Source organism: Ictidomys tridecemlineatus, chromosome 3 (assembly GCF_052094955.1).
Source record: "Ictidomys tridecemlineatus isolate mIctTri1 chromosome 3, mIctTri1.hap1, whole genome shotgun sequence".
NCBI classification, from domain to species: domain Eukaryota; kingdom Metazoa; phylum Chordata; class Mammalia; order Rodentia; family Sciuridae; genus Ictidomys; species Ictidomys tridecemlineatus.
In genome coordinates this window covers 110,069,083-110,213,261 of record NC_135479.1, presented here as the reverse complement: position 1 = coordinate 110,213,261, position 144,179 = coordinate 110,069,083, and the positions used below count along the sequence as shown (strand labels likewise).

Genomic DNA, 144,179 nt, shown 5'->3' with positions numbered 1-144,179 from the left:
GAAATTCATGCATAATTCAATGTTTAAACAGCAGTAACTTCTGACATGGCTATGTTGATAATTCATTTGATAAAATTCAACATCTATTAATGATTTAAACTCCCCAAACACTTGGAATTAAATGAATCTTCTTCAGTTTAATTAGGTACAAGGTACATAATATAAACCTCAAATGCATGCTACCAGTGATATACTTCCTCCAGTTATGCCTCACATGTTTAAAGTTACCACCCAGTCCTGTTAAAATATCAATTTATTAAAGGTACTAATCCACCAATTAGTTTATAGGTCTCATAATCTAATCATTTCACGTACTACAGTAACACAGGGAATTTTGGATATAGGAATTTACCTTATATTCAAACCATAAATTCCACTCAACCCCCTAAAGTTCATGTCCATTTTCCTAATGCAAACTCTATTCACAATGCATGCACAATGCATTAGTCTATCTCCAAGAGTTCCAATGGTCTTAACATTTCCAGCATTGCACAAAAGTTCAAATCAAAAAATATCCTCTGAAACTTGAGGCAAACTCTTGGCTATGAGCACTTATAAAAATTGAAAGTAAATTACCTACATTTAACGAATAATGGCATAGAGTTAGTATGACTATTACAGAAGGGAGAAATAGTGGCCTAGAACGAAAGGATGGAACAGAAAACAAGATATAAACCCAGCCAGTCAGACATTTCCTGTAATTCTATTTCTGGAATCTGGGAATGTCATGGTTATGTGTTCTCTCTAGAGGGCTGCAAAAGCTCCAATAGCAAGCTTCTTTATTTAACATTAAACTTTAAGTCATCATTTTGCAGATCAAACTCTGGTCTACCAAGTATTTTAATTACTCAGCAATAATTTATTCTTTCCAAATTTCCAGAGGTGTTTGCTAATATTATTTTAAATATTTTTTAGTTATACATGGGCACAATATCTTTATTTTGTTTATTTATTTTTATGTGATGCTGAGGATCGAACCCAGGATCTCTCACGTGTGAGGCGAGTGCTCTACCACTGAGCCAGCCCCTGCTAATATTTTTAAAAAGAGTTAGTTCTCGTTTAATCTCTGATACCTACCATAGAGCTTAGTATATAGCAAGTCTTGCCAGATGAAAGAAGCTATGTAATATATACATTCATAATTCTCTTCTTTTTTTTTTTCTAAACATGTTCTGTAAGCACAGTAGGTTACAGTTTAACTATACTATACTAATACTACTATTAATGAAGTGTAATGAAAATAATTAATACTTCTAGTAAATGATTGCATTTGTCATGAATTATTAATGTTTTGCATAATTATTTTTTAAGATTATGTTTATAAATTTTAAGATATTTTTTAGTATTTCTTCATAACCCTGAACTGAGTTAAAAAATTACCTGTGAAAGCTAGATATATGTAAAGGTATCCTAGGTATTTCTGCTGTTCTAGCATAATGATTTTGCAATCTTGGTCTGGGGATAACTGAGACCCCAAAAAACTGTCATGGACCCCACAAATTCAAAACTGCTTTCACGATAATACAAAGATATTACATGTCTTTTTCATCTAATTTTCTCAAGTATACTAAAAGATACATGTCACAATAGATTGATAGCTGGAACATATATGAAATCCTAGGTAGAGCCTGTTAGACTAAACGTTAAAGAAATTTGAAGAAGTGTGGAACAATGCCATTTTTTCATTGTTTTAGAAAATATATTTTTCCAGGAAATAATTGTTTTAACAGATGATCTGTTACTATCAATATTTTTAAATGATAATATTTTAAAATGCTCAAATGTAATATGAAATATGATAAATACTGATAGATAGAATTCAATAAAAAGTGTTTGGGGAATTTCTGCACCTTTTTAGAAGGAAAGTCATCTAGAAAGTAACATTAGAGAACCACCTATCCCACTAACACAGGAAGAGAGCATAGGGGATTATAGGAGTACACACCTAATAAATTATAAATTTAAATTAGGGTGAAGGTGTTCCTGCACCCGCTGTCTGACAGGATCACAGCGTAAGGGATGCTACAGCAGGGCCACACCATCTGGAAACCGGAACCATGGTCAATGTTAGTGTTTTGTTTATGGTACTCGTGATATGGATAACAGGGCATACGTCAATCAATAATAAAAGTACGTATTGCCTGAGATTGCAGGAAAATTCCCAGAATAAGATTAAGGATGCAATTAAGACATTCCCCAAGATGTGTTTCAGTATCTCTCAGGATACAAACCATAGTGTTATTCCTAAAGCCTAAGCAACAAGAAATGTTTATCCCATGGTTAACAATTTACACTAAGTCCCCCTCCTCATCCTAAAGTCACAACCTGTACAACAGCCTAGCTACAGAAAAACAATTGCTGTGCCAACAGTACAAAGACCACTATGTGCAGCTTACTTAATTAAAGGAAGATTATGGTATCTCCCTTGAGGACAAGAGGCTAATAAAAGTACATTCACACACCACCCCCTCCAACAGACCATCCTTTGTCTTACACAGAAATTTATGATGAAAATGGGAAACACATAGTTAATATTAATGGCAAATGGGTTGAGGTGCAGAGCCTGCCCTTTAGTTAAAGATTACAAAGACGTAAGACTTGGTGTACTTTGACCAAGGATAAAAGAAACTCTGTAAGAAAGCAGTTAAATAAGTCCTATGAAAAAAAGAAAATTACCTTGGAAATTAAAAATAAAATAATGTAAAATTAACATAGATATGTTTTAGAGGCACTTCAGAGTAGTAAGCTTTTTAAGTAGTAGACTTTCACTATTTTAAGTGTTTTACTGAGATTTTAGTTTAGAAGTAAGAAAGCTTACCAATAATCATAAGTATGCTTTAAAGTTAAGGATAATAAAATAATTATAGGTATGCTTTAAAATTAAAAGTGAATAATAGGCCAGGAGACATGTAGTCTAGTTGCGCAGACTAGCACCTAGTGATTGAGGTAAAAACGGAAAAGCTTAATCATGATTGGCAAAGGTTATAGTAAAATATTTTAAACAATGTACTCAATATCTTAGGTAATCAGTATAAGTCAGAAAAGGCTGTGACTCTTGATAATCTTGTAAATTAAAGAATTTTCTGGCTTTGAGGCTATCCATTAACTACCTGAAAAAACACCTGTAAAAAAGATATAAAAATAAAGGCCCTTCTAGGGGCAGCAGATTTTTTCTGGAGGCTACTTGCAACCTGTCCTCCAGTCTCTTCTTCTTTCGCCAACAACACTCCTCCTTTAGAACCCCTGGATCCCTACCAGGGCTGGACCCCTGCGCCATTGCTTAACATTTTTACATAAATTGTAGTTTCTATTATCTGGGGACAATAACTTGGCCTAAGAGAACATGACATTTGCATTAAATGATTTGTATAAGTCTTCAGTAGTATCTGATAACAAAATAGAAACTTAGTTAAGTATTTTCAAGGAAATCTCCCCAAAGTTTGGATTTATTCATTCACATTTTATATCTCAAGTATTTGTGGGAAAATATGATAGCTATCTTGTTGTAAAAACAATGCATATATTAAGGTAGTAGAAGAACACATCTAAAAAATCAAGCTTGATATACTTCTACATGAAGGAGAAGGACCCTCTCTCTTTCCTGAGAAGAACTTCACTGAGCTACTGTCCATTGAGTTGCATTATTATTCTCATAGAACTTCAGGAAATTAGACACATCTTGGGTGAAGATATGAGTATTCTGCAATTTAAAGTGGTAGATAATTGATTTTGATTTGAACATTTATATGCTTTTTATTTAGTTATTTTATTTCACACATAATCGCTTGAAGATCTCTGATTGGTATTGGAGGTTAATTGTACTAAATTGTCAAAGAGATGGTAGCTAAATACTTCCTTAAGTATTTGAATTCATTGACATTGGAAGATATCTATCAAATACACTTGTTTTCATTGCAGTATAATGGTAAGTCAAACTTTCTGACATAATTTTCCTTGAGAATTGATTTTAAATGAAATTATGCTATCAGTCAAAAGGAATACTATAACACATGAGTATGTATCTGGTTTATATTATGTCTGTATTATGTCATTTTTGCCATGGTGAACACATATGGGAACTTAAACGCAGTGTAGAACACATATCTGATATTTTCTATTCGGAATTACAATGTTTCTGTATTAATGTGATCTATGAAACTAAGTTCTTCTTTACTCTGATTTTACAACTATCAGATGCCTTGAAGAAACATCAATAGTTCAAGATTTGTACCTACATAATAAGGCTTGGCTTATGGAAGAACCAGAAAATCTCAGTGCTGAGTCTTTAAATTTCACGTTCCATTATAAATCACCTAACTTATGATAAGTTTTCTTTTATAATAATTTTGAGAACACATTTAAAAATTCATATACTATTTTTCAAGGCAGCCTATGGAACAATTTGTCTGTATATTAAACCAAAAGTTGCTTTACTATATCTTATACCAACTAATTATATTTTATAACTTGGGGACAAAAATGACATCTAAATATTTTTGTATGATGACATAAAACATTTAACTTTCTCTTCTAAAATCATCTCCTCCTCCAGCTCGGTGTCACCTGTTCTTCTAAATGCTTCTCGGTCTATTCCCTAAAGACCTAAAAAGAGCATGCTACAGGGACACTGCTACATCGATGTTCATAGCAGCACAATTCACAATAGCAAGACTGTGGAACCAACCTAGATGCCCTTCAATAGACGAATGGATAAAAAAAATGTGGCATTTATACACAATGGAGTATTACTCTGCATTAAAAAATGACAAAATCATAGAATTTGGAGGGAAATGGATGGCATTAGAGCATATTATGCTAAGCAAAGCTAGCCAAGTCCTAAAAAACAAATGCCAAATGTCTTCTTTGATATAAGGAGAGTAACTAAGAACAGACTAGGGAAGAAGAGCATGAGAAGAAGACCATCATTAAACAAGGAGGAGAGGTGGGAGGGAAAGGGAGAGAGAAGGGAAATTGCATGAAAATGGAAGGAGACCCTCAGGGTTATACAAAATTACATACAAGAGGAAGTGAGGGGAAAGGGAAAAATAATACAAGGGGGAGGAATGAATTACAGTAGTGGGGGTAGACAGAGAAGAGGGGAGGGAAGGGGAGGGGAGGGGGGATAGTAGAGGATAGGAAAGGCAGCAGAATACAACAGACATGAGTATATCAATATGTAAATCAATGGAAGTGTAACTGATGTGATTCTGCAAGCTGTATACGGGGTAAAATGGGAGTTCATAACCCACTTGAATCAAAATATAATATATATCAAGAACTATGTAATGTTTTGAACAACCAAAATAAAAAGAAATAATAATAACAAAAATATATAATTAAGCCAAAAGTATAAATTTAGGTTTATCTGTATGATTCAGAGACTCATATACAATAGTTACGAGAATTAGATTTTAAAACTACATACAACGCCTGGCAAATAGAATTTGCACAAAAAATACTAGTTGTCAAAACTGCTAAAGAGTTTTGAATCTATTTGATCTATTTTTCATCCAAATTAGTCCTGTTTGAATATGTTCCAATGATCTTTATGTAGTGAATTGTACAAAATAAGGCAAAAGAATATAATAAGCCACGTGGGAAAAGGACCTTTTGTACATACACGTAAAGTAAAAATAAAATTATATTTTCAAATTCTTAATCCTTGGTCCCACTCTCTAGAGGCAATATTTTACCTATGTTCTCCTGCTATACTCTCAATTTTATGTGATGTGTCCAGTGAACTTTTTGGTAGGTACCTATAAACTTGTAAAATATGGTTATTACAATTGCCCTATTATTACTTTTGTATGATGTAGATTTTTTCATCTTTTAGAACTTTTTGCATTGAATGCCAAATTTTAAAGTGTTAACATTATGACCACAACTTCTCTTATGTAATAATTTGTCAAATATATATTATTTTATTTTTTTGTTGTCAAACTATCATTTTAAGAGTATGTTTTAAATGCAATATGTTATTGATTTTATTTTTAGTCGATCAGTCTGCTTTTAACTGATGTTTATATGTTGTAATTTCTATTATGTTATATTTATTTCTGATATATTTATTTCAGACTTTCATTTTATGTATTGTTTCTTTTTTCTCCTTTCTCAACTACCATTCTATTGAAATGTTATCTTTTTTTATTGGTTTAAATTTAATTCATTTTATTTTAGTGGTAACTTTGATAAAAAATCCATATTCTTGTATATTTATCCTTATTTTTATTCTTTTTTAAAATAAATATAACACTTGCATTTATTTTTTAAATTTATTATTATTATTTTATTTATATATGACAGTAGAATGCATTACAATTCTTATTACACACATAGAGCACAATTTTTTTATATCTCTGGTTGTATACAAAGTATATTCACACCAACTTGTGTCTTCATACATGTACTTTGAAATAATAATGATCATCACATTCCACCATCATTATAACCTCTTGCTCCTTCCTTTCCCCCCCAACCCCTTTGCACTTGTCTATTCCTCTCATGCTCCCTCTCTCTACCCCATTATGAATCAGCCTCCTTATATCAAAGAAAACATTTGGCATTTGGTTATTTGGGATTGGATAAATTCACTTAGCATTATCTTCTCTAACTCCACCCATTTGCCTGCAAATGCCATGATTTTATTCTCTTTTATTGCTGAGAATACTCCTGTGTGTATATTTGCCACATTTTTTTTTGCATCCATTCATCTATTGAAGGGCATGGATTGGTTCCATATTTTAGCTATTGTGAATTGTGCTGCTATAAACATTGATGTGGCTGTGTCCCTGTAGTATGCTGTTTTAAGTCCTTTGGATATAGACTGAGGACAGGGATAGCTGGGTAAAATGATGATTCCATTCCCAATTTTCCAAGAAATCTTTATACTGCTTTGCATATTGGCTGCACCAATTTGCAGTCCCACAAGAAATGTATGAGTGTACCTTTTTCCCCACATCCTCACCAACACTTATTCTTGTTTGTCTTCAATAAGAGCTGCCATTCTGACTGGAGTGAGACGAAATCTTAGAGTGGTTTTGATTTACATTACTCTAATTGCTAGAGATGATGAACATTTTTTCATATATGTGTTGATTGACTGTATATCATCTTCTGAGAAGTGACTTTTCAGGTCCTTGGAACGTCTATTGGTTGAGTTATTTGATTTTTTGGTGCTTAGCTTTTTGAGTTCTTTATATACCCTAGAGATTATTGCTCTATCTGATGTGTGAGGAGTAAAGATTTGCTCCCAAGATGTAGGCTTTCTTTTCACCTCACACATTGTTTCTGTTGCTGAGAAGAAAATTTTTAGTTTAAGTTCATCTCATTTATTGATTATTGATTTTAATTCTTGTGCCATAGGAGTCTTATTAAAGAAGTTGGGGTCTAATCCTACATTATGGAGATTAGGGCTTACTTTTTCTTCTATTAGATGCAGGGTCTTTGGTTGTATTCCTAAGTCCTTGATCCATTTTGAGTTAAGTTTTGTGCATAGTGAGAGGGGTTTAATTTTATTTTGTTGCATTTGAATTTCTAGTTTTCGTAGCACCATTTGTTGAAGAGATTATCTTTTCTCCAATGCATATTTTTGGCACCTCTGTCTGATATAAGATAATCGTAACTTTGTAGATTAGTCTGTGTCCTCTATTTTGTACCATTGGTCTACAAGTCTGTTTTGGTGCCAATGCCATGTTGTTTTTTGTTACTATTGCTCTGTAGTATAGTTTAAGGTCTGGCATAGTGATGTCACCTGCTTCACTCTTCCTGCTCAGGATTGCTTTAGCTATTCTGGGTCTCTTATTTTTCCAGACGAATTTTATGATTGATTTTTCAATTTCTATAAGGAATTTAATTGGGATATTAATCAGAATTGCATCAAATCTGTATATTGATTTTGGATAATATTAATTTTGCTTATCCAAGAGCAAGGTAGATCTTTCCATCTTCTAAGGACTTCTTTGATTCCTTTCTTTGGGGTTCTGTAATTTTCATTATATAGATCTCTCACCTCTTTTGTTGATTCTCAAGTTTGGTTTTTTTTTTTTTTTTGATGCTATTGAAAATGGGGTAGTTTTCCTTTCTGAGGATTTGTCACTGATATACAGAAATGCCTTTGATTTATGGGTGTTGATCTTATATCCTGCTACTTTGCTGAATTCATTTGCTAGTTCTAGAAGTTTTCTGGTGGAGCTTTTTGGGTCTTTTAGGTATAGAATCATATCATCAGTAAATAGTGCTAATTTAAGTTTTTCTTTTCCTATCCGTATCCCTTTAATTTCTTTTTTCTGTCTAATTGCTCTGGCCAGTGTTTCAATAACTATGTTAAATAGAAGTGGTGAAAGAGTACATCCCTGTATTCTTCCAGTTTTTAGAGGGAATGCCTTAAATTTTTCTCCATTTAGAATGATGTTGGCCTGGTGTTTAGCATAGATAGCCTTTATGATGTTGAGGTATGTTCCTGTTATCCTAGTTTTTCTAGTTATTCCTTTTTTGAATATAAAGGGGTGCTGTATTTTGTCAAATGCTTTTTCTGCATCTATTGAGATGACAATATGATTCTTAAAATCTTTAATTCTATTGATGTGATGAATTGCATTTATTAATTTTCATATGTTGAGCCAAACTTGTATCTCTGGGATGAATCCTACTTGATTGTGGTGCATGATCTTTTTGATATGATTTTGTATTTGACTTGCCAGAATTTTATTGAGAATTTTTTGCATCTATGTTCATTAGAAATATTGGTCTGCAGAGTTTTCATTTTTTTGATGTGTCTTTTTCTGGTTTTGGAATCAGGGTGATAATGGCCTTATTGAATAATTTTGGAAGTGCTGCCACTTTTTTTATTTCCTGAAATAAATTGAAGAGCATTGGTATTAGTTCCTCTTTAAGGGACTTGTAGAACTTGGCTGCATATCCATCTGGACCCAGCTTTTCTTGGTTGGTAGACTTTTGATGGCATCTGCTATTTCGTCACTTGAAATTGGTCTGTTTAAATTGTGTATATCATCCTGATTCAATTTGGGCAAATTATATGACACTAGAAATCTGTCAATGCCTTCAATATTTTCTATTTTGTTGGAGTATAAGTATTCAAAATAATTTCTAATTATCTTCTGTATTTCTGTAGTGTCTGTTGTGATATTTTCTTTATCATCATGTATGTTAGTGATTTTTCTTTCTCCTTCTCTTTGTTAGCATGGATAAGGGTCTGTCAATTTTATTTATTTTTTCAAAGAACCAATTTCTTGTTCTGTCAATTTTTTCAATTGTTTCTTTTGTTTCAATTTCATTGATTTCAGCTCTAATTTTAATTATTTACTGTCTTCCGCTTCTTTTGGTGTTGATTTGTTCTTCTTTTTCTAGGGTTTTGAGATGTAATGTTAAATCATTTATTTGTTGACCTTGTCTTCTTTTAAGGAATGAACTCCATGCAATGAACTTTCTTCTTACAGCTGCTTTCATAGTGTCCCAGAGATTTTGATATGTTGTATCTGTGTTCTCATTCAACTTTATTCTTTTAAATCTCTTCCTTGTTATCTTCTGCAACCCATTGTTCATTCAGTAGCATATTATTTAGTCTCCAGGTGTTGGAGTGGATTTTATTTCTTAGTTTATCATTGATTTCTAATTTCATTCCATTATGATCTGATAGAATGCTGGGTAGTATCTTTACCTTTTTACATTTCCTAAGAGTTGTTTTGTGGCATAGTATATGATCTATTTTAGAGAAGGATCCATGTGCTGCTGAGAAGAAAGTGTATTGAAGGATGAAATATTCTATATATGTCAGTTAAGTCTAAGTTATTGGTTGTATTATTGAGTTGTATAGTTTCTTTGTTCACCTTTTGTGTGGAATATCTATCGAGTGATGAAAGAGTTCACCCCAAATTATTGTGTTGTGGTTTATTGGACTCTTTAGCTTGAGAAGAGTTTGAAGAACGAGATGCTCCATTGTTTGGGGCATATTTATAATTGTTAAGTCTTGTTGGTGTATTGTTCCCTTGAGCAGTATGTAGTGTCCGTCTTTATCCTTGTTGATTCACTTTAGTTTGAAGTATACTTTATTTGGTATGGGAATGGAAGCCCCTGTTTGCTTCTGTAGTCCATATGAGTGGTATGATTTTTTCCAATCCTTCAACTTCAGTCTGTGGATGTCTTTTTGTATGAGCCTCTTGGAGGTAGCACATTGGTTTTTATTTTTTATTTATTTTATTTTTTTTTGTTTTTTTTTGATTGGTGAATTTAGGCCATTAACCTTCAGGGTTATTATTGAGACATGATTTGTATTCCCAGCCATTTTTTTTAATTTTTGACTTGGCTTCTCCTCTGATTAGATTTTCCTTTAGTGTAATACCTCCCTCTGATGATTTTCATCATTGTTTTTCATTTCCTCTTCTTGGAATATTTTGATGAGGATGTTCTGTTGTGTAGACTTTCTAGTTGTAAATTATTTTAACTTTTGTTTATCATGGAAGGTTTTTTATTTCATCATTAAATCTAAAGGTTAGTTTTGCTGGAAATAAGATTCTTGGTTGGCATCCATTTTCTTTCAGATCTTGGTATATGTTGTTCCATTATCTCCTGGCTTTGAGGGTCTAGGTTGAAAAATCTGCTGAGGTATGAATTGGTCTCCCTCAATATGTGACCTAATTCCTCTCTCTTGTAGCTTTTAATATTCTATCCTTATTCTGTATGCTAGGCATTTTCATTATAATGTGCCTAGGTGTAGAGGTATAGATCTGTTGTAATTTTGTACATTTGGTGTCCTGTTAGCCTCTTGTATTTGGTTTTCCAATTTGTTTTTCATGCTTGGGAAATTTTCTGATATTATCTCATTGAAGAGATTGTGTATCCCTTTGATTTAAAATTCTGTGCCTTCCTCTATCCCAATATCTCTTAGATTTGTTCTTTTGATGCTGTCCCATAATTCTTGGATGTTCTGTTCATGGTTTCTTACTATCTTCACTGTGTGATCCACTTTATTTTTCAGACTATATACTTTGTATTCATTATCTGATGTTCTTTCTTCTAAGTTACTTAGTCTATTGGTTATGCTTTCTATTGAGTTTTTATTTGATTTATTGTATTTTTCATTTCATGAATTTCTGACTGTTTTTTTTTCAGAGTCTCTCTCTCTTGAAGTAATCTTGTGCTACCTTATTTGCTCTTTTATCTCATTGTTGGAGTAATCAATTTTTGCCTGTATTTGCTCATTTAGGTCATTCTTTAATTCACACATCATTTAATTATGAACCTTCTAAACTCTTTCTCTGACATTTCATCAACTTTACTGTCCATTGGTTCTGTTATTGTAGTGTCCTGGTTTATTTGGGGACTTTCCTCCCTTGTTTTTTCATGTTGTCTATGTATCTTTGTTTCTTGCAGTGTGGATCTGAGATGTTATATTTTCTTCCCTATATTCTTGTACTACCATGCAGATTGTCTGTACCTCACCTTGATGTACAATTTCATTGTTTTCCACATGAATATATAATTTTCCCAACACACTTTATTGAATATACTCTCCTTTATCCATTACACATTCTCATACTTTTGTTGAAAATCAACTGACAGAAATACAAGTGAAACATTAAAGCTAAAATAAAATGGCACATTATAATTCTAAGCCATACGAAAGTATAATGCTGCTATTAAAAACCAAATACAAATATTAAAACTTTTTGTACATTAAAAATGTACAAATATTAAAACTTATAATGTCAATTTTTATGTTTACTTTTGATTTTACAGGACTTAAAGGACAAAGCATAGGTTAGCTACTCTTTTCTATTTACAGGCATATTACACATAGTTACACAATTTATGACATCCAGGTTATAAAGCAGATGGGGTAGAGTAGAATTCTTATACAACCGAAGTTCAATTGCTATGAGTTTAAATGGTTATATTTTTAGGCTCATTTATATGATACTCGTGGTATCCACAAAGAAAATATCTATGTTCTACAGACAAAAATAAGTAAGAATAGAATAAAAAAGTCATTAAAATATTAATTCAACAAAAAGAAATGCAGTAGGGAGGAAATTAGAGATGAAACATATATAGCATGTACAGAAAACCATTAACTATATGGTAGTAGTATTATCTTCTGTATAAATAATTACTTTAAATTGTAAATGGATTAAACTACAGTAAGCATAGATTAGGAGTTTGATAGAAAAGCAGATCCAATATTTACTATCTACAAGAAACATTTTAGGTCTAAGGACATGGATATATTAAAAGTGAAAATATGGAAATAATGGTGAAAATATTGTTACAAGAGACAAAAATAAGACATTCTTTAATTTTAGAAGGGTCAGTTTACCAAGAATATATAATAATTGTAAATATATTTTCATAAAATATTAGTGCTTTTAATATACAAGAAAAACGTTGACAGAATTGAACAGATAAGTGGACAATCCTACAAACATACAAAGAGACATTAATAATCCACTTTCAGTAAAGGAACCATTCAGAAGTTCAACAAGAAAAGAGAGATCTTGAATAATACTATAGACTAATAGAGTATTCCACTCAGACATACCTGGTAAGTGCCCTATTGCTGAGCTACAGCTTCTTCTTAGCAAATGAAACAATCAGTGAGGTGAATAGAGAGCCTACAGAATGGGAGCAGATTTTTACCACAAGCACATCAGATAGAGCACTATTCTCTAGGATATATAATATACTAAGAAATCTTAACACCAAAAAACCCCCCAAATAACCCAATCAATACTTGGGCCAAGGTACTGAACAGACACTTCTCAGAAGAGAATATACAATCAATCAACAAACATGAAAAAATGTTCAATATCTCTAGCAATTAGAGAAATGCAAATCAAAACTACTCTAAGATTTCATCTTACTCCAGTCAGAATGTCAGCTATCAAGAATACAAACAACAATAGTGTTGACAAGAATGTGGAGGAAAAGGCATATTCATACATTGCTGGTCGGACTGCAAATTGGTGTAGCCAATCTCCAAGGCAGTATGGAGATTCCTTGGAAAACTGAGAATGGAACCACCACTTTACCTAGATATCCCACACCTCAGTTTATACCCAAATGACTTAAAAACACCATACTACAGGGACACGACCATATCAATATTTACAACAGCACAATTCACAATAGCTAAACTATGGAACCAAACTAGATGCCCTTCAGTAGATGAATGGATAGGGAAAGTTTGGTATATATTCACAATGGAACATTACTCAGCATTAAAAAATAACAAATTTGGGCTGGGGATGTGGCTCAAGCGGTAGCGCGCTCGTCTGGCATGCGTGCGCCCGGGGTTCCATCCTCAGCACCACATACAAACAAAGATGTTTTGTCCGCCGATAACTAAAAAAAAAAAATATTAAAATTCTCTCTCTCTCTCTCTCTCTCTCTTAAAAAAATAACAAATTTATGACATTTGCAGGTAAATGGATGAAATTGGAGAATGTAATGCTAAGTGAAGCAAGCCAATCCCAAAAAATCAAAGGCCAAATGCTTTCTTTGATATGAAGATGCTGACTCATAATGGCAATCCGGCAGGGGTCTGGGAGCATAGGAGGAATGGAGGAACTTTAGATAGGGCAAAGGCAAGGGAAGGGAAAGAAGGGGCAGAGGGGTAGGAGTGATGGTGGAATGAGTTAGACATCATTACCCTAAGTACATGTATAAGACATGAATGATGTGAAAATACTTTGTGTACAATCAGTGTCTTGAAATATTGTGCTCTGTATGTATAATATGAAATGAATTACATTCTATTATCATGTATAACAAATTAGAATAAATTTAAAAAAGAACATTCCACTCATTAGAAAAATACAATTTTTTATCAAGTAAATATGTCTCCAATATAGGCCACATTTTAGAACACAAAAGAAGTCTAAATAAATTTGAAGAGATCGAATTTATACAAATTATTGTGCAAACTATAATGGAATGAATCTAATTCTATAAGGAGGAAAAAACTGTGAGAATTCACAAATATACTGTTTAAACTATAAATGAGTTGAAGAAGAAGTCTTAGGTGGTATTATAAACTATCTTGAGAAAAAATTGAGCAAATGTCATTTTAAAATTATTGTACAATGTAAGTAGTGTTAAGTGAAAAATATATAGGCATAAATATTTACATTAAAAATAAGAAAAATCTTGAACCCAAAAATCTAACTTTAAAACTTAAGAAAATTAAAAAAAATATATATCTAAAACCAAAGCTGGAAGGAAGGGAATATTAGATATTAGAACAGAAACATAAAAAGGAATTAGAAAGTAGGAAGACATCCATAAAAGTAAGTTGGTTTTTTGAAAAGTCAAACACAGTTAACTTTTGAGTAGATCAGCTAACAAAAGAAAAAAGAAAGAAAACTGACAATCAAATGACTATCAAAGAAGGGATACTGCACAACCAACTTTATATAAATAAAAGGAATTATAAGATAATAGGTTGAATGCTACATTTGTAAGCATTTATACTTACATTTTAATCTTAACATTATTTACATTGTGAAAGTAATGAGTAAAAGATTGAAACATTTCCTCTAAGATCAGGAACAACACAAGGATGTTTACTTTCATAACTTGTATTTTTTTATTTATATGTAACAGTGGAATGCATTACCCATCCCCTATACCCTTCTCCCTCCGCTCTTTTTCAACTCTTATTACATATATAGAGCTCAATTTTCATACCTTTGGTTGTATACATAGTATACGCACACCAATTTGTGTCCTCATACATGTACTTTGGATAATAATAATTATTAACATAATATTTGAAGTCCTAATTAGAATAGGTAGGAAGAAAAAAAATGAAAGTGAACCAAATGAAAAGAGGAGTTGCAGAATTATCTGCATTTGCAGAGGACAGAACTGTAAAACCAATTCAAGAAAGTTGTGGGACACAAAATTTAGAGTCAAAAATCTTTATCGATCTGGATAGGATTCTATCAGCACTACTTGAACCACATCTCTGCTGCTTCCCAGTGAATTTATCTATAGCAGTTAATATATCTGCTGAGAGTAAGGAAAGAGACTGTGCTACATTTTATCACAAGGAGCAGGCTTTTCTCATATCTTGGCATCTTTATTCAATAGGAAGTGTTTTGAGATGTTGTAACTATGATTTCCCTTTACATAGTTTGTGCTCAAGACAAAAAAGACTTAATTCATAATATTTAGTGCTTCCAAGATTGATGCTTTATTACACTGATGGCATTAACTAACACAAGAGGCATTATACAGAATTTAAAATTAATCAATGATGCCCTTTAATCTCCTCTCTCATATTATGATTTATATACTTTTTGGATGTTGACATTTGGCAATTCTGTCATTTAATTTCAGATTTTATTACTTTTTGTGTATTACATATGAATCAATGGGTTTTTTGAGGAAATATTTTGTTTATTTTCTTAAAAAAGCAGTTATTGCTTTGGTTCTTTTTTATTATTTATTATTTATTTATTTGTTGTAATAAGTTATACCTGACAGCAGAATGGTCTTCAATTCATTGTACACAAATGGAGAAAAACTTTTCACTACTCTAGTTGTACATGAAGTAGGGTCTCACCATTTGTGCAATTATACATGTACCTAGGGTAGAGATGTCTGTCTCATTCCCACCATCAGTTCTATACCCATCCCCCTCCACTTTTTTTCCTCCCCTTTGCCAAATCCAAAGTTCCTCCACTCAGCTCATGCACACACACCCCTGCCATTATGGATTAATGTCCACTTATCAGAGAAAACATTTGGCCTTTCTTTGTTTTTTGGAATTGGCTTACATCATTTAGCATGATATTCTCCAACTCCATCCATTTAGTTGCAAATGCCTACATGTTACTAGAGTATATCTTCTTTTTAGACTAAACAAAGCAAAAGAAAATATTATTAGAGATGTATTATACAGTTATATTCTGAAGATTATTTGTTTTACTGGATGACATCAATCTAGAGATCCTGAAAGAACCAGACCAGCATAACCTGTTATGCACTCCATGATTACAAAAACTGGTCTAACCAGGCTCATGTCATCAACTACCCACACCTGTCCATTTCTCATGTTCATTCTTTACAATCCTTCTTTTAAAAAGAAGAGCCCATGACTCAAAAAGTCCATTTGCACGCATATCCTATTCTATTGCTTTTCTGAATAAATCTCCTTGTTTTCCTAAATAAATCTCTGTGCCTCTTTTGATGTAGCCTGGAATTCCTTTCTATACTAAAGAACCTGCCAAAGCTAAGTTGAGGTCTCTTTCTCCTTTTTGGGGACCTCCTTGTACAACTATCTGTGCCAGTGGCCCTAAAAATATGTTGAAACACTTTAGGAGAAAACTGGGAGAAAGGATGCTAAATTGGATTTCAGAACTGTTGTCTTTGAGGGATAAAAATTCATTCCAGTAAAAATGTTAAGTCCATTGTAATTTAGAAACTAGAAAGTGTATACAGTAAAAATTTAGGGACATTGTAATCTAGGCAAGAAGAAAAACTAGAAAAACAAATTTAGTAGATTTCAACATAGAAACTAATGATGCATTCTCTGAAGGATAGGATTTTGAGAAAGAACAGAGTTCCAGATGAATTTTAAAAGTCAATAAAACATACATTTTGCTGATCCATCTTTTAAGATCTAACTCAATATTCCCTTGACAATTATGAAAAATACGAATTGTCCACTTTCAGAAAGTAAATGGTGTTATCTCTTTAAAATCCTTTGTGAAAAAAGCAGAGACAAATATAATTTAATTTTTAAATTTTTTTTAGAGACAGAGAGAGATTTAATATTTATTTTTCAGTTTTCGGTGAACACAACATCTTTTATTTTATGTGGTGCTAAGGATTGAACCCAGGGCCCCTCGCATTCCAGGCGAATGCGTTATCGCTTGAGCCACATCCCCAGGCCCTATAATTTAATTTTTATCAATTTACTGGGTACAATGAAATGTTTCATGTACAGACTAGCTAGGTACATGTTTTCTCATGAAAGTATTTTCTTTTTCAAAATATTTTATTATTTTAGTTTAGGAAATCTTAGAGGAACAGGAAACTATATTTTGTAGGAATTCTAAAAGGGTTCAAGGTGTAGATAAACTTCAGACAAATAGAATGCATTGCATTCCAAAATCCTGAATTACAACTGAAAATAAAATATCAAGTTTTGTACCACAAATATTTGAAAAAATAGGTTTTTAATTAGCAGTTATGATTAGGGGTAGTCATACTTATGTTATGAGTTTGGCCTTTAGGACTAATTGTGTCAAAAAAAAGTGGATAACAGGAAGACAGATAAAACAAATGCTTCATTTGTAATTATTGATTGATTTTAAATTGAATTTAGTTGTGGAATTTGATTCTTGTTCTAAATAGTAAAACTTAGGTACAAGTAATATTGCTACTTTTTTTTCTAGAACAAAAAACTAACAGTTCATTAAAGTAGCTTCAATTATACATTTATTGAAGGCATTCCAAGTAAAGTTTATGCTTGTAACTATTTTAACGCACATCCTGGATGTGTTAGAAGCCTCAACTCTCAGATATGAATCAATAAGGGTTATATCTTTGCTCTGAGAGTCTGTCAGGCTGTTGCCAGACAAGAGGAAATTACTATGTGTTCTTTTACCATTTGTGGTCCTTGAAACACTGTCCATTATATTATTATAATCATATGGAGGTTGATGATAGAAAAAAAATATAGAAGGAAAAATCACATATATTTAGGCTAAAATAAAAGGCAAATAAGGAAACTTAATCTTTGAAGGTGATTAAATACATTTGTGGCTTACTTGATAAACTATCCTCATAAAGGAGAAGTTTCAAATATATATATATATATATATATATATATATATATATATATATATATATATACACACACACACACATCTGTTTATTTTTAATATTTACATGGGGATAAGAACTATATTAGTATATGAAAAATTCCTTTTCCCATTATTACTGTTCTAACCAAAGCCAAACAACATAAATAAAGCAGACAGAGAAATGAAGAAGGACTGGATTTATGATGTTTACCTCCTAAATCTTTAGGATATTAGAGTAAAATATTACTCTTTTTCCATTATAATTTGTTTGTCTTTCTTCCCTACTAGGTTATATAAAGCAAAATATTGTCCTTTGAGATATTTTATCGCTTCTTCCTAAAACAGTACCTGATATTGGGAGGTTGCTAAATAATTGCTGAGTAAATAAATAAAATTTAAACAAAATATATCTCAAATTATTTATCTGAAACAAAGTAGCCTCAGAAATCTTCTGAAGGGGACTGAGATTACATATTGGCATAATGGGCTTGTGATAGAAAACAGTACTGCATAAAATATTTAAAACCTGTAAAGTTGCTGATTTTCCACTCCCTGCATTAATTCCTTTAACTGAATATTTTTTCCTCATTTAGAGAAATAAAGGGTACAGTTTACAAGAGGCTTTATGTTGTAATTAAAAAATTGCCAGAGAAGTTCTAGAAAGATTGTGCTCTGGCAGAGTATCCAACTTGTTTTTAGTTGTAAATATAATAGCATTATGATCTTTCTAGCTTTCTGTAATTCAAGCAATAAACAGAAACTCTACATTTTGAAGTATTTAGGTAAGATTTTTTTTAAAGTAGAACTATTGCCAAAATTGATATAACAAAAAGTAGAAATTTTTTTTTTTAGTTATAGATGAACACAATGCCTTTATTTAATTTATTTATTTGTATGTGATGCTGAGAATTTGTATGTGATGCCCCAAAAGTAGAAATTCTTAAGAATTAAATATTCACAGAAGAAGTTGATGCACTATTTCTGACAAGACATTTCTTGGTGCTATGAGTTTTCAGTTGCATATAGACAACCTAGTAACTATCTAAAGTCCTCCAAAGGTGTTCTATGAGGTCTTTTCTGTTAGGTGAGTAAGAGGCAAATGGTTAAATTAATATGTAAATTAGAGGCAACATATAGCACAAGAACTTTTTCCAGATTAGAATTTCTTAATATAAAATTCAGGTAATATTGTCTAAACCTAAAATTAATCCCTAATAATAGTCTGACTTTATGTGGTAGGCAAAATTCTCAGTTTCCAGGGAAAATCATTATACTGTTAGTATTGCAAACTTTGTTCTGTGTATTTTTGAAAAAAAAATAGGGAAGGTTGCTAACAACATAAAATGTCTTCACTAACCTGTGTTTGCACTTCAACTCAATTTCACAGATTTATTGTTGTTTAATAAAGAATTCAATACTTTTGAGACTTTTGCATCAAGTTCAAAATCTCAATGAGACAATGATGGGCATGCCATTCACCCATTTATCTTCCATAATGCAGAATTGGCACTAGTTAACATATCAGTATGTTAGAATGGTTATAAAATTCTCAAAATGTGATTAAATCTGAATATTACAACTAGTCATATTTTCTTGGCTCAATAGCTATTCATTGGGTTGGTAAACTTATGAATTAAATGAAACTTTATGTTTATATTTTCCTCCTAATAACTTAGTTTCTGGAAGCTATTGCCAATATTAATAAATACTAAAGAATGTCTTGGAAGGTATTTGATGTATTCTTAACTGAAGTCTTTAGAAAAGTTACATCATGGTATGTCCACCTAAGGAGACTGATTGTCCCTTTACTTTCAAATAATTTATATTTAAATATATTTAAAATTCACTTTTATTAACAGCCAGTTAAGCATTTTATTTTAGGGTACAGGTGTAAAAGTATAAGAAACTGAATGTTATGTTCATGTTTCATTGAGAACTTACTATCATTATTAAATATTTTGCAGAATTGGAGTTGAGAATTTCATGAAGTCCTATGAATGCAGAGTCCAATGGAGTTTTTACAAATTATCCATAATAGTATAAAATTCTTACAGGAATTTAAAAAGAAAAATTCCATATTTTATGTTGGTACATTATAATTATAAATAATAGTGGATTATTTGTAACCTAAGCATATAAGTGCATGAAATAACAATAAAATTTGGTGAGTATTGTTCCCTGGGAATTTCCCATTTTCTCCTCTCTCTTCTGGTCCCTTTCCTCTACTATACTATTCTTTCTTCAATATTCATAAGCTCTTCCCCACCCTTTTTTTCTCTCTAGCTTTCACATGTGAAAGAAATTATATGATCCTTGCTGCTCAGAGTTTGGCTTATTTTGCTTAGCATAATTCTGTCAAGTTTCATCCATTTTCTTTCTTAATTTTATTCTTCTTTATGACTGAATAAAATCTATTATGAACATATGCCATATTTCCTTTATCCATTCTGTCATTGATGAATACCTTCGCTGGTTCCATTGTTTGGCTATTATGAATTGTACTGCTATAAACATAGATATGCATGCATTCTTATAATATGATGACTTTAATTCTTTAGAATAAACACCAAGGAGTGGTATAGCTGTGTCATGTGGTAGTTCCATGCCTAGTCTTTTGATGAACTTCCATGTTGATTTCCCCAGTGGTTATACTAATTTACAATCCCACCAAAAGTGTAAAATTTCTTCTTTCCTGCTATCCTCTTCAGAATTAATTATTATTATCATACTTTTGATAGCTGCCATTCTAATTGGAATGAGATGAAACCACAGTGTAATTTTGATTTGCCTTTCCCTAATTGCTAAAGATATTGAACATTTTTAAAAATATATTTATTTGCCATTTGCATTCTTTCTTTTAAGAAATGTCTGCTTTGTTTATTTGCCCATTTATTAGCTGGGTTATTTGTTTTTGAATTGTTAAGTTTTTCTGAGTTCTTTTTATAATCTAGATATTAATACTCTGTCAGAGAAGTACCTAGCAAAGATTTTCTCTCACCCTGTAGATTGCCTCTTCACATTCTTAGTTATTTCCTTTGCTGTGCAAAAGCTAAAAGGAAAATTTCTAAGTTGGTTTTGGGGTTCTCAAATTATTCATCAAAGAAATATGTTTTTACTCTCTAGAAGACATTTACTTAAATGCAGGTAAATCTCAAAGTGTTAGGAAGATCAGATTAATTTCAGAACCACCTATAGTCATTTTATTTTTATTTATCTCTACTGTTATTTGGGAAAATCATATTGCAGGACTCTGTGCATCAAATAGCTGTTTCAAAGAAATCACAACACATTTACTTTAAATTTCTTAATTAGTCATTTTTATCAGTATTTCCATCATATAAATGAATATTTCATATTCCAAAAGTAGTTTCCCCATCATAAAATTATTATAATTAAAATATGGAACTAGAGTAAAGAAGATTATTAACAAGTTTGAAATCTTAGGACTGTTTTTAGGAATGAGATTTTTTTCAATGAGTTCTGCAATATTTATGATAATTAAAAAATTTTTTCTCAGACATTTATTTGTACAAATTGTTCCTTTTCATGTGAATTTTATGGCACTGGTAATATTATGCAGACAAAAGAAAAATTTTTTTTACATATCACATTATGAAAAGTTATTAGGTAATGATCTATTTTTTCTATTTACTCCAATGCATATTAAAGGACAGAATATTAACTTATTAGAATTTCACCAAAGATTTAGGATTTAGACTTGAAATTAATGAAATCCTTTTTTTTTTTTTGAAACCACAATAGCTAAATTGTGGAACCAACCTCTAGATGCCCTCCAATAGAAATTAATAAAATCTTTTGCATCTATTTAAGTCCTTTTCAGCTGTTCTCAAAACAATATAATAAATTCAGGCAAATTCATAAACAAAGCAAATTTAGTTCTCACCATTTTGGAAGATCGGAAGGGCAAGATCCTAGATAATTAGGTGTCTGAGGCAGTTTCCTGTGTCAAAAATATTTGTTTTGTTTATTGTGTCTTCACAAGGTAAAAGGAGAAAAGGCTCAGCCTTCTTTTATATGGGCCACAGTGCCATTCTTGAGGGCCCCATTCTCCTGCCCTATTCACTTCTCAAAGGCCCTGTCTTTTAATTCCATCATCTTGCAGGTGAGGATTTCAACATATAAATTTTGGAGAAAAAATAAACATTCAGGTCATAGCACCATCAACCACAGCTTAGGTTCTAAGACTAAAAATAATGACAAAAGCAAATAAAACCTTTCACATCAAAAAGTAAACCACGAGTGAGTTTTAATTTTCTATTCCATTTTATTTATAATGATACTATTAATTATTTAAAGATGTTTATTTTTTCCTATTAGTTCTGCATGTTTATGTAGGGTATGCATGCATGTAATTTCCTGATTTGTGAAAATTGTTGGTGAACTACATATCAGGAGGCCCAAGGAGGCAATAGATAATGTGCATAATCCAATCAATAAACTCCTGGACATAGTTAATGTTTTTTAGAATTCATAATTCAGCAAACAGCATCTCTTCTGGAAAAAGCTTATCTAGTCCACTGTTTACTGGCTGAAAGATTATTTCTTTCTCTTCTAATATTAAGAGGGAGGTGAATGACCTAACTGGATAGGTAGCTATAGTCAAATAGGTGGTCCAGGAATCTAAGAACTTTTTATCTTTCTTCTCGCTTCTCTACCAGGGACCAGGGCATACATGGTCAAAGATGTCTTATAGAAGTGTATGTGTATTTGTTTCAAAGAAAAAATTAAATAAAGGATTTGGGGGACTAGAAGTGTCTTTTTAAAACTGTGATGTGGAAGTTGAATATATGAATTCTGCTTTCATTCCACTGAATGTAATTTTGTTACACAGGCAAAAAAACAGTGTGAAAGGTTTGGAAATGCACTTTGCAGATGAGTAATGACATAACCCATTAAATCTAAGTAATTTTATGTAAAGGAAGAAAAGAGAGCAAACAAAAAGTTAGTTCTACCAGTGGTCAGACTGTGATAAGCAATGTTTTCAACGACACTAAATTGTTAGAGCAAAAATTGACTTTTGAGCAGGTTGCTGTTTTATTATCAATTATATCCCTAGTTCAACTTGGTTCCTCACACCTCCTAAACAAGGATTATGAATCCTGGCAACTGTACCGCTGAATTGCCCTTGCTTATGGACATTATCCAATGCAGATATAGTCTTCCCCTCTCTAAGCACTCTTTACAATCACACAGAACAAATCCATATTCTATAATAAACCCATTTCAAATCCCCATTATTAAGACATTTATCTTCCTTGTTTGACTACAGTTGTGTCCCTAATGGACAAGCTAAAACAGTACTGTAATAAAAGTATAAAACATACTGTATAGAGAGATGGAAGAGAGAAATCAATGCTCTCAAGGGCAAGGAGATGGTTTGAGGAGTCCTTTTGAAAGGAGTGATGTCAACTGGGCCTTGAAATGTGGACACAATTCACACTGAGAAAAGACAACTATTTTGAAACCAAGTAAACTCAGAAATAAGAATGAGAAAGTCGAAGAGGCTTAGTAGGTGATAGGACAGGAAAGCAAGCTCAAATTGTGAGATTTAATGTGAGGTGCCAAATAGAATAGGCTTTTAAATGTAAAAATAAGAAGGCTGATTCAGTACTTGTAGGCAGTGTCATTGGAATACTGGGACAACTAGTCAAGTTGTTCTTGGGAATGGAAGATGAATTTATTTTAGGGAAAGAGATAAATAGTTGAAGTGTGGAAGACTTATTAGGCAGTAATTATAAAAATGTTGGCTTAAGTTTACAAATTATAGCAGCAGAAGTAGAGTGAATAGAAATTATTACATATGAGATTAATAGAAAACGTGGGAAAAATTATCTGCAAATAATGCTCAACAAAAACAACAATAAAAATTGAACATTTGGAGCCAGCATGACATGGAGAAGTAAAAGTATTAATTGAGATAAAGCTAGATCAAGACATATCTTGATAATCATAATAAACAGTATTTTCAATCTGCTGAGGATGAGTCATCTGGAAATTTGGTTCTAAAGTTATGAGAACTTATGTTATGGTCATATGGGGAGATGGAGACATGAGGAATCATCTGTTCCATTTATCAGTGAATGGTAAAACTAAGGTATCTACTAGCACTTGCAAATGACCCCTTTTCCTGGAAATTTCACCAACCTCTAATTACTTACTTTATTTTCTTTTTCTAATTCTCTTTACTTTTGATGTTTTTTTTTTTTTTTAATGTGTGCTCAGGCAGGAACTCTTGCTTTCCTTTTATATGTGTGACTATATCTACTTCTGACTTCTAGAAGTAGAAACTCCTAAAAGTTCAGCAACTGCTAGTTTCCTTCCAACTCTCCTCCACTCTCCATGTGACCATTTTCTTTCTAGTACTCCCCCCAACCTTAAAGAGATGGAAGTATTTCTGATGATTTATTAATTAGAAGTATCTCTGTACATCACTGTGAAAAGCAATTTTATCTCCTTATGTTGCTCTTTAGTGGGCAGGGACTTGAGAAACCAGCATATAATTTTTGAATCATACAACTTTTAACATCAAGTTTGTATTTAATATACATGATTTAACCACCATATGTTTGAAATTCTGAAATGCAAAGTAAAATGTCTAAGTACATCAGACTCTATAAAGAGATTAGGTTAGCACTGATCTGTTTTGATTACATTTGGTGTCAATCACCAGTTACCATTCAATTTTGTTCTTGGTGTTTAGAACTTTTTCTTCCTGTCGCTTAACCAACTCAATTTGAGGGTTATTGTGCTTGATGCAGTCTTAAATTTTTGTACAATTTGGATATTAGTAATTGAATTTTTTAATATTCACATTTGCTTTTAAATAAAAGCAATAAATTTTTAGGGAAAAATGCCTTCTTTTGTTATTGTATATGATTTCCTTTTGTTTATAGCTGAATACTTTTGCATTGTGGTTTTGTCTGAATTTAACTTCTAAGTGTTTCTTTTTTTTTTTGAGAGAGAGAGAAAGAGAGAGAGAGAGAGAGAGAGAGAGAGAGAGAGAGAGAGAATTTTAATATTTATTTTTTAATTTTTGATGGACACAACATCTTGGTTTTTGTATGTGGTGCTGAGGATCGAACCCGGGCTGCATGCATGCCAGGCGAGTGCGCTACCTCTTGAGCCACATCCCCAGCCCAGCTTCTAAGTATTTCATGCATGCATTATTCCTGTATAGGCTGAAATTCACTGATAGAAATAAACTGGGGAGAAGTATGGATCAAAGAGAACAAAAGAAACTGCTCAAGCACAAGGCCAGCCTATATCACCACAAAGGAAGATTAAGATCTGAAATGGAATACATGAAAAATTAAAGTCACATAAAATCCTTAATTGAAAAGATAAAACACAATTAGTGAAAATATTTTGATATATGAAATAAAATACAAGGAGTCAGGCGTAGTGGTGCATACATGTAATCCCAGTGGTTTAGGAGGCTGAGGCAGGAGGATCATAAATTCAAAGCCAGCCTCAGCATCTTAGCCAGGCCCTAAGCAACTTATTGAGACCCTGTCTCTATATAAAAATACAGGCAAAAAAAAAAAAAAAAAACGGTTAGGGATATATCTCAGTGGTTAAGTGTCCCTGAGTTCAATCCCCAGTACCATTAATTAATTAATTAATTACAAGGGAGGACTAATTCAAAATTGAAAGTTTAAATTGAATAACATGGAAAGCTGGAAAGAATGCTTACTCCTATTCTTAAGAAAAGAATAAATATGGATAAACTGCTAATCAACTATTTTTAAAAAGTCTAATCAGAGAACTGAAATTTCAGGGAAAAAAATAACCTGAAATTTAAAATTTTCTATATTGTTAAATGAGGCAGGAGTTCATACATTTTTATTACTGAGTTATTTCCTGTTGTAAAGAAATGCCAGGGGCTGATGGACACCTCAAGTGTTTCCTCTGGGGAAATTATGAAATGAAATCTTATAAAAATGATATGCAAAAATTACAATCTGCTCATCTATCTCTACTTGCTGAGAATCTGATTTTTATTATATTGAATATATAGATCTGATTGTGAAGAAGTAATAGATTAATAATATTAAATTTTCCAATTTATGAAATTGATCATCTCTTCATTTATTTTTATCTTCCTTGACTTTTTTTCATCAAAATTTGAAGTTTTCATAACAGATATTCTGCATATATCTTGTAAGATTTATATCCAAGTATTTATTCTATGTGTGTGTGTGTGTGTGTGTGTAAATATATATATATATATATTTCATTGTTATCATGTAGGAACTTGGTCGGCTTTTGTATATTGGCATTATAGCTTATGACCATCTTACATTCACATGTTGTTTCCAGGAGATTATGGTGGATGTAATAAAATTTTCCACATATATAATGTTGTGGTCTATAAGTATGGAATGAATTACTTTGAACCCAGTGCTGTGCCCATTGAGGCCATTCTAGGTAGTTCTATTATTTTTCCATGTACCTGGAAGTTTATACCTCCCCTGATTCTTATAGAAATTCATCCAGCAGTTCTTTTATTCTCTTTATACTTGAATTAAGGGTGCCCTAAAAGTGAGTTGTGCTACTCTGTGTGACCACCTTATTTTAATACATGGTCTTGTGAAAAGATAGTGACAGATATTGTATAGAAACCAAATGCTATTTCATAATACAATTGTACTTTCTTTGTGATAGTAACACTGCAATAATAATTCATATAATTCATATAAGTTCAATAATAATTCATATAATTCATATAAGTTCAATAATAATTCATATAAGTTCATATAATTCTCTCAGTGACCCTGTCGGCAAGTATTGTACTTAACAATTTATAAATAAAGAGATGTAGGCTTAAATAAGTAAACAAATTTGCCCATGGTTTCTCAGGTATTCAAACTACAGCTGTTCTCAAACAGCATCTTGTTTAAATTAGCAGTATAATTGGCTCTATAAATTTTGCTGTATGAATGATGAAGTGTTTACAATGTGATTTTGCATAAATTAGTGATATTTATGTAAAATAAGCAGATTTATAAAATGTTGATTTTGTATCAGAACTGTTTACTCATGTTTTTATTTTTATATATTTTTTTTTCTTATGGATTTGGTCAGTTCTTCAAATTTAAGGTTAACTACAAGACGTGGTTAATGTTAATCAACATTTTTTAATGAAATATCTTTTAATTTGCAATTGTTCCAATGTTTTATAAATCCAATCCAATATTTAAAACATATTTATGCTTTTCAGTGATAATTTAAATTTAACACAATGAGATATTATTTAAATAACTAAATATTGAAAAATACAATTTTGAAAACGAAAATAATTGAAATAACTACTCTTATGTTCTTAGATAGTTCCTAACTTCTACAAGTCAAAGACTGTCAGAGAACATAGTTATTAATTAACTCAGATTCACAGGAATATTTATATAAACTTCTTTCAGGGTTAAGGCTTTTTACAATTACATGTTTAACAGAAGTATATTAAATATTGATAGGCTAGTGAGTGTGTAATAAAAATTTATGAGTACGTCGATATATACCTGAGTAATTTCCCATGGTCATTACTTTAACAGCCTTACCCAGCTCTGGAACAACATAGCAAATAGAAAAGACTATGAAAGGTAAGTCTATGGATCATGTTACTTTGTTACTTACATGTTTTTAAGTAAATATATCTCTTCTTAATTTACATTAGTAATACCCCTATCTATTTGCACTTATTCAAAATAGAAAAATAATATATTTTGTCATTTTAAATATATTGTCCCTAATATTAAAAGTAGAGGAAAAATATTATGTATATTATATATAAAATTTATATAATATTATATATAAATATATATATATATCTTTTAAAATATATGAGACTGTTTTCTAGGTCTACCACTTCAGTATAATTTGTGTCAGAGATATTTGGAATCATGACTTATTTTAATTGCTCTATATAGGAAAACAGCAAGAATGGTAAATATTTTGGAAAAATAGAAGGATCAAAGTATGATGAAATACACTTTATTTATGCTAGATTTCTAAAAACACTTAATGTTTTCTAGAGGACCTTTTAAAAAACAGTCATCAAGTTACCATCAAACAAAATATTATTAATTTTTAATAAAAGTATCAATATGCAATTCCCCCAAAGTTTTATGTTTAAAATTACTATGATAGATAATATAATCACTGCAATTATCACTTATAGCATATGAATCATTTTAGCAGGTATTTCTTCTTATTATTAATATGTGTAATTTTATTTTGGTATTTTTTTTGTTGTGATTTTTTTTTAGGTAAAGGAAGGTTTCTGTCATGATAATGTGTGTTTTTAAAATTTCCCTTTGCAAAATGAAAAGCACAGTCCTTGTTATTGTCTCCTTAAGTGAAATTTACCCTTACTTAAAGTTAAACATTAAATGTGACCATGTTATTTCTCATGTAACATTGAGCAACTGGGTTTCATTTTATAAAGATCACCTATTGCTTTGATTAAATTTGGCATAGATACTAAACTTACACTTTTTAATTTCTTTGACTACTATCATTGTAATGAACACTTTACATATCCAAAACTGAAAAATATATATTCAAATTTAATGTAATCTTCAAACATCCATTCATATGGCATAGTAAAAAAACTAAGCTTGAGTTTATTCAGTATCAGCCTCTGGACTAACTTTATCATTCTTGCTATTAAGAACGTTACTGTAAAAGAGAGGAAACTTACATGGACATAAAAAAATTGAAATAGACACTGTGTGTAACTGTAAAATAAAGAAAAGTTAGATTAATTTTGCCTCTAAGAATATGAATCCACTCACAGAGACCCTGACATATGAACTGGGCATTAGTTTCAACTTCCCTATCAGGGTATATGGGAAGGGACTGAATATAAGAAGACCTGTTATCCAAAAGGTATGCTGAGGGTTAGGGGCAGGTGGAGGTTATAATATTGAAAATATTTTGTAGGTAAAGTCAATAGAACTTGTTGAATTATTGAATGTCATGGAAAAATATCAGGGAGGAAAAAGAGGTTTTTATGTTTTGGCAACTGGGTAGTCACAAAAGGAACCATTTTTAGGCAAAAATAATAAAAGATTTTAAAAGTATTTTACCAACTAAAGAAAACCATAGAAATCATAAATTCTACCTGGGTATTTGCTGGAATACAGAAAATCCTGCATAGTTGAAAACTAGGAAAAATCAGAGATATATTGTCCTGATTAATTTAAATATGATTTAAAATAATTATTGGAGAAAGGTTCTTTACAATCAACCTTTAGGTATCCTCCATATGTGTCTCAAATACATAAAGCTATCTAAAATAAATATATGATAGCTTGGTGTATTTCATGGAAAAACTACAATTGTATAGTTCAGAATGTTTTAAAATATAGTAACATTTCCAAATATATAGCATCCTTCCCAATATACATACTTAGGTGTTTCCACAAAATTTTTATATGATGGCACTGTTGGATTGGAAAGACATGAATTAAAGTAGGTAGAACTGTTCCATTTTACTTTGAAATATAACAAATCTCAGTTTTAAGTTTATGATCAGGAAAGTGTGAATAAGAACATCTCCTTCACAGAATTAAAAGCAGTTAAAATTAGGAGACATGGTGAAAGTTAAAGCTTTCTTTGACTTGAATAATGCCTTAAAACAAGTTGACAAAGAACAGCAGTTTGGAATTATTTATTTCCTTGTTTACATCTTATATGTAGTGTACACAATTAGTTCATTCATTTGCTAAAAATTGTATGTGTTGCTTACATTTTTGTCAACTGATAAACTGATAAAGCTATTTTCACCTCTGCTTGTCTCTTGCTTAGTAAAAATTAGTATATGTAATTTCATAATAATTGATAAGGTTCGTTGTGGTTATATATTTTGTATTTTAATCTTAAATTCCTTTCCTTGTTTCAGATGGCAAGGAAGAAATTTAGTGGATTAGAAATCTCTCTCATTGTCCTCTTTGCGATAGTTACTATAATAGCTATTGCCCTAGTTGTTGTTTTAGCAACTAAAACACCTGCGGTTGATGGTAAGTAATACAAATTCTTATACATAATAGTGAAGTAAAGAGAAAGTTATTTCACCATAGCTGCTGATTCAAAAAAAAATAATCTATGAGAGATGAAACATGAGAAGGATGTTTGGTAGCAAGTTACACAATCCCTTCAACTTTCTATCATTTTGTTCTGGTTATTTCAATGAAAACCCTCTGTAATTAAGAATGCATCTGCTTTGACATTAGTGGACTTCCCCATTACTTGAGAAAGAGCAAAGAGACAGAGGGATGAAGGTGGCAATGTAAAATAGAATAATTGTTACTATTGTTACTACTGAGATTATGCTCCCTAATGGCAAAATTTAGATTTTTGTTGTAGCCTTCAGAAATTGGCAAAGCACGTGAAGAACATGGAGAATGTATTCTCTGACTGACTCAAGTTTTAAAGGAGAAAGAAGTTTTATGGCAAAATAAAGTAGAGGGCAGGTGAATCAAGTTTTTAGGTATTTAGTAAAATTTTCTGAATAGTTTTATTCTAATTTAGAGTTGCTGCATACTACTGTGGGCTACCAAATATACTTTCTTTTTCTTTATCATTCTCTAGACTAAATCAAAATTGGAAAGAATATTACACATTATATTCTAGTCTAACAGTAGTTAGGAATTCCTACTGCTCTTAATAGTTGACCCTTTTTTAGCAGTAGATCATTGTAATGCGAATCATTTTTTTACCTTACACAAATATGAATTCCTATAATATTCTTTCTTATCTATTTGTTTTTGCTATTCCTAACCTTCTGTTCTCTACCTGTACATTTTTTCCCTTCAAAGTATCTTCTTTCTCCTATTTTTCTGTTTTCCAATCTTTTGTGAACTTCTCTGCACTCTTCTCAGATTTGATGTTTCTCTATCTTCTTTCTTCATCTGTAAAACACAAATTGTAAGTTCATTGTAAATGTACTGTTTTTAATCTCTGAATATATTTTGTTTTCCTGAAGAATGAGACAGCAAGATTCTACACTGATATGAAATATTATTCTCTAATTGTTAGTTCTTACAAAAGTTTAAAAGATTCTCGTTTATCTTTTTATTTTTCAGTGAAAATTTAAGTTTCACTGATTCAGATGAAACAGTTACTAAACAATATCCAAATAAATAATGAAATAGTTTGAAAAAGAGAGGATACAATTGAAATAGCTACTTAGTTAAGATAGTTCCTGGCATCTAGAAATTACAGACTGTAGTATTAAAGTATTACTTGGTTCTTGTCTTTATTATTGCTCAGGCTTGAGTTTTGGGGTCTTTTTAAATGCAAAATTTATTTTAAAGTTTTTGTTTTGTATAGATTCCTGTGTTCTTTTAACATAAAGTATGTATTACTTGAAAAAATCTGTGGAAATAATTTGATGTCATGTCTTATTTTACTGAATATTCTCTTTACCAGAATTGAGTCATCCTACTTCAACTCCAGCTGGTGTAGGAAAATGTCCTGCTGCATTAAATGATCCCATCAATGAGAGAATAAACTGCATTCCAGACCAATTTCCAACACAGGTCTGTAAAAACAATTCTTAATGTTTCTATGGATCATTATATTAAGATAATTGCTCAATACTGGATAATTACATATACTTAAGAATCTAAACATAAATTAGGCCATTTTTTGTTGCTCCATATAAATAAATGAAAGATAATTGAAATAAATGAGCTTGCTTTTCCAGACCTCTGTTCAATTCAAATTAACAAACTAAATTTCCTTCATGTTTAACTAGTTATTATTAATTTTACAATCCTTTATAATATTTTAATCTCTTATATTGATTTCTTTAAAAAGTATATAACTTGAAAATATGGAATGTTTGCATGAGAATGTCTATATTCTATTAGAGTATTTGTAATGATGGCATTAGAAAGAATCTACAGAAAATAAAAGAAATCTTATTTTTTTCAAAAAGTAACATTTTTTGATTATTTGGCATTTAGGAGAGAAAAAACACAAAAAGAAAATTAAAGATAGCTGATTGGATATGTGTAACCCTAAGCTGACACTTTTTTTTTCCTTTGTTTCATTTTGAGACAGTACCTCGATAAGTTGCTTAGGTTTTAGTAAAGTTGCTTAGGGTCTCACTAATTTGTTGAGGCTGGCTTTGAGCTTGCAATCTTCCTGCATCAGCCTCTCAAGCTGCTGGGATCATAGACATGTACCACCGTGCACAGCGACTCTTCCTTTTTTATTAAAAAAACTGTGTAGGAAATAGATTAATGAATATGCACTTGTATATCTGTCTCCACAGTTAGCAACTTATCCAATATGCATGTCTATACCTTACCTCTCTCACTCTCCCACCACAAAAAAAGATAATTAAACTAACTATAAAATTTCTATTTCTGTTAGCCTCATCCTACCTTTTATGCTGTCATAATTTATACATAATTTTCTGATTAATTTGCAACAAAAATTGCAAATGCATGATAATTTCTTCAGTGACACAGAGATAGAAATAGCAGAAATAGGAGAAATAGGAGAAAGAGTAGTTCCTGTATCTTACTCTCTGATCAAAAAGCTAATTAATAGTTTTTACGGTGACCTATGGAGGAAAGTAACTAGGTATTCTATCTTGTTAACATGTTACTTGAGAAACAACTGAAGCTTAATGAAGAATACTATTAGAAACAATAGTGTACCTCAAATAGAGAAAAAATATTTAAGCCAATGATTTAGGATGTCAATGCCTACCACTGGTCTTTAATGTCAATCTAACCTGTTAGGTTTCAATGTGAGACAAATTAAACTTGTTAATTACATTCATTACATTTTTACAAGTATACTTGCATTTGCTGTTTAAGAAAATGAAGTAAGTTTATTTGTTTGTTTGTTTTTATTTAGAGCATTATAGTTATGCATAGCAGTTGGGTGTATTTTGACTAAAACATACTTGTAAGGAATTTGGTTTCCCGCACCATTTCCCCCACTGTCCCTCCCCACCTTCTTCACTTTAATCTTCCTCCTCTACCATCTTCCTTTCACTCATTTATCTATTACTTGTTGGTTTGTACTTTCTGCTTATACATAAAGATGAATTTTCCTGTGGTATGTTCATGTAGGCATATAATGGGATTTTGTTAAATTCATTCCATATTTCCTTCCCTTTCCCATCTATCTTTCCTCCCTCTAGATCTCCTTTTTCTTCTCCACTGATCTTCCATAAATCGTTATGTATCTGATCTCTCCAGTATTTCCCTTATTTCACTCCAGCTTTTGCTTATGCTGTAAAATACTTAATCCTCAATTTCTGCATCTGATTTATTTCAGTTAGCATAGTTTTCTTCATTTCCATCCATTTCCAACAGGTCCCATCATTTTATTCATCTTTATGGCTGAGTAAAACTCCATTGTGCACATATACCACATTTTCTCCATCTATTCTTCTATTGACAGGCCTTCGGGCTGATTTCATAATCTGGCTATTGTGAATTGTGCTGTAATAAATGTGATTTACAATAGCCAAAGTGAACTTATTTTGAAAGCTTAACTTAGTTTATCTCAACTGATTCCACTGAATTATGCTCCAAGCCCTCAAATGAATTTCAATGTTTTCTTGACATCTTTAATAAAAGTTAAATGTAGCAAAATAATTTTGATGAAATTCTGATGTGAAACAAAATCTTATTCATTGAATTTTAGATTTATATGAGAACTTAAGAATGTTTTACAATTTTAAATGAATATGACCAGGTCATTCTGTTAGTGATGGACAAAGCTGGAATTAGAACTGTAGTGTTCAATGTTACCTTATGATCTGTGAACTCAGTAGTCATTCTTCACTAGCCAGGATGTTACAATTTTCTCTCATTGAATGATTTTACAAGGTAATACTTTTCTACTATAGAAAATTATGATCCAAAGTACCTGTATGAAGACAAGAATTGGTGTCAACATAATTTATATACAACCGTAGATATGAAAAATTGTGCTGTATTTGTGTAATAAGAATTGTAATGCATTCCGCTGTCATTTATTTTTTAAAAAATCAATAAGAAAGAATGAAAGAAAATTGATTAAAAATAAATGACGAGTGAATAAAAATGTAAAAAGGGCCTAAATATTGTTTCCTCTTTTTCTTTTTTAGGAGAATTAAATTTCAAATGGGATTTTAATTCAAACTCCATCACTTAATTTTTTTAAAAAATTGTTATTAATCATTTTATGATTTTGATAATATTTTCTCATTAACACACTGTAAGATTCTTTAAAATACATTCAAATGTTACCTTTCCTCATCTCAAATAATCACTTAAAGCAATGATTTATACTTGAAATTTTAAATATGAGAGGCATACTATTTGAATAAATATATTTGGTCCAATCAAGGTGGATACGATTTAATTTAATCAAAATGATAAACATCTATAAATTTCCTTAAGTTTTCTTAATTGAAAAATTCTCTTTGGGATTCTATATCTATGAAAATGGATCATGTTTACAAAATAATTAAAAATAAAGAATTGGTTATAGTAAACATTTGTATATGATTTTATTATAAAAGATATGCATATTTATTTTATCATAATGAAAAATTAAGAGTCAACATGATAATTTTAAAAACAGCCATAATTTCACCCAGAGTGTATTAGTCAGCTCAGGCTGCCATAACAAAATAGAAGAGACTGGATAGCTTTAACTCTGAAATATATGCTTTTAAGTTAATACAGAATACACATCCACATACATATACATATATATAATACTTTGGTATGTATATGTAGTGAGTTAAATGATATTCTCCAAAATTTTAAGTCCATGTAAAGCCCCAGATGTGATCTTATTTGGAAATAAGGGTTTTGCAGATGTAATTAGTTAAGATGAAGTCACATGGGATTAAGATTCACCCTAAATCTAGGGACTGGGTTCCTTATAAGAGGAAGAGACTATACACAGAGACAAAGAAGAAATATCTTCTGTGAAGATGGAAGCAGAGATTGGAGCTATGAAAATACAAGCCAAGGAATGCCAAGGTTTGACAGCTACTGGAAGTTTAGGAATAGACAAGGGAGAATTTTCCCCTAGAATCTTCAAAAGTAGCATGGCTTTCCTGACACCTTGAGTTAGAGCTTTTAAACTCCAAAATTGTGAGAGAATAAATTCCTGTTGCTTTAAGCCATCTTTTACCATGCTGTTATGGCAACCCTAAGACACTAATACAGTATATCTAGAAAAAGATTAATGTAAGTCTATGTACTAAAATCTTAAATTTTTGTTAGAATGTGATTATAATATTGCATTTTTTGTCTTTAAACAATACATTTGCACTTTTTTCAAATCATTTACCTATGTCTAGAACTACCTTTTGGTTTTGTAATATTGGTTTTAAAATATATCTTAGACTTCTGTAAAGAATAGTTCTTGTAAAGTTAGCACCTTTCTATTTTTGGAAGTATTTCTATAGTTTAGATAACTAGAGGCAAGATTAAAGTAATATATACCTTAGTTTCTGATAGGTATTGATTGTTGGACTCATCAGATTCAATTGTATTCTTATTTGCATATGTTTGTGTGTGTGTGTGTGTGTATGCACATTTGCAAGCAGTGTTTTGTGGGTGTATGTTTCTGAAGCCACTTTAATTTGCTAGGAAAGTAGGTGAGAGGTCTATGTGTATCTTCAGCTGACTAAACATGGAGACTTTGATTAAAAAAATCCAAAAAAAAGTATTGAAATTATAAAGATCTGTCACACTATTAAATTTTGATAGTAAGTAGATTGGTAATTACATCATTTTTGATACATAAGAGCATTAGTTTGCTTGATTATTTATATTAGCATTTATATTTTTTCCGCTTCATATAAGCTTTCCATATAAATAATAAATTTTCTAAGAATTCAGTATTTTGTTGCATTCATTGAATGCAGCTGTAATAACTAAATGTGACACCTAGCATATAAACTAGTTAAAATAGTTTAAATAGTTATATTTTGAACCATTAAATAGTTAAAAATAACTATCTTAAGTCTTGAATTTAGAATTTGATCTTCATCTTAATTATGTATCACCCACAAATTGATACAAAATTAGTACAAAATAAACATTTCAATTCTTGTTCATCAAGATCATGACAACAGAGTTCCTTATAATTACCCAGAGAGTGTGAACCTTAAAAATAGATGCGTTAACAATAACATGCAGGAACACATGAATTTTATAAATCAAACTCAGAGCATCAATATTTAATATGGTATAATTAATTCAAGTCATCAAATATTTACATCTCTTCCAAGTAAAAATAGTAATATAAAAAAACAAATGATACATGGGTATGTTTTATATTTGAAGAAATAATCTTGTTTTTTAAATGTTCATTTAGTGGCAAAAGACTAGGTTATCTGACAGTACCTCTAATCATAGTATTTATTTTTATAAAATATTTTATTTTACAAAATATTTTATCAGGCAATCTGTGCACAACGAGGCTGCTGCTGGAGGCCACAGAACAACTCTATTGTTCCTTGGTGCTTCTTCGCGGATAACCATGGCTATAATGCGGAAGAATCAACCACAAGTAGTACTGGTAAGAAGTGCTATGTCATGATGACTGAATATAGTGCATTCCCAGGGAAAAAAAAAACGTACTTTCAAGTTTTTCTTTGGAAAATATTGTAAATAACATGAAATAAGTACATACTGAAATGTTCAAGTTGATTATACTATGTATTTTTTTCCATGATTTTATCTTCCAAATTAAAAAAAAACCCTCATGTTTGTGATGAATATAATTATGTCAATATTTAATATTTGTTAATACAATTAGAAATATTCAAATATTTAATAGCTGTTTATCTTTACCACTAAATTCATTCATCCTTGTTTGTCTTCTTTGTTTAAGGACTTGAAACCAAATTAAACAGGATAGCTTCTCCTACACTATTTGGAAAGGACATTAATAACGTCCTCCTTACAACCCAAAGTCAGACACCTAATCGTTTCCGGTTCAAGGTTCGTTTTTTTCTATTTCTAAAGAAAATTTGATAATTAAAAACGTTCTATGAACACACTCTTTACCTTATCCATACATTTTCCTTCATAAGAAATATTTATTGCAAGGCAAATAATTAATTAAACTAGTTATTCCAAATCTCTGAGCCTGTTTGTTCAAATATAACTTAAGAATAATAGCTTCTCCTGCCCTTACTTTGAAGAATTTAAATAACATAATCCAGGTAAAATATTTAACCTGTTGTCTTCAGGAGAATATGTACTCCATAGATAATAATATTTTTTAATTTCAAATTCTGTGACAAAATATTAGTTTAAAACATAATTTGAAGAAAAATGTTAATAGTGTTGTGAATGCAACTTTTATTTATTATTTTTAGAGCTAGGTTTTTACTACTTCCTATTGCATTTTGCTTAATTGATCTTTTTTTTTTTTTTAAAGTTTGGAAATTGAAACAGCACCATGTATTTTGAATACTTGTTTACTTGTGTTTTTGGAAAAATTTCACAAGAATTGAGTTATTTTGAAATTTTATTATTCATCTTTTTGGTGAATATAGGTATTGAACCCATAGCATCATGCATAGTAGGTAATTGTTCTACCATACATATAACTTCAGCCCTAAGATTTAAGTACATTTAAAAATTCTAAGACACTATCTAAGGAGGTAAACATTAAAGAACACTAAGAATAATTTAATTCACAGGGCTAAAGTTATTTTCTAGTTGGTGCCTGCATTTGTAATGCAAAAATTGAATACTGTCTTAAAACTAAGTAAAGCTAATTTCTTTAAATCTTTGCAGATTACAGATCCAAATAGTAAAAGATATGAAGTTCCTCATCAGTTTGTAAAAGAATTTACTGGACCCACATCTTCTGAAACACTGTATGATGTACAAGTTCAAAAAAATCCTTTCAGCATCAAAGTTATTAGGAAAAGCAATAGCAAAATTTTGTAAGTACTGATTTTAATTTACATTTATTATGAATTTTAAAACTGGAATGTCAATGTCAAGGTAATATCACAAAGAATAAATTTTCTCCCCAAAGAAAGTGAGATAGAACTTTTTAAAGACTATGATTTCAAGGAAGTGCATGCAACATACTAAATATAAATGAGAAAATGCCAATTCCAGCCAAGCAAAGATAAAGGTGGAGAGAATCACCCACCTAATTACTGCCTTGCCTATATTTTTGCATATGTAAAATTTTTCCGTGTTCTGTCCTAATTAATCTGTTAATAACCTGCAGGATCACATGGTTTCTATTTACCGACTAGTAATTAATATTAAATTTTCTTGTACATGTTAAATATCACTTGAACACCTTCATTTTGAATGAGTTGACTGGGGATGGGGGTTAATTGGTGGAAGGAACTGAGTAATTTCCTGTAAATTTTTTCAAGATAAATATTCTTCCATTCCTAAGAAATGTTAATTGTAAAGTGCAATCTCAGAAATGATTTTCAATGAATATATTTCAAAATTTTTGCAATTAAAATTGTTCTATATTATAAAAATATTAAATCCTAAGAGAAATAAGCCAGGCATGGAAGTAAAAATGCTGTACAATTTCACTTTAAAGAAGCAAAGAGTGAAATGGTGGTTACAAGGGTCTGAGAAGAGGTGCAGAATAAAAAGATTGTGGAAAAGTGTTAGATAGTAAAAACAGTTTTCAAAGTCTATTGCACAGCATTGTGAATTTAGTAGACAATAAATTAATGTATCCTTCAGAACTAATAGAGGCCAGATGCTCACACAACACAAAATAGTAAAATGTATGATGATGGCTATGTTAAATAGCTTGATTTACATTCAATAATGCACTTAAAATTTTCACATTGTATTAAATAAATGCATAAAATTATAATTTACCAACAAAAATGAAAAGTCTCAAATGCAAGTTAGTATTCCCTCCTCCTCCTCCTCCTCCTCCTCCTCCTCCTCCTCCTCCTCCTCCTCCTCCTCCTCCTCCTCCTCCTCCTTCTCCTCCTCCTTCTCCGTACTAGGGATTGAACTCAGGGGCACTTAAGCATTGAGTCACATCCTCAGCCCTATTTTGTATTTTATTTAGAGACAGGATCTCACTAATTAGCTTAGTGCCTCACTGTTGCTCAGTCTGGCTTTGAACTCATGATCCTCCAGCCTCAGCTTCCCAAGCTGCCGGGCATGCACCACCATGCCTGGCCAATTAGCATTTCTTGTAGTATATATCTGGCCTGCATAAAATATGAAACGATATTTATATTTGTAAAAAAATCAATTTGAAGCTAATTATAACATAATGTTAGATGTTTAAAAGCCAGTATAATGTTTAATTATAAATCTCAGTCATGGGAACAAGGAAGAACTCAGTTTGAAATATTGTCTATCTGCTGTTTACCTCCATGAAAATAAACATGAATTTATTTTCCCAGTATGTATTATCTGTGAAATGGGGTTAATAATATTAATTATGCTTTAGGGTTGTGATGAAGATTAAAGGAAAGAATGCATGTGAAAAAATTGCTTTAATGAAACTGTGTTGATGCAGCAAACAATCCCTGTTTGCAGGGTTATTTGCATGTCCTTAAAAGGTATCCAAGAAAAAGACTGACATCTTTAAAATGAAATATTCTGTATAATATTAATAAAAACCCTTATTTGGTATAACATTTTTTATGTTTCTATGTAATTTATTTTTTTTTCATTCATGATTTAGATTTGATACCAGCATTGGTCCCCTGGTGTACTCTGACCAATATTTACAGATTTCAACCAGACTTCCCAATGAATATATTTATGGAATTGGAGAGCATATTCATAAGAGATTCCGTCATGATTTATATTGGAAAAGATGGCCAATATTTACTCGGGATCAACTTCCGGGTGATGTAAGAAATTATCTTTCTTGTTATAAATAAAATCATTACATTGAAGCAGTTGATATTTTTAAATAGCTAAACTATTTTAAGCTATCATTTATTTGACATTACCAAATAAATTATTCAGGTATTAGTAACATATAATCCAGAGTTATGTTTGTTGTAGGGGTGAGGTAGCTAAATCCTAAATTGGCTCAGTGATGGATAGATTTTTGTGAATGTTTCAACAAGCATTTCCTATTTATGAATGTTTTATTTTGACTTTCATATTTATATTTTATCATTCTTTTTTTCAATTACCCTTGTATTCAAACCCATTAAGCTAGAATAGTTTCAAACATCATGTTGCACAATATTTTATGTGATTTGATGTTTTTCTGTCTTTTGAACACCAAAGTGCACTCTTGTCCCCTTCTTCTGAACATAACATGTGATTATCTTCCATAACTTTGAATTACTGCAAACCAGTTGTGTTTTTTTTTTACTTACTGAAACTTAGGGCGGTTTATTCTTTATACAATGTATCATTGAGGGCTCAGCTGAAGTCTCCCTCATATAAAAACCTTAGTGCATCAATAATCACCACGTTTTATTTCTTATATATTTGTCTCCTCTTCTAGAATTTGAGATGCTTGAGGACAAAGACTATAGTCATTAGATAACATTTTTTAATTATGTTTTTGATTTTTTAAATGTCAGTGCTGTTTCATTCTCCAAAATGAACAAGTAAATGATTGTTTTAAGGAGCTTCACTTGGTACTGAGCTATTAATAAATTCTACCAATTTTTATTTATAACATGACTATCTGTAATAACCCCCAGGCTAAAATCCTCAACCCTACTTTACATCCATTCTTTTCTTTAAACTTCCACATCCAATCAGTTAAGAAGTGTCTCTCCTTACACCTTTCAGTGTCTATACAGTTTGCATCCACTACTTCTATTGTTCATCAGCAATCAACAAATATATGCAAAATTTCTATTACGATAGTCATCCATTAGTTTGTTGTGCATACATGAGGTGTAATGGATGTACATGTTATAATGTCCTCATAAATAATATATTAACACATATTTAATTATAAAATACATAAAAATGCAAATGACCTATTAAAATAATATGTATGCTGTATATCTCATATGTTAATATAAAATTACTAATTAAAACAATTTAAAAAACTTGTGCCTAAGTTTGATATGATACAAATAATGAAGAATATTGGTATAGAGATACAGGGGGCAAATTACAGAAACAAATGAACTTATAAAGGTCATTTTAATATATTTAATCATTACTTTAAAATTTTAATTTTCAAATGTTTGCTTTCTAGAATAATAATAATTTATATGGCCATCAGACATTCTTCATGTGCATTGAAGACACTTCTGGAAAGTCATTTGGTGTTTTCTTAATGAACAGCAATGCAATGGGTAAAATTGATCTTTCTGATAGCATGCTTAGATGAAATTATCTTAACATGTTTAACTTTTCTTTTTATTCCAATCATTGATATTGGATTCCAGAGTAAACTCTATTATAAATGACCTTAGGATGCAAAATTATTGTAAGTAGGTTTTGAAATTAGTGAGACAATAGATTTTTGCATATCAGTGTTTCTATTTTGGGGAGAGTATGCTATGCTTTGACATACAGGTGCTTTCTTTTCCCTTCAGAGCAACACGAAAACATATCCACACAAATTAGTTTTCTCATCTCCACAGCCTCATTTGTCATGATAAGATAATATACTTCTCCAAATATAAAAAAGAAAAATCTCTATGGGGATAGAAATAAGAAAGAGTAATATTTTAGCTTATTATACTTCAAATGATGTAGAATCTTTTGCTTTTTTAATGTTGTAAAGTAGAATATCTATTTAATAGGTGAGTCAGTGTTAATAAAATGTTACAAAAATTAATGTTCCTGCAGGAGCAGTATATTACATGGAGACCAAGTCAATTACATGTAAGGAAGTTAAATTAAAAACCTTCATATTTTTTTCTTCTTAGAAATTAATATGTGTGCTGTGATCTCTCAAGGAGTCTTGAATTGAAATGAGTAATTGAGATGCAGTTTTAGAAAAACAGTGTTTTTGCTGTTAAGAGGTATAATCCTCTTATTCATGGTGGCATTCTACTTTTCTACTACAGTATTCCTGAATTCAATGTTAGGTTTCTTTTTAGTTATTTAAAATAGTGTGAAATAATATGACTTATATAAAATATTTTAAATGTACATTGAAATTGCTTTATTATTAAGTATCTTTTTCACCGTTTAAATATATTTCACCAATTTTTATTTTACAGAGATTTTCATCCAGCCTACTCCAATAGTAACTTATAGAGTTACTGGTGGCATTCTGGACTTTTATATCTTCCTAGGAGATACTCCAGAGCAAGTAGTTCAACAGTATCAAGAAGTAAGTTTCAAGCCTATTTTTAAAAATTATTTTGTTATATTTTTTCTTTGTCTAACAAGTTCACATATTTGAATAACTTTTCTTTATGTATCAGGGAACTCTTAGCTAAACACATCTGGGAAAAGGAAATTATTTTTAATAAGATTCAAGGACCATAACTGTTTTTAAAACCTTCTTTTCATGATATACTTCTTATTTTATAATTCTATTTCCAAAACTTAACTCTAAGAAGTAATACCTGTCAAAAAAAAAAAAAAAACTCTGAGATAAGGATCTAAAACTCTGAGTTGAGACTAGTTAGAGTTTTATCCAGTTAGTTTATTAATTATGTCTGAAAATTTCCAAATCTATTCATAAATGTGAATTTTGGAAAAGAGCCACAGAAATATTTACAATCTCTTTAATTTAAAATTGTAATTATCATTCTGGACTTTCATACAAAGAGAAATTCTATGTGTGATACTTGTATGTCCAAACAATGTATTTTTCTTAAAAAAAAAAAAAAAAACTGACATTTTAACTGCATGCAGTGCTGTATGCCGGTAATTCCAATGGCTCGGGAGGCTGAGACAGGAGTTCAAAGCTAGCCTCAGCAATGGTGAGAAGCTAAACAACTCAGTGAGATCCTGTCTCTAAATAAAAAATATAAATTAAGGCTAGGGAATGTGGTTGAGTGTCCTTGAGTTTAATTTCTGGTACCTGCCTCCCCACCCACCAAAAAAAAACAACAACTGACATTTTGATTGTCAAACATTAGTTCCTGTAGCTCATTATTATATGCTGAGCCAAATTTGTGGTAAACAATAGTTGAGTTTTAGTACTCTCGAATATCTGAATATACCATATATATGGCATAATGATATATTTTCTTACAATATTTTATGGGTAGACTTGCCGAGGATTGAATATATAGCACTATAAATCACTGCTGAATTTAAATGACTCAAATTATGTAGAAAATAGGCAGAAAAAATTAAATTTTATTTGAAGAAAAGAGAAATTATCTTCTCTATATATTGCCAACATAATTTTTAGTATGTTAAATTTTAAATAGATTTCATTTGAGTGGCTAGATGGTTTTATCAGTTTTAAAAACCATGCATGCATACAAAGTATAAGATAAATAGGAGCTAGTTAATGGGAAAATAAATATTTTAAATACTTATGCAAAACATTAAATTTATAATGTCTATATGTGTGTGCAGTGTGTGTGTATATACTATACATGTATATGTACACATATATATCATATCTATAAGAAGAAATTTCAATCACATGTCCAAGTATTTAAATAATTCTATGAAATATGAAATATTTAGGAATATAGTTGGAAAATTAATACTTTTGTTTGGAGATTTATTAGACATGAAATTATTTTAAAGATAAATTTAATATTTCTTTGTATGGATAAAAATAAACATGAGCAATTTTTTAAAAATTTTGCATTATAGTTTTTAAGCTATAGATTATAAGTAAATCATGGGTATATATATATATTTTATATACATGTATATGTACATATATATGTATTTTTTTTGGTCTAAAGAGAACTATTATGCCTAGTTAGATTATTTGTCATAAAGTAACCTAAATCTAAAGTTTCAATAAACAATTTTAGAGCAATTATATATTTATTTCTACATACAAATTTGTGTCTTATTCTGTGATGAGAAAATGATGCTTTCTTGCAATTCTGCACTGGGCTTGCTTTGACCACTATGGAAATGAGGGGAGAAGGGGATCTATTTGGCCTAGGAAGAAGAAAAACGGCCAAAACACTACATGTGACAAATTCTAGGCAGTAACTTGTTGCAAACCTTGTAGAACATGTATTTTGTGTAACTTTTTTGAAAACTTGAAAAGAAATATCTGCCAAAAGGCCAAGTCTGTTGGTACACACCTGTAATCCCGGAGACTCAGGAAAGTGAGGCCAGAGAATTGCAAGTTCAAAGCCAGACTCAGCAATTTAGCAAGGCCCTATTGTGTAGTACTTTGTGTAGAAAGTAGGACTACTTTCTACACAAAACAAATTAGTGAGACCCTGTTTCAAAATAAATAATAAAAGGGCTGGGCAATGCAAAAAATTACGATTGTAATGCACTCCTCTATTGTGATGTATGTAAGAAATAATAAAAAATAAATTTAAAAAAAAGGGCTGGGGATGTTGCTCAGTGGTTAAGCACCCCTGAGTTCAATCCCTGGCACAGAACAAAAATCAAAAAACAAACAAACTAACTAAAAAGGAAATAAATGACAAAATGTAAGGGAATACAAACTGCAAACTGCAATTTTAAACATGTTTTGTCTGCAATGATGAATGATGATGTTTTTGTCCTAATGGGAGGCGGAGGTACCCTGGGAAAATTTTCCTTTCATTCTATTATATTTTATTTGATATCTTTTTATTCTTTTCTTTCCCCTTCTATGATTAGACAGAATATATTTTGTCAAATATTACTTTCTTGAGTGCTTCATTTTCTAATTTTTTTTTTTGTATGTGGGGGGACAAGGTTTGAACTCAGGGGCACTGGACCACTGAGCCACATGCCCAGCCTTGTTCTGTATTTTATTTGGAGACACGGTGTCACTGAGTTGCTTAGCACCTCACTTTTGCTGAGTCTGGCTTTGAACTTGCAATCCTCCTGCCTCAACTTCTCCAGCAGCTGTGATTACAGTTGGGTGCCACTGTGCCGGACCATCATTTTCTAATTTTTAATGAAAAATAACAAATGAGGCACAGAACATAAATTTCTTAAATGTTTCACAAACAAAATTCTAACAATATTTAGGAAATATTTTTAAATGCAGGTAATAATAAATATTTACAATATATAATTAAGTAAATTCTAGATATATAGCAGAATAAAAACTCTTTAGTTACTAATGCTGAATGAATTTCTCTTTATTGAAACTAATTTAATGTCAACTTACCTCAAGCTCATTGGACTACCAGCAATGCCTGCCTATTGGAGTCTTGGATTCCAACTGAGTCGCTGGAATTACAAATCATTAGATGTAGTGAAAGAAGTAGTGCAAAGAAACAGGGAAGCTGGCATACCTTTTGTAAGTAGAACAAAGAGTTTATGGGGATTTATATATATCTTAAGCATTGCCATAAAATAACAAATATAGTGAATTTTAAGATATCATATATATCTGTATATGATATACCCATAGATGTATATGGTTTTAAAGCTAGTTTTTAATGGTGAAGTCTATTTAATCTCCTAACATAATTCCCACTTTTTTTGAAAGTTAAAAGTATATATTTTTGAAAAATGATCAGAAGTTATAGAACTGAATGTTTAATAGTTAACAAAATCACGATTTTTAAAAATAGACCTGATTTTAGAATTCATGTCTTTAAAAAATGATTTCCTGAACTCTGCAGGCTTTTGTTTTCTGTGCAATGAATATCACATGTATAACCTAATAAAAATCTAGTCATCACAGAGAAAAATGTGAATATTCATTTAAAGCTTTTTCTTTTAAGAACTAGAAAAACTAGTTTTATAAGCAATATCTCTTCTTAGATCATGATATAAGAGATGTTGAGTTATTTTTAATAATTTATATATACATATATAATACAGTTTATTAGCTTTAAAGATTGTAATTAGTTGTTCTTTCAGTATGATTGATTGAAACACACTGTGTTAATTTTCAGGATACACAAGTCACTGACATTGACTATATGGAAGACAAGAAAGACTTTACTTATGATCAAGTAGCCTTTAAAGGGCTCCCTGAATTTGTTGAAGATTTGCATAACCATGGGCAGAAATACGTTATTATCTTGGTAATGATAAATTATACATTAGAATATTTTTAGCATTTGTAGGTTAATAGGTTTTCTATAGTCTCTTCTTTCTGTTTTTAGGACCCTGCAATTTCTATTGAGAAACGTGCTAATGGAGCACCATATGAAACTTATGAGAGAGGAAATGCACAGAAAGTGTGGGTGAACAAATCAGATGGAATTACCCCAATTATTGGAGAGGTATATTATGATATCCATTACACTTGTGTGACTCCTGTTTTCTGTTAATCAACAGGATCTTTCTGTATGCTTGTGTGTGTGTGTGTTTGCTTTTATTTTTGGATTTTATATTTTAATTGTGGTAAGGAATTATAGACAGAGAATATATTTTAATAATCTTTAAATAATTCCATCATACAGGAAGTAAATAGACATCACATTTAAAGAATATAAACAAAAATTGTAACTAATAAATTATGATTTATTTATTAGTATTTTATATTCTCACAAAATACTGAGAGGTCTATTCGGCTATTTGACATAAAATAATTGCAAATAAAATTTGAATACTAAGCACCTATAAAATGAGCACTAAATTGTAAAAATTTACCTATAACACAATAAAAATATATATTATTAAAATTCTTTGCATGTGGCAACCAAATTTTAGAAAAGTGAAACGACTTATTCAAAGTCACACAACTAATGAGGAACAAAGGCAGAAATGTGCCTAGCTCTCAAATGTATGTATTTAACCCAAATAAATATCCTTTTGGTGGCAATTTTGTAAGACATGTTGAAGACACAATAAGTAAGCAATTCCACTTCTGTAACTTTACAAAAAAAAATGGGAAACAAAAATATCAATTTAAAAATATGTATCTAGAATAGCATTACTTACTATAATGAAGAATATTCTAGTTTTTAATTTTCTTTTTAGTACAGAGAATTGGACCCAGTGGTTCTTTAGCACTGAGGACCACCTCAATCCTTTTGAAAAATTTATTTTAGAAGAGGTCTCCCTAAATTGCCCACACTGGCCTTGAACTTGCCAACCATCCATAGGCTTCCTAATAGCTGGGATTACAGTGTATGTCCTGAGCCTGGCTCCTATCACTTCTTAGTGCATTTGTTTAATTTTCTTTAGAAAGATCTCCTTGAATAATATGAGCCCATTAGAACCAAGTTTTCCTACACATGATGCCTATTAAAATTTCATGGAATATAATGTTTGGAGATCTATTCTGTTGAGCAACTCAGGAGGCTGACAGGTGGGTCAAAGTTAAGGGCCAACCACAGCAACTTAGTGAGGCCCTAAGCAATTTGGTAAGACCCTGTCTCAATATAAAAAATAAAAAGGCTGGGAATGCAGTTCAGTGGTAAAGCACCACTGATTTAAATCCCCTGTGCAAAAAAAAGGTTTATCTGTTGGTTATGACCACACCAACCAGCCAGTCAGTAGTGATTATTTGGATATAAACACTATATTTATCTCAATTAATTTAAAATTGAATTCTTCTTGCTTAATGTAGATATTGGATGCAATAAGTAAATTAATGTAAAATAATTTGGAGGAGCATAAATCACAAAGAGGTAGCATAATATGTTTTGTGTTTACCAGCATGGACTAAGGAATAAAATTACCTTGGTTGGAGTTCTTGCTACATCAGTTCTTAGTAGTGTAACTTTGAACAACATGCTTAACTTTGCTGTGCATAACTTTTCTCGGATCAAGGTGAATTTACATATGGCAGTTACCTTACTTGTAAAGTGATGATAAAAGTAGTACCTACCCCACCTCCTAAATTCACAATGAAGATTATATGTTAAAAATTGTAAAAATGATTTAATGCTTGGAATAGTGGCCTAGCATACATTTAGTATCATAGTGACATTGTGAATAAGACATAAATATAAAAGAGATTATTTACCCTGGATTTCTTGGAAGCAAATTTCTGTAGAAATGAACTATGTGCTTTGTTTTATTCAGATGGGAATGTATTTATATATGTATATATACATATAGTTTGTGTGTTTGTGTACTCTTTAATCTAATATACAAGGAGGCTGAGAAATAAATTTAGCTACAGTAAAAGTAGCAGCCTTAGGGTTGGGAGGTGGAGCATAGGAGGATTAGATGAACTCTAGATATGGCAAAGGAGTGGGAGGGGCAGGGAGGGGGCGTGGGGGGGTAAAAAAGATGGTGAAATGAGAAGGATATCATTACCCTAAGTACATGTATGAAGACACAAATGGTGTGAATATAGTTTATATACAACCAGAGATATGAAAAATTGTGCTGTATATCTATAATATGAATTGTAATACATTTTGTCATATATTAAAAATACAATAAAATAAATAAAAAATAAACAAAAAAGTAGCAGCCTCATCCAAAGTTCTTTTATATTTTCCTTCTTAAATGCCTTATGATATTCCTCTCTTTTTCTTTTTAACTGTCTTTACTTAAACACATCTAGAAATAGGCCTGAGGGTATAATGAAAGCATATCGTGCATGCCTAAAATATATACAATATTAAATTTTTAATAATTTTTACAATATACAACTCAATTAATTTAAAAATCCACTATGTATTTGTACTTTTATTTATGTATTTATGTGAATAATGTGTTCATGTAGGTATGGCCAGGATTATCTGTATATCCTGATTTCACTAATCCAAACTGCATAAATTGGTGGGCAAATGAATGCAGTGATTTTCATCAAACCGTGACGTATGATGGACTTTGGATTGTAAGTAGTCGAAAAGTGTCATTTTGGTCAATGAAGATAGAATAATTTAGCTATAAAAAAGCAACAAGCTCTATTTTTCTAATATATTCAACATAAAAGTAAAAGCTTTTAATGTTTTCTAGAACCTGTAAATATTATATTTGGTATCTTCATAGGTTAGAGAGGAACAACAAGAAATACAAATTGAGATGTTTCTTCTTTAGGAATGTACTTTATAGAATAAATTTAACTTTTTAAATTGAAGTGTTGAATTTTATAGCTAATAATTTATCTTTAAAATGTTAATCAGATTGAGGATAAACCTGTAGAAATTCATAAACCTATTTGCAATTTCAAAAACATTAATGTAAGTCTGCAATAGTCAAACAGTACCAATCTGAATGTCTTCACTCTTTAGAAACTTTTAGTAAGCCATGGAATAAAACAAATCAGAATTGGCAGTAAGTTGTGTTTCATATCAAGAAACAACAAGAAACAAAATACTAGATGACTTGTGCAGTTATTAAAGGAAAACACAAGTGTTTGGATCTTTCTTGGAATGAAGTTTTATTTCTATAACTATAAATAGCTAGTTACTAAACTTATTTATGGTATAAAGAAATATTGAATGATAGTTAATCCTTAGGTTATGGCAAATGTAACTCCATTATGTGAAAGAAACCACTATGATCCTGAAATTCTATATTTTAGGAAAAACATTTAATGAGCTTGAACATAGAACAACATTGACTTTGTTCAAAAGTATTACAACTGAATGAAATCCTGGAGAGATATTCTGGACCATATGCTTTTTGGGTTTTAGGTCCATAGTATTTCTATGTCCTTGAAATGCTGATTATTTATTTAGTCGCATTTTAATTATAAATTGATTTATTTAATAAATTATTTATTTTGCAAGTATTTATTTGGGACCATCTGTATATCAAATATGTTGGGAAAAATCCAAATATGGAAAAATTAGGTGTTTTTCTGATAAAATGGAATTGAGTAAAGAATGAGCATTATCTTTGAATTTCTATGATGTTATTGATAGAATGAAAATAGAGGTTTTTGTTTTTTCTTTTTTTTACGTAAAATCAGCAAAATCACACTGCCAATACTTAGCTACAGAAAGTAATAATTTTAAAAAAATCTTATGTCATTGAGCTTTATTTTTCATTTTAGCTATTAAATTATGAATTTAAAAAATTCTATAGATTTTTTCCTGCATATGAAACACTTTGGTTTATTAGAACTGTAATAATTATAATTGATAATTTAGAAACAGTGAAAGAGACTTTGTGCTGTAGAAATAAAGAAAGAATACTCCATTTTCTATATAATCAAAGAATGGGATTCATCTTCAAAGGCAGGAGAAGATGAAATGGAGAAGATATCAGGAAAAAAAAAGTTTTTCCAGCACTACTGTTAATGTAGGAACATTTAAATTAATCTTTATAAAGATGCTTAGGTTATGAGTTGTCAGAATATGATCAAGCTCACTTGGGGTTCCTTAAAAATCTTTCCGTATTCGAGGAGGTTGTACTATTTGAATTAGAATACTGAAGACTTTTTGCATTTTTTTTTCCATTTCCAGTCTCTCATGAGCAAAGACAGGAACTTGATCTACACAAATAGTGTTGATAGTCATGTGCTTAGCATATCAGAGAAACTAAATAAATGTGATCCAAAACATAATTATGTTGAATAAATTAATGTGCTAGGAATGTGTGTGTAACAATTGAAACTCAAAGAAGACACTCATACAACCATTTAGAAAAAAGGTGAAAAACTTAATATTTAAATTAATGTGTTTCATGTTCAATGAAAATTACTTAAGTGAAATTCATTTGGGTGTCTAAAATATCTCAAGCTAGCTGAGATACTTCTATGAGAAGGTATTTACATTCTGCTTGTTTTTAGGTTGGTAGCTTGGATGTATCTCAGGGATAAAAGAACTTTGTGGTTCCCCATTGATAAAGTATTTTTTTTTAAATCGGAGAATTTTTGCTTGTGTGACATAGAATTATTTAAAATCTGCTGATTTTCATTTTTATATCCTTTTAGGACATGAATGAAGTTTCCAGCTTTGTTCAAGGTTCAACAGAAGGGTGCAGTGAGAATAGTTTGAATTATCCACCCTTTACTCCTGGTAAATTTCATTTGGTTAACTAGAAGTCTTAATTGAGAATAGTTTTCCTGTTAACTGGTAAATTCTGGCATATGTTTATAAATCAAAATCTTTGATCTATTTTTTAAAACATGAAATCAATATGAAATATAAGATTATATTTAAATAAACTTTCTACTGTAGAGATTTAAAATGAGTCTATGAGTATATGATGCATAATATACAGGTATATGCTTCCATACTCCCATTAAGGGCTATTTTTCCATGTATTTATTTGGTATTTAAGTTAGGAAATATTATTTCACTGGCATTTATCAATATAAATGTAAAGCTAATAGTTTCTCCAAGCTCAGTAAGAGTAAAGGATAAGGATATAATTATAATTTATTTTAATTCAATGTAGTTTTTTATTTAAGACATGTTTCTTATGTGCTTTCTCTAAGATATTCTTGACAAACTCATGTATTCTAAAACAATTTGCATGGATGCTCTGCAAAACTGGGGGAAACAATATGATGTTCACAGCCTGTATGGATATAGCATGGCTATAGCCACAGAGAAGTAAGTATCATTCATTCAGAAACTCTTTTTGTATTTGTCTAGAAATATTTTTTTGTAATTTATCAATATAGTTAGAAAATAACTATATTATATTATAGTTATTCATCACTATGTGGTCTATGTATTTAATTGGACCCTTGTTATTACACCATCATTTGTTGATCAGATTAATATTTTAATTTAGCTTGTCATCTCTAAGTATAATTTTTTTATTGGGGGGGGGGAAGGGGTACTAGGGGCACTTGACAACTGAGCCATATCCCCAGCCCTATTTTGTATTTTATTTAGATACAGGGTCTCACTGAGTTGCTTAGTGCCTTGAAGTTGCTGAGGTTGGCTTTAAATTTGCAGTCCTCCTGCCTCAGCCTCTGAAGTCACTGGGATTACAGGCGTGTGCTACTCAGTATTATAATTGTTTTCTAAGCAATTGACTTGAACCAAAGGTGCTCCTAAAACAGGTCCTTGATTATTTTCTGAAATCAAGTGTTTCAATCAAAATTAAAGTGTAATTTCTAAGTAGTATTTTTCCAAGTACTTTTTTAATGCAATAAAGTAAAAAATTTACTTGATATAAAACTAAAGAAGCAGATCATCATATGTTTAAATATTATATAAGGTTCTATAATGCAGTAGTCAATAAAACATAGGTTCAATTCTTAATATATTCATAATTTTCTTATAATTAAATAACTGTGATTGAGTGTTAATTCAAATCAATGCTTTTCTCATCCCAAATCACACCATAATGTTAAAGTTTTGTACACTATTTTCATAGTGTTGCATTACTTTTGTATTTATACTTACCACAGTATTATATATTGCATTATTTAAATCAATAAAATCTATATTTAATCCAAAATAATTAAAACAGTAATGTGGAAAAAGCATCTGGAAATATCATTTTTTTCTAAGGTATCCTGAATAAGTTTATATGTTAAATTGAAGTTTCCTATTTTTTCTCAATAATTTGGCACTGATAAATAAACTATCAATAACAGGCACCATTAGAGATTAAAATGAATAATGCTAATAGTTGTTGCTGGTAGTTAACTTCTAGATAATAAAAAAAATAAAATGCTACATACACATAAGCTTTTTTTCTGCTAACACTTGAAAATGTAAACACTAAGGTATGATTAGTCATTACTCTATAGAAAGAGTATTACATTTAAGTTCAGATTATAAACTTTGTATTTATGAAAGGATTTCAGTGAGTTTAAACAATATATTACCAATGCAAATATTGAGTAGATGCCATGGGCTTTTGGTTTGATAAAGAATGAGTGAAGTCTTTCAAAAGCTCATTGTTTCTAAAAATATTCTTCTGTATTTGATCACAATATATTTAAATTAGTAAGTATTGATAGGCTAATAAAATTGATATAAACTTTTGAGAAAAAGCTCTTAAATATTATAAATTGACTCAGAGAATATTCAAATTATATTTGAAACTAAAGTTTTAAAATTAGCAAATATCAGTTTTATTTTAAGGTAAATCTTATTAATTTTGTTTCATTTTAAGAGCTGTAGAAAAAGTTTTTCCTAATAAGCGAAGCTTCATTCTCACCCGGTCAACTTTTGCTGGATCTGGACATCATGCTGCACATTGGTTAGGAGATAATACTGCTTCTTGGGAACAAATGGAATGGTCTATCGCAGGAATGCTAGAGTTCAGTTTGTTTGGAACACCTTTGGTAAGGCAGCTCAATACAGTGCTATATATATTTATAAAAGCCAAAAAATATTAGCTTTCTTATCATTTTTCGTTATGATGATGGAATCCAGGAACTTATTTTTGACAGGGGATACTGGGGAATGAACTCAGGGGTACTCGACCGCTGAGCCACATCCCCAGCCCTACTTTGTATTTTATTTAGAGACAGGGTGTCATTGAGTTGTTTAGTGCCTCGTTTTTTGCTGGGGCTGGCTTTGAACTCCCGATTCTTCTGTCTCCTGAGCTGCTGGGATTACAGGCATGCACCACCATGCCTGACTTGAATCCAGGAATTTGTATGTGCTAGGCAAATACTAATCACAGAGCTGCATTCTTAGCACCAGCACATAAACTTGTAATGGTATCTTTAATGCTTTTTGGTAAAATTATTAAAAAGAATATTACAGGAATAATCTCAATCTTCATTCTTTAGGAATTTATGAGAAAAATGAAATTTTGACATCTATATCATTCAAACAAGTAGGGAAAATTGAATTAACAAAAATTTATTATGGAAACTAATTCAGAAGATAAATATAAATAAGTTATGGAAAAGAACTATATTTAAAATTTTTTATAATCAGTTTAGATTCACACAGAAAATAAAGCTACTTTTTTTTTACCTAAAAAGATAAAAGAAATTCAGCACAATCTCTAATTATGTCAAGCAAAAATATTATATAATGTTAATATTAAAGATCACGGAGAATCGTTTCATTAAAACATGTAAAGTATATTTGGAGATTTTGGTGAAGTATCTATTCTTTCTTTCATGTGTAGAAATTACACGAGCACCAAAAAATTAAGTGAACAATCAATTAAGATCCCCCTACCACCATCTTGCACTTGGAAATTAAAAAGCACATTATCATATTATTCATGCACTGAAAACCAAACTGAATGGAAGTACAAAAAAAAAACCAGCAATAAAAAAGAACCTTTTAGCTGAATGTTAACAATTATGTTTCTTATCAAATCTTGTATTACTTCAGATATATTAGTGTGAAAGAAGAATGATAACCTCAAATACTTAATTAAAAACAAAAAGACTTTGTTAATATTAAGTAGTGATCTAAAGAAAGGTGTATGTAACAAAAATAAGACATATTAATGCAATTAAAGCAAAGTGTTTTTAGAAATATTTTCAAAAATTATAATACAAAGGTGGTTCATTGAAAACTTAAATAAATACATGCATTTGTAGCATGTTTTGTCAAAAAGAAAAATATTAGAATGTATTTTAATTCCAAATGTTATTGATTGTACAAATTAAGAAACAATAACCAGAACAGCTTAGTAAATGAATTTAAGCTCTACCATATTAATGAACAATAAATTCACAATATTAAAGATACGAATTTTCCCAAATTATAATCAAAATTCAGTGTATGAGAATTTTCCCTACTCGATAATGCAATGGTGTTTACCACAATGATGTGGATGTTCAAATGCATTAATATGTTAAAATAAGACAGAAGCACATGCGTATATGTAAATTTGTTAAATGACAGTAGTATCCTTGATCTGTGAGAAAAGTGTCAAGTAGTTATATGAACAATTTAACATACTTTCAGAAAACAAAATAAAATGAACCCATTTCTGATACTATGTATAAAAATCAATACCATTTCTATCCCCATCTCTTCCACTCCTCTTACTCCCCTCTACCTAATCTAAAGTAACTCTATTCTTTCTTAGCCACCCTCCATTGTGAATTAGCATCCACATTTCAGAGAAAACATTTGGCTTTTGGTTTTTATGGATTGCCTTATTTCACTTAGTATGATATTATCCAGCTCCAAATGTCATAATTTCTTTCTTCTTTAAGTCTGAGTAATATTCCATTATATATATGTGTGTGTATATATATATATATATATATATATAACACATGATATTATCATCATACATATATATGATATATATATATATATATATATATATATATCACATTTTTTATTGATTCATCTGTTGAAGGACACTTAGGTTGGTTCCATAATTTAGCTATTGCGAATTGAGTTGATAGAAACATTGATATGTCTGTATCACTGTAGTAGAATGAAACAGACATTATTACCCTATATACAAATATAACTGGTGTGATTCTACATCATGTACAACCAGAAGAATGAAAAATTATACTCCATTATATTTAATGTACCAAAGTGCATTCTACTGTCATGTATAACTTAATTAAAACAAATTTTTAAAAAATTAAAAAAATTAATACCAAATAGATTAAATACTTTTGTCTTTTACTATTAACTATTTTAGGAAAAAATATAAAGAGATAAATTTATAACATTATATTATAGGAATTACATCTTAAATAGGACACAAAGGGCAAAAATCATATAGGAAATGTTTATAAATTTGATTACTATAAAACTAAAACTTATCAACAGATATTTTACAAAGGAAACTTTATGCTAGGAAATAATATATTCAGTTCATATACCTAATAAATTATTAAAATGCAATTATAGTATACTGTAAATCTATACAAAATAAGATCAATAGAAAACATAGTAAAAAGTGTATAGCAGGCAATTCCATAGAAAGAATATCTCATATAAATCAATAAAAATTAGAAAAAGATCTAAATTTCCATAGAAGTCAGAAAAAATTAAGTAGGACTTTGATGATATATTTTTCATGTAGATAGATGAGAAATGTAAAAGTGAAAATATCAAGAACTATCAAGAAAATAAACAGTAGGAACATGTATTTACTGCTAATGCTTATACATTTTTATAGCCAGTTCTGATTAAACAATGTATATTTCCAACAAACCAGAAAAATAAATCTATGTGTACCTAATATTTAATAACAGTACTTTATATGTTCATAAGGAAATATATACATCAATTTCATAGGACTATCTCTCATCATTATGAGATCCCATTCAAAATAGAACCAGGGTAACTCTGCTCTCTGCTCTCTTCCTCTCTTCCTCTCTTGCCCTCTTCTCTTCTTTCTGTCCTCTCTCTACCCTTTCTCTTTCTCTCTGCTGTTTCTCTGCTCTCTTTCTCTCTGCCTCTCCTTTTCTTCCCGTTTTGGCAGCCCCCCAATAAATCTCTTGGTTGAAACAAAAAAATAGAACCAGAGTAACATTAATATAGTTGAATCTTATCAAAAATGAAAAATACAACATGTCATTTTTATGGTTAATAAACATGCAAATGACACTTCATATCATTTATTGATACATATAGTACAATGTACTTACATAGAAAAATGAATAAGTGATTATAAATAGAAAGTAACTACATTCAATTTAGTATTTTCTGTGTTCATCTAGAAGCAAGTCTGTTGGAGTGGAACTCAATTTTCTTTAGAATAATTTATTTCATAATATCAATATGAATACATAGTCACAGGCTTTATTCTATCAATTACTCTTATAATAATAATAAAAATTAAAGAGTTTCATTTTTTATTAAGATGCAAAATATTTTAACACAATAATTTTATCTTTACACATTGAATTAATGATTTTATCAAAAGAAAATTGATGAAAGTAAACACAGGCTAAAAATGTGTAGAGACAGTGGAGACAAAAGTATGTAAAACAATGTGGTATTAGAGGCAAAGATGGAGCAAAAACGAAAAATAGATTCAAAAAGAAATATGTAAAGTTTAGACATAAAATGTGATTCTCTTGGCAAATTTGAGAATTTTAATGCTATAAATAATACATATATTTGTTATTTAGGTTGGAGCAGATATCTGTGGATTTGTGGTTGATACTACAGAAGAGCTTTGCAGAAGATGGATGCAACTTGGAGCATTTTATCCATTTTCTAGAAATCATAATGCTGATGGATATGAGGCAAGTGTCTTTTCTTCTCCACAACTATAGGTCTAATTATGTTCTAAATTTGTCTACAGAAGATATGATCTGAAAGATTACAGAATAACTTGCAAAGAATAGTTAGATGTTCTTGTCTCAATGCCCATATTTACATTTATATGTACATACATACACACACACATATATAACTATTATATAAAAATCAAGTAAGGAAATCATGAAGCAAAATATAATTATAATGTAAATATTTTATTAAAGCCTCAGTCATAAAAATATGTGTGTTAAATTGCTAGTATTTTAAGTTAGAGTCAAAGATTTTCGAGTATGGATTCTTTGATTCTGGCAATGTAAGTTTCAGGTAACAGTTTTCATACAAATTATACTATTAAGAATCTCCAATTTTTGTTTCATTAAAGGTAAAAATTAAAGACATTTTGCAAAAAAAAAGATTTTTGAGTCCCAAATTATTCCATAATAAATAAAACCAGAATAAATAGGTTGGGAAAAACAAAACTAAGACTTTGATAGCATGGTTCTGAACTAGTAGTAGCTCCAATATAAGGAAATGTGGAGCTGTTCAGCCAGCCCAGAATTCAGCATGTCATGATTCCTCATATGTATATTTTTCAGAGAAGGGTAAAGTTCAGTTAAACAATTAAGTTAATGAAATGTGTGCTGTTTAAGAATTATTCAGTATTTACACATTTTTTGCCTGCACTTAAATTCTTTAAAAAGAAGATGACAACTCCTCATTTTGGCTTCTAATGTGGCTTGAGGGAAAAGAATTAAAAGGGCAAATTGGAGGTTAGCCACTTCCTAATCCATCCAATGATGGTGAGTAGTTCACCCAAATGATACTCAGGAGCAATTCATGTCCATAGGAGATCCTGATATGAATTATATTGTACTTTGTATTAATTGGTGTTTTTCAAGAAGTAGATGGTATGACAGAATTAATGTGTTAGAGATTCATTGATGAAATACTTGTGAAGGACAACAGACAGGAAGCATAAAAACGGGCAGGAGACTTCAAACCACAATTCAGGTCTGAAGCAGGGAAGTTGGCCAGGAAAGAAGGTGATTTGGTAAGGAGAATCGCTGACTGCAACATAGTTTCAGTTTCATTGAGGTCAGATGGGGATGTTTAAGGCCAAGTTGACCACTGAAAGAGTCCTATATCTCCTAGAATAGGGTGTGCAAAGTATTCCTGTCATGAGCATTCAATGGCTGGGAGCAGCCAAAGTGAACAGAATTTCAGTGTAAATGTAAATGTAAATTCAGAGAAACAGTGGCTGCTATCTTGAGTAAATTTCCTAAACGGAGATCTAAATAGGCTTTCTCACAGGTTACCTGATGAAGTTAGCTAATCTAGACTCTTAGCTGGGGCTCAGTAGAAATGCTGCACTTCAAGGTTCAAAACTGCAGACTGGCCAGGTAGCTCTGCTCCCTATATTCCTGGGCCAGTGGACTACCTGGGTGAATTCTAATGGTAGTGACAAGCACAAGACAGTAAATCCTTAAGCAAGCACATTTCAATACTGTGCTTGATTATGACACACGTACTATCATCCCACTAAACTAAACTACTTCAGAGATCTGAGCACAACATCAAGTATGGTAAGAACTTGTGATGGTAGGAACACCCTGCTCAATGATAGGGACTATCAATTACATGGCCAAGGATGTCAGTACAATGAAATATTGAAGCCAATAATTAATTCTACCACAACTAAAAGGTGAAACTCCTGTTTTGTTTTTAAAAAGTCATCTTCCCTGGGTATATTTGTATCAGAAATGTCTAATGTAAATCTTATTAAATAAATAATCAACTAAATACAAATATTTATCACACACTGTGATGACGAAATAAGGACAATTTTAGCTTTTTATAAGCAAGCTCATATATATTATTTGTGTTTCAGAAATACAAGCAAATATTTCTATATCAATATACATTTACATTTTAGCTTTCTTATTTTAATTTCCCTTTTTATCCTATAGCATCAGGATCCCGCATTTTTTGGACAGAATTCGCTTCTGGTCAATTCATCAAGACACTATTTAAATATTCGCTATACCTTATTACCTTTCCTCTATACTCTGTTTTATAAAGCCCATATGTTTGGAGAAACAGTAGCAAGACCGGTTCTTCATGAGTGAGTACTATGTATAAGAATTAAAATATCTTTAAAAATATACTAAGAAACACATTGAAAAGATTAGAAGAGGTAAATCAATATCAAGTGAATCTATGTTTGCTTATATTTACAGTTATATATATATATATATATATATATATATATAATTTGACAAATAACATAATGATTTTACTAAACATAATTTGTTGGATGGACAACATTAATTATAGAAATGTTACAACTGAATAAAACTTAAAAGAAAAACATACATATAATATGTTAGGGAAATTATATCAGTAAGATTAAACACAGAATCATTGAAAGTATATCAAGTGTGCATTGTAAAATCATGTAAATATAGATTACAATGTAAAATGCTTAAAAAACGTGAATTGTGCTTATACTTGTATAACATGATTACAATAAACCTTTCCTCAAGAAATGACTTAAAGACCTTTTCAAATACATTTCAAAACTGGAGATTTAAGATGAAAAAGTTTAAAAGGGAGAGAGTAGAATATGAAAGATTTGTGGTATTTGATAAAACTATTTTACAGGAGAAATAAAAAAAATAATTTATTACAGACTCAAAGTAGCCATATCACCTATGGATGATTTTTTTTAATATCAGAACTAATTTCTTTAATTTCTCCCTATTCTCTCCCTTCCTTTTAAGTGTGAGATGAATCATAAAGAATTTAAGAACTATTGATTTAAAATCACACCTACTGTAAAACAAGTAAAATGAATAATAATACTCAGGGAAAACCGAAAATATCAAACAAACAAGGAATTTGGATATATTTATTTTGTATTATTTTATCTTAAACATTGTCATTGTTCTTAGGTTTTATGAGGATACAAGCAGCTGGATTGAGGATACTGAGTTTTTATGGGGCCCTGCATTACTTATCACTCCTGTTTTGAAACAGGTAAGTTTTACAAATTTAATAAATGTATTGCTTAAAGGGAACTTTGTATTATTAAATCCATATTTAATTATGAAGCATCTGGGTTATAGATATTACTCAATGGACTGTTTCAAGATGATAAGTGTTTAATTGAATACTAAAGTGCAGAAGACATTTAAAAATTATAAGAATATTAAGTAAATCTATGCTTATCAAATATACAATATGTATTAAAGGCACAGACATTGCATAAAACTAATATTTTCTTGTAAAAGATTTTTTATTTAATAAAAATCAAGTTTAACAGTGAGCTTTTCATTAAATAAACGTTGAAATTTTGTTAAAGTGTAAGTAAAGGGTAATCTGAGAACTATCTGATCTTAAGAAAGTGTTCAAAAAATAGTGGAGCGAATTGCTGGTTCCTATTTTTTAATGTCTCTGTGTCTGTGGAGAAATATTCAGAAATGAACATATTTACATTCACAATGATCATACTTTATAGCAGTATAAGTGCATTCATGCATTATTTTAATTGATAGCTAAAATAATTTCATCTTTGCCTCTTTGATTTTGCTTATTTTTTACATTTTGATAAGTAATGCTAGGAAAATGGCACTTTGATTATTATCCATAGGAGATAATAGAGTGTGACAACAAAGAGGAAATTAAATTTTTTCTCTTGAAAAATGGAAATCCCAATTTATTATTTGATAAGAATTTTAAAAAATTAAAAGTACATATTGTCTTGCTTCAATTTAGGGAGCAGAATCAGTGAATGCATTCATACCTGATGCTACTTGGTATGACTACGAAACTGTAAGTAAATTTAATACACATTTGAGCTAACAACTATTATATTTTCAAACATCTAGACATGCAAACTTAACTCCAAATACATAGCATACCTATTTTTAAGAGTTCTGTAATTATTATAAAAATAATATTTTGAGAACTGTGTAAAAATACTTTGCTGCACTTGAGCTATGCTTTAATGTAAAGTTCTATTTAGTCTAAGGAGGTATTGTTATTCATTTAAAATGGAATAAAAGAAGTGTTTTAGGATATAGTAGTAGCTTACTTTAATGCTTTTCTATTTTATATATTTAATTGTATTTGATTACTGAAATAATGTTATAAATTTGCTTTTATATGGTATATTTAAACATTTGTAGAAATATTTTCATTTTATTCTTGTAAAGGCAATATAACATCATTCATGCGAAATCATTTTCATTTGACAATACCTCTTTGAAGTACTTATTTTCAAAGTCATTTTGTTGTGTATTGTTTAATTTGCTAAGCAGAGCCTTTAATTTTATAAAACAATTTTTTTTATGAAGAAACTATACATGCTAACTTTATTTTCTGTGTGTGAAAGTCAGTCAGTTTCCCTATCTTTTAAATTTGTTATTGTTATTTTAATTGTACATATTTGGGATAGGGTGTAACAATTGGACATAAGTACACAATGTGTGAAGATCAAATCAGTGTAGTAAGCATTTCAATCTCCTTAAATATTTAACTTTTTAAATTCACACATTCGAAGTGTACGTACTTATGAAGTATGGTGGAATATGTCATTCCATGCAAACATTGTGAGCTGATTAAATCAGAGTAATTAGCTTTTTCATTTTCTTATCAATAAATTGTTTTTGGAGATTTTAAACTCTTCCTAGTTATTAATAAAATATACAATGGGTTATTGTGAACTAAAATTACCTACTCAGTGTATTGTAGAACACTAAAATTTTTATTTCTAATTGCACTTTGGTACCTATTACTTAATCTCTCTCTGTCTCGCTTCCTCCAGAAAACAGTATAGGGGGTTTCTTAAAAAATTAACAATAGATCCACCAAATGATCTATCTATCCCAAAGGAAATTATATGAACACACTTGCACTTCTATGTTTACTGATATACTATTCACAATAAATATGATATGGAATCGGCTTAAATGGATAAAGGATGTATGTATATGCACAATAGTATATTATTCAGTCCTAAAAAAATGATATCTCTAGCATTTGCAGCAAAATGGATGGAAATGGAGGATATTGTGTTGAATGAAATAAGCCAGATAAACACCACATGTTTTCTCTATCTCATGTGGATGCTAAAATTGTTAATCAGAATTTAAAATTGTGATTACTAGAATCACATTAAATTTAAAGTAAATGGTAGAGTGGGGTTATCTAAAATTATTATTAATTAACATTCAAAGAAAATTAATTTCTCCATATCAATCTTTTGAATTTTAGAGAAAGCAAATTTATTTTTTCTTTGATTTATATGGCAAATAAAGGAATAGAATTTTCTTAAAAAGTTAGAGAATAACATACTCATATTCATTTGGTTGATATGAATGCTAAGAATAAAAATATGGAATGGAATTTAAGCCTTTCACTGATGATAAAAAGACCTTCCATTTTTTTTTTAAATATTAGGGTGCAAAAAGGCCATGGAGAAAACAGCGGGTTGATATTCCTCTTCCAGCAGATAAGATAGGGTTACATCTCAGAGGAGGTTATATCATCCCTACCCAAGAACCAGCAGTAACAACAACAGCAAGGTAAAATGAGTCACTAGCTGAAATCTGAAATTTAATTTGTGTTAAGAGTTCATATTTTTCTTAAGAATCAGAGATTAATGTTGTTGTTTTTTCACCAGAACATATTTGACACACAGAGGTAATGCTTAACTATAATCCTCATGGTTACAAAAAGACTTAGTTTTTATATATAATAGCAAATGTCTTGATTCAAAAAATTAACACTATTGGATTAAATATTTTTTCATTACCAAATATTTACTCCTATTCTCTCTAGAACATAGAGAATTAAAGATAATCTCTGGTTCTTGATAAAAATATAAAATACTAATTCTTGTTATACAATTTGAAGATATCAGTATTTACATGTTTGGATTTTTAACACACACTGTCAACAATTTTTTCTTTCTCCTAAAGTATTTTACTTTTAATTTGTTAAGTGAGCAGACTTGGTAGCATGTGCCTATAGAAGGCTGAGGTGATGGAACTCTGAATTTGAGTCCAGTCAAAGCTATTTAGGGAGATCCTGTCTCAATAAAACTAAACAAATTTTAAAAAAATCTCCAAATACTCCATACTTCAGTATTATATAGGATGGCTCAATAGTTTGTTGACCAAAAATTAAATATTTTTTAAACATTGGCAAATGAAGTAGATATTTCAGTTTAGGTAAAGTACAATAGAGAAACAGTTTTGTAGTAGGACTGTTAAATATTTCTATATTCAGAATAAAATAAGAAACTTAGCGATTCTGGTGTTTTATTTTGCAGTTTTGAGTCCAAGAGCATAGAAGTCTCTTTTAATTCACCTAATTTCCCATTTTCTGCAACGCCTTCCATGACTTACCTTGCTACATTTTTTATAACCGAAACTTTTATATATATGAAAGTATATTATTTACTTTTCTGTGTACCATGTATGTGCATGTAGACTATAAACTCCATGAAAACAATTATGTGAATTTTTTCAATTTTATCTTTCCAATTTTATATAGTGCCTGGCCCATCAAAAGCTATTTTCTGTATATACTTACTTGAAGGAACAAATTAATGAGAGGATGACTATATGTTAGTAATTAAATTACTTTCATGTTCTAGAATTGTTTATTCTTATAATGTAACTTTAATGACCACACTCTTGAAATTGGTCATTGAGCTGTATTGAACAAGAGAAACTACCTTTGTAAATGTGTATTGGAATGAATATATTCTGTATAAAACAGTTACTTGGACATTGTATCCTCAGGGGTGCTGATGGTGATAAATGACTAAGAAAAATATTTTTATTGATCACATGTCTCATTACTCCTGTTACACTTATCTTTATTTTAATGTTAGATATTTCATTAAAGATATTTAGAATTTTTGACATCATGTCTTCATTATTTTGTGTATATGTTGTGGACTTTATCCACTGCAATTTAGGGTGATGCAAGTTGAATTGAGCATTGATAAGACATCATTTTATTTTCATTTCACTTGAAACCTTATACTGTTTAAATTTTGCAGATGTCATAACATAAAAAATTCATTACCACAGTATTATACTTATTTATTTTATATATTTTCTAAGAAAATAAGTTATCTCTGCATTCACATAATAATATTGGTACTGAAAAATTTCTAGCATAGGCACTAATTTGTGAATATCAGTGATCTTATGTTGCTGAAGAACTACAAAACTATTAGGTTGAAATGGACTTACTTATAGGATATTTCACTTGCGTAAATTTTTAAAAATTTATGTGCACACCTACTTTACTCAACAGCCGTAAGAATCCCCTAGGACTCATTATTGCATTAAATGAAACTAACATGGCACAAGGAGACTTTTTCTGGGATGATGGAGAAAGTAAAGGTAAGTTTCCAGGTAACGTGTTTTTTAATGTTTAGTGGGATAATGTTGCATTTTGAATGTATTGATAAAAATAGGATTCATTCTGTTATTTTTATGGTTTTTAGTTATTCCATGAAATTTAACATTATTTGACATATATATATATATATATACACACACACACACACACACACACATACACACACATATATATATATATATATATTTAATTGAAATATCTAGTTTTGTCTATTGGCTTTTTGTTTAGTTCTTGACAATTGTGTATATCTTTCTATGCCATGTTAATATTTTAAAATTAAAATTTTAATAAATTTCCATATGTACAACTAAATTATGACAGTAGTTCTGAAAATTGTGTAATTGTAAACAAAAAGAGAAACTGATATTTAAGGGGAAACCAATATTTAAATATTTTTTAATTAATGTCAAATTGCTTGAGGTAAGAATGTTTTACAATTTACTCCCATTATTCAGTATCTTAAATTTTGTTTTCAGCAACAAACTGGAGAATTAGTACACCAAAAAGAAAAGTAGAAATAAAAACAGCCATTTTTGTGCTAATATCTAATTAAACCATAATATATTTATGTGTGTTAGTCAACTAAATTATAGATTAAAGTCTATCTCAATCTTAAGATATCTCCAGATTCAGTCTTTATCTCTAAAAACTGGAAAGTAATTTAAAAATAAATTAAAAGATAGGTAATAAATTTATGGTATGCTATGTCTTCTACAAAAAAACTTGACATGTGATTTCCTAGGTAGGGAATAAGATAAATATCATTAAAATGATAAACATGTAATTATACATCTTTTATGATTTTCTAGAAACATATTAGTACTTTGAAAAATTAGGCAAATAGGTTTTCTTCACATTAACTTACAGGGAAATTAAAATGCTAAGATTATTTTGTGTATAGATAATTATGAAACTCAATATAAAACCAAAATTGTTTAAGAATCTTCATTAATAAATTGTATCTAATTTTTAAAATCTTGTTTTATATAACTGTAAAAAAGCAAATAATTTAATTGTATTTTAATCTGAAAATTTGATTATTTTCCATTTCAGACTCCATAGAGAAGGGCAACTATATATTATATACATTTTCAGTTTCTGATGTAAGTATTCTCCTTTAATACATAGTTAAATGTATACTTTGCTAATGTATGGGTTATTCTTTCATTATGAATTATTTTTAAAATAATAATAAATAATTCTACCTCAAGATCTTACCTACATGCAATGAAATAGTCATTAAACTAAATTGTTAAATTCAAGTTGTTAAATCATGAACAAATTATTATTATAAAATTTTATATTTAATTGTATTAGATGATTTTTCATACTAAAATTTGCGCACTGAAGTCTTTGGGCTTCTTAGGTATAATGTTGGGTTTTAAGCAACAGGTCCTAGGAAAATAATTTTGATATATTTGAAGATGTTTTAATATATCAGTCACTGTGGTAATAAAGCAGATTTTGGTGGAGAATGAAAAAAATCTATATCCAGGTTAAATTTTTATTTAACTAATAGTGATTATTTTTATAGAGGCTGAATTTCTTTTTCTTTATATATTCTTGTTGCCCAAACTAAGATATTCTTTATCAATGTGGGGGCCAAAATAAGGAGGGGCACATATGAATTGCATCAGAAGAGATTTAGGTTATTTCTGAAAATAAAGTTTTATGTCATGTATATGAAAAATGAAGAGATACTTGCTTGGGGAGAGGTGAGAATGGAGAGGTAGATGATTGAAACTTTTTCTTTTTTATATCTTACATTATTTCAGGTTAGTATGTGATGACTCTCTGTATGACATTATAAGCTTTTATTTTCCCCCAGAACATTTTGAATATTGTATGCTCACATGCATCATATCAAGAAGGAACTACCTTAGCATTTGAAACTATTAAAGTCCTTGGGTTGACAGATACTGTTACAGAAGTTACAGTGAAAGAAAGTGGACAGCCAGTGATTCCTCACAGCAGTTTTACTTATGATGCTTCCAACCAGGTAAACCATGTTACAAAATATTTTAGTTGTGGTATACTCTCATATTTATTGTTAAAGAACCATATACACTTGGTTTTTAAAATTATTTTTCTTCACAAATTTTTCCTCCCTCCCTCCCTTCTTGCCTTCCTTCTTTCCTGTCTCTTTCTCTGTCCTTCTCATTTTTTTTTCTATTAGGTATAGTGCTCTATTGCTTCCTTTTCAACTTGTGTCTGATGCATTTTAAGTACTGGATACAATTAGGTTAAGAAGAAATATTAAGGTTAACAAGTATTTGTACTCTGAATCTGGAAGCTTCCTTCTAAAAAAGAGATCAACTTTTTCCCCCATTATATTCTTTGAGGGAAAGTACATTTACTTTATACCTAGTATGTCTGAGATATTGTACCAGTTGCTTTAAATTTCATATCTAATTCGTTCTGTATAGCACTCTCTTTTAGGAAGAGCAGAAACTGAGGATATTACAATTATACAGTATTCCCAAAGACTCATTAGCATTAAATGATAGAACTGAAAAGTGAACTCATGTCTGGAATTAAAGATAATAGATTTCTTCAATTTTCTACAATCTCTCATAGTTACTCCATCTCAGAAGTTTTATTTGCTGGAATTGCATTATGTTTTTCTTCTTTCTTTTCTGTTCTTTAAGTATTGTAGCAAAACTATTAACAATTTATTTTGAAGAATTTCTGTGGCTGTCACATATTGTAAAATGTTAAATATTTTTAATTGTCTGTGGTCAAATTAAATAATTATTTAATTTTTTAATTTTGTCTCAAAGATTCTCTTAATTAGAAGTCTCAACTTAAAACTTGGAAAAAGCTTTACCGTTGGATGGAATCAAGTTTTCACTGAAAATGAGAGATTTACTTGTTATCCAGATGCAGACGAAGTAACTGAACCAAAATGCATACAGCGTGGTTGTTTATGGCAAACGGTAATTTTAACTATGACTCCATATGATTTTCATATAAGTATTTCAATGTGAACTTTACATATTACAGTTTTAATTCCATGACATATAAATAAGATTCATACACAGAATCATGCAGAATTTGAAATCAGAAACTCTGATAATTCTACTTTATATTAACCAATTATTCAAAGACTTACCTTAATAATTCCAAGTCTCAATGAATGTTTAAATTGCTTTCCAGACAGCTTGAATAGTGTAATTTTATTTAATAAAATTGTGCTTTATTTGTGGCACTTTGTTAGATATTGGCTGTAGGAGACCAGCTTAACCTGGTAAGCTAGTTTGCCATTGATGAACAGTCTTTCAAAAGAGTTGTCTCTAGATATTAAAACGTATGAAGGTGTGTGATGGGCTAAAGTTCTGTTCTTTTAAGAGACGATAATATCTAGCCATTTATTTTGGCCATTCTTTCATCTGAATAGTGTTGGTTGTATTTAGAAGTGTTTTTACCAATACTACAGAAAAGGGATATGAGAAACATGTCCTTTTGTTATGTTTTTAAAATGCTGGCCTTTTAGTTACATCACCAGGTTTTGGCAGTAGAAATAGTTATTTCCTATAACCAAGGTTCTGAATTTATATATTATACCACTGAAATCAAAACACATCTGTCAGCAACTTCCCAAGAGTGTCTGCATTTGTATGAGACAATAAGTAGAATTTCTGCTTCCAGAAAAATTGCCTTCATTCTTCTCGGTTGCTAGATAAAGGAGCATAATCTTCAACTTAGTAAAAATTATCAAACAATTGAACAAAGAAGTGAGGAGAAGAGATTCTGAGATTCATGAGAGCCAAAGAATGAAATATTTTTATTTCTTCTGTGTTCCCTTTAAATTCCAGCTATCCTTTCAAATATTCTCATCCCCATTCCATTCAAAGCATGCTCATTTTCTTCCATTATCAAAATTTGAAGAAAGGTGAGAAAAAAATTTCTAAAGCAAATTTTATTACTTCTCAACAAAATTGTGAAAATTTTTCTGTTTCAAGAACAATTAATATTTTAGCATCTGAAGATTCTTTTATGAAGTAAGTGAAACTTTAATGGGATGCCAGATGATTGATGCATACATCCTTCCTTTGGAGCATTATGTTTCTTCATTTAGCAAATATGTTTTGGGGACCTACTATGTTCTAATTACTGCTTTAGGTCAACAATTTAAACAAAATCCACTGGTTGTGTTACAGTTTGTATTCTAATATAGGAAAACAAACGATAAGGAAATTATGTGTCTGGTAAGTGCTATGGAGGAAAATAAACAAGAAAAGAAAAAATACCAGTGGTGTAATATGGACACAGCTGTAATTAGGGTAGCATATATACAGTATTTAAAACCAGGTAATAGGATAACATTATTAAGGTATGAACTTGATTAGATAGGAAAGAAGAGTTCAAAAACCAAAACCCTTGTTCATTTCAACACTTCATAAGGAAAATGAGGAGGAATTAGAAAGGAGATTGATAAACAATAGGAAAAGCAATAAGTTGAAAATAAAGTATTTGCTGGGTTGGAAAGCAAGTGAATAACACATTGTAAGAAAGAAAAGATCAATTGTGCAAAACATTTTTTTCTAAATCAGTAATATGAAGACTGAAAACCAGCATATGGATTTGGCAGAATGAAAGTGATAACATTGAGAAGCAAAATATTTGTGGATTGTTTGAGGGTAAAGTCCTAAATGTAAGTGAAAATCAAGAAACATATTGCAGATAGTAAGACAGTGAATATTATGAATTCATATATGTTTTGCTGTAAAGAATACGGAGAGATTGAAAAAGAGCTGAAGAAGTTAGTTTTTTAATTTAAGATAAGAAAAATAAAATTAACTAACACTATTAAGAATAACCTATTTAAATGCAATATTTCTTAGAGTGGAGAATTGAGGGATAAATGTCCTTTTTAGCAGAGAGACAGAATTGGGTATACATATGAGAAGATTCTCCTTGAATGGAAGTCAGACAGTTCATGTCATTTAACAGTAGGGGGTACATATGATATCTGGTCATGATTTCATTCTGATTGTTTTCATTTCCATGAGGTGATTATGAGAATAAGGAAAGATGTATTAGTGGGCAGAGAAGACAGAAAAACATCATGCAGCACAGAGTAATGGTTAACAGGATTGGGAAATACAGTTATAAGTACATCATTAAGATCAATTACACCTGGCATGATTATAGAATCTTAGGTCTAATATATTGTCATTTTAGTGTCATCAATGACTCAGGCATATCTATGTTTACCACTTGATTTTACTCAGTTACATTATGACTTCTGTCATTACATTTGTTTTCCATATATAACAAGAAACATGGAAAGGTAAGGACTAGCCCAGTTTAATCTATTTAGGTCAACATGCTCTTTTAGGGAGCCTTGAGGTCTTACAAAACTCTTGTCAAAGAGACTTGGAAATAACAAGGAGTATATTTCTTCTCCCAACAATATAATAAGTTAATAAATAGATATATAGGAAGAATGGATTTGTGATAAAGCAACTAGCATTTACTACCAGAATTTATTACTTTTCTTCCTTAGGTTCTAGCCTCCACCTTTATATAAACCAGTCAGCTCTGAGCTTTGACTGTAATTTCTATTTTAAATTCTGGTCAAGATAGAATTGACCAAGGCATAAGAACTAGTCATCAAAGAAGGGTTAAATAAGCTCCTTATAAATAGAACAAGAGAACCTAAGCAAATGCCCTTGTGATGGTTGTCACATGTGTGTGATGTGTGTGTGTGTGTGTGTGTGTGTGTGTGTGTGTGTGTGTGTGTGAGCTCCAAATTTATTTTTATTGCTTGGAGCCACTTTTACATGCAAAAAGCAATAGTCAAGTCACAATGAAGAAAAAGAAAAATGAGTTATCAAAATATAAGACTACTATACTTAATTTTTTTAATTGCAAACCTATGACAGTTTGTGTTTCAATTCTACTGTTCTACCTTTAGATTCAAATGATATTTTATATAACAATTATAAAATCCAGTGTTTCAGATTGTTTTATACTTTTTCTTTCTAAATCACGCATTTGATTAAATATAAATCTAGCTCAATTTTAAATTTAATTTTAATTTATATTTTTATTTTGGAATAGAGTCTTGTTAAGTTGTTCAGGTTGGCTCTAGACTTGCCATCCTCCTGCCTCAGTCAGCCTAGTAACTGGGATTGCAATTATGAGCTACCTTTCTCAGAAGGATGCCTTATGTTTTTAAGAGTTAAATGATCCAATGCTTACACTTTCTGGCAATAAACGTACATTATATTTTTAGGCCGAATCCAATGCTCCTCTGTGTTACTTTCCTAAACAATACAACCCTTATGTAGTCACCTCAACTCAGTATTTACCAATGGGTATAACAGCCGACCTTCAGTGGAATACTAGAAATGCTAAGATAGCGCTACCATCTGTTCCCATTTCAACTCTGCGTGTGGAGGTGAAATATCACAAAAATGATATGCTGCAGTTTAAGGTATGTTCAATATAAACTATTACAATACTTGACTTGGCTCTTGAAATAAGACACTTTTAATAGATTAAGCATTTGCATTTTGAATGTAATTTTACAGGTTATTAATTAGCTTGATGATGTTTTGATTCTATACAATTTTTTTTCCACACAGCTTGTAGGTAAATGACCATTAAATAAAGCTTCTCATCTTTGCTAATTTTTGGAATTAAAAAAAATATGCAATGGTAGTTTAAAAAAACTAAATTCTTGTTAAATACATAAGTTCAACGCTGAAGAGGCACATCACTTGGAATTGTATTATGTTAATATAGATTTGTTTAAATAAATTAAACAAGATGCTTAGTATTATTCCTAATAAGTGGTCTGAAATTTTTACTAAAACAATATAACATACAAAAGAAATAATTTCTTTCAATATTTATAATTAGCAATTATATTTTTAAGAATTCCAAGGAAATCCATTATAAAGCTACTGGAAATTATAAGAAAGATAGTAAAGTGACTGGATGTAAAATAAAATCTTCAAAATATATTTCTTGAGTTCTGTGTTTCATCATTTAGAAGCTGAAATTACAGTAGATCTTATTAGTAAAATCAAGAAAAATTCAAAATGCCAAACAAATCAAATCAAAACACCAAACATCATAGGAATTAGTGCACTGCCAATAAAATTAAAAAAATGTTGATAGATACTAATAAGCACTAAAAATCCTATACAGGATTAAATTTTATTTTAAATGTTAGTGCACTTTATATCAATTGTTGCTTTTAAGCTATTTCCATAGAAATAACAGTGGAATATTTTTGAGACTTCATGCAATAACCTTTAAGTTGATCTGAAATGATAGACATATAGAAATAGTTAAAATTTAAAAAGGAGGAAAGTTTTAAAAAGTTACTAAACTGAAACAATATGGATCTGGAGCTAAAATTGTCTGATAGATTATGGTAACAAAATGGTACAAAAGCATAAAAGATATGCTTAAAGTATACAATATACATTATGCATGTATAACATATGAATATACTTAGTGCAAAACTTTAATATCAAACAATGAAGGATTGAGAAAATTAATAATGATGAGCTACCCTATTTAATTACTCATGTAGAAAAGTGTTTGCCTCAAAGAACACCCTAAAATAAAATTAAGATTGAGTTGCATATGAAAAATAAATTAAGCATAAACATAAAACCAAATGTAGCATCATATCATCTTGTATGTGGTTAGTAGAGGTCTTTCAAACTAACTACCACGGAACAAATCTCATAGACATCCCATAATGTCTTATATAAAACCTAATCATGGTTTTACATCAAAAAATAAAAGACACCTTTTCAGGTAAATGGATGGATCTGGAATGAAATAAGCCAATCCTCAAAATACCCAAGTTCCAAAGGCTGAATATTCTATCTGATATGTGGATGCTAATACACAACAAATGGGGGTATAGGATTTCAGTGGGTGAGACAAATTGAGAATGAATGGAAGTGGGAATGGGAATAGGAAAGACAGCAGAGAATCAGATATAACTTTTCTATGTTCATATATGAATATATCAACAGTGAAACTCCACATCTAGTACAACCATAAGAATGGGATCCTAATTAGAATAAGTCATACTCCATATCTATATGTCAAATTACACTCACTGTCATATATACTTAAAAAAAACAAATTAAAATAAATAAAAAGAAGATGAAAATGAGTAAATAACTGAAAAAGATATGACATTTAGGTCACAATTTCATCTCATGCAACTGAAAAGAATAAGAAAGTCTCATAAACAGATATTTAACAAATGAAGAAATAAAAACTGAAAATAAGACTATTAAAATATTTATACTTTAAAAATTTAAAATTTAAAAATTTAAGAACACAAGTCAAATTAAAAAAGCAAAACATAAAAACTTTGTTTATAAACATAAATAAATATTGAACAACAAACATTCCCATGAACAAGAAAATAACAGTCATGTGTCACTCAACAATTAGGACACATTCTGAGAAATGCACAGTAAAACGATTCTATCCTCTGAACTTCTTTGTGCTAACACAAACCAACACAGTTAAAAATATCACTAGGCCATATCATCTTCTGGGACCATCATCATATATGGGGTCTGTCATTGATGAAAATGTCATCATGCAGCAAGTAACTGTAATTAACAATTGTTTAAAAAGCTTATAATTTAATATTAGTATTTGAGTACTTGTTTCAGTGAGAATATTAATTTCCACAGTAACTCTAGAAAGCAGTTTACTAATAGTTATCAAGGACCCTAACAAATGTACAGAGAAAGTAAAGACATGAATAAATATAATTTATTATTAACATTTGTTGTCTTATTACATGGATGACCAAAAATATTGAAAAAACATTTGCATTGTTTATGTGTGAAAGGACATACACATTTTATGGTTTATTCATAAAATGGACCATTTACTTCTAAAAGTTTCATTTTTTATTTCTTCTTTAGAAAATGACTCACAAAACATTTTTTAAAAGATCCCCAAATTCTCAAATTGGATCCCATTTATATTTGTGCATCTCAAATGCTATGTAAATACAATAGGCCATAGATTTAGAATTAGATATTTTATGCACAATAATTTTAAATAGTCTTTTAGGACAATTACTTAAATTAGTAAATAATATTTGCATACTGTGTCAGCAATAAGAATAAGCTACATCTACTTTTATTATTTCTCTGCAATAGATTTATGATCCCCAGAATAAGAGATATGAAGTTCCAGTACCATTAAACATTCCAACCACTCCAACAAGTACTTATGAAAACAGACTTTATGATGTTGAAATCAAGGAAAATCCTTTTGGCATCCAGATTAGACGAAGAAGCAGTGGAAGAGTTATGTAAGTGATTGAATCATTTGATGAGAAATATATTTTAATTTTAGTTGAAGAAAGAAATGGTAGGATTGTTATTTTCATAGCATTCACTAGAATAGTATCACATTAAAAAGTTTTAGTCATATTGAAAAGTTGCCAATTTTAAAATTTTTAAATTAGGCAATTAGTACACCTATAGGACTATCATGAAGGACTAGTGTAAAATTTCATTTGCATGTAAATGTGATTAATTTTAATTAATAAATATGATACTTATTCCTTTAAACATCTAGCCTTGTGTTGAAGAGCATGCTGTGTTGGTAAAAATAATAATTGAAAATAAGTCATAGAATTATTTCATTGGAACTGGGTAAAGTTTACTTAGACTGAAATCTGAGAGTTAATATTTTGTCTTCCAATTTTGATGAACAGAAACTGAGATAAAAGATATATATTTATTTTTGTGTCACAGTAAATAAATTTACTTTTGAAATACTGTCTTTATTTTAGCTAAACTATAGTGTATTAAAATGTATTTTATATGTTGCAAGCTCACTTTGCCATTCATCTAAAGATTAGATGATTGGGAAATGATGCATCATCAGAATACAAATATGAAAAAAAACATGTCTGTACTTATTTAATTTTTATTTTGTTTTGACAAAGTTTTATTAAAAAACATGAGAAACTATTTTTTTCAAAGAAAATGCTGATAAAGGGCATTATTTATGGTTATTTGGAAAAAAATTAATTTCTAGTAAGTAGTTTACGAAATAAGTAATATAAAAACTTTGAAGTTGTCCCAAGTTATTTATAATATTTATGTTTCCTATCCTGCCAATTTTTTCCCTCCTCCTTTATATTATTCTTGCAAATAACCCAAATAATAATACATTCTTTTAACACATTTTCACAAACATTGATATTATTAACTATAAAAGAACAATTGGGAGCAGTAATTGGGAAGAATTTAGAATTAAAATATTTATTGTGCTTACAGTTTATTGTGAAACTGATTTATTTTTGTTTCATAGGTAGAAAGACATTTATAGTGATGATCTCAAAGCCCAGGTGAAAAAGATATCATGCCATATCATATTGTGTATTTGAATCACTCTGAACTTTACATTAAATTAATTTAATTATAATTTCTTAGAAAAAGAAAAATGAATGTTTATTGCTTTGCTAACAAAAGAGACATGCAGGAGATTCCTGTCCCCAAAGCTGTGATTCTGCCCTTTGGCAGAAACAGGGGGCTCTTAAAGAGGTGATATCAAGGCTACATTACCCAGGTTTTCTCTATTGGAGTTGTAATTCACTTGTTAATTTGGGAGAGTCATTTCTGAGATGTTCTGGCATCATCCCCAAAGTCAGGATTACTTCCTTCCTTAGGTGGGTGTGTACTTAAGGACAGAAAAATCTGCCTAAAAGGAGAAGAAAAGTAATTCTGTTTCCCCTGAGTTTAGGGAGGGGGAGAGACCAGGGAGGAGCAGGAAGAAAGGAAGAGAAAGAAACATGTCCATTTTAAAAATCAGTTGCCCTGGCACAGCAGCAAGGCCTATATTCAAAGCATAAAGTGAACTACTATTACATTTCCCCACTGTGTGGTAATGCCTAATAATAACGGTCAAAAAGGACTTTAAAGTCACAAATTTGTCCAGAATCAATTTTGAGCCTGATCTAAAAGACCTATAAATTTTCCTAACCTCCTAAGTTGGTAAACTCAATCTGTTTTCTCTGATATGAGTTAGTGTCTTGCTGTTTTTCAGAGACTGGCTGAAATATTAATTGCTTTTGTGCTGTTTACAAAAAAAATATAATACTTTGCTGTCTTGTTTATTATTGGCTTAGCATGATTGCTTCCTTATGTGTGCCTCGTCCAGTCACCTGTTATCTGCCACTGTGGACCTCTGAACTGCTCTGAAGCTGAATGACTTTAACTGTCCATGCCTCACCTGATAGAGAATAAGGACTTTGTGTTGCTTCCCCCAACTTTGTCTCCTTTCAGCAGGAAGCAGCTTGCAGATACCATCATCTGTTTTTCTGTCGAAATTGACATTAATTTTATTTTTAAAATAATGTTTTGTAGAAAGATAAATACATGCAATCACATTATACTTCTTATATTTCACATATGGGTATGTGAAATATATTTCACACACACTCCTTAACCAAAAGAAAAATGTGTCAGCATAATTATCTATGTTCATTTAGTACCTGGTACAATTAGGTACATAGGGAAAATTATTTGTTTTTAGATCACCATGGAAAGAATTCCTGTCATTATTTGTGATACTACTTTGTATGTACTTATCCAGGAATAACATTGTTTTCTTTGGCTTTCAGTTGGGATTCTCGTGTGCCTGGATTTGCATTTAATGAACAGTTCATTCAAATATCTACTCGTCTGCCATCAGAATATATATATGGTTTTGGGGAAGCAGAACATACAGCATTTAAACGAGATCTGAACTGGCATACTTGGGGAATGTTCACAAGAGACCAACCCCCTGGTGTAGGTACCAACATGTGAATATCTCATGGGGCAACAAAATTCATATTTAGCATTCAATCCTTTTATTTGTAATCATTTTATTTGTTCAAGATTGAAGTATATAATTAAAAAGAGGCTAGAGATTATTAGATCTGCTAAAATGATTTTTTGAAAAATAAGTAAACAAAGTCACCATAAAATACAGGTGAAAGTAGAGGATAGATAACAACAAGCATTAAAACACCAGATTATGATCCAATTCCTAAACACTTTCAATTGCACGGAAAACACATGGCTCATTCAGTGTTCCTGCAAATTAACTGCCTAGATTTCTTGGGGGTTTACTGTTACTTCTTAGATAATGATTTGATTCTAACTTTTCTTTTTAACCCACAGCTGAAGTTTTGCATTTTTGAGACCCAACTTTTAGTCACATTTTTATAGAATACTTTTATAAACTCATAATTTTTCCCAGGGTTCTGTCTTGTTTAAGGGTACATTTCATGAATAGCTGTGGCATTGTTAAATTAAATATATATATATATATATATATATATATATATATATATATATACACACACACACACACACAAATATATGACATATTTTTTTCAAACATATCATGAAGAAAATCCATGATAATAAAAACTAGAAAAGTTTAATTCTTCACATATATATGTACCTAAAATATAAATTCAGTAACAGAAGCAAATAAGAGCATAATTGCATGCAGCAGCCCGGCTGGCTGGGCAAAATAACCAGGGGGTGACGAGCAACTTGTGTACATTGATACAGCAGGAGTGGGAGCCGTTTATTGTAGGACTGGAGGGATATATATACATTACACACAGCTTATCTTAATTAACATAAACTAGATACAGCAGTCAACCAATAAGGAATCTTCACACTTAATGGCTCACTGGTGTTACTTCACGAACCACTCCCTCTGCAAAATGCCAGGCTCCATCTTGACTTGTTTACAGACTTTAACAATTGCAAATGTTTTTATTGAGGTATTCAAACAACTTTTGCTTTTAAAAATAACTTTTTCATGGCAATAAGTTACTGAGATTGAAGTGTGGAACAATGTATTAAAAGTTTTACAAAGGCAAAAAACTTTATTTTTTACAAACTCATTTTCTTGAAAGTTTAATTAATTTCATCACTTCTAGGGCATTTTTATGCAAAAATTATTGCTAATTTACAAATAAAATATCATCTATGGAAAGAAATTCAATTATTCTAATAACAACAGCATTCTACATAATTATAAGACATAGTTTCTTTATGGGTGCTACATGTATGCATATGAATATGTATGCTTTCTCTAAAGCAGTAATAGTTCAAAGAATAGGGAAATTGTTTTCTAAGAGAAATGTTTATTTAATTAAAACATAAGTTTTGTAAAACAACATTTAAATTCCAAGTTTCAATCTTACAATGAATTTTAAAGTAGCATTGATTAAATTCATGTTATTGTTATTAAGTATGTATTATGCTTTTTTAAAAAATTTCAGTATAAACTTAATTCCTATGGATTTCATCCCTATTATATGGCTCTGGAAGATGAAGGCAATGCCCATGGAGTTCTCTTACTCAACAGCAATGCAATGGGTAAAACAATTGTTGAATTTCTCCTAAAGTTTGTGTGACTTTTTAATAAATTAATATCTTAGATAAAAATGAAATATTATTTTGGATTTCCAGATGTTACCTTTCAGCCAACTCCTGCTCTAACTTACCGGACAATTGGAGGGATCTTGGATTTCTACATGTTTTTGGGTCCAACTCCAGAAGTTGCCACAAAGCAATACCATGAAGTATGATTTTGTATTTATTTTAGAAAACATTTTATCATATTACAAAGTAATTCTCTCAGTTCACCCATGCAATTTTCTTTTAAAGGTAATTGGCAAACCAGTCATGCCACCTTATTGGGCTTTAGGATTCCAACTGTGTCGCTATGGGTACAGAAATACGTCAGAGATTGTGCAATTATATGATGCAATGGTGGCTGCTGGTATCCCCTATGTATGTATACCAATTTTCAAGACACTATTAAATGTAAAATGTATAAATTTTATGTGTATTATAATAGTTATAACAGTGGGATAAAAAATTAAGCACTTCACCTACATGCTTTAAAACATTTTAAGCATTTGATAATGATTCTTAATTTTTATATAGTACCTTATGAATTGAATATGAGATTTTAATAATAATATCTTTATCAGATTGATAAAGGAGAAGGTATGATACCATTTTTTCTTATTCCTCCTTAATTCTATGACCTTAAGTTGTATTACTCAATTCTCCATGCACCGGGTTCGATTGCATAGATGGAAGAATTTCATGTTTTCTCTTTTGTTAGACTGAGTAGCTGGGTGATTTTAGCTTTGTATTAGATAAAATTCATATGTTACAGAATGTGAGGCTTTGTAAAATACTCTCTTCCCTCAATATTTGGAAAATGAAATATTGTACAGTATCAGTCTCTGTAATTGTATTTTTAGCAAGGTTATGGAATCCCAGGGATATTCCTGATAACATTTAAATATTGAAATGTAGAAGGCTGATTATATAGGAGCTCATTTTAAGAATAATTATGAAGGACACCATTATAAGACAACTGTACTTACAGTATAATCCAATGCTACTATGGACATTATTGTAGGGAAATCAATTGTATAGTTTGACTATACAGAAATATGTAAATGGTAATTCATCATAAAATAAGGGTTTTCAACATTATCCTTCTCAGTGATAATTTTTTTAACAACCAGGAGAAATCAAGTTCATGTCAATTAACAAAATAACTAACAAATTCAAATTTGTTAGTTATTTTGTTAATTGACAAAATTAAAATGATTCCATGACAAAATTAAAATGGGTTTATTTAAATGTGTTTGTAAATACTTCTCTGTAAACAATATGTTTATTTAAGCTGGTCTATTATTTAAAAATAAGGGGGTTATAATATTTGACAAATTGGTGTCCCTTTTTATTTACCAATTTTAGAATTATTTGAAATTATTCAATGTTACTTTTACAGTTCCCAGAAAGAGTGCAACATTTGTTTAAGTGTATGCTCTATGAAATCCTAGTTTTTCATTTAACACAGTTTCATACTACCATAAAGCCTTTTACTTTTATGTTTTTCAATTTCCTTTGGAAATTACATAAAAACATACTGATTTAGAATTTTTATTTCCAAATCAAATATATTAAATGAACTTTGAAAAAATAGAATATGCATATAAACTTGTTCTTAGACTATTTTACATCTTTACATGCCACTTTTATTTCTTGAGCATTGCATTCCATGATTAATCCTCTTTAGTATTAACTGAGGAGGGACTAAAGCTTTCATACTGCTGTAACTTTCAAAAGTATGATGCATTATAATACATTCACAGTTGTGTATTTCTTACCCCATTGCTACTATTCTCATATATTTCAGGATGTTCAATATACAGACATTAATTACATGGAAAGGCAACTAGACTTCACAATTGGTGAAAACTTCCATGACCTTCCTCAATTTGTTGACAGAATAAGAGGAGAAGGAATGAGATACATTATCATCCTGGTTGGTATTTATTTTTATCTGAATCTTATTATCTTAGTTTAATTAATTCTCCCAAAATAAGAGTAGGAAAGATATTTCAAAATAAAAAAGTATTTAACTTTGGTTTCCACTCCCAAATCTAAAGCTTTCTTCCTTCAGCACTTCATTGTATTGACACAGACTACACAAACTACCATGTACTTTCAGGTAAATCCTTAGAGATAGAAGTTGAAGGCACACTGTTTCTAGTTAGCATCCACTCTACAAATTGGCATCAATTTATAGAATCTTTTAAAAATGTGGTAGATTTTTCTGTGATTATACTATTTTCAAAAAATTTTCTGGGATTGCTTCTGAAGCTTTTCACATTTAAAATGCCATCAGCTTAGTAATACTGTAGTATTTTATCAATGTCTTATAGGGAGCAGGCTAAGGATCCAGGAATCTCCACCAGAGAAACAAAGCAAGACAAAAAGTACTAATATGCTTGCTTGACAACATACTAATGGACATTCAAAAGTTCTTAGGAGTGGGGCTGGGGTTATGGCACAGCACTAGAGTGCTCACCTAGTGCACGTGAGGCATTGGGATCGATCCTCAGCACCACATAAAAATAAATATATAAAACGAAGGTATTGTGTTAAAAAAAAAAGTTCTGAGGATGTTTCTTTTGAGTAATTTAGAGGACAATCTAGTTACAGCACTGATGATTCTATCCTTTGTCCATGGAAAGCACAATCTTATTCCAATATAATAATGGGAGAATATAATATTTCACAGTGATCTTCCAGGTAGCTATACTTTTATTCCACATTCATGTTATTTATGTTTAATTTTAGGATCCAGCAATTTCAGGAAATGAAACAAAGCCCTACCCTCCATTTGAAAGAGGAATGGAAAAAGATGTCTTTGTCAAATGGCCTAATACCAGTGACATTTGTTGGGCAAAGGTACTAAATATGTTGAAATAGAATGATTATGAAAATGCTATTAAATTAAAATCTTCCATTTACATATTAAAGGCATATTCAGAAAAACAGATAAACAAAAAATATAAGGGTTTAATATATGCATTCTTGAGTTCAAACCAATTCATTAGACACAAAGAGTACATATAATTCATAAAACCAAATCCCAGGCTTATTTTTAAATTGTTATTTCATTATATTTCTTGTTATATTTTGTATTTTATTATGGAACTACCATGATTAGAAAAGCTGTCCATTATTCTATGTTGAAAGAGCCACTTCAATGTGAGTACTTCTCTTAGAAAATATCTTATTAATAAAATTAAAGCTGTATTAAACAGCTATGCTTATGTTACTTGATCAATGAATATTGTTTGCTCAAATTTTTGTAAATAAAAATATACATATGTGAGTATATTAATATTTTAGATAAAATTTAATTTAGTTTTCCTATAAATCATGAAAAAAAATCTGATAATAATATCTACATTAATAAGACCCACAAAAACCCATGATGGGAAACATAATCCTTCTAGGTCTTGGAATAAAACTAAGATATTAGTGATAAAGATAGCGAGGTGGGACAAAAGGAGGGGAAAGTCTACATATCAATCAATTGTATTAATCAACATTAATTGCTAGGTTTTAATAACTATATATGGTTAAAGAATATATTAACATCAGGAAAAGCTAGATAAAGGAAGTACATGAAACCTAGATACATTTTTGCAGTTTTTTTGTAAGTCTAAAAATATTCAAAAATAAAAAGGTAAAAACAAAATATAGATGAAATATTATAATAAAATTAATGAACAATAATAAAAAATTAAGAAACTTGCAAGTAAATAGTTTGGTATAATGGCCATCAAGGAAGATCTTTTCTACTTTCTTCTACCCTCCTGTTTATTGCTTTAGAGCACTATTCCTTAGAAGTATTTAATCTTTTTTAAATAACTATGTTTTTGAGGGGGAAGTATTTCCATTTTTTATATGGAGCATTCTAGATTCTTCAACATTCAAATTCCTAGAGCTTTCAGCATGATTGGATTTAGGGACTGTCATGTATTTCTTACTAGAGAATGAGAAAACATTGGTAGACAGTGAGGCAGGGGAGATGAGACAAAAAGAAGTAAAGATTAAGTATCAATTGAAAATTAATAGGATTATTCAACTCTGCCCGACATTATTAAATCACATCATCAGTTCTTTTCAAGTAAAAAAAAAATACTGTTTTTAGTTTTCAATTCTGGAATAATTCTAGAAATAGTTCTAATATCACATTAAATCAAGGTTGGTATATGCTTTTCATATTATTTCTTAACCAGAACAATTGCTTACACGTGTTGTTTTCTAAATCACTAAGTATCACAGAAGTTGACATCTCTTCCTTAATGTTTATCATTAGGATAGACTAATTTGGAAACAGGAATAGTTTGCAAGATATAAATTTTAGAAAGAAAACCCTACAAACTGAAGAAAATAATTGAATAGCATGCATATGGGAATCTTGAGAACAATATGCTTCTAATGATAACATTTAATACAAATAATGCATTCTTCCTGTGCCTCATAACCATTATGCTGACCAATTCTTCTCCCTTATAGGTTTGGCCAGATTTGCCCAATGTAACTATAGATGAGTCAATTACTGAAGATGAAGCTGTTAATGTAAGTTTTATGTTGATTAATTATATAACCAAAAGAAATCCAAAATTTGGACTTAATGATGATTTTGATCCATAATTAAGTTTGAGTATTTTCCTCCCTCTCCTCATATGTTGCAATCTCCTTTAACCACCTGCAACTGCTTGTGTCATTCGAAAAAAATTTCGTACATTTATGTAATTAAAGTTGAGATCTGATGTCCTTCATATTACTCATAGCATGACCTGTGGATTGAGCATACATTTTTGATTCAGACATTTATGAATTCCTTATGAATTTCTACATGTGAATCTGAATTTTGGTTTTGCAGGCTTCCAGAGCTCATGTAGCTTTTCCAGATTTCTTCAGGAACTCCACAGCAGAGTGGTGGACAAGGGAAATTTTAGATTTCTACAATGACCAGATGAAGTTTGATGGCTTGTGGATTGTGAGTAAGCTTTAAACAATTTATCTTTTCAGTTATTTATTGTGGAGTAATTGTACAAATCTCTCTGACACTTTAATAATGTTAACAAAAGACTTTTTGTGAAAATTTGCTCACTCACATTTTCTCCTATGGGACTTTCTTAATCAAAAGACTACTAAAATACAGTTTTAAAGAATTCAATATATGTCTAAGGGTGTTATTTATAGGACTTTTCCAACTTGAGCAAAGAACCAAAATAAACTGTTTTTCTAACTACTAGTAAATATATATAAAAATTTATTTTTATTTAATGTACTAATAATTCTCAACCTCAACTGTCAGTGTTAAGAAATAATAATTCATATATAATAAAATAATTTTTGTAGCAACAGTCTTTTATACAATTTCCTTATCTTATATGAAACTTTAAAATCTTACTGCTAATATTTTCAGCAATCTAATTTTAGATAAAAAAAAAAGATTTACTTTACTACAAGTAAATATTTAATACAAGAGATTATACATTGTTGAGGGCCACAGACAAGTCAAGATGGCGCCTGGCACTTTGCCAGGAGGAGTGGTTTGAGAAGTAATGCCAGCGAGCCATTAAGATGATGGAGATTCCTTAATGACTGACTGCTGTATCTAGATGGTGTTAATTAGTTAAGCTGTGTGTAATTACTAATTGATGTATCTAGATGATGTTAATTGAAACAACCTGTGTATAATGAGTTAGGTATAAATACCTCTGCTGTGCTACAATAAAGCGGCTCCCGGCTCCCGCTGTATCAACCTTCACAAGTTGCTTGTCACACCATCCCCCTTACTTTGCCCAGCCAGACTGTGGCAATACATAATGTTTCTCTTGATAACTGGAAGTGACATTTTTTTACTTTGTTGGGTTTTCCACATGAGTATATTAAATTTATTTTTTAAAGACAGCTTTATAGAAGTTTTTCTATGTGTCTACCTGAAGAATATAAAATTATGTAAAGCATTTTTTAAAGTAATGGAAACAGATATACTTTATATATAAATTTATAAAGTAAAAGAAATTCTAAGTAAGTATATCAATAAAGATAATATGATCCAGGGAAAAAGACTTTTTTTCAGATGGAGAAAATCACGTTTAAATAATAGCTAATTCTTACATTAAGATTATGGTCCATTTGTATGTGGTTACAGAGAAGACTCAGATATGTGTTCAACAGAGATATTCATTGAACTTTTCTATATTTTTAAATTACATCTTGCGATTCTAAAAGTGAAAGTGGTTTATATTAGGCTCAATGCAGCAGTTTAAGGGAAAGAGGGGGTAAGACAGATACTATAATAGTTTAATTTATGTCTTGGAAATATAAAAACCAGTTTACTTTTATGCATATAATACACAATACTGGGGAAATAGGACATTTATGTTTCTCAAAAGGAGGCTTATATTATAAATAAGTTAGGAAACATTGAGCTAAACTATATTTCTCAGTGTCATTGAGAAGCTTTGTAATTTTATTTTTTAGAATACTAAGTAAGTCTAAGAGTTAAAAACTTCTTCTAAGTTTACTTGCTCTGTAATATTGTTCTTTTCAGAATATATATATTCTAAATTTATTTTTAAAATCTTTTTAAATCACTCTCTTTAAGGATATGAATGAGCCATCAAGTTTTGTACATGGAACAACTACCAATCAATGCAGAAATAAAGATCTAAATTATCCACCTTATTTTCCAGGTAAAATATTATTATTTTTTACTAAGCAGTTTATGTATACCTTAGGATGCAGGAACAGAATCCATATCCTTAATTTTCACTGCCCACCCACAGCCTGCAACTTGCCTTTACTCATTACTAAAATGTTTAACACTATTTTGAAAAAAAAAATCCAAGATATATGTTTTATTTATATGAACATGACTCTTAAATTGTTTGAAATTTTTACTTTGGACATAATTCTTAAATTGTGTGAAATTTTTACTTTGGTTTTCTTAAGAATCATTCCAGATGTAAAAAATTTAAATAATCTTTGAAATGAAGAATAGAAATATTTAAATATTTTTTTAAACTAGAGATAAATGGAAAAGTATTATTTCTCTGTTCCTGTTCTAATCTAATGCATATAAAGTGACTGCAAAAGTCTGAAAAAGGACAACATTCTGAGAAAATATGGATCAAAAGTACAATTTCATTTTTCCAGCACTTTACTACAGTCCTTTATATTACTGAATATATTTTTAATAAAACTCTATTTTATCAGCATTTTCCACAAAAGTTCCTCAAAAATAGTAGCCATTAGGAGTGAACTTACTTTTTATATTTTTATGAATTCATATAACTTACTTATCATTAGAGTTTATTCATTTATAATTAGCATAAAGCATGCATATTGTTAAATGATCAATAATTATTTTAAAATGATTATTTTTTTGCCAAAAGAATACATAAGTGGATATTATGTTATTATTTGATAGAATAATTTCTGATGTTCTGTGTCACAATAAGATTAATATAATTAACAATGTATTTTATACTTCAAAATACTAAAGAGAGGAATTTAAATGCACTCATCATAGGAAATGATAAAAATTTAAGGTGATGGATATGTTAATTAACCTGAGTTGATCACTACTCAATACACACGTTAATCAAAACACCACATTATACTTTATAAATATATATAATGCTGTGTCAATCAGACATTCAATTAAAACATTAAAAGTAAAATGTATATAGTTCTGAGCCAAATATTTTAATACAGGACACTATAACATATTAACTTTTTTTCATTAATTTTCCTCAGAACTTACAAAAAGAACAGAGGGATTACATTTTAGAACAATGTGCATGGAAACTGAACAAATTCTTAGTGATGGATCATCAGTTTTGCATTATGATGTTCACAATCTATATGGATGGTCACAAATGAAACCTACATATGAGTAAGCAATGTTTGTTATTATTCTCTCTGTGATTTTTCATCTTTTTTTTAATCTTTCAGATCTTAATCTTAATGCTACCTACTTTAATAGTTTTGGGGACTATCTCTGGTAGTCCTTTCCTTCCCAATTATTCTATGTAACTTATTTCTTTCTTGATAGAACTCAGATAAAATGTATTTCTATGTATGTATACACATATCTACCTAAATACCTCTCAACTATCATCTCTGTTGCCATTGCTTTTAACTTTCAACTTGTTCCCTAAAGAATTATAGACTATTTTTATTTTGTTTCCCCACCATGAATCTAGCACAATGCTTATAAATAGAAGGTTCTCAAAAAATAGTGTTGGATGAATAAATGAGTAAGTAACATAATTTAATGACACTAACCATAACATTAAATCTTGGTTAAACTTATTTAAGTCCATTATTAGCAAACTAGACATATCTTACTGATTTTTAACATCTAAGTTTTAATGCTTACATGACTCATCTGCAATTTTAAAAAACTTCTATGCAGGATCAATAAATTTACTATTCTCTGAGTATCAAGTCTCTATTAACCCTGTTCAATAAAATTTCCTCAAATTGATAGAAATGTTTTAGATTTCTGGGTATCCATTGTGGTATCCACTATTCATATTTGGCTGTTGAGCAATGTAACTAGTGTTACTAAGGAACAGAACTTTTAAATTTACTTAAATTTCATTAAATAATACTTCATAAAATGTGAAATAATAGGTGCCTCGTAGTCATCATGTTAGAAGACAGTATAGCTGTGGGTTACTGGCTCTTGACTACACATTTTAGCCACCTGGAGATTTTTAACAAATAATGATTTATTTAATCTCTTCTATAGTCAAAGCACCTGTATTTTAACAAGTCCCAAGATGATTCTAATGAGCATCAGCTTTGAAAATAACTTTTCTCATATATGACTGATGTTAGTAAAAGAATAAAAAATATTTTGAATTTAAAAGTATGAATAAAATCACTCACTTGGTAATACGTGCTTACCTTACTTACCCACCACATTCCCAAATAAAGACTCTAAGTTAATTTAAGAGTGAAAAAACTGGTTTTCAAAATGCCCTTTTACTGGAAAAAATGTTACTTTCATTAGCCCTACTGACACAATTACTATCAACCAACAACACTTTAGTTAAAACTATAGATATTTAAAAAATTAAGAATTGATTGATGATCTCCTTAGCAAAAATTATGAATTTAATATGAAAATATGCAGTTTAAGATATATAAAAAAACATTTTTCTATATTAAGGATAGTAAATTAAACTTCTCCAATGTATTACATTGTCTAATATGATTTTTGACATATTCTGTATGCTTAGGAAATTTAAATGACTATATCATTATCCCACTAGGACTATCAAAATTGTGTAAAAATGTTCAAGGTAGAAGTAGGTAAATTTCTAAGTAGTTCATACATGAAGATAGTAAGAAAAATCTAGTTTGTTTGATTATTATGGATTGTTTTCTTTGATTTTATAAATAAAAAAATTCTCTTTGGAATTAAGATGCTTTATTGGCTTTTTGGATTATTTTTAAAAAATCTTAATAATTAGTATTATATATTTATAATCCATTAAAAATAGAAACTTGCTTTATTCTTATCAAACATATTCAGTATTATTAGATCATCAGATTTTGTTTTGAAATTTTTTAATAAGTATTTTTAGCTAAAAAATTTCTTTGAGTTCTATCATGTACAAATTTAAAACTTCCTTTATTGAGAAAATAATGTGAAAATTTTTTATGGATTCATTCCTTATATTTTTAAGTCATTTTCAACTCAACTATAGTATTAAGAAAATTATGTGCTCAGAGATGTGTTCAGTATCTGCTTAGGTGAGTAACAACTAATAATTTAAAAGTTTAATCAAAAGAACTTCCAAATCAGTGAAAAGGTAACATCTGATGGTTCTTTTGTCCTACACAAGTCTTTTTTGCCAAAGTAATACATTCAGCAGATATAAGAGAAGAAATCCTTCAGGAAAATGTATTCCTTGAATGTGAATACATTAAAGAATTTGAGAAAATCCTTCCTTTATATAAATTTTTTTACATTAGTTAAATGAAATAAAATTTGGGCGGGGGATTAAGTAACTTAGAACATATATTTCATCTGGAAATTTAGTTTGATTATATATTATATTGTTCTTTAAATATATATATATATATATATATATACACACACACACAAAATTATCTCCTATTAAATGTCAACAAACATATATACAAATAATACAAATATTAATTTTCCTAAACTGGACCCATTTTATTTGTTATACAAAAATAAAGCAATGAAAATGGTTCTTTTATATCATCTACTTAAACTGGGACATAACATTTGTATAGTAAATATTATATGATATTGTGTCTTTTATCAAAAGATACCTCATATATCATCTCATGTCTGTTTAATATATTTTGAGTTTCCTGTACTTTTGGTATAATAAATTTATTAATTCAAAAATTTCTTGAGCTACCTCTACATGGCAAGTGCTATAGTAAGTGCAAGGGATACTAAAGCATAATGCTTGCCTGCAGAAATTTCAGTTTCATGCAAGAAGTGTTATGTACAAACAAATCATAACAAATACTGTGATCCATGCTGTGACAATCAAATTATTCAATACTGATGACAAAAGTAGTCTATGATAAAATCTGTTTAATTAGGTATTTGAGGTATATTCTCCTGAAATATTTCTGTGGCTTTTACTGAAAAAAATGATTTTTGAGTAATACAGTATAATATTTATTTAAACTAATTTGAGAGTGAATTGCTTCCTATTTTCATACTTTTATAATGAAATGTTCTACATTTAGAGCTGAAAAAAGGGCAAACATGCAGATAATTTAAAAATTGTGCTCTCTTCTTAAATTTAAACTGTTTTAAAATGCATGCTGTTAAAAGTCCCTCTCTGAAGACTGAGGAGGGGAGAAAAGAAAAATCAATATTAACTCATTTGTACTCATTTTATTGATTAGATAGATTCTATGCTTAAACTTGGAAGGGTTTTTTTTTTTTGTATTGTTTTGTTTTGTTTTTGTTTTGTTTTTACCTATTAAAACCTTGCTCTCTTTCAACTACCCTCTAAAACAGAACATTTTAGCAGGGATTCTCTGCAGAGTAATCTGTATATTAAATATTGAAAAACTATAATTGAGAAGAGTGGGAGTTTTTCAATAATTGAAGCCTAGAAATTTATTAAAAATAACACATTTAAATAGAATGAATAAAAATGTTCTGTTTAAGTAAGTAGTGGATTAAGGCATTAGTTAATTTTCTTTCACTGAAAAAATATACAAATCCACTGAATATCTGCATTTCAATATTGTAAATGTTGGAAGGGAAGAAACCACTGACTGGGGCTCAGTGTTAGAAAATTCGCATTGCATGCATAAGGCCTTGATTTTGATCCCCAGCCACTGCCCTCCCCACCCCGCCCACTACCATACTAAAAAAACAAAAGTCCTTCATACCTGTGAGGATTTTACTGTGGAGTGAGAGAAAGCTAAGAGTTAGTTGTAGTAGAAGACATCATAAACTTCATAACTCAATACATATATTCCATAAAGTTCTCATAAATAAAAATGTTTGAAGAAAATGCCTTATGATAACAATTAAAATCTTTTTTTCCTTTGTATTAGTGCAGTGCAGAAGACCACTGGCAAAAGAGGGATTGTTATTTCACGTTCCACGTATCCTACTGGTGGAAGATGGGGGGGACACTGGCTTGGAGACAACTATGCACAATGGGACAATTTGGACAAATCCATCATAGGTATGAGCTAATCTGCATCTTTATCTTTTTTTTTAATTGTGTTCACCTTTGATGGTGATAATTCATAGACTTTTCAAATCCTTAGGATTATGCTTTTGGCATCAAATGTGATGACACAGAGTATCATGAAAGGGCAGTAGTCCAAGAAACAGAATCAAGTTTGCTATATAAAAATTAATGACACCAAGTAGCTTATTTTGAGAAAATAAATTTTATCCTTTTTGGTCTTAGTTTCTTGGTTGAAAAGGCAGGATCTGGGAAAGAGTATCTAGAACTAATAAAGAAATGGGTAGAACTGCTAGATTCTAGGCATAAGAGCCACTGAAAGATGCTCAAGAATAAAATATGTCAAACTAAATTTTGAAAGAATATTTGAACAATATTTAGATAACTGGTAAATTGGACATTATCATTGTATATTTCTTCACTAATCATAGATTCAAGGAGACAGTATTTAGAAATATTTCTTGAACAAATATCTGGGGAAACATATGTGTTCTATTTGTTTCAGTGATCACTTCTTAGAGATTTTATTTAATAAAGATAATTCATTTTATTTTAATGGATGAAACTTACAGTGAAATAATTGCAGAAACATCCTTTTTAACTTAAAAAAATGAAACTGGAAACTTTAAAAAATCAAAACCACTAATATTTTCTTTTTTTTCTCTATAATGTCTTCATAAAAGATTTGTACTCTGAATGTGTCATTGCAAATATGGAAGCTCATAATGTCCATTTCTAAACATTATTTGTAATACATAGTCAAAAAAACCAAGAATATTATAAGAATGAAAAATATAATCTAAAAAGGATTCATTTAATTGTAGACTGACATTAAAGAGTGTCTTCATTAATATGAGGAAAATATTAAAACATAAAAATAATTTTCTAAGATTTATTCTCCTAATTTTTAGGTATGATGGAATTTAGTCTCTTTGGAATATCATATGTAAGTAGATCTATTTCTCTTATTTTCAAAAGCTGAAAATATTTTTAAAAACATCAAATATTCAAAATAAATTATATAAAACAATATCTTTTAGATTGGAGCAGACATTTGTGGTTTCTTCAACAATTCTGAATATCATCTCTGTGCCCGCTGGATGCAACTTGGAGCATTTTATCCATACTCAAGAAATCACAACATTGCATTTACTAGAGTATGTTCTTATCACATTCACTTCCATTTCTTTTCTTTAGTGAACCTTAGAATTTTGAATAGAATGACAGTCATTAATTGACAGCATATTTGTTGTCACCTATTAAAATGTGAAATACCCTTTGTGTGTTTCTCTAAATTATGTTCTTCTAAAATAAATCAAATGTAATTTTAATTTGCACTTTTCTTATTTAAATATGAATACTATGCTGTATCCCTTTATTATATAAAATAAAAATACTGCAAAAGATTTTGGAGAGAAAGAATGTATTACAGTGAATTAATGTAATTTTCTACTTTTATTGTTCAAATATACATTTGAACATTTTGATTTAAACAGAGATAAGGAATCATGGTGGTTTCACTTTGCTTTGTTTCAGAGACAAGATCCTGTTTCTTGGAATGAAACTTTTGCTGCAATGTCAAAGAGAATTCTAGATATTAGATATACTTTATTGCCCTATTTTTATACACAAATGCATGAAGTTCATGCTCATGGTGGCACTGTTATCCGACCCCTTTTGCATGAGTAAGTATAAAATTTGTATTTTTTCCTACTACAAAGAGATAACTTTAATTTAATGAATAATCTTATAGGAAACTTTTTTTGCTGTTATGTTAACCAGGCATTTTGGGTTAATAAAACATTTTTATAAATACATCTACTAATAGAGTAGTATGAGTCAAAAATAAATGAAACACATAAATTATTTTGGTTTTAAAATAACTACTGTATAATGGGCATTATTCTAAATGTTTTGCATGTAGAATTACATTGCATATATTCAGAATTTCTTGGAGAAAAGTAGCGATTTAATTATTGAGTTTTAATGCAGATAATTAAGTCCACCAAATATGCCTGACTAAATAGCATACCAATTCTTCCAGGAGATATACTGACTGGGTACCCTAGAATACCTTAAACATTCTCCTAAGAAATATGTTTTAGATTTACTTCTTAAACCTCAATTTGATATATGACAAATCTTGAAAAATTCTTTTTCATCATAGAGCATTGTTGCAAACATTTTTGCTTGTTCTGATTTTTAAGGCAAATTCTGCGTCTTTATGTGAATATTACAAAAGAACCAAACACAATCCAATGAGGAATACAATAAAGGTGTTAACAATTAATAAGGGCTATTCTCAGCATGTAAGATAGACTTGTATTTTATGGCCATTTATATCTCAAAGGCAGATATCCACTGAGACATAAAAGAATCTTGAAGAATTTTAAAACACTTTGAGAGAGCTCTAGTGTAAGTAGAATACACAAATTTTGATTTAAATTGAGATAAGGAATCATGGTGGTTTCAAAATTTCCAAGTCATCATCCTTACAGCCCAAGTTTGTTTTATGGTTCTTTTCCAGGGTGTTATCAATGTTGTTTCCTAGTTTTTTTTTTTATCATATTCTAGGCAAAGTTAATATTTCTACCTGTAAGACTTCCCTCCTCCAATGTGGTTTCTCATCTGGTTGGTCTTACATTCCATCACATTTTCTGCATTATATGAGGATACTTAGTGATAGTTGAGATAACTTTGAATTCCAATTGTTGAAATTATCTCTAATGTTTTTATACTTTGTTTTTCATTTTAATCCACTAAAATCTGCTGTAAAAAACATGATTTGAATGAACATTTCATGGTATTCAGTAGAGATAAGATAATTTCACTTAATTTAATTACTTGTAATTATTTTTGTCAAGGTTCTTTGAGGAAAAGCCAACTTGGGATATATACAAGCAATTCTTGTGGGGTCCAGCATTTTTGGTCACCCCTGTGTTGGATCCTGTAAGTTCCACCATATATTTTGTTTTAAAATTTTTTTTACTTTATTTTATATGTTTTTAATGATTATATCTTTACTTTAAATTCCAGGATGACACTGTAGAAGGCTACATCCCTAATGCTCGGTGGTTTAACTACTATACTGTAAGTATTTAAAAACTCAGGGGAATTGACTAAAGATATATGCCTAGAGTTACATTGATGTAACCAATGAAGTGTGTTCACTTTCCTCTTTAAAAGAATAGCATATGTCTTGCTAACTATATCTGAATCAAATTAACACACAGTGAAGGAGGGTAAATTTTTTTCTGCTATAATTTGTTAGTCATTGATTTCTTTCTGCAAATAAACATGAAAATTGAACATTACTTGAAGTACGGTCTTGTCCTTCATTGGTTATGATAAACAATCATTAAAGGTAATGAGATCCTTCCAGGAATCATGTACATGGAAAGTCAGACATAGCTTTTGTGACCTTTCAGAATTCATATGTGTTCTGCATATAAGCGTCACAAAAACAAATAGCTATAAATTACTTTCAGAGTTATTATGGAGGATCCTATTTAACTAAGAACTATGGGTATGCTTTAAACAACATGATTCCTTGAATAAACACTTTTGTTATTTTTTAAACTGGAAATCATATCGTTTGGGTTTATGAATGTATGCCCTCAAATACCAAAACTGCTGATGATCTATTTCTTATTTCTCTTGTTATTCTTTTCATCTCTTTCATTTCCAGGGTGAAGATATAGGTTTCAGAGGAAAAAATAGTACATTTCCAACTGACTGGGATAAAATAAATCTACATGTTAGAGGTGGTTACATCCTACCATGCCAAGAGCCTGCTCAAAACACATTTTACAGGTAAGTTAACTGTTTTCAGGGCTCTAATTATGTTTTGTGATATATCCTGCTAGAAATGTCTGGAAAGGTCTAAGATTTTTCTCTGACCTACAAGCTAACAAGTTTGCCTGCCATGGTGATGGGGATACTGAGTCAAGAATATCTTTATTATTGACAGCATAGCAAGAAACAGAAAACTTCACATTAACATAAATTTTCCTTGATTGTCAAGTCCCATTCTGGATGACATAAAGTAGACCACACAAATGCTATACATGCTTTAGGTTTGTGTCACAGCTGAAGAACCTCAAGTTTAAGGGAGTCTAATGTTTTATTATGGGCCATAAGCAAACCCATCCATCCTTCAAAGAAAGACATCATCTTTTTTATACTTAACAATGGTTAAAATTTTTTTTAAATTTACTTTATTTTTTAAAAATTTTTTAAAAATTTTACTTTATTGTTCCAGTGCTAATTAAATTTTTATTGTTATTGTCAGATGAAAAAAATTAAAGCTCAATAATTTTAAAGTACCAGTATACAGTTAAAATAATAAAATCTTCTAATTAAACATGAATAAATCTGACAATTCAGACTAAGTATATTTCTATATACATACTTGAAAATACTGTATTTTTCTTTAAAAAGTTTTCCCATGCTCTCTTTTTAAAGTATTTAATTTATTTTATATTTTCTTATTGGTGCATTATAATTTTATATAATGGTGGAAATCATGCCATATTCATACATGCACATAACAATTTGATCAATCCCTTTCCCCATCACATCCCCTTTTCTTATATTCCTGCCTATCCCTGATCCACTTGCACTACTCTACTGATCCTGCACCTCCTCCTCCTATTATTATTATTATTATTATTATTATTATTATTATTTAGTGCATTATAATTATAGTCATACATGTACATAGCATAGTAGAGTATATTTTGGGCCTCAGAACTCTCCATTCCTTCCTGTCTTCCCTCTGTCTCAATCCCCTTTTTTCTACTCTATTGATCTCCCTTCTACTTTCATGAAATCAATTTTTATTCCTTTTTAAAATTTTCTCCAGCTTCCATATGTGAATACTTTTGACTCTTAACTTTCTGAGTCTATCTTTTTTCACTTAGCAAGGTATTCTGCAATTCTACCCACTCAGCAGCAAATGAGATTTTTTTTTCTTTATGGCTAAATAAAACTCCATTGTATATATATAACACATTTTCTTTACCCATTCATCTGTCAAAGGTGCTGGGGAAACTGGGTATCCATTTATGGAAGAATAAAAAGAGATCATCTTTTTAAGAGCACCTACACTCATTCCATAAATTGGCTACTTTTAATTGTGCCGCTATAAATATTGTTTATATATTACTATAATATGTTTACATTATTTATTGATTTTTCAAATAAATTCCAAGGAATGAGATAGGGGGTCATTTAGTGATTCCATTCCTACTGTTGCCATATGCTTTCTAAAATGGTTGTATTAATTTTCAGTCCCACCAAACAATGCTTACAGCAATTATTATTATTTGTATTCCTGATGATTGCCATTCTAAATGAAGTGAGATGAAATCTCAGTGTATTTTTGATTTGCTTTTCCCCGATTGCCAAGGATATTGAATATTTTCTTTAAAGTATCTGTTGTCCATTTGTATTTCTTCTTTTGATAAATGTCTATTTCAATCATTTGTCCATTTGTTTATTAGGTTTTTTTTCTGGTGTTAGATTTTTGAGTTCTGTATATTGTACATTATTCCCCTTATAGGCAAAGATTTTTCCTCATTCTGTAGGCTGTCTCTTTATGCTATTAAATATTTTCTTTGCTGTGTAGATATTTTTTCTATTTGACGCCATTCCACTTATTGATTATTGGTTTTATTTCTTGAAATTTAGGATTCTCATTAAGGAAGTCAGTGCCTGTACCATATGTTACAATGTTGACATTATTATTATTTTTTTTTGAGCAGTTGCAGAGATTAGTCTACTTCTTAGGTCTTTGACCTACTTTGAGTTGATTTTTTATTTATTTTTTTGAGGGTGAGAGATGATCTAGTTTTATTCTTCTATAAATGGATACCCAGTTTTCCCAGCACCTTCTGTTAAAAAGCCTATATTTTCTCCAAAGTTTGGAGAAAACTTGGTCAAGAATAGATGACTTTTTCCATGTGGTTTGTCTCTGTGTCTTCTACTTCCATTCCACTCACCTTCATGTCTGTTTTCATACTAATATGACAATGTGATTTTTACTTTAGTTCCACATTATAATTTTAGATTAGGTATGTGATACCTCCAATATCAATCTTTCTGTTGAAGACTGCTTTGGCTATACTGGGTCTTTCATCCTTTCATATGAATGTTAGTAATGTTTGTTCTAGTTCTGTGAAGAATGTCATTAGTATTTTGATGGGTATTGGGTAACATTTGTAGATTTCTCTTGGAAGTATTATCTTTCAAACAATATTATTTGTGTCTATCCCAAGAATATGGGCATCTTTCCACCTTCTGAGGTTTTCTTCAGTTTCTTTCTTCAGTGTTTTTTAATTTTCATCATAGGCATCTTTTACTACCTTGGGTATATTTTTTACAGTTTTTTCTTTAATATTACTATGAATGGAATAGTTTTCCTAATTTCTTTCTCATTATTGATGCACAGGAAATTGATTGTTATCCCAAAACAGATAATTTGATTTCTTCTTTTCCTATTTGTAACCTTTTAATTTCCTTCTCTTGCCTATTTGTTTTGGCTATAGCTTCAAGTACTGTATTGAATAATATTATATGGTTTTTTCAGTTTATTTTTTATCAAGAATGGGTACAAGATACAGTTGAAGAGTTTTTCTGAAACTATTTAAATGATCATGTGATTTTGTCCATAATTTTACTTATGTGATGAATTACATTTATTGATTTGCATATGTTGAACCAACTTTGCATTCTTAGAATAAAACCTCCTTGATTATGGTATACAGTCCAGAGGATCATTAGGGACTATTTTGAAAACATATTCAAATAAATTTGAAAATCTAAAATATATTGACAAATTTCTGGACTATCTGAATTATAACCAAGAGGATATAAAAAGACCTAAACTGACCAATATCAAGCAAGGAGATTGAGGCAGTAATAAAAACTTTCCCACACAGAAAAGCCTAGGACCCTGATAAATTCTCAGCTGATTAAACAATTAAAGAAAAACTAATGATAATCTTCTTCAAATTAGTGCATGAAGTAAAAAATAAGGGAAAACTTCCAAATTCATTCTATGGAGCTAGTATCACCCTGACACCAAAACCAGACCAGGGCACATCAAGGAAAGAAAAATTCAGATCCATTCTTGATGAACACAGATACAAAAATACTCAATAAAATACTAACAATTTACATTTAAAAATACATTATTGTATATGATGACTAATGCTGTTTGCTTTTTAAATTCTTTGAAACAATAGTTCACAAGAAAAGCTGTGAGTTTTTATGTGAAATATTTAGAAATGCAAGAAACTTATGGAAAATTGTCTTTCAATGAAATATCTAATTTTAAAGTAAGAAAACTTATCAAACTAAAATACAAATTAAAACTTTGTGCCCCATGTATATAATATGTAAAATAATTAATAAATCTTTTCTTTTGAATGAATGACTTAGCTAGGTCCTCATCTTTTACTGTACCTTTGACATGTAGAAAGAACTATCATTTGCTTCCTGAGAACATGAAGTTTTAAAAGTCTTTAGAGATTAATTTTAGGTTTTCACAGAAAAATTATGTTGAATGTCAGAGATTTCCCACATACCTCCCACTATCATAGCCTCTCCTATTATCAACATCCCTCACCAAAGTGCTACATTTGTTATAATTTATGAACCCATAGGAACACATCATTATCATCCAGTGTCCATTGTTTATATTAGGTTTCTCTCATGGTCTTTTATCTAAATCTGTGCATTTTAGAAGGTATGAACCATTACAGAATCATACTGAATAATTTCAGTGCCCTGAAAATCCTTTGCATCCCACCTACTTATTCCCTCCAACACAAAATTTCCACTTACATTTTTACTCCCCTCATAGTTTTACCTTCTCCAGAATGTCATATTGTTAAAATCACATCAAATAGCTCTTTAGATTGACTTCTTTCACTTAGTAGTACATATTTAAAATTTTTGCATGTCTTTTCTTGACTCTATATTTCATTTCATTTTAGCACTAAATAATATCCCATACCATGAATGTTTTAATGAACTTTAAGTCAACTTTGTTTGAAAAACTCCTTTCTTTTACATCTATTTTTTCCTGTCTCTGCCTCATTTTATCTGCCCTGCAATATATTGTTCAGACTCGTGGAAATGTAGATATCCATTGAAAATATCACTATTCAAATTTCTAAGTTCCCTGCTCTCTAAAGGCAAGGAGACCTGCCTTTGATGTATTTATTTATTTTTTTGGTACCAGGAATTGAACTCAGGGACACTCCACCCACTGAGCTACATTCCCCAGCCCTATTTTGTATTTTATTTTTACAAATAGTGTCTCACTGACTTGCTTAGCACCTCACTTTTGCTGAGGCTAGCTTTGAACTAACAATCCTCCTTCCTCAGCCTCCTGAACTGCTGGGATTACAGGTAATATACCACTGAGCCCAACCAGAGACCTACCTTTTAGTGGCTTTACCCCACATAAAGATGAGTTGAGGGACAACATAGAAACTCATTATCACCATGAATTGATCATCATCTAGCCATGATAACTCTAATTTTTTTTCTGTCAGGTCCCCCTCCCTATTATCCTTGTCTTTTTTGTCACCATCATGTCCATTATACCAAGAACATAGGATGATTCTGTTTCATGAGACTGATGTAAGAATCAATTTCTTGTGCCACAATAATTTTTATTTCCAAGACCTATAGACCCGGCTTAGACATGCAGATTATGGAGGACTCTGTTCCTGTCTCTCTTCTCTTTTCATACTCAAAATGCTTTCTTGGTGTCCTATGTATTGACAGGCCATATCTCCTGGAACCACCTAACTCATTTCTGTCAATATCCTGTTCTGACATTATTTGAAAAAAGAGAAAAATGATTTTACCTGATAAGTGAGGTCTCCATGGAGACCATTCATAATTTCTGCATAGAAGATTCTTTACTTTTCCTATAAAAGAGGTCAGGTTCTATGTCTCTGTCTCTCTTTTTAATCTATGTGCATGGATTAAAAAGGAAATGTAGTATATTTGATATAAGACTTAGGAATACACCCAGGGTACAATGAAGATTATGGAGTTTTTAATCTCAAGTTTTAACATATGTTGAGAAATTGTGGGTTAAATCAGATTTTTGATATTTAAAAAACACAGTTCTGTTTTAAACTAGTGCCTATTAATTGAAACACACACACACACACACACACACACACACACACATACACACACATTAATGCTGAGGAATGTTAACATCTTTTAACTAAAAAATATGTCATTACTGAGAAGACTTGAAGACTTGAGCTTTAATCACAGATATTTTAGCAGACTCCCATGACAATATATCCTTCAACATTTGTGACTGGAAAATGTATACCTAAAAATAATTTGCCTGAGAAATCCTTTTTTAATAATATGAGACTTTCAAACCCAGTTACTTTCCATAAATTGCTGTTGAATGAGCACAGGCACAGGTATTTAGTTCATAGTTAGGCCTCACCTTGGGAGGTGTTGTCTATTACATAGATAGAACTTGCCACTTATTCTACATTCTTATTAATAATTTTTCAATGATAATTGAATGATTTATATATGGAAACATGAAGAAGGCTTAAGTCATAGAAGACTTAAGTAATCTAGTAATGCTCAATGGCCAATGACAGGATTAGAGAGAGAAAAATAAATTTATCAATGAACTTTATATGGTTGAATTACTATAAATAAGGCCACTCTTGATAATTTAGAGTGGATGTTATTATATGCTAGTGCTGGGCATAGTAGGGCACACCTATAGTGTGATGGCACATGCCTGTAGTGCCAGTGACATGGGGGGCTGAGGCAGGAGGATTGCAAGTTCAGTCCAGCCTCAGCAACTTAGTGAAGTCCTAAACAACTTAGGAAGAACCTGTCTCAAAAAAAATACATGCATGATATTTTGTATTAAATATGATGATCTTTATGGTTTAATATTTGTAACATTTTAAAGAGAAAAATTCTTTAATTTTCTTTGTCTAAATAATTTGCATTCTCCTTAATTGCTATTCTATTTGTGCTCTTTTGGATACTTTTATGGATGCCACATCATATAAAATGCACTATTCTGCTAGTATGGGTAAAATTATGTTTCTTTTTTGCAGTCGAAAAAATTTCATGAAGCTCATTGTTGCTGCAGATGATAATCAGATGGCACAAGGATCTCTATTTTGGGATGATGGAGATACTATAAGTGAGTGTTCTATTTAGTATGTGTATATATATAATGTTCTTTCATATTTTACTTTTTGCTACCTATTATTATATTTTGGAAGCTGAGTACAAAGCTTTTATTCAAAGCTAAAAGACCTTGAAAATTACTTGAATCAACTTGGATAAACAAAGTTGGAAATATTTCAAGACCCCTGTCTTGTTTTAAATTTGTTTAATCCCTAAATTAAATATCTGACTAGTGAAGAGATTTGTATAGTGTGTATTACTAATACAGTGCCATTCACAAAATAGATACCGAGTATATATTAAAATACATAGTACTAAGTATGTTATCCCAGGGACTCTGGAGGCCCAAAAGTTTGAGGAAAGCATTATCAACTTAGTGAAAACCTGTTACAAAATAAAAATCAAAAACGCCTGTAATCCCAGCAGTTTGGGAGGTTGAAGTAGGAGGATCATGAATTCAAAGCCAGCCTTGGCAATGGCCAGGCTCTAAGTAACTCAGTGACACCTGTTTCTAACTAAAATATAAAATAGGGTTGGGGATGTGGCTCAGATGTTGAATGCTCCAAGTTCAGTGCCCAGTACCCCACCAAAAAAAAAAAAAAGAAATATCAGTGGAAAAGTCTGGAGATGAAGAACAGTGGAGCACCTCTGGGTTCAATCTTTAGTACCATGATACAAAAAAAAAAAAAGGAGTCTTCTGGGGTCCATCCAAATTCCACTAGCTTGAGGAGAAAATGAGGAATCTTCTGCCTTTGAGCAAAATTCCCTCAGGAGATTCTTATTCTGTAGATAAAATATAATTGCCATTAATAGTACCAGTTCTCTCAGATGGAGTTCTAAACATCTTCTTGACACAAACTTTAGTCATAAAAACTGTCACCAAGGTGAAGTTGTAGTTTTCATGTCCTACAATTTAAATTAACTGTCCACCAATGATAAATTTTCATTAATAGCAAAGATATGTATCATCTTTTAATCAAGTAAATATTCTAAAACCAAAAAAAAGATAAGAATCTATTAGTAAATATAAAGCATGCGAGAAAGTTGACATAAGAATTCTATGTTAGCACAGAGAAGAATGGTGCATATATGTAGCCTCAGTGACTTGGGAAGCTGAGGAAGGAAGATTGCAAGTTTGAAGCCACCCTTAGCAATTCAATGAGGCCCCCATGCAACTTAGTGAAAACATGTCTCAAAATAAAAAATAAAATGGTCTGGATATGGAGCTCACTGGTAAATCACTTCTAGGTTCAATCCCTCGTATTAAAAAGTGAAATGAGAAATTATACCCCATCTGCTTCAAATGTATGATATGTCAAGATCATTGTACTGTCATGTGTAACTAATTAAAAGAAAAAAAGTGAAAACTAAAAGAGAAATAATTAGATACAAGTGAACAATCATAAAATTGGCATAAAGTCCTCTTCATTTTCTGGTTTAGAAGGCGAACCAATAAACCACTATGAGATAAAACCCTTTGGTTTAGAACTTGACTTTCAATACTATTTTAACTGATATTCTACTAAGTTCACAGCCTTTCTTTCCCTTATCTTCCAGCAGTATGTACTTTGAATTTACCAATAATTTTCCAGGGGTGTTAAGTTGATATTTGTATAATTGTTTTTCCCCAGGTTTTCCTACTGTACTAAGTTGTAAGTGAAAACTTAGTGTGCCCTGTGCCCTATTCAGCTTTCATGGCAGACTTATCTTTAATTGCTGGAAATTACTAATATGATTCAGATTATATTTTTATGATATCTTTATTCAAGAACAAAAATTGTTCTGGACAATTTTTGTAATCACAACATATTTAAAATAATTAGGTTTTTCAAATAATCCCCTGGAATTTCTTGACTAGACACCAAATATAGTATGCAAAAAATACTTAGTTTCTGAATTTATTAGATTGGAATCTCTAAAGTTATCTTCCACATGGAGGACACCAATCTAAATTGATATTCCCATCTGATGTTATTCTTTCTTTTAGACAAATACATTCAAATTTTGTGATAAAATTTGCAGAACAGTTCTCTCAAAGTAAATTGAAGATAATAAAAATTAACACATCCAAAAACTTGCAAACATAAAGTTATGTCTTAACCTTTCTAACATTATAATATTTAATCTTTATTTGCCCTATGAATGTTAATGAAGCATCTAGATATATTTGTGCCTTTGATTATGATCAGAGATGTTAACTTCTTCCTATTCAACAAAACTTTTAATATCTTCCTAGTACTTGTCACTGTGCTTTATTTAATCTAATTCTATGAGTAAAACATTCTGTTAAAACTTCTGCTAAAATTGTAAATTGAAAAGTTAAGACTAAAACTCTTAAGGCATATTGGCACTAATATACTCACAATTCATATTAAATTAGTTATTATATATGTTAGTTTATATTCAGAGAAGAAAGTTTGAGGCTGAATATCAATTTTCTTACAGGAAAATTAGTCTATTAATTTTTCATTAAATTAAAGAATATGATGCTGACATATGCAAGTAGAGAGGGTAATTAAAATATATTGCTTTTTCCATGTTATCCCAATATGTATTTTAATCAGGCATTTAATGTACTTTCCATCTTCTGTATGCTTCTTTGTTTTTTACATATATGCACAGTCAGAGAAGTCAGAGTAAATTTATCCTGATTACAGATGTTGGCTATATTTAATCATTTCAATTTTGCAATTTATTTAACTATTTTAGCACTGACTTTTCTCTATTATACAATGGAAAGTCAAGTACTATATATCTCTAAAGTAGCAGTAATAAAGTGCTTAGAATTTCAAAATAAGAATGTTTAATAAGTTTTAGCTCTAAAATTATCATAAAATAGATACCCGATGAAGTAAAAATCTTTTGTTTTGTCAGTTTGACTTTCATTAGAAATGCAGGAATACAACATTATAACGTTTTTAACAGGAAAGAAAATAAGTTATACTAAGAGTTTACTACTGTTCTTTGAAAATAAAAATATATTACTTTTTTCTCTCTCTACAGACACCTATGAAAGAGACATATACTTCTTGGCACAATTTAATTTAAAAGAGGTATTTAAAATTATTTATATACAACTGTGTTAAAGAATATGTGAAGTTTCATTCCATGTTTATTAGATAAAACACTTACTTTAAATACACCAATAATTTTCTATACTATAATATACATTTTGTCAATTTAATTGCTTTTGCAAATGAAGGGCTTAAACTTTTTTTTTACCTTTGTAGAAAACTTTGACAAGCACTATACTGAAAAATGGCTACATAAATAAAAGTGAAATGAGGCTTGGAACCATCCTTGTATGGGGGAAAGGAAATGCTCCTGTCACTGGAGTTAACTTGATATATAATGGAAACACAGTACCACTTAGATTTGAAAACCTAGAAAAAGAGGTAAGTGAGTTAGAAAAATGTAGACATTCAAAATATGAATATGAACTTATTGTATTTCTCATGCCTAAAGAAACATAACTATGAGTCAACTGTGACTTTTCTCAAATATTCATATTCATTTAACTTCCCATTTTATTTCTGTATTACCCTTAGAAACATTTCACAGGTATCAATCAAAATAGTATCTTTTTAATAATTGTTCTGACATAGCAAAATTAATTTACATTAAATATGCATATTGCTATTTCAGTATTTTTTAAATAAAATATGTTAATTTGAACATTGTGTATGTCAGATTAAAATGTCTTTGAAAAAATTTCAAAATTAATAGATCTACCCACTCTTTGACTACAGGTCTGAGTGAGGATACAGACATTAAACAAGGAGTCAGGATTCCTATGTTAAAGTAACATTGCTACCATTAATTTGATTTTTTATTTTGAAAAATTGATTTTGGGTCCTCACTTTCTTTCCAATTAAATAAAAATAAGCAGGTAAACAGTATGCTAAACTCCATCCAATTATAAATTCTGTGAATCTATGAATTGTTAAGGTATACTTCAAACAATATGTATTCTACAAAATAGTTAAGTTTTTGATCCAAGTTTAGTGTCAGATCTGCACTGCTAAAACTGTGTGTGACTACATAGTATTTAAACTTGTTTAAACCACCTAGCCATTATTTACTTGGAACTTACAGAATAGCCAGGTTGCTGATTTCAAATTAAATTTAAAAAGACTATATCATGGGCTGTCTCAGATCTTTGTAAATTTCATAGGATATTAGAGTTAAACAGCGGCTACCAAATTTTTTTTCCACTTGAAATTTAACACTTGTCCTACTATTAATATGTTTTGTAGGCAAGTTGGATTTCCAATTCAATGTGGAAATCATGTCTTTCTTACTACTTTGTGGTTAAAATATCTTTAATTTTTAAAAATTTATGCCAAGAGGGGCTGGGGATGTGGCTCAAGTGATGGCATGCTCGCCTGGCATGCGTGAAGCACTGGATTCGATTCTCAGCACCACATAAAAAAAAATAAAGATATTGTGTGTTGGGCTGGGAATGTGGCTCAGGCGGTAGCGCACTCGTCTGGCATGCGTGCGGCCCGGGTTTGATCCCCAGCACCACATACCAACAAAGATGTTGTGTGTGCCGAGAACTAAGAAATAAATATTAAAAAAAAATTTCTCGCTCTCTCTCTCTCCCCTCTCTCATTCTCTCTTTAAAAAAAAAAGAAAAAAAAAGATATTGTGTCGATCTAAAACAAAATAAAAATAAATAAATATTTTAAAAAAATATGCCAAGATTAGGAAACTGCAAGTTGGTACAGGACTCTTCATTAGCAAAAATAAATGTTAATAACTTAGTACCTCACACTTGTTTCCTTCTGAAAATTGTACTGGTTTATAAAATTCCAAGGAATGGAATTCGTGATGTATTTCTCTGGTCTTACATGGCAGACCAAGAAACTCCTTGCAAAGCGAAATAAATTCTCCCCAAATAAAGAGTTAGAGGTTGTAAATCACAATTCAAAATGAATTTTGTCATACCGTTCAATGTTTTATCAGATTAAAAAAAGGGTTTGCCTTACCTATTTTCTTGTTCTTTATTTACTATTATGGTGGCAACTAAAGCTCAGAACTTTTATTCAAATGAAGCAAATAATGTCAAATTATATTTAATGTGTTGGGTATTTTTTTGTTTTGAACAAATGTGGCAGAAAAAATAGAGATCATTTGAAAAAGGTTGATATTTCACTGCTTCCAAACATACTCATGAAGAATTTTAAATACTATGGAGAAATTTTTTGATGTTTCATTACACCAATGATTTCAAAAGAAGATATTCATTTTAACAAAATGAAGAGTTGCTTACAAGTGCATTCAATGGGAAAAAATTTTTTTGACACAGTTTTTCAAGCATTAATGTAGGAAAGTTATAGAAGAAAGTGAAAGGGAAGTGAGGAACAGGGAGATTGGAGAGCAAGAAATGAAAGAGGAAGACCAGGCAGAGATACATAGGAGAGTTTATTTGTCAGAGCTGACAAATAAAGGGCATGTCTCCATAGATGGGTAGAGGCAAAAGAGGCTTGGGGTTCCCGACTTTTATAGGGCAGATTCAGGGATTAGAGTGGTTAAGGGTGAGTTAGGTATGAGGGAATGGTGAGCCTTTTTCAGAAATGCCCTTGGGCAGGAAAGTAAATTTTTTTTAATGGCATTGTCATTTAAGATGACTCCAGATGTTAATCAAACAACTTACAGAAAGACAGTCCATTTCTTTCTACACTCATGTTGTCCTTCTGCATAGGTGTGGCAACTTTATGCAAAGGATGACTTAATTGCAATATCAATACAATTTTTAAAACATTTTCCTAGAAACAAATATGTCTAGTTGATTTTTGTGTGAGCTATTGTTTTTCTGGTTGTAGATCTTGATGGTAATTAGTCATTTTACTTTTGCAATTTATCTAACAGTTTTGACACTGACTTTCCTCTGTTATACAATGGAAATTCTAATGATACATATCTCTTGAATAGAAGTGATTAAGTATTACTAAAGAACTAGCTTAGTTTTTTTGTGTACAATAGATCAATTTTAAAACTGACTAATAGATATTAAGATAAGTATTTTTTCCCCTTTTAAACACTTCTACTACTATGGTAAATTGACCCAGATTTGCTTTGCCTAAGTGAAGAATAAATTTTTTAAAGCCCTTAATTTAATACTTGATGTGTGATAGACACCAGAGAAAGTTGATATTCTTCTTCATTTGCCTATTGGTTGAATCCAAACTTTTAGAGCTAAGGCACAGAGAATCATGTAAGCATATATTAGAGAAAAAGCAATAAAAATATAACATGATTATTTGACCATAGTTGCTTAGATTATTTCTATGGTTAGTCACTGTAGAGTCTAGCTGAATTTATCTCCAGTAAAAAAAGTGATACTTAAAAAATTGACAATTGAGGCTGGGGATGTGGCTCAAGCAGTAGCGCACTCAACTGGCATGCGTGCGGCCCGGGTTCAATCCTCAGCACCACATACAAAGATGTTGTGTCCGCCAATAACTAAAAAAATAAATATTGAAATTCTCTCTCTCTCTCTCTCTCTCTCTCTCTCTCTCTCTCTCTCTCTCTCTCTTCTCTCTCTAATATATATATATATATATATATATATATATATTTTTTTTTTTTTTTAATTGACAATTGGCCATAAAGGATGGATACCTTTATAACATTTGAGGATTGGAAGTGTAGCAGTTTATGTAGTACAATTATGAATTCCTCCAAATTTAGGTGTTGTATCAAAAAAATAGATATCAAGATAATTGCCTAGTAGTTTTGGCTTTTTATGTCTTTGACATTCTGCCTCTGGTAATTCATTTCCATTATCTATAACATGGGTAGCTGAGATGGTTTCCAACTGTGAAATAAAAGTTTAGCAAAAAAAAGTGTATCCTGTTTCATGCTAAATAAAATCATCTTTGTTTGAAAAAGAACAAAAATGTAATTTTAATTAAATAATTGCAATTTTACTTTTTTTCAGGTATTAAAAATTGACCTTACAGACAAAAGTGTTACTCTTGATGAACCATTTGAAATCAGCTGGTCATGAAGAGTGCTACCAATTCAAGTTCTCAAGGAGAAATTGATACTGGATTTAAGTTTCACGGCACTTACAAGTGTCCCTTCTCATTAACTCTTACATGCTGTAAAATATAATTTTCATAATACTATCCTAAAAATTATTGCACAGTGTACATCAAAAGTAATGCTAAAATTTTTTATATTAATGTAATTTGTATTCAATTATTTTAAATTTTTAATAGGATTTGGATAGTTCTATGTTGAATAGTTTGGATAGTTGATAAGCAGAAGGTAGATCTGTACACAATATTAAATATGTATGTGTAAAACTAAACTATAATTAAAATGTGATTTTTAAATAAAGTGAAACATTTAATTATAAGTGTTATACAATATTTTTTAATATTTCACAGATTTGTTATGTAATAAGTCCTTACAAAATTTAATTATTTTGTACCATGTATATTTAATTAGGAAACAGAAAATAAAATGTGTGTATATATATTAAAATGGGTACATTTTCCCATTATTTTTATAATGAAATTTGTCTTATTCAGTTTAGGTTGCTATACTAAATTGCCATTACCCGGTGGATTAAACAAGAAACATTGTTTTTCACAGTTTGTGAGGCTAGGAAGTCCAAGATCATGCAAAGCTCCTGAAGATTCAGTGTCTGTTGAGTGTATCATCCTTATTTGCCCACGGTGTCTTCATAAGTCCTCCCATCATAGAAAGAGTAGGAAAGACAGTAAATTCTGCTAAGTCTCCTTTCTTTTTTTAAAATATATTTTTATTTGTTCTAATTAATTATACATGACAATAGAATGCATTTTTTTACATCATACATAGAGTATAACTTCTTATTTGTTTGATGTAGAGTTACACAGGTCATGTAATCATATATACACATAAAGTAATAATGTCTGATGCATTCTCCTATTATTCCTACTCCCATGCCCCTTGCCTCCTTTCACGCCCCTCTGTCTAGTCCAAAATACATCTATTCTCCCCCACCCCTTATTTTGAATTAGCATCCATATATCAGAGAAAATATTTGGCCTTTGAGATTCACTTATCTTGCTTATCATAATGTTCTGCAGCTCCATCCATTTACTGGCAAATTCCACAATTTCATTCTTCTATAAGGCTGAGTAATGTTCCACTGTACATATATACTATAGTTTCTTTATCTATTCATCTGTTGAAAGGCATCTAAGTTGGTTCCACAGTTTAGCTATTGTGAATTGAGTTGCTATAAACATTGATGTGGCTGTGTCACTGCAGTATGCTGATTTTAAGTCCTTTGGGTATAGACCTAGGAGTGGGATATCTGGGTCAAATGGTGGTTCCATTCCCGATTTTCTGAGACATCTCCAGCACTCTCCATAATGGTTCCACCAATTTTCAGTCCTACTAGCAATGTATGAGTGTACCTTCTTCCCCATATCCTTCCCAACATTCAGGACATCTATCCTTAAGTGAGAACTCAATCTCAAGGCTGATTACCTTCCAAAGTTCCCATCCACAGGTGTCTATCACATTGATGACTTGGGGGTTTCAACAAATAAATTTTGGTGAAAACAACTATCAGCTCCATAGTAGGAATCCATTTGTTGTTTCAAGTTTTGCTTTAAACAAGAGAATAAAAAAAAACCCACAACTGTCTATTTTTCTTCAGTTACTTGAATAAATCATTCTAGCTAATTCATTCATTAGGACTCCCTAAATCATGGCCTAGGAAAGGTTTCCTTGGTATTTTTAACATTTAGATTACTTTCAAGTTTACTTAACTTATGAACTGTGACTTGATATAATTGTTTTCTAATTATAAAATTAGATTTTTGCTATCATAGACCATTTAAGATAATATATAACTCAGAATACAAAGACAAGGGAAAACAATGAGATTGATAATAATGATAAAAACAACAATAATAAATTATTTACTTCTAAGAAGTTTTATAGTGTTTCAGGGGAATTGGCAAGAAGATCTCAAGTTATAAAACTTGGTGCTAAGAAGGAATCCCATCACTGCATATGGGATTAAAAAAAAAGAGCAGTTTTTTGCTGATGATCATTTGATATTAAGTGAAACCATAATATTCATAATATTACCTCAAATCCAGAGCAATGGAGTTGGACCTCTGGGAACTGAAACCTCTAAAACTGTTAGCCCAAAAATAAACTTTTCCTTCTATAAAATTGTTCTTCTTGGGTCTTTTGGTCACAGCAAGAAAAAGCTAACCAACACTAATTCAGAATAGGACTAGGAACTAAGTTAAAAATATGTTAAGCTGAAATCTGTCAGGAGTGTGTGTTTTTGCCACATCACTACCTTCCTGAGAATTGTAGCTTAGCATAATATTCTCTAGCTCCATCCATTGACTGGCATTACTGGCTTATTTTTTTTCCATCCATTTTTGGCTTATTTCAATTATTCCTAGAGCCTGGAAGCTGATTCTAACTTCCTAAATTCTCAAGGCTCTCTAGAAGCTCAGCTCTTTGAAGAATGTAACTCAAAAGCTAGTCAACTGGACAGTAAATGACTTGCTTCTGATGAACTCTTCCTTTCAGACCAGCTAACAAGTTAGCTGTCATCTTAAGATACGTCATAGCATCATTCTTTTCTAAAATTTTTTGAAAACTTTTAATTTTGACACCCTTTTTACAACTCTAGAAAAGTTAAAATAGTAGTACAAAGAATTTTCACATATCATTTACTTAGATCAACAGATTGTTCATGTTTTTTATTGGTTCTTTTTAGTTATACTTCACAGTAGAATTCATTATGATATAATTATATGAGCATGCAATATATCTTATTCTAATTAGGACCCCATTCTCGTGGATGTACATGATGATGGGATTTGCTTAGGTATTTTCATATATGTACAAAGGAAAAATATGTTAGATTCATTCTAGTCTTTCATTACATATCCTCTTCCCTTCCCTTTGTTTCTTTTTCTCTAATCCACTGAACTTCTATTCTTCCACTCCTCTCCCATTATTGTGGTTTAGCTTCCACATATTAGAAAAAAAAATTGACTTTAGTTTTTTTGAATTGTCTTATTTCATTTTGAATGATAGTGTCTAGGTCTCTCCATTTTCCAGCAAATGTCACAAAGTCATTCTTTTTTTTTTATGACTGAGTAATATCCCACTGTGTATATATACCACATTTATTTTTCCATTCATCTGTTGAAGGGCACTAAGGTTGGCTCCATAACTTAACCACTGTGAATTATGCTGCTATAAACATTGATGTGGCTGCATCACTATAATATATTGATTTTTTTAATCGTTTGGCTATATTCTGAGGAGTGGGATAACTGGATCAAAGGGTGCATCCAATCCTCGTTTTTTTGAGGAATCTTTATACTGCTTCCCAGAGTGCTTTCCATAGTGGTTGCACTAATTTACAGTCCCATTAACAATATATGAGTGTGCCCTTTTCCCCAAGTCCTCACCATCACTTATTGTTACTTATATTCTTGATAATTGCCATTCTGAGTGGAGTCACATGAAATAGTGTAGTTTTAATTTTAATCTAATGGCTAGAGATGTTGAACTTTTTAAAACATATTTGTTGATCATTTGTATTTATTCTTCTGAGAAGTGTCTAAGACATTTTCTTGTGGAGTTCTATTGTTGTTTTTTGAGTCATCTAAATATAGGATCAAACAGACATAGTTTGAACTTTTTTTTTCCTATTTGTATCCTTTCAATTTCTTTCTCCTAATTACTCTTACTAGACTTTGAAGGACTTTTGAATGGAAGTGGTGAAAGAGGGCATTTCTTTCTTGTTCCAGTTTTCTAGAAGGAATGCTTTGAGTTTTTCTCCATTAAGAATCATATTGGCCTTCAGTTTGTTGTATATAGCTTTCACAATGTTGATATGTTCCTTCTTTTCCTAGTTTTTCCAGTTTTCAAAACATGAATGGATTCTATAGTTCATTAAATGACTTTTTAATTATCTTTGCATTTATTGAGATAAACGTGGTTCTTTGAGTATATTTATGCAATTTTCACATTTATTGATTTCTATATGTTGAGCCAATCTTGAATCTCTAGGATGACCCACTTGATCATGAGGTGCACTACATTTTAAATGTTAATCAAGAATATTGGTCTGAAGTCTTCTTTCCTTGATATATCTTTGTCTGGTTTTGGTATTGGGATAATTCTAGCTTCATAGAATATATTTGGAAGAGGGCCCTCCTTTCCTATTTCATGGAATAATTTGAGGAGGATTGGTATTAGTTCTTCTTTAAAGACCTGGTATAACTTGGTTGAGAATCTACCCAGTCCTGGACATTTCTTGCTTGTGGGTTTTTGATTACTTATCTAATTTCATTGCTTTAAATTGAGCTGTCTAAATTTTCTATATCTTCCTGGTTCAATTTGGTTAGATCATATGTCTTCAGGAATTTGTCACTATCTTCCAGATGTTCTAGTTGATTGGAGTACACATTTTCAAAATAGTTTCTGATTATCTTCTGTATTTCAACAGTGTCTATGGTGATATTTCCATTTCTTTTTTTTTTCAATTTTTACTTGTCTTTTGAAGTTGACAATAAAATGTATTTGACATATTATACATGTAGAATGTAACTTCCCATTCTTGTGGTCGTACACCATGTTGACTGATACTGGTCATGTATTCATATATGAACATAGGAAAGTTGTCTGATTCATTCTACGTATTTCCAATTCCCAACCTCCCTCCTTTCTTCATTCCCCTTTGTCTAATCTAATCCAGTGAACTTCTATCCCCCTGAACCCGCAATTGTGTATTAGCATTCACACATTAGAGAATATGTTTGGTCTTTGGTTTTATGGAATTGGCTTATTTTATTTTTACTTTTTTTTTCTTTTTAGTTTTGTATATATTTTTTGGTTGTAGATGAACACAATACCTTTATTTTATTTATTTACTTTTCAATGGAGTTCAAAGGATCAAACCCAGTGCCTCACACATACCAAGCAAGGACTCCGTCACTGAGCTACAACTGCAGCCCCTTGCTTCGTTTTTTGATATAGAGTTTCTCTATGCAGCCCCAGTTGGCCTCAAACTTGTGATCTTTCTGCCTTTGCCACCGAGTAGTTGGGATTATAGCTCTAGCCACCATGCCTGGCTCAAGATGCCAGTTTTAATGAAATAAGATATTTGAGTGGAGACTCTTGGGTGAGTTCATTGGTGAATATTTTATGTTATGGTGTATATTAGTGTGTTTAATGTGATGTTGGGGATCCAATCCAGAGCCTTGCCTCATGTGCTAGGCAAGTGTGTTACTACTGACCAACAAAGTCAGTTCTTGTATAGTGTTTTGTTTACTGCACATCATAACTATATTTATTCAGATGATAACAATTAAGACTACAAAAAGCTTATTTTATTTGAAAACTACAACATAATAATAAAAATATGTGGTGCTAAAACTCAATAGATTAATGAAATAAAACCACCACACACACATGCTAGAGATCAACATGTAGCATGTTTTTTACTGGAAATGATTTGGGGATCAACATCCCCAAAGGAAGGAAAGGGGAAGATACAAAGACTGAGCAGAGGGGACCACCTGAGGTAGGGACCCAACAAAAACTCAGCGAGACCAAAGGTCATGTGGCCTTTCAAAATTGCCCTGTACTGAGGCAAAGTGGCCAGGCCTTAATGCCCTGTGGTGATCATTCCTTGGATGCAATCTGTCCCTGGAAAGAGAGAAGACTGATCCCAAATTTAGGGGTGTCTCCCACCCACACTCCAGCAGCTGGGCAGGTAAGTTCTTCATTCCTGTAGGGGAATATGGGAGAGGCCTCACAGAGTCCAGTCTGCAGATCTTAGTGTATATGAAAAAAACTCAGTGTCCATTGTAAGTACTGGTCACAAATCAGGGAAATGAAATCTCACTTGATAAGTGATGCTGGAACCATTGATTGTAACTATGGGGAACATATATAGATTAGACTGTTATCTCCTCTTACCTGACATTAATTTCAAATAGATTAAAGAATTGAAAGAAAAAGGAAACAATATACCTAATATTTAGGAGCTTGAAGGAGAGGACAATACAAGTAAACTTAGATGATGCTAATAAACGATTAGTAGATTTGATTACATATAACAAACATTTTACATTCAAAATTTCACACAAAATAAAAGGCGAACATCAAAAATCAGAACACATTTGCAATAAACACACCAAAAATATGAATGTCTATTAATTTATATTTGATTGGTTCTTTATGTTATCTTATCCTTCCCTCTGCCTTTCTTTATTTTGTGCCAGCTTCTGTATTTGAGCAAAAACATTTGACCCTTGAGTTTCTGAGTGTGGCTTTTTTCACATAGCATTGTGTTCTCCATTACCATTCATTTACCAGCAAATGCCATAATTTCATCATTTTTAAAAAGATGATCCTACAAATAACAAAGAGAAATCTAACACTTACATCAAAACTACAATGAGTGACTACTTCACACCCATAGGATGGATATTATAAAGCAAACGACACCAGGAAACAAAAAATTATTATCAGTGTTATCAAGTATGGGGAGAAATTGGATCACTCCTGCATAGTCGCTGGGAATTAAAAATGGGACAGCTACTGTGGAAAACACCATGACAATTCGTCAAAGAATTAAGCAGGTAATTTTCAGATGATTCAGCAATTCTATTCCTGCAGATATACCCAAAAGCATTAAAAGCAAAAACTTGAACAAATATTTGTATATCAACATTCACAGCAGCATTATTTATAGTGGCCAAAAGACAGAAGCAAGTGACATGTTCATTGGCAGGTGAATGGATGAACAAAATGGGCCATAGGATGGAATATTATTCATTCTATTCATATATATAGAATGGACTTGTATTCAGCCTTAAATGAATTCTAATAGAAAATGGATAAATCTTGAAAGTATTATGCTAAGGGAATTTTAAAAATGCCTTTTAATTTATTTATTTATTATTTTTGGTCTCAAACCGGTCCTCTGCAAGCCTTGTAAGTCTTGCAAGATCTGCACATTGTGTGAGCCTCACAGAGAAAGAGATCTGGCAGAAGCTAAGAAATGAGGAAAGCTACTCCTCTGAGATTGAGAGGCAGAATGCATCCATAGGACATTCCCCCCCCCCTTTTTAAATCAGTCTCTTAAGGTGTGGTCCTATAGTTCATTTTTATTTCAGAGACCAGTTTTTATTCCCCCAGTTGGTAATCAGGTCAGATTGGATGAAAAAAATTATGAGACTTCTCCTTTGTCTAACTGTGATTAGGGTATTTCCAAGGACTGGCAGCCTATGAAAATGAGGCACTTTTTGAGCATCTAGCTCCCAGAACTTCTAGTAGCCAGCACTTTCCACCTCTCTTTTTTGAGGATGAGGCTACCCTCTAAACAACATGAAAATTCAAATTTTTTTTCAGTATGCAGGCTAGTGGTGAAACTGGCATAATTATTAAGCACGAAGTTCCCATCCAGGTTTCTTTCTTTCTTTTTGCGGGGAGGTGGGGGGAGATATCTCCCTATGAGCTTCCGATGGCCAGAATGGTTCTCTCACCACATGGTTCTATCAAATTTATTCCTGGCTTCACTGGCAGAATGAACAAGGGTCTTCGTTTTTGCCTCATGCCAAAGACTCTGGAAAGTTCAGACTTAGAGGTACAACTGACCTCTCCTGCCATAATAAACTTCTAAAGGTGATAACCCACAAGAAAAAAATGACCTACCTGGGGAATATTTCTCTACTTGATGGTCCAAAGGAATTTCTGGAGGGTGAGGAGGATATGTAATTGTTGTTAGATGCTTAACATCCCTTTCCTGGAGGAGTTTACAAAAGGAGTGAATTGAAAATGCCATCCTTTGGCAGCCAAAGAAACTCATGAAGCACAGAAACAAAAATGTTGAGAAGCCAGATAGATTTACAAAGGCTTTATATGCAAACAAGGAAACCCAGGAGTTTCTTTCTGAACCATTCCATGTAAAATATCCCTTTCTCAAAGGCTAGAGGCTGATCAGCAAGAGGAGGGGAATTCTTAGGAGGAGTGAGTATGGGAGACTACAGAACTGCTCATCCCAAGGTATGTATCACTGAAGCTTCCACAGAGCACCTTTTCATCAACCTGTCACTAACGATACCCAATAAAGAAGGTCAGGAAAGGAATCATGGGAGAAACTTTTGAGGTTTCCTGGGGAATGACTCCTGACCAGAATCTCACAATTGTTCCAACCTTTTGTCCATCTCCACACATTGAAAGGTAGACTGGGAGACCCTGGGTACTCATGCCAGACAAGATTCAAGCATGGAGATGATAGTGAGAGATGACTTTGGCAGAAACCAACATGCCTAACCTGCAACACAGGTGATTAGGAGCTACATAGGCCATGAATCCTGGCACCTGATTCTTGTAGAGGGTAGTTTGCACTAACTGCATTTGATTAGCCAACAAGTGCCCATTATTGTTCTCCAGAAAGACAGACAGAAAGGTGCACCTCAGAAAGATGTGGGTTGTGGAGAAGCTTCCTCTGATGATGACCCCTGCAGAGCCCCCATCTTAACAGTGGTCTTGAAAAATCAGGATGGGGTCCTGTCCCTCTCCCCAAACACATGTTGAAGATTAAACACCCAAGAAATGCCAAGGTAAGAGCAAAAAGTTTTAGCTGAATGATTAGGAGAGAGAGAGAGATAAAGAGAGAGAGAGAGAGAGAGAGAGAGAGAGAGAGAGAGAGAGAGAGAGAGAGAGAGACCGTCCTCTGGAGAGGCGGGTGTCCAGAGCTTGTGTTATGTATCTTTTATAGATTTCAGATTTTCTTTCTTCTCACATCCCCCTCCTCCCATCCTACCTATGTGGCCCAAGAGGGGAAGGGACCTATCCTGGTACCTCTCCCTGTTTTCCATACCTGCTCAGAAAGGGGGAAGGAAGCCACTCAGGGGGAACTCATTAACAACTTCTTGTTGGGAGGAACAATTACCAGGAGACAGGCAACCTTGGCAAAATTTTGGAGATGGGAAGTGCTCTGGAGGTATTAGCATTTTCTTTTTGAATCAGCCTCCATATTTCTGACCCAATCATTTCTTATCATTATAAGAGATAATTATTTATATAATTTTCATGATAATTATATAACATATAATTATTCCTTATCTACACTGACTGCCCTTTTGCCCTGGTCTCAATGCCCACCAGCCCTGATCTATTTATAATCAATTTAATTTCCTTGACCAGGCTTGACGTCATATGCCTGTAATCCTAGTGGCTTGGGAAGCCGAGGCAGAAGGATCACAATTTCAAAGACAGCCTGAGAACATTAGTGAGACCTTGTCCCAGAATAAAAGGACTGGGGATGTACCACAGTTCCCTAGAATTCAATACCCAGTCCAAAAACAACAGGGGGAGGGCAGTACATATGGGCTATGGACATCTGTGCGTTTGCTGCATCTTAGCGCATACTTCTCAGTCAGTCAGTGGTAGCACTTCTAGAGTGAAACTGATGTCACCGTGATCACAGGCCTTTGTAATAACTGCAAGAGAAGCTGGAAGTATTTGGCCATATTTAGCTCCAACTGAGATGGGAAAATGGTTTCTGCCACTCACCCAGACTACAGTGGGAATAATCTTCCAAACCCAGAGGGTCCCAGTTGCTCAGTAGCCAGTACAATGACACATGTCAGTATAAGAGAAAGCAATTTATTTTTTCATAATCTGCAGCTCAGGGGGAGGCAGTTGAGGGATAAGACAGGGACTCAACAATGTGACTAGCCATGTCTAGGTAGCATGACTTGTTGCCTCAGTTGCCCTAGGTGGCACCTCAGCCAATGGGTCTAGCTTCAAGGCAGAAGGTGGGAAGAGCTCTGTCAAATGCATCACCTTCCCTTTTATTGAAAAGGCAAAAGCTTTTACAGAAAAACTCAATAGACATGTCCCTTTTACAGGAATTGTGTAATGAAGTCCACCCTTGAAATGAGGGAATTTGGGAAGTTATGTAGTTGGGAAGATTGCCACCTCTTTCCCCAAACTGAAACTCTGTTACAACAGAAAGGAAGAAGTGGAGATAGGGTAAGCAATGAGCACTATCTGCTTCAAGTAGCACTGTGTCTGAAAGGGTGATAAGAATCAGCCAGCTCCTCCCCATGCCATCTCCCCAGAGACTGTATTACCTGCTTTCAGTTGCTCAAACAAAATACCTGAGAATAGATATTTATAAAGACATGACAGAGTCCAAAATTTTGCAGGCCCCATAACTGATCTTTGATGAGGGTGATCACAATATGGTGAATGGCATCATGGTGGGATAGATGTTGCATGGCCAGAAACCTGGGGAAGGACCCGTCTTACTCTTTTTATAACAAACCACTCTCACAGGAACTAATGGGGGTCCATGAGAAGTACATTTCTCCCTTCTGACGGTATCATCCCCAGTTACCAAATTACCTCACACTAGGCCCCACCTCTTAGATTCTACCACCTCCACACTGCCACACTGAGTACGACGCCTCCAGCCTATGAACATCTGGGAAGTAAACCACATCACATCATCACAAGCTCCAAAGAAGCCAACATCATAAGAGCAGGATGTCCCAGTCTACAACACGTGTGTATGTGGGAGCAGGGGAAGGTTGCACTCAGAAGTCACTGGAAGCAGCCAGAGCCCCAATTCTGGAAACTCTGTGATGTCAAAGTTGATGCTTCTTTCCTTCCCTGCTGTTGTCCTGGCACTCCGAGCAGTAACTCAGAAGAGGTCACTAGTGGCTTCATTTCGCTGAGAAGAGGAAGCCTAGTCATGGCATTCTCTAATGACCTGAAGCACCCACCCAACGTCCAGTTAGACATGCTTGGATTATCCCCAGTCGTTTTGCGTTTTGCCACTTTCAACATGCTGCGGCTGCTGAATGTCAGTGGCGTGTTCTGTGTTCTTTGCTTTTCCGTGAGTCTCCATGCAAGCTGTAAGGTTTCTTAAAAAGAGATGGAAGGGAAAATAGATATAGTGCAGAGGCAGGGAAGTGGAAAGAGAGGGTCAGGTGGGGAAGAAGGATATATAGTTAGAAGCACAGAGGTCTAGAGTGCCTGTTGCATTTAGGGAACTGTGGGAGGCTGGTAATGCTGGTGACATTGTGTGGTGTCTCCAGGGTCTGTCTCTAGCCTGGATATTTAGATCTGTCCTTGACTCTGACCTCAGGTGGTCCAGGCCTCATGGGAAGCTCTGGGTTGCCCCAGACTAGAGCTGAGTCTGCCTCTGGTTTCAGATGCAGGAGGCTTGCCCTGAATAGGGAGTGGGGCTTTTCTCTGATTACTGGCTTCCTCCTTCTGGTCACCTTTGGCCACCTAGTATCGCAGAACTTCTCTGACTCTGGCATCTTGCATCAAGATAAGGCTTCAGACCCCTGGGAGAAGGAGCTGGCACCCCAAGGGCTGAGGCCTACAGGGGTGATTTCTAAAGTGCTAACCCCACCTATGGCTCAGGATCCCTTCTCTCCATGTCATCATCACTTAGGCCCTGGCACTTCATTTCCCAAGCCACTGAAAGGTGAAAAAAACAGAATCCTGGAGGTTTTCCAGTTGCTTTAGTAGGGAGGATTGGGCAGGCTAGCAAGAGAGGCCAGCAGGCTCTTCCAAACCATCGAGTTCCCTCTTCTTCCTTCCCATTTTACACCCTACTTCAAGCACGATCACTATTCCAAAGAGAGTTCTTGTGGCTGGAAATCCCCTTCTTTTTGAATGCCAGCCCATCGGAGTGGCCAGCTTGCTCAACAGGGACTGGGATCCCCTTTGCCCAACTCCTCCCCACCCTTTTCTTTCCATGTGACGCTGTGGGGCTGCCCCGAGCAGCTGTGTGATTGAACGGTCTCTTGCAAATGCCCAAACCTCTTCCTATGCCAGCTTCCTTCGAGCAGGACAATAAGACAGCAGACATCATCTGGATGTATTGATGGGCCTTTCTGACACCTTGGTGTCCCCATTGCTCCTTCTACCACCCACACAGGTCCTTCCACTGTGAATGTTGTAACATCTGTGTGGAGGTGAGAATTCTACCTGTCCACTTACCAACCCATCATGGGGCACCTGATCAGGACCAGGAACTCACAGTGTAAGTGGGTCAAGGGTGGGTATGAGACCATCTTCCCAGACTGCTAAAAGTGGTTCTCAGTCCCTCTTGGTCACTTACATCTGTTATTGCCTATGTGTCTGTACCAGTCCTGAGAGGCTGGCCCTGTTTGCACAGGTGCTGACCTGTAAAGGGCAGAGTCAGGGGGAATAAAGGAAGCACCTGTCCCATCCCTTGGCTTGCAGATTTTATATACCCAGACCCTTAGGCCAGATGCTGGGGATCTTTGCCTGTCTTCATCTGGGTGTCCAAGTTAGATGTTTCCTAGGTTCTGAGTACTCTTCTCTCATGTGTACACCCTGCACGAATTTCCAAGTGCAGAAGGCTGGCTGGGCCAGAGAGGTCTTTCCATCCTTATCCAGCATCTGAGAAAACAGAGGCCCAGAGTGATTCTATATCCAGCTGTAAGTGACACCAGGCAGGTTCAGTCCCCAAACACCTCATTCATGGCAGATGACCTGATTAGTCATGGAGTCCTAACTGTGCTCTAATAGTGAAAATGCCAGGTTCTCCCTGAGATGGGAGCCCATGTGTAGGGCCAAGAGCAAGAGGCCTGCAGTCTGCTTTGGGGAAGGCCTGAGCATTTGGGGGTATTGGAAGCCAGGTCAGATTGACACTCAAAGCCTGCCTCCTCTCCCTTTGGATTTTGACCATCACTGAACTTGGGTGAGCAACTACGCGGGGCACTTTTGCATCCAGCTGTTTCTGCTGCTGCTGCTCCTGTCCCTTTGCCTGTACCTGGTTGCCCAGTTGGTGACATGTGTCATCTTCCTTGTGTGTACCAGAGAGATGCCGTTCTCCTTGGACAAAGCCATGATCGTTTCCATACAGTCTCAAGGGCCCACACTGGGAATAACAGCAGTAGTGGGGAGGAAGAGAGCCAAAGGGTGGCAGAAGGCCAAAGGGTGGGGTAACGGAGGGCAGGACTGATGTGGGTGGGGCTAGAGGAAAAATCCCCTTGGGGGGACCTGTCAAGGACAGGTGGATGGGGTCTGGCAGGTAACTGTGGAGTTAAGAATCATTACCCCTGCCACAGAGATGGTAATGAAGGTAGAAAAGGTACAGGCAGGACGACAGCTCAGTGGGGTGAGATTTCCCTTGGACTAACAGTCCAGTTCAGAGAGAAAGAGCAGGTGGGTGGGGTCAAGTGGAGACAAGGCCAGTGAGGGCGGAGTCGGGTCAAGGGGCGGGGCCAGGGAGGAACTTTTTAACGGCTTGGCTTTTTAACGGCCACACAGCCTCATAGTGACTGTACCCACCACTGGCTCTCTACTGCCACTCATCTTGGGGCTGCTGATCCAGGCTGTAGCAGTGAGCACCGTCACGCGCCCCTACAAGGGCCTAGATTCTCAACTAGACAGGTGAGCGGGGCCCAGTGCCTGTGCTGGGATATAGGGCTGTGCAGAGGTGTTTTGCACCTCTACCACCTGGTACTTTCTGTGCTTTCTCCACTGCCCTTGGCTCTGATGGTGCTTCATTAGTAGACCCACCTCTTAAGATGCAGCTCAGATCTCTCCTCCCCCTGGAGTTCAGTGGTTATTTTCCCTCCTGAGTGCATTGCTTCCAGAGCCTACTGTGTGCTAGGTTGCATGTTATTTGAGGGATGGTTTTTATAGAAGTGAGTAAGTACATCCTGCCCTTGTGTTGATAAGCAACTTGAGATCAGAATAACACCAGCAGACACCCAGGAGCACTCTTAGAGGGAGTTGGTCCTCAGTGGTCTAGCAGACAGGAAGAAACTGAGAGTTTGGTGAGGCCCGCATTGTAGAGAAGGACATGCCACTTAGGGACCTAGGTGTGATTGTAGACAAGAGAGCATTGCCTGTGAGAGGCACACCTGTGCAAAAAGGCACAGAAACCTAAAATTAGAATGTTAAGTGAATGATGAGAATACAGCTCTAATACAAGCACAGGGTGGCACAGGCAATGATGTTGACCCCATGAGGTGCCAAGATTAACAAGGCCCAGAAAGTCAAGCATGGACTTTAGTTCGGATGAAGTGAAAACCTGGGAGCCAAGGTAGAATTTTTTTAAAATCTTTTATTGAGGAATAATTATACCCAGTAAAATTCACCCTTTTTTGGTCTATGGTCATGGATTTTGACAAATGGATACTGTCCTGCACTCTCCACAGTAATCAAGGTTAAACCAGTTTCATTACCCCAGAAAATCCTTTCATCATATTCTGTTGTCAGCTTTTCTCCCTAAGTCCTTCTGGTTTTTATTTGTCCAGAATCATGTATAAATAAATAGAGTCTTTTCCATTTTAGTCTAGCTTCAGTCATTTAGTATACAATGTATTTGAGATTCATCCATGTGTTGCTCCTATCAGTAGTTTATTTCCTTTTATTGCTGTGTAGTACTGTGTGGATGCCTACACATTATTTATGCATTCACCAATTTAATTATTTTTATATTATATCTAGTTTTCCACACTGTTTCTGCTTTGTTTTGTTTGGAGCAGAGATTGAACCTAGGGCGCCTAATCCCAGAGCCACATCCCCCTCCCCTCCTGCCCCCTTTATATTTTCTTTAATTTTTTTTTTCCTTTTTCAGTCAGAGTCTCACTAAGTTGCTTAGGGTCTCACTAAGATGCCTAAGATGCTGAGAACTTGCAATCTTTCATTCTCAGCCTCCCAAGCCTCTGGGATTCAGGTGTAGACCACTGTGCCCAGCCAGATTTTGGCAGTTATAAATAAAGCTGCTACAAACATTGGTGTACAGGCATGTGAACATACCTTTTTATTTCTCTTGGGTAAATTCTTAGTGGTGGCTTTGCTGAGTCATAAAGTAACCATGTGTGGAACTTTTACAAGAAATTCTTAAATATATCTTCCAAAACCACTGTACCACTCCTAATTTCTACCAGCATTGCATGAGAATCCCAGTAGCTCCATATTTTTCCCATCATTTGACACTGTCATTTGTTTTTATTTTGTTTTGTGTTTTCATTGTAGCCTATATAATTATGAGTAGTAGTATCTCATTAAGGCTCCATGTTGTGTTTTCATAATAAGTAATTATATTGAGCACATTTGCATGACTTCTTGGCTATCGGTATATATTTGATAAATTGTTTGTTCTAATCTTTCATCCACTTAAAAAAAAAAGGTTCTTTCCTTAATGAATTTTAAGAATTCTGTATACAAGATTCAGATCTATGATTTTGCAAATCTTTTCTTGCAATCTGTGGCTTGTCACTTCATTTTCTTGGTAGCATCTTCCAAAGAAGCTGAAGTTCTTAGTGTTGTTTTTCCAGTGCTGGGGATTGAATCAGGGGTGCTCTAACACTGAGTGTTGTTGTTGATTCTACTTGGAAAATCATGTCTTATGTGAAGAACAGTTTCATTACCTTCTTTCCAATGTGTGTGCCTTTATTTCTTTTTCTTTTCAGTGTTGAATAGGAATGATAGGAGTGGGCATCTTTGCCCTGGGATTCCTTTAGTATGACAATCACTTGACTAAAGGCTCCTTCAGGAAGACTGTGGGCAGCATCAATAGGGGAGGGGGAAGCTGCAGACCCTGAGACAGCTGAACAGACAGAGGAGCCTCTCTGCTCCTCACCTCCCATCCTTTAGTCACCACCCCTCCACTGCCATATCTGGTGCCCCTCCCACCTGTGACTCCTGTGCTTGGCCCTTATCCATCAGCCCTGTGGTCTGCCTGTCTTCTCCTCTCTCCAGCTTCACTCCATCATTGAGTTTGTCTGGCAGCCTTTTCCCTTCCTCCATCCTGTGGTTCTTCCAGCCCCATCTCAGGCCATAGGCCATTGCTCTTTATCCTCTTCTCAGAATCAGGCCTTCTAAGTCCAGGATCCCCAGTCTCAAGGGACCTAAATGTGGCCTGCCCTCTGGGATTCACCAGAAAGGGCTCCTTTCCCTTACTTTTGCAGCACCCACTTGCAGCACCCACTTCAGGCACTGATTACATGCTCCCACTTTCATTCCCTCCCTATTCTGTTCCCTGACTGCAACTCCTCCTGGAGCCATTTGCTTGGTGGTTGGTAGCAAAGACTCTGAACCAGACCACCTAAGTCTAAATCACAGCTCTACAACATACATGCAGGGAGACCTGGGGTGTGCTACTTAACCAACTGAGCCCAAAGAGGGAGGTTTGGTCTAATTCACAGAAGACACATAACAACAGTGGCTGGGACCAGAAAGTGCCCTATGTGCTGCTGTGACTATTATGATCCCATTCCTTCACATCATCATTTACAAATGTTTGTGCCTCATCTTAAAAGCCAAGCAAGCCCCACCCTTAATGTACCAGGCCTCTACTCCTCCTGTTGTATCCATTGTGACTTATTCTATGAAAGAGTTGACACTGCTCACTAGCTCCACCCTTCATTTCCTGGCCCATATCAGAGAAGCCCCAACCCTTGTGTCATGATGATGATATCACGAATGGCCAAAGCCAGCAGACATTGTTCAGACAATTCTTTCTGGGCTGGAAACAACCTGTAAACTGTAATTACCTAAAGTAGCCCTCTTGCATTTCTTATTTTTTAATTTTCTAGGTTTCTACTCTACATGTACCTGGAAGCTGTGGGCTGGGTTGCCTATACTTTTTCCATGATACACTCTTTCTGCACTACCCTGGCCACTCCCCAGGGAGCTCAGGGCCTTGTGGTGTTGCTGACTTGATCACACTGAAAGCAGGCTGGCTGTTCTGTTTGCAGTGTCCTTTCAACCCCCAGTACAGACTTTATTCTTTTTACTACTGTTTATTGAACCCCGGGGCCCTTTAGCACTGAGCTACATCCTCAATCCTTTCTATTTTTTTTTTTTTTTTAATTTTGAAACATGGTCTCACTAAGTTGCTGAGACTTTTCTCAAACTTGCCATTCTCCTGCCTCAGTCTCCCAAGTTGCTGGGATTTCAGGAGTTCACCACCATGCTGCACTTGACCAAGACATCTTTGATGCCCTGAAATATTTCTGTCTGGGGATGTATCTGAGTGGTAGAGCATGCAAAACAACAAACAAAAGAATTAACATTAGGGGATAGAAGAAAAGAGAGAAAGGAACAGAGAGCAGACTGATGCACTGATCCCCACCGGATAAGGGGAAGAAGGAGAGGCAACAGGAAGTTGGGCAGAAGATGGCGCAAGAGGAAGATGCCACTTGATTTTGGTCCTGTGGAGTGTGAGGGCATTTGAGAGACAGAATTGGAGGAGGAGCCGCAGGGGTGGAGTTAGTGAGAGAAGCTGATCTGGGTGCTTCAGAGCTGTTAGATTCTATTTGTGTCTGATAGGGTTTCATGTGGGTAGAGAAAGGTATTCAAATTTACTGCTCAGTTATTACAAATTATTAATTATTATTCCTTTGATGATTATTCTAGATCTTACGTACAGTCAACATTTTTTATCCTTTATAAACATCTAATCAAGAATTCTTCCTCCTAATTTAAGAATCCTGCAATTATTTTTTTATTTTTTATTTAATTTTTTTTAATATTTATTTTTTAGTTTTTTCAGCAGACACAACATCTTTGTTTGTATGTGGTGCTGAGGATCGAACCCGGGCTACACACATGCCAGGAGAGCGTGCTACCACTTGAGCCACATCCCCAGCCCCCTGCAATTATTTTTAAACTATGCTGTTCATTAAGTTTTTCTGGTACTAGGGATTGAACCCAGGGGTACTTTACCTCTGAAGCTGCATCCCCAATCCTGTTCTATTTTGTTTTTAGATAGGGTCTCACTAAGTTGTTAAGGGCCTTGCTAAATTGTTGAGGCTGGCCTTGAACTTGTGATCCTCCTTCCTCAGCCTCTGAAGTTACTGGGATTACAGGCATAAGCCACTGCACCTGGCAGGATATTAGTTTCTTAAGTGTTGTGAACACCTTAAAGGTGGTAGAATCTCATAGAGCCCCATGGTTTGTTTTGCTTTTTGGACGTGGTGGGATATTCCAGAGCTGTCCTGATGTAGAATCTTTGTTTCTTAGTTTCTTCTAGTGGATAATAGTGTTGAAGATCAAAGTCTTCATGCTTGTGCCATGGGAAAGTTAGGGGTGAACAGAAGTGCTGCTGGGTCACATCCCATTTTGTTGTTTCAGAATATTTGCTAGCTAAAGCTCTTGAAGCTGTGGTGAGCCTCAACTTAAGTCTGAAGGAGAGATGGATGGAGTAGGGGGAAGGAGAAAATGGAATAGGGAGAGGAGAAGCCAGTCAGTGTTCAGGGGAGGACCTGACCTTTGAGTTTGATCTTTACTGCTCTGTGTACTGAAGGTTTCCAGGCTGTATTTTCCTGGACCATGTGATTTTTGACTAGGAAAATATAATTGGGCATTCCCGCAGCCATTGCTCTCCTGGATAGTGAAATTCAATGAAGTCACAAGTTTAGGAAAAAGAATGAGAGGTGGGAAAGTGAAGTGGGAATAGGGCGGTAACACTGTCTTTGGAGCAGTTGTGAAGCAGCACAAGGAAGAGATTATAAGGCATCTGGAAGGACGTGGTGGGAGGACAGGTGTGGCCAATGGAGACAGAGCAAGGATACTGCAAAGGAGGCACAAGGGGATGAGAAGCCCTGAGAAGGCAGGAGGGGTGGGTGCAGAGTCAGCAGTGTTTGGGGAGAGCTGCTCTCAAATATGTTGGGGGAGGACACACTTCCTAGGAGCCTGAGAAGACAGGAGGCCCTGGGTCACTCTTGGGCTTCCCTGGCCTTGGAGTCTTGCTTCAGCCCAGGGTTGAGCTCTGGCTTAACTAATCAGTTTAGGGGGAGGGTCACTGGGAGATGGCCTTGCTGAGTCTTGCAGGTTTTGAGCTCCTCTTCCCATCCCTATCTCCCTCCAGGGACAATTCAGGGACAACCCTTTCAACCAGGGCTGTTCTAGGAACTATTAACATTACCCTCTGTGCACCACTGGGACCCAAGTGAATTGGTAAAGCAGAGGCTCAAGTAGTGGACCCTGGGATGGTGGAGTGAGGAGAAGCTGGGTCTTCTTCCCTGGTCCCTTACCCAAGCATCCAGGCCCTGGCACTCACTCTTCCTTTCTTTCAGGGTTCTCTAGGGCACTCTGGGAGTCTCTGGGAATTCCCCTCATTTTGCCTTTCTAGGTTTTTCCCCCAAGAGATGAGGTAGAGGGAACTGCAGCCTGGATGAGGCTCCTGGCCAAGAGCCCCGGCACTTTGTGCTTTTCAAACTCAGGGGTTAAGGGTGATCTGTGAGTTCAGGCCAAGGTGGGTAGAGTGGCCCCTTACATTTGGCCTGTCACTCCTGAGGTACTCCTTTTTGGCTCCACAGGGAAGAGGGGACTGAGTGGGAGCCCATGGAGGCCCTGCTCTCTCCAAAGTACTCTCACCCATGCCATCCCACAGACCTTCCTGGGACCAAGTCTAAATCTGTGGATATCCATTCAGATGGGCAGTACCCCGCCAGGGAGAAGCAAGGCTAAACCTATTTAGGACATGAGGAGTAGCAGGTGTACATTGGGAGAGGGGTATGTGTGGTTTGCACATGTGTTGGGGAGGCCACCGAGGTGGGGCTGGCCCTGAAGCTGAAGCACTTGAAGCTTAAGAAGCAGGATTATACACCTGGGAGGCACAGGGTCCAGGTCACAGAGCTTCAGACACACCCAGGTGTCCCTGGATAGACAAAGAAAAAAGATTGCACTGCTAATTAGCTGGTTGGCCTTGGAACAATCTCCCACCTTCCTCAGTCCTAAAGACTAGTTCAGTAGTTTATAATGTTTTAAGTAGTTTTTTTTTTATTGGAAGTTTTAAAGTCCTATGTGAAACATACAGAGTGGAGCATTAGAAAATGCAGTGGCATGGGTAACCCACAGTGTTCCCCAAGGGCAATTTAGTGACTTGTGGTGCCAGCCCTCTCTTTGTCTGTCCTCCAGGGGCCCATGGCCTTGACTGTGAGCTATGGGGTGGAGGTTAGGGACAGCTCCCATGTACTGACTTTGTGTTTATCTTCCCATCCGCCCAGTGCTGCAGCAGGAGGCCCCATCCCACCCGCTGATGCCAAGATGTGAGCCCCAAAAGGAGACCTCTTGGGCCTGAGCCCTCACTCACTCCTGTTGGAAGTGCCATGCCCCCATGACAGTTCAATTCTTATAAATATATATTTTTTGCTGCTTTTTATGGCTGTCTTTCATGTCTGTTCTAGGTTTAGAGAAGCCTGTTTCCTGGGGTGTGGGGGAGGTTCTGAGGGGCTGGGACCAATGCCTCCTGGGAGGGAAGAGCATTGCTCTCTGGAGACCCGAGCTCAGGAACCAACGCTGTCTGGCTCTTTGATTTGGGCAAGACACTCAGCATTTCTCTCATCCTTAAAATGTGGCAAGAGTGATAATCACAGCAACTGACCAGGCTGGCTTCCTGACAAGGGCTGGAGATGCGAGGAGAGAAAACCAAGCAGCCAGGATAATACCAAGTGCCCCTCAAACTATTCCACAAAATAGAAATTTATTATTAGTTTAATAAACTCATTTATTATTAGATCTAATTGTGTGGGTGAACATATGTGTATTCTTTAGGATTGTGTGTGTATGTTTGTGTGTGTATGTGTGTGTGTGTGTGTGAGAGAGAGAGAGAGATAGAGAGAGAGAGAGAGATAACAAATCAAGCCCAGGGCCTTATGTATAGTAGGCGAGCCTTTTATTAGGTTTAGGAAGTTTCCTTTTATCTTTTTTTTAAAATTTTTTCTTTCACTGTTCATATGGTGCACTACATAATTGACATTATTCCAAGATTTAGTGTTTAATGATTAATAGTATGACTGACCAGCACCAAGACATGAAGACACTATGTTAAAAAATCTGAGAGAAAAAAATAACTCTATAAACTAATGTGATAAGAATCTCCATTATACCATAAAACCATTTTACACATAGTAGTTAGCTACAAGAAACCATTCTTAGCTTAGGAAAATGGTGTTCCAGATTTCAGTAAAAACTACTAGCGACCTTCAACTCTTTTGTGTGGCAATATCTTATTTCTGTTTTCAAACTGTTCCACCCAGCCTGAATTATGAGGTCTGGAGTATTTTTCTCCAATCACAGATGTGATTACCAATATTGTCAATTCTTGCAATGATCTGATGAGACATGGTCTGATATGTATCTTGTATTCATTGCAGAACATGTGCCCACCAAGATGGGAATCCTGCATGATGTTGGAGTCACTCTTGGTCATCTCCCTGTTCCCAGTTTGGTGATAATATCTCAGATATTATCAACTAAATCTGTGAAAAGAAGGGAAGGAAAGGCGGAGATGCAAAACTGAGCAGAGGGGAGTCATCTGTCATCTGAGGTAGGGGCAAAATAAAAGCTCAGTAAGCCCAAAGGTCACGTAGCCTTTCAAAATTGCCCTGCTTTGAGGCAAAGGGGCTGGGTCTTTATGCCCTGTGGTGATTACTCCTTGCATGCAATCTGTTCCCGGAAGGAGGGGAGCCCCAAATTTGGGGCTGTCTCCCAACCACACTCCAGCTACTGAGTAGATGAGTTCTTCATTCCTGGATGGGCATTTGAGAGGCATCTCACAGAGTCCAGTCTGCAGTCTTAGTGTGTATAAAAAACTCAGTGTCCATTGTAAGTTGTGGTCACAAATCAGGAAAATGAAATCTAACTTGATAAGGGATGTTGGGAACATGGTTTATAATTATGGGGAACACACATGGGTTAGACTGTTAGCTCATCTTACCTGACATTGATTTCAGATAGATTAAAGAATTGAAAGAAAAAGGAAACAATATACCTAATACTTATGAACTGAAAGGAGAGGGCAACACAAGTAAACTTAGATGATACTAATGAAATGATTAATAGATTTGAGTACATAAAACAAGCATTTACATTCAAAATTTCACATAAAATTAAAAGGCAAACAAAAAATTGAGAACACAATTGAAATAAACACATCAAAAATATTAGTGTCTATTAAGTTATATTTGATTGGTTCTTTATGTTAGCCTATCCTTCCCTCCCCTTTTCCTTTATTTTACTTTAGCTTGTGCATTTGAGAAAAAACACTTGACCTTTGAGTTTCTGAGTTTGTTTTTATTCTTACTTAGCATGATATTCTCCATTAGCATTCATTTACTAGCAAATGTCATAATTTCATTATTTTTTAAAAAGTAATCTTGCAAATAACAAAGAGAAACCAAACACATCAAAATTTAGTAAGCTACCATTTCACACCCATTAGGTTTGGAATCGGTGACTGAGACTGGAGGTACTTTAGAAATGTTTCTCTGCAGGGGTTCAGGAAGTCCAGTTACTAAGGTGATACTCACCCAAAGAGCCTCTGTGCAAGAGTCTTATTGGTCTCCATCTTGATCTAAGGCACATAGCTACGGAGTATAGAAAGTATAGAAGAATTCTGTGCATGACAAGACAACTAAAATATTTTACCAGCATTGCTACTTCTGAGCCTGACCACTTAACAGTAACTTTGAACAATAAGTTTCTTGAGTGCTGCAGGAAGCTCAAGCATTGCAACAGTGAAATAGCTACAAGAATATTTCTAGCCCTGTAACTTTTAGTGCATAAAGAACAATGCCTCTATAATCCTTTATTTCTTGATGATGAGACCCTATATAAGTAAACTTGCTGGTCCAGCTCTTCAGTCACTGTTTCTCCATCAGAGTGCACTGATTCACCTGATTCCAACTTTTCCTAAATGTGTCTGTGTGTGTTTTGTTTAATCCTCCAGCAGCCCTCAGAGGTTTCTCACGTTCAGCTATGCAGGTTGTGGCATTACACTATGCTGATTTTTAAGTCCTTTGGGTATATGCCAAGGAGTGAGATAACACACCATTCCAAGTTTTCTTAGGAATCTCCATACTGCTTTCCAGAGTGATTGTACCAATTTGCAGTCCCACCAGCAATGTATGAGTGTGCCTTTTTCCCCACATCCTTCCCAACATTTAGGACACCAATCCTTAAGTGAGAATTCAGTCTTGAGACCTAATTACCTCCAAAAGTCCTCATCCTCAGATATCTATCACATTGGTGACTTGGGGGTTGCAACAAATGAATTTTGGATGAAAACAACCATCACCTCCACAGCAGGAATCCATTTATTTTTCAAGTTTTTATTTTCTGTAGGAAAAAAATACTGCTGCCTATTTTTCTTCAGTTACTTGGAATTAAATCATTCTAGCTAATTCATTCATTAGGACTCTCTAATCCAAGGACTAGAAAATATTTCCTTGGTATTTTTAGCATTTAGATTACTTCAAGTTTACTTAACTAATCAATTGTGACTTGATATAATTGTTTACTAATTATGATCTTAGATTTTTGCTATTATAGAATATTTATGATAATATATAACTCAGAATACAAAGATGAGGAAAAACAATGAAAGTGATAATAATGAAAATAATAATAATAAATTATTTACTTACAAGAAATTTTCTAGTGATTCAGGGCAATTGATAAGCTGGTCACAAATTATAAAACCTGGTGCTAGGAAGGAATCCAGTGACTGCATATGGGATTAAAAGAATAGAGCCATTTTGACTGATGATCATTTGATATTCAGTGAAACTAAGTTTGCATGTTCTCTTTTACCTTGTGTCCCAGCCCTGAGAAACTCTCAAAGAGGCACAAAAAGTATTAATGATAGTCACTTGTTAGTGAGAAAACAAATTTTATAGACTGCTGTCAGCTTGTAATTGTCTTGATTCTAAAAGCTAAGCCCTAATATTTTTGTTGTTGTTGTTGTTGAACATAAACAATCGACACAGAATACCAACATCATACATCTGTAAACATATGGAATAAGACAAAAACAAGACTACTCTCTAAACACATTTGAAAATAGAAGTAAATCCACAATAATACTAATGACTTGCTCTCTTATATTATACAAATATCTGATTATTTCACCAATTCCATATTTACCTATTTTATTTCTTTTCTCTTCTTTAAAATATATACAGATAACTAATCATAAAAGTTTCCCCTTTTTTAATGCAATTCATGCTTCCACAAACATCTCCCCATTTCTCATGGTGCAATCCCTATTCTAATAACACCCCTGTACACTTGTTTCACCGAGATGGTCTAGAATTTCCAGGCAGTTGTGGATTCTTTCTCACTGCAAACAAAGAACTTTGACTATGGATGTGTTTAGAGTGCAAGCTTCAACTTTGTTAGCAAAGATATGAAGATAACTCTCATTAGGACTCCTAAGGACAATACTCTTGTTGGGCCCAAGCCATTTTGTAACAATAAATATTATTCTCATCATTAAATTACTTAAAACATAACTAATTTCAAATACAGGACTGTGTGATACAATATAAATATTGGAAGAGCAATTTTATTTAATTTTCAATGTCACATTTCATATGTAAGAGTATGAAGGATTTCAGTTATTCATTCTAAGAGATAATGGTAGATTATTTGTGCTTTGGTAGTTCTCCACACAAAAAATGAGATTCCTATATTTATCTCTCCAAAGCAGCCTGAAGGAATCAGTGTGTCTGTCTGTGCAACTATTGTTATAGCTTCTAATACTTCTAAGATATTTCTAACTTCTGACTTGCTTTGAGGACCTTCATACTATCAATAAAACTTCATTCTATATTAGTTTTTATATTGCTGTGTACATTATTCAGGGTTTTATAGAGGAATAGCAATCACAGTATGTGTGCAAGGAGGTTTATTAGGTTGGCTTATACAATCAGAAGCTGGATAGCACCCCAGTGGCATCTGCATGTTGGAGAGCTGGAACAACGAGTTGCTACCCAGTTCAAGAAGCTAGAAGCCTCAGAACAAGAAGGTCCAATGATGTAGGCCTTCTTTTTTTTTTTTTTTTATTCTTGGTCATTCAAAATATTACACAGTTCTTAATACATCATCTTTCACAGTTTGATTCAAGTGGGTTATGAATTCCCAACTTTACCCCGTATACAAATTGCTGTATCACATCAGTTACCCTTCCATTGATTGACATATTGCCTTTCTAGTGTCTGATGTATTCTGCTGTCTGTCCTATTCTCTACTATCCCCTCTCCCCTCCCCTCCCCTCCCCTCCCCTTTTCTCATCCCTGTTTAATGTAAATTTTCTTCTCAAGCTCTTCATCCTTACCCTGTCCTTGTTTACTCCCCTTATATCAAAGGGGTCATTTGGTATTTGTTTTTTAACGATTGACTAGCTTCACTTAGCATAATCTGCTCTAATGCCATCCATTTCCCTCCAAAATCTATGATTTTGTCGTTCCTTAATGCAGAGTAATACTCCACTGTGTATAAATGCCACATTTTTTTATCCATTCATCTATTGAAGGGCATCTAGGCTGATTCCATAATCTTGCTATAGTGAATTGTGCTGCTATGAACATCGTTGTAGCAGTGTCTCTGTAACATGCTCTTATTAGGTCTTTAGGGAATAGACCGAGAAGGGGAATAGCTGGGTCAAATGGTGGTTCCATTCCCAGCTTTCCAAGAAATCTCCATACTGCTTTCCAAATTGGCTGTACCAATTTGCAGTCCCACCAGCAATGAACAAGAGTGCCCTTTTCCCCGCATCCTCTCCAGCACTTATTGTTGTTTGACTTCCTAATGGCTGCCAATCTTACTGGAGTGAGGTGGTATCTTAGGGTAGTTTTGATTTGCATTTCTCTAACTGCTAGCGATGGTGAGCATTTTTTCATGTACTTATTGATTGATTGTATGTCCTCCTCTGAGAACTGTCTGTTCAGGTCCTTGGCCCATTTATTGATTGGGTTATTTGTTATCTTATTGTCTAATTTTTTGAGTTCTTTGTATATTCTGGTTATTAGGGCTCTATCTGAAGTGTGTGGATTAAAGATTTGTTCCCAGGATGTAGGCTCCCTGTTTATCTCTCTTATTGTTTCTTTTGCTGAGAAAAAACTTTTTAGTTTGAGTAAGTCCCATTTGTTGATTCTAGTTGTTAACTCTTGCGCTATGGGTGTCCTATTGAGGAATTTGGGGCCTGATCCCACAGTATGTAGATCATAACCAACTTTTTCTTCTATCAGATGCCGTGTCTCTGATTTAATATCAAGCTCCTTAATCCATTTTGAGTTAACTTTTGTGCATGGCGAGAGATAGGGGTTCAGATTCATTTTGATGCAAATGGATTTCCAGTTTTCCCAGCACCATTTGTTGAAGATGCTATCCTTCCTCCATTGCATGCTTTTAGCCCCTTTATCAAATATAAGATAGTTGTAGTTTTGTGGATTGGTTACTGTGTCCTCTATTCTGTACCATTGGTCCACCCGCCTGTTTTGGTACCAGTACCATGCTGTTTTTGTTACTATTGCTCTGTAGTATAGTTTGAAGTCTGGTATCGCTATACCGCCTGATTCACACTTCCTGCTTAGCATTGTTTTTGCTATTCTGGGTCTTTTATTATTCCATATGAATTTCATGATTCTTTTATCTATTTCTACAAGAAATTCCATTGGGATTTTGATTGGCATTGCATTGAACTTATAGAGAACTTTTGGTAATATCACCATTTTGATGATGTTAGTTCTACCTATCCATGAGCAGGGTATATTTTTCCATCTTCTAAGGTCTTCTTCTATATCTTTCTTTAAGGTTCTATAATTTTCATTATATAAATCTTTCACCTCTCTTGTTAGGTTGATTCCCAAGTATTTTATTTTTTGGGGGGATATTGTGAATGGAGTAGTTGTCCTCATTTCCGTTTCAGAGGATTTGTCGCTGATATACAGGAATGCCTTTGATTTATGCGTGTTGATCTTATATCCTGCCACTTTGCTGAATTCATTTATTAGCTCTAATAGCTTCTTTGTAGACCCTTTTGGGTCTGCTAGGTATAGGATTATATCATCTGCAAATAGTGATAATTTAAGTTCTTCTTTTCCTATTTTTATGCCTTTAATTTCTTTCGTCTGTCTAATTGCTCTGGCCAGTGTTTCGAGGACTATGTTGAACAGAAGTGGTGAGAGAGGACATCCCTGTCTTGTACCAGATCTTAGAGGGAATGCCTTCAATTTTTCTCCATTCAGAATGATGCTGACCTGTGGCTTATCGTAGATTGCTTTTACAATGTTGAGGTATGTTCCAGTTATCCCTAATTTTTCTAGAGTTTTGAACATAAAGGGATGCTGTACTTTGTCGAATGCTTTTTCTGCATCTATCGAGATGATCATATGGTTCTTATTTTTAAGTCTATTGATGTGGTGAATAACATTTATTGATTTCTGTATATTGAACCAGCCTTGCATCCCAGGGATGAATCCTACTTGATCATGGTGTATAATTTTTTTGATATGTATTTGAATCCGATTCGCCAGAATTTTATTGAGGATTTTTGCGTCAAGGTTTATTAGAGATATTGGTCTGTAGTTTTCTTTCTTTGAAGTGTCTTTGTCTGGTTTCAGAATCAGGGTGATGTTGGCCTCGTAGAATGAATTTGGAAGTTCTCCCTCTTTTTCTATTTCCTGAAATAGCTTGAAAAGTATTGGTGTTAGTTCCTCTTTAAAGGTTTTGTAAAACTCTGCTGTATACCCATCGGGTCCTGGGCTTTTCTTAGTTGGTAATCTTTTGATGGTTTCTTCTATTTCCTCTATTGTTATTGGTCTGTTTAGGTTGTCTATATCCTCCTGACTCAATCTGGGCAGGTCATAAGACTTAAGGAATTTATCTATGCCTTCACTATCTTCTATTTTATTGGAGTATAAGGATTCAAAATAATTTCTGATTATCTTCTGTATTTCTGAAGTGTCTGTTGTGATATTGCCTTTTTCATCCCGTATGTTAGTAATTTGAGTTCTCTCTCTTCTTCTCTTCGTTAGCCTGGCTAAGGGCCTGTCGATTTTATTTATTTTTTCAAAGAACCAACTTTTGGTTTTGTCAATTTTTTCAATTGTTTCTTTTGTTTCAATTTCATTAATTTCAGCTCTGATTTTAATTATTTCTTGCCTTCTACTTCTTTTGCTGTTGTTTTGCTCTTCTTTTTCTAGGATTTTGAGATGAAGTAAGAGATCATTTATTTGTTGGTTTTTTCTTTTTTTGAGGAATGAATTCCAAGCGATGAATTTTCCTCTTAGAACTGCTTTCAATGTGTCCCATAGATTCCGATATGTTGTGTCTGTGTTTTCATTTAACTCTAGGAAGTTTTTAATTTCCTCCTTGATGTCTTCTAAAACCCATTGATCATTCAGCAACCTATTGTTCATTCTCCAAGTGATGCTTGATTTTTCCTTCCTTCTTTTATCATTGATTTTCAGTTTTATTCCATTATGATCAGATAAGATGCATGGTATTATCTCTACCCCTTTATATTGTCTAAGAGTTGCCCTGTGACATAATATATGGTCTATTTTTGAGAAGGTTCCATGTGCTGCTGAGAAAAAAGTGTAACTACTTGATTTTGGGTGGTATAGTCTATATATGTCAATTAAGTCTAGGTTGTTAATTGTGTTATTGAGTTCTATAGTTTCTTTATTTAACTTTTGTTTGTAAGATCTGTCTAGTGGTGAGAGAGGTGTGTTGAAGTCTCCCATGATTATTGTATGGTGGTCTATTAGACTCTTGAACTTGAGGAGAGTTTGCTTGATGAATACAGCTGCACCATTATTTGGGGCATATATATTTATGATTGTTATGTCTTGTTGGTGTATGGTTCCCTTGAGCAGTATGAAGTGTCCTTCTTTATCCCTTTTGATTAACTTTGGCTTGAAATCTATTTTATTAGATATGAGTATGGACACTCCTGCTTGTTTCCGCATTCCATATGAGTGGTATGATTTTTCCCAACCTTTCACCTTCAGTCTATGAATATCTTTTTCTATCAGATGCGTCTCCTGTAGGCAGCATATTGTTGGGTCTTCTTTTGTGATCCATTCTACTAGCCTGTGTCTCTTAATTGGTGAATTTAAGCCATTAACATTTAGGGTTATTATTGAGATATGATTTGTTCTTCTAGCCATATTTGTTTATTGATGTTTCTAAACCTGATTTGTTATCCTCTTTGACTATTTTCCCCCCTTTTACTGTCCTATCTCCCATTGTTGGTTTTCAATGTTATTTTCCATTTCCTCTTCCTGTAATGTTTTGCCAAGGATTTTTTGAAGAGATGGTTTTCTAGCTGCGAATTCTTTTAACTTTTGTTTATCATGGAAGGTTTTAATTTCATCTTCTATCCTGAAGCTTAATTTCGCCGGATACACGATTCTTGGTTGGAACCCATTTTCTTTCAGTGTTTGAAATATGTTATTCCAGGATCTTCTAGCTTTCAGGGTCTGTGTTGAGAGATCAGCTGTTATCCTGATTGGTTTGCCCCTAAATGTAATCTGCTTTCTTTCTCTTGCAGCTTTTAAAATTCTCTCCTTATTCTGTATGTTGGACATCTTCATTATAATGTGTCTAGGTGTGGATCTCTTATGATTTTGCACATTCGGCGTCCTGTAGGCTTCTAGGATTTGTGATTCTGTCTCATTCTTCAAGTCTGGGAAGTTTTCTTGTATAATCTCACTGAATAGTCTGTTTATTCCTTTAGTTTGGAGCTCTGTGCCTTCCTGTATCCCAATGACTCTTAAATTTGGTCTTTTGATATTGTCCCATAATTCTTGGATGTTCTGCTCATGTTTTCTTAGCAGACTTGCTGAGCTGTCTATGTTCTTTTCCAGTTGAAATACTTTGTCTTCATTGTCTGATGTTCTCTCTTCTAAGTGATCTAATCTGCTGGTAGTATTCTCAATTGAGTTTTTAAGTTGGTTTAATGATTCCTGCATTTCTAGGATTTCAATTTGTTTGTTTTATATTACCTCTATCTCCCTGTGAAATTGATCTTTTACTTCCTGGATTTGTTTGTCAATGTGATCTTTCATTGTCTGATTTTGCTGTCTCATGTCTTCCTTGAGACTCCAGATCATCTGAAGCATATATATCCTGAACTCTTTATCAGACATTCCATCTGTTGCAGCTATTACCTCTTCGAAAGTTGAGTTGACCTGCATTGCTTGTGGTCCTTTCTTTCCTTGTCTTTTCATGTTGCTAACGTTTCTTTCTGCTTGGTGAAACTGTTGTGATTATGAGTTTTTCCCCCTAATTATTTATATTGCTCTTGTATAGTTGAAAAATCTCCCTTGCAGGGCGGGTAGTAGCTGTGCTCCTTCTCTAGTTGGGGTGATCTCAATACCGCGCTGGCAGGCCGCTAGGCCTGCTCTGCCGGTTGTTCGCAGGTCTGCCCACCCTGCAGGAGCGGGTGGCGGCTCTGCTCTGTCCCCCCTCCAATTGTGGCGATATGACTATCACCCCCTCGCGTCGTTGGGCCTGATCTGGATGCGGGCAGCTGCTCTGCTCTGCCCCCCTACTCCAAATGGAGTGGCGTATCTACCATGCTGGCAGGCCTCTAGGCCTGTTCCGTTGGTGGGTCTCAGGTCTGCCTGACTCTGGCAGTAAGGGGAGTTGGGTGTCGAGAGTCCTTTGGTCCTTGTGGTCACGCCCACAGAGAGATTTTGAAGTTTCCCGGTTGTTCGCCAGGTGTGTGGGGCTATTAGCAGAGCCCGGAGGGCATGGCCATGTACGGGGCCATGCGGGGATCCTTCTAGCTGAGTCGGGCCACCGGGAGCCACGTGAAGAGCGGGGTAGCTGTGTCTGCGTGGTTAAGATCCGAGCGTGTGGTTTGGCTGTTCGCCGAGCGAGAGCAGGGCCTCCCAGGAGAGCCGATATGGCGGAGGCGTCTGCCGGTTTGGGCTGCCACTCCGCTCCGGGCCGCCGCCACTTTCAGAAGCTGCTGGTGGTTGCGGGATTGGACCTCTGCGCCCGCTGGAGGGGCCACCTGTAGAGCCGGGAAGCTGCGACCGCGTGGTTAGGGACCGGATGGGTGATGCGGCTGCTCCCAGAGCGAGCACTAGGCCTCCCAGGGGAGCCTGAATGGCGGAGGCCGAATTCCGGTTCGGGCGGGGCGGGCCAAGCCGCTCCAGGAGTCCACCGCTTGCAAAAAACGGCTGCTGTTTATGGAAGATGATTTCTGCACCCGCCGCGGGGCCACCTGTCTATTCGGGTAGCTGTGGCTGCGTGGTTAGGAACCGGGTGGGTGATGAGACTGCTCCCAGAGCGAGCACTAGGCCTCCCAGGGGGAGCCCGAATGGCGGAGGCCGAATTCCGGTTCGGGCGGGGCGGGCCAAGCCGCTCCGGGTGTCCGCCGCTTGCAAAAAATGGCTGCTGTTTACGGAAGATGATTTCTGCACCCGCCGCGGGGCCACTTGTCTATTCGGGTAGCTGTGGCCGCGTGGTTAGGAACCGGGTGGGTGATGCGGCTCCTCCCAGAGCGAGAGCTAAACCTCCCGGGGGAGCCGCTTGCGGGGCAGCTGATGTCTGTGGGACTAGATTTCTGTGCCCGCGTGGCCGTCCAAAATCCACTTCTCTGGGACAAACTGTCACTTCCAATAAACCTACCAGTTCACGGCAGCTCTCTTCTTCAGGGAATTATGCTAGAAGTTCCTCCGTAGGTAGGCTGCCGCTGTTCCGATGGGTCTTTCTTATCCGGTTAAAGTGGAGACGTTAGAATCGCCGCTTCCTCGCCGGTCGCCATGTTGGGTCCTCGATGTAGCCCTTCTGATACTGAAAGCCAGGAAGATCCCTGGAGAATACTTAGTAAGAGTCTGTATAGGAAGAATGAAGAAGCTAGAATCTGATTTTGGGGGTGATAATAGCAGCAGCAATAAATGCAACCACTCAATAAGAATCAACTTTGCATCTGATATGACTTATTTAATTTTTGCTCCACCCAGGTCCCTAGTCTCTTGGACAGTGTCATACACATTTGGATGTTGATCACCTCAGCTTGCAGTCCTACATACCTATTGTCTCTGCAATCACCAGAGACACACTCAGAAGACTCTTAATCCTAGGTATTTCTTACCTCAATCTACTTAAATTGACAATCCATGGTAACTTTCACACTATGTAACAAATTATCAGAAATTTATCAGTTTAAAATTATTTTACAATTTTACAATTTCCAGTAGTCATAAATCTGAGCATGGTCTAGACGAGTCCTCTACAGAGAGTCTCACAAGGTTGCAATTGAAGGATCAGCTAGGTATGTTTTCATCTGGAGACTAGACAGGGGATGAAAACAAAAGTTCACAAAGGATTGGCAAAATTTTCTTACAGCTGTAGGAGTGAGGATTTTACATTTTGCTGGAAGCTGCCCTTGGTTTATAGATATAACTCTCAGCTCCTATAATCTGCCTAGGGTTACTTGCCATATGTACGTCATTATTATGACTACCTACTTATTTATTCAAGGAAGTAAATAGAACATCTAGAGTGAGATTGATAGGAAGATGAAGTCATATATGATGTAACATAACCACAGAGGTTAACATTTCTTCAACCATACTCTATTAATCAGAGTTATGGTTATTGTTCACATTCAAGCACAGGAAAGTACACAAGGTCATGAATACCAGCAGGTGAGGATCATAGGTGACACATTAAGTTCAATTTTTCATAACCCCAAATTTACCTATGTACCAAACCACAGTTGAAGTGCCAAACAGATTCTTGCTCTTGGCAACAGACTCCTTTTTCTTTCATTATGTCTTGAGTAAATAGGAAGCAGCTGCAGAGTTTACTAGACTTTATTCCCAGCTGTGACCTCTACGTATGTCTATTAGAAAAAGTAATAACTTTCTTACTTCCATGGATTCAAAAGAAAGACACTAAGCATACAATATTCATTACTTATGAAATAATCAATTAAATTTAACCTTGTGAAATACATATTTTGCTGATACCTTTTTCTGTATGTTGTCTCTTGACTCCATTATTTGTTTCTCTTCCTGTGCAGAAGCTATTGGTGTTACTGATAAGAGATGGAACATTTAAGAGGTTGTTTTGGTTACTTATTTCATTCCTGTGACCAAAATACCTCAACATAACAACTTAGGGTAGAAAAAGTTTATTTGCGGCCCCTGGGTTCAAAGAAATCAGTCCACAGACAGCTAATTCCAATGCTCTGATATGAAGGTGAGGCACTGCATCATAGGAGAAGAGCCCAGTGAAGAAAGGGTCAGGAAGGAGAGAAAGGGAGAAGGTGGGAGGTGGAGAAGAGCAAGGAGAAGGAGAAGAGGAGGAGGAGGAAGAAAAGGTGAAGAAGGAGAAACAATCGAAAGAAGGAGGAGAAGGATAGGAAGAGGAAGTAGGAGATAAAAGGAGAAAAACAAAAAGGAGGAAGAAGAGGAGAAGGAGGAGGAAGGAGAAGAGGAGGAGAAAAGGAGAAGGAGAAGGAGGTCATTATAGAAAGGAACAATCTTTTCTTCCATGGCAGCCCCCAGTAAGCCACCTTCTTCAGCCATGCCCCACCTGCCTACAGTTACCACCCAGTCAGTCCATTCAAACTAGTAGAGACTCTTTAGGTTGCAGCTTTCACATCTAATGATTTTACCTATGAATACTTTTACATTAACAGAAGCTCTGGGAGCATACCTCATGTCCAAAGCTTTACATTGGTGGAAGAATAGAGTGATAGGTGATTAAAAGAGAAAACCACTGTTGAATGTGATTGAGGCTCATCTAATAGGAGTCAATTAGGTCTCTTTAGACTAGGTTGTTTAATGTGAGAATGTAGGAAGAACAGTGGAATGGATCTAACATGACTTTCCTGTGTACATATATGAATACACCACAGTGAATCTCCACATCATGTATATCTAGAAGACAGGGATACTAAATAGAATAAGATATACTTCATGTTTGTATAAATTTGTCAGAATTGATTCTATTGTCATGTATAACTAAAAAAAATACAAAACCATAAAGCATGTATAGTTATAAAGTGAGTTTGGATTTCTTGGATCGTTCTCTTTTTTTTCCTATCTTGCCATTGAGCTCTCTCTTGTACATGCACCTACAATGAGATGATATCTTCCAACAAATCACCAAAAACTGATTCTGGCACCATGATCTTGGATATCTACAATTTCTGCTATTTACAAAATATTGAATCTTGGGTATTTTGTTATAGTTTCATAAAACAAAATAGAAAAGTTACTGAATTCCAAGTTCTAATAAGAGACCTCTCCTCTAAGATGAATACCCACAAAGGTTACACTGACCATACATTTAAAAAATCTCCTTTGTGATAAATCTTTTATAACTGTATAAATGTGAGTGTAATGTATAATGAGTGATATAATATGCATAATAGGTAGCAAATAGACATTTCTATTTTTTTAAAGAAATGTCCTGTACAGATTATTTGCCTTAATTGGGTTACTGATTTTAGGCTTATTTTTTTAACTACATTAGAAGACTACACACACACACACACACACACACACACACACAGTATATAATGGCACCATGAGCTTGAATATCTACTAATTATTATATATCTTAATCTTCTGTGAGCAGAGATAATTCAACTTATTTCCTTGTTCTTTGAATGTCTTTCCTTTCCTTCTCTTGTTTAATTTCTGTACTTTACCTTTCAGCACTATGTTGAATAAAATTGGCTTTCCTGTCTTGTTCTAGATCCGTTTTTCCCCTCTTATTATGATACTGGATGCATTTTTGCCACAATCAGATTTTATTAAATTGCTCTACCCATACATAATTTGTACAGGTTTATCATAAAGAGATGCAGAAGTATACAGACTGCTATTTATACAACTAGAGATAATCAAATATTTTTTGTTCTTCTGCTGATATGATGCTTTATCTTTCACTTTTGTATATTGAAATGCCCTTGCATTCCAGGAAGAAATATCATTTGGTCATGGTATATATTATTTCACTGGCACTTATAATCAATTTGATGGTGTTTTTGCTGAGAATTTTTTGCCTATATATTCACTGGGGATATAGGTTTTCTTTCTTTTTGCTGTCTAGTTTTGCCTTCCAGCTAATGTCAGTCTTACAGAATGTGTTTGCAAGAGTTTCCTTGTTTTCAATGTTTTGGAGTAGGTTGAGTAGAATTGGTTTCAAATTTTTGAAAGTTTGTTAAAATTCAGCAGTGAATCCATTTGGTTGTGGACTTTTCCTTGTTAGGGGTTTTGTTTTTGTTTTTGTTTTATTTTGTTTTTTTACTGATTGAATTTTGTTACATATTATTGGTCTGTTTAGGTATTCTATGTAATTATGGTTCAATTATGATAAAATGTAATGTCCTCAAAATTTATCCATTTCTTATAGGTTTTACAATTTGTTGGCACAGATTTTTTTTCATAATATCTAAATATTCTTTATATTTCTGTGTTGTCAATTTTAATGTCTCCAATTTTATTTATGATTGCATTTCTTTTGAGTCTTTTCATTTTCTAAATCTACCTAAGGGTTTGCAAATTTTGCTTTTTTTAAAAAGAAATACAACTTTATGTTATTGATTATTATGCTGTGTGTTTTTTAGTATCTCTTTCATTTATTTGTTCTCTGATAGTTTATTGATTTCTGCTATTTTGGGGTTCACTTATTCTTGCTTTTCTAATTTCTTTAGTTCCATAGTTTGTTCATTTGAAATCTTTCTTCTTTTGGCATATTAAAAACATCCACATACTGCTTTTTCTATATCCCATACAATTTTTAAAATATTTTAGAAATGCATTATAGTTATACAGAATTGTAGAGTCATTTTTACATGTTCACACAAGCATGCAATATGATTTGCTCCATTTCAAACTCCAGTGCTTCAACTTTACCTCTCCTCCTCTCTCTCCCTGTTTCCCTTCCTTTTTATTCCTTCTACTTTTTATTGTGTTTGTAATTGGTGCTTTATAGATATAAATAAGGTGGAATTTACCATTGTATATTCATATATGTATATAGCATAATGTGTTCTTTTTCATTCTGTAATACCTCCCTTTTCCCATCTGTCCTCTCTCCCGTTCAATTCCCTACTCTCAAAATTCATGTTAAATATTCCCTGCCTTCATAGTCTCAAAATTCATGTTGAATATAAGTGATGGGAGTTAAAATCCTTGTTTATGATTTTAGAGGAAATGCTTTTTATTTTTCAATATAGGATCCTTCATGCTATTGTTTTTATTTCCTTATTTCTCTCTATATTCTGCATCTGAAAGAAAATATTCAACTATGACTTGCTGAATCTTATTTATTTCACTTAGCACGATTCTCTCCAGAACCAACCATTTACATAACGTGCACTACTTCTTTATGGCTAAGAATAACTCCATCCTATATACCATATTGTCTTTATTCATTCTGCTCTTGGCAGGCACCTGGGCTGGATCCATAACTCTGCTATTATGAAATATGCTGCTATAAATATTGATATGCTATACTATGTTAATTTTTGTTCTTTTGGAAAAAAACTACGGGATTGGAAATATGGATCATATACTGGTTCCATTCCTAGTTTTTGAGAAATGTCCTTTCTGCTTTCAAAAGAGGTTGTACTAATTTGCAGTCCTATGGACATAATACTTTTTGATATTATGTCCATTTGTACAAAAATGTACAAATGTACTCTACCCAAAAACATCATTGACATTTATTTATTTTTTCTTTATGATTGTCATTTTGACTGGAGTGAGATGAAATCTCTGAATGTAGTTTTGATTTGCATTTCCTTGATTGCTGTAGTTGTTGAAGATTTTTTCATATATTTGTCATTTGTATTTCTTTATTTGAGAATCTCTGTTAATTCTTTTGCCTATTTATCTATTGGCTAATTTTTTGTGTTAGTCTTTTTGAGTTCTTTACATATTCTGGGTATTAATCTCCAGTTTCAAAATTAGCTAGCTATTTTTTTCTTTCCCCCATTGTGTAAACTCTTTCTTCATGAAATTGTCCTTTGCTGGGTAGATGCTTTCTAATTTGATGTTTTTCCACATATTGATTCTTGGTTTTATTTCTTGAACTTCAGAGGTTTTAAGAAAGTTGGTGGTTGTGACAGTATGTTGGATTATTGATCCTGTTTTCTTTCAGCAGTTGCAAAGTTTCTGGTCTCATTCCTGGGTCTTTCGTCTACCTTCCGTTGACTTTTGTTCAAGGTGGAATATAGGATATAGTTTCATTCTTCTACATATAGATATTAAGTTTTCCCTACACCATTTGTTAAAAATGTTATTTTTCTCCAATTTTTTTGGACATTTTCAAGGATAGACAATTATATTTATATCAGTGGGTTAGTTTCTGTTTCCATCAATCTCCATATCTGTTTCTATGTCAGTATCATACTTTCTTTGTTACTATAACTCAATAGGAAAATTTAGAATCAGGAATTGTGATGCCTCTGTCATTTATCTTGCTCAGGGTCATTTTGCTTTTCTGAATGTTTTATTTTTTCCAGATGAATTTTAGAACTGTTTATTTTTAATTTTTTTTCAGTTCTGTGAAAAATGTCATTGGTATTTTGGTGGGGATAGCACTGAATATGTATATTACTTTTTAGTATTATGTCCATTTTGACAATATTACTTTGAGTATTGAAGAACATGGGAGTTCTTTCCATATTCTAATGTCTTCAATTTCTTTCTTCATTGATCTATAGTTTCTATTGTAGATGTCTTTCATCTCC

The 144,179-nt window shown here is 32.7% G+C and overlaps 1 protein-coding gene across 1 annotated transcript; it reads left to right on the top strand.

Moving 5' to 3' along the window:
- The first annotated feature begins 27,281 nt into the window (after nt 1-27,281).
- On the top strand, nt 27,282-107,015 carry Si (sucrase-isomaltase). Its single transcript, XM_078043599.1, has 48 exons — nt 27,282-27,448; nt 29,752-29,869; nt 31,281-31,390; nt 36,284-36,401; nt 36,717-36,826; nt 37,631-37,782; nt 39,528-39,699; nt 41,022-41,121; nt 41,998-42,110; nt 45,048-45,173; nt 45,778-45,909; nt 45,991-46,110; nt 48,513-48,626; nt 50,673-50,757; nt 51,180-51,297; nt 52,820-52,991; nt 56,727-56,843; nt 58,827-58,981; nt 59,811-59,895; nt 60,634-60,690; nt 62,320-62,444; nt 64,192-64,280; nt 65,353-65,402; nt 66,128-66,298; nt 67,080-67,235; nt 70,541-70,741; nt 73,461-73,615; nt 75,938-76,106; nt 77,603-77,699; nt 77,793-77,905; nt 77,991-78,116; nt 79,546-79,674; nt 80,493-80,603; nt 82,227-82,289; nt 82,597-82,713; nt 84,334-84,421; nt 85,488-85,626; nt 89,304-89,437; nt 90,355-90,389; nt 90,484-90,600; nt 90,980-91,128; nt 92,308-92,392; nt 92,480-92,533; nt 93,132-93,256; nt 99,571-99,659; nt 102,650-102,699; nt 102,877-103,041; nt 106,593-107,015. The coding sequence occupies exons 2-48, from the start codon at nt 29,752-29,754 to the stop codon at nt 106,659-106,661; spliced, it is 5,445 nt and encodes a 1,814-aa protein (XP_077899725.1). The 5' UTR covers nt 27,282-27,448; the 3' UTR covers nt 106,662-107,015.
- The last annotated feature ends 37,164 nt before the right edge of the window (nt 107,016-144,179 follow it).

Excerpts from the sequence above, each read along its gene's own strand:
- Si (XM_078043599.1), top strand. The coding sequence starts at position 29,752 with ATGGCAAGGAAGAAATTTAGTGGATTAGAAATCTCTCTCATTGTCCTC. Across the intron at positions 64,281-65,352 it reads GGATGATGGAGAAAGTAAAG|ACTCCATAGAGAAGGGCAAC; the intron begins GTAAGTTTCCAG and ends TTTCCATTTCAG. Across the intron at positions 66,299-67,079 it reads CTTATGATGCTTCCAACCAG|ATTCTCTTAATTAGAAGTCT; the intron begins GTAAACCATGTT and ends TTTGTCTCAAAG.